At 43.5% G+C, this 144,179-nt stretch overlaps 1 long non-coding RNA gene across 3 annotated transcripts; it reads right to left on the bottom strand.

The window, feature by feature from the left end:
- Positions 1–50,515: 50,515 nt before the first annotated feature.
- Positions 50,516–143,767, bottom strand: LOC146352272 (uncharacterized). 3 transcript variants are annotated; one of them, XR_014787650.1, is made up of 5 exons: positions 143,612–143,767; positions 133,082–133,143; positions 62,648–62,760; positions 58,695–58,747; positions 50,516–57,176 (listed from the first exon to the last, which is right to left on the bottom strand). It is a non-coding gene; the product is annotated as an uncharacterized LOC146352272 (long non-coding RNA). The 3 variants fall into 3 exon arrangements; XR_014787651.1 differs by lacking the exon at positions 143,612–143,767 and adding an exon at positions 139,771–140,023; XR_014787652.1 differs by lacking the exons at positions 133,082–133,143; positions 143,612–143,767 and adding an exon at positions 101,738–101,804.
- Positions 143,768–144,179: the final 412 nt, after the last annotated feature.

Raw genomic sequence — 144,179 nt, 5'->3', positions numbered from 1 at the left:
CAATGGGTGGGGTCCTCCAGATGTTGTTGGACTGCAACTCCCATAATCTCTCACCATTGGCTATGCTGGGTAGGGGTGATGGGAACTGAAGTCCAACAATATCTGGAGGACCACACATTCTCCACACTTGGTTTACAACATATATAGTGCTGTGGGGAAAATCTTTGTGTTTGAATTGACTTTGGGCCTAACTATACATTATGGTGGATGTTTCTCCCTAGTAAGTTATGGAAAAAGAAATTGGCTAGTTTCACACACAGCAATAACCCATGGTATGGGTTGTTGCATTCTGGGATGCCATGATCTGAGAATGCAGCAAGCTAACGAACTATGCTTTGTTAATCATGGACACCCAGAAATAGAACCCATGGTTTGTTGGATTGTAAACTCTGGGTTGTTGAAACCATTACATTCAAACAACATGTGAGTTGTTCATGGGTTGTTTCTCCAGGCTTCAGAGGTGGTGGGCAAGAGTGGTCAAAAAAACAGCCGCTCTAAATGCCAGTACTACAGCGTTGCAAATACAGGGAAGAAACAGGCAAAGTAGGAGGGAAACAAAAAACTCAGGGATTGAGAAAACAAACCACCATTTGTTTGATCATCTGCCAGACAAATTCTGGGTAGGGCAACAAACCATGGGTTACCGTTATGTCCAAATCAAGCCACTGTGTTCAGCATTTCCCCACTCCTATTCCAGTCTATTGGTTGCCACTTACAGCAGGTGAAGAAATGCTGGACACAATGGCTTGGATCCTAGCTTCCTATCTGGGGGGGGGGGGAGGTAATTTTTACTGATTCTCTTTGCCAGCCCCACATCCTCTGAAAATATGCTCCAGGGGTTTGGGGAACCCTCTGGAACAGCATGGGAGGTGGCACAGGATCAACAAAAATGCTCCCACTGCCCGCACACATTCTGCCAGAAGGATCCCCCGTTGGATCAGAAACCTTCAATTCACAGATCCAACTCAGAATCCAAGCAATGGACATCATCCCACAGTTATTTGACCAGAGGTTAGGGAAACATGGGAAGAAAGGGGGACCACATGTACCTCATCATATATAGTTAGTCTTCACTAGTTTGGATACCTGATTGGCGCATGGTGTAAAAGCTTAAATCTTCTCCCAGTTATTTGGTTCATTTTCAGTTGGTGCTGCCTGCCAATGTACGATGGGTGCTTGGGGGTATGGGAGTAACTAGTTCAGATGTATACCTCTCTGTTAATGGTCACCTGGGAGAAGCTAGGCCCTTTATTAGCTGAGACTGTCAAGGCCCCTCTTTGGGAAGGCAGGATACCCAATAACCTTTTGGGGGGTACCCTCAGGTCCAAAACAGACTTTAAATCCATAACTAGCACGTACATGTTTTTTATTTCATTCATTTTTACTCTAGAGTAGGCACACGGCCCCAATCTAGTTTTGGACCCTACATGGAGGGTAGAGGGCTTTTAGCATCTGGATCTGGCCCCTTTGCCTACTGTACAGTAAAAATGAAAGAAAGGCATAGCTGCTAAATATGGATTTAAAGCAATGTCTGTTTTGGCCCTTAGGCTTCAATTTCCAGTGTCTATACAGCTGCTGGAAGAGATCATGTGGAAGTTACATTATCAAGAGATCAGCAACCCTGGGTGTTTTGCCACATATTATTAGAGCCAAGCTGATAAGCCTCACATGAGTGAGATATCTGAATTAGGGATGTTGGAGAATTCCGCCACGGCCTCCCCAACACCACCACCCAAAATCCCCCCCGGGATGGACCTACCTGGCGGCGGATGCAGCGAATGTGGTGGCGGCTCCGGCTCGTCTTCCGGTCGCTCCCGGGCTGCTGTGGCCGCAAATGACGGCCATCGTAGCGGCTGCCATTTGCATGCCTGCATTAGGCCATGAGAGGCTACGTAAATACTTACGTAGCCTATCACGACAAAGAGCAGGGGCGCAAATGGCGGCCGGTACGATGGCCGCCATTTGCGGCCGCAGCAGCCCGGCAGTGGCCAGAAGTCCAGCTGCAGCCGGCCCCGGCCGGTGGCTCCATGGCCTTGCTGCGGAGCGGAGCTAGCTGGGGAGGATTCTGGGGGGAGGGACGGACGGATCGCCTCCCCCACACCGCCGAAGCCCCAGACTGGAACCAGGTAAGGGATTCATACATCCCTAATCTGAAAAAGTGAGTTTACCCTATATTTGCTTCCATACCATTGTAACCATCCATTATTAACTGCAGTAAAAAAGTACTAGAAAGCTAAAAACTCTTCCTGTAATCTATTCACAGAGCAATACTATACATGCTTACTCAGATGTAAGTGACATTGAGTTCAGTGGGGCTTACTCCTAGGAAAGTGTGCATAGGATTGCAACCTAAGGGCACAATCCTATGGGGATAGTTGGCCACGTCCAAACTTGGGGGCAGCTGACTATCCAATGTAGGATGGTCGGAGCATGGAGGGGATCTTCTCCTCTGTGCTCTGGCTGCCCTGCATTTGCAGCTAGATGGCCAATTTCAGCTGTCTAACTGGGGTGCATCGGAGCAGCGGGGAGGGGGAGGCTGGATGACACACAGGAAGCATCGTAATTATGCTTCCACAATCCCTGCCCCCAGGAATGCCCCCTTTTTGGCAATTCCACATTGCTTATGGGCGTGGAGCTGGGGACACTGTCTAGCGGCCATAGGATTGTGCTCTTAATAGCTGAAACTGAACTAAGGCATAGTTATCAATGTATTTCTTTTCCCATGAAAGATTAGTTGGGTGTTGTTGTTTTTTACCGTGCTCAGGCGATGTTTGCATAAACTGCCTCCTGTTCACTGTAGATTATACATACCTAGCACAATAAACTTGCTTTTGTAGTTTGAGACTTATAGATAACCTCACTGTGGTTTGTATGTGTGTGTGGGCGGGGGCTGAGAAACTGAAGTGGAGCCTAAATTGTCTTTTAATAAATTTGATAGAACAGTTGTTTACAGATGACTGTCAAGTCTTATAACCACCGCTCTCCACTTCACAATGTTAGCCATCCAATACAGTTTTCTGCTTGTCATTTCAACATACATAATGTATCAGAAGAATGTGGAGAGACAATGCATATAATTTCTGAACTTGCATTTTGTTTGGTTTGCAGTTTAAACTTTAAATACTGAGAGAGAGAAAGCCAGCCAAAGTTAAGCAGTTTTAAATATCATGGAGTTCAATGGGCGAGAATTAGAGCAGTATCCAATACTGCCTCTGTACCTCCACTCATTCTGTTGCGCCTGCAGGATCCACCACCAGTGTGACATGAAGCTAGCGCTTCAGAAAACAACCCTGGAAATGAAGCAAAAAAACCCTCATTTCCAGAACAGGACGGGTCGGTGGAGCTCCTTCTGCAAGCTCTGCTGACTTGCTCCATCCAGGTGCATCAGGAGCTTCTAGTTGTGGTGGAAGTGAGTCCCGCTAGCATGCGGGCAGTGTTGATGCAAAACGTGTGGCCCGCAGGCCACATGCGGCTCACCAAACCATTTCTGGTTTGACCACCACCATCTGCCATGACCACCACCATCTGCCATGGTGGCGGCACTGCCTATCCCTTCCTTATTTCCAGTCTCCGATGAGAGATCGGTGCTAAGCAAGAGATTCCCTTGCTAGTGCTAGCAAGAGAAACCCCTAAGGGGAGGGGGGCATAGCTCAGTGGTAGGGCACATGCTTTGCATGCAGAAGGACCTCAGGTTCAATCCCCGGTATCTCTAGGCAGGGTTAGATAAGAGTCCTGCATGAAATGCTGGAGATCTGCTGCCAGTCAGTGCTGACCATACATTGCTACATGGCTCAATGGCCTGTCTCAGTATAAGGCAGTTTCCTATGTTCCTATACATGTGCTCCTTTCCTGTGACTAGGTTGGTGGCAGTTCATATATAGCCAGTGTGGTGTAGCGGCTAGAGTGTTGGACTAGGAGTTGGGAGACCTGGGTTCTAGTCCCCACTCAGCCATGAAGCTCACTGGGTGACTTTGGGCCAGGCACAGACTCTCAGCCCAACCTTCCTCAGAAGGGTTGTTGTTGTGAGGATAAGATGGAGGGGAGGAGGATTATGTATGCTGCCTTGGGTTCCTCAAGGAGGAAAAAAGGTGGGATATAAATGTAATAAATAAATAAATAAAACCCGGGGGCACACAACCTTTTCGTCCCTGAGGGTTGCATGGAGCAGCACCAGTGGGCCACGTGTGCAGACACAAACATGTACGCACACACACAAGTCTGGGGACTCCCGTGGTAGTACACGCACGCACACACACCTGCAGAGTCCTGATCTCAGACCCCACCTTGCTGGTTAATTGACGTTTCAGGAGGAAAAATATCTTCTAGACAATCACTCCCATTGAAAAAATATCAACCAATGACCTTTGACTATCAGCAAGCAACAAAGGCTGGTCACAAAGCAGCCATAATGTGGTGATACGGGCAAAACAGGACTCTCCACCAACATCCTACTGAAGTTAATGGCATTCAGGTAGATGACTTTCAAGCTCCATTAAGTCCATGCTTGGCTACAAATATTTGCAGGTAGGTAGCTCACGTAGCTGGCAACTGGCTACCTCACTGGGACTGGGTGCTGGAAAAGAATGGAGAAGCTAGGAGCCTGAGATGTCTCTTTGGTGGGGTGAGGGGCTCTCCATATAAAGGCTGTCCCTGCAACTGGGGAAGGGGGAGTCAGCCAGCGAAAGGACTTACAGGCCAGTAGAGGCTGGTGGCTCTGATGTCAGTGGGGTGGTGAATCTGCTCTGGGTTTCAGTCAGAACCAATCAGAACTCTAAAGCAGCTCTCCAAGGTGCTGAAGCACTGTTACAGGCTATGGTGGCAATCTCTGAGGGCGTGTAGAGGTAAGCAACCTCCAACGTCTCCCACTGTAGCCACTGTCTTGTTTAATTAATTATATGTTAGACACTCTAGGAGACTTTTTGTCTGAGGAGCAACATGCAAATATTTCAAATTAAAAAATACATAAAATTCTAACTTGTTGCCTTTGTGGACCAGGAAAGCAGGAAGAGGCTCAAAATTCTCACACTGTTCTTAGAGATCATCAGACCTATTTTGTACATGGGGTTGTATCTGTTCAAGCTTGAGACAAGATGCATTCATGATGACAAATTTTCTTGTAGACTCCAGTGACAGTTAGCTAAAGAGAATGGCACTGATGAATCCAGACTGGAGAGCATTATTAACACCTTTACGAATGAGCTTGCTACAGTGTAAGCAGGTTAATGATGAAAAATAATTAGTTATGTAATTAGACTCTGTCCACATGAGACACATGCAGGTCTAAGTGCTTTGAATTAGATAACACCTGACTTACCCAGAGAGCGAAAATAATGAAAACTTGTTAAGAGCTGTGCTCTTTTAATTAGAGTACTGCAGAGTCCTGAAATTTTCTCTGTTTGTTACCTTTCTCCTGGTTGGGGGGAAAAACAGTGGCTTCTCACTGGTTTCTTGGCCTGCTAAATTCTATAGTATCAGTTCAGAAAGCAGGTACTGTGAACAGCACTGTGCATAAACTGCTGTGTTTTGCCTGACTTGGACCTAGGGAGAGGTAATCAGTATCCTCACTTGAATATGAGACTCTTTACTCTTTGAGAGTTACCTTCCCTCCAACCGCTAGGAAACACCACCCAATCTGGCTTCTATTGACTTTTATTTTTTACCTAGTGCACCACCCAAAATTAGTCTCCAGCTTTGCTAATATAAAAACTGCTATGTGTCTCTTTACTTTTTTCCTTTGCCTACCATGGAGCCTGTGTGTTTCTCCTCAGGTTGTTGTAGACAAATTTGAGTAACAATTGGATTTTATATTTTTTTAAATGGGGGAATCAGCCATTCTGTTATGTTTGTCCCAACAGTCCTAGGTGTAACCTGAAACCTGCATGACACTTTGTAGAGCCTAATCTGTTTAAGTCTGTGCCGCCACCTCATTCCACCTTAAGACTCTGACTATGCAGTCTTCATGATTTCAATACTGTCAGCTTTTTTTCCTTATCATCCACCTGCCCCCAAACTGTTGTTGTAACATCTTGCCTGATGAAGAGATCTGCAGATCTTGAAAACTTGCTAACAACTTTGTGCATATTTGGCTGGTCCTAATAAAGATATTGCTTGTCTGTGGTTTTGTTTTGTTTTTTGCTTATAGGCTAACATGGGTTGGTTTAGGTATAACCCTGTTTTTATAACACACAAGGTAGACTAAACTACTATAAAGTACTTGATGTAGGACTTTTGTTCATGATTCCCATAGGGCTTATAGTGCATCTTTTCCTTGATCCTAGCAATAAGTTTTTTCACACTGGTTCATGAGACTATCCCTCATGGTCATCCAATGAAACTGACTGGCAGCAGATTCAGGACAGAAAGAAAGAAATACTTCTCACAGGCCATAATTCACTTATGGAATTTGCTGCCAAACTTGTGGAGATGGCGGCCAACTTAGATAGCTTTAAAATGCGGTTGGTCAAGTTTATGGCAGAAAAGTCTCAGCTGGCTAACTGTCATGATGGCTGTATACTACCTCCAGATTTCAGAGGCAGTATGCCTGTCAGTAGCAGGTGCTGGGGAGTTTCCTTTATTTTAAATTCAGAATGGAAGAACAATGTAAGATTTCACAAGTCTGGAGGAAATATTGCACTCACTGCATCTGTTTCCTTGGGGATTTGACATACATTTATTTTAAAGGTTCGATGCATTCCTCGTTACCTCAGATGGTATATGCTGAAGGCAAGAACTTGTTCTTTTTCTCATGATAAACATAAATGAAGCACCTCTGCATAATTAATATCCTCAGACTAAGGAACCCCTCAAACTGGTGAGAGGGCCACATTTTCTCTGATTTAAAAAACAAAACAAAACCCAATCTTGTCACATAATTTTTTTCCAAAAGCTTCCACAAATGGTGAATGAAAGGCAGCCAAACTTACACCTTTAAAAACCAGCAAAAGAAAGGAAAAAATCAATCTCTACAAAGCAATTTCCCCTCTAGAAATGTTCGTGCTGTTGTTCTGACATTGTTGAGGTGTTTATCCAATGGAAAAAACCAAACCCCTGCATGTTTCTGTAGCAGCAGTTCTCAAGATGTCCTTGGTTGGAGGCCTGGAGAGTTGCCACAAGCTGACACATAAAGTTCCATGCAGAACACAAAAGCCATGGCTGCACGTGGCAACAGCTGGGCTGTAACATCCGCCTCTTATTGTAATAACACTTCATTAAGAAACACAGAGAATGCTCCAAATATTTCCATGCCTCACACTCTGAATCTGGTAAACTGATTAGAAAAAATGAAATCACCTGCTTTCTATCAGGTTGGTTTTGTTGAAATGAAATCATCGCAATTTCAAAGTCTTTCAAAGCTGTTCCAGTGTCACTCTCATCCCTCATTCAGAACAAGAAGCTCAATGAAGAGTATTGGATTGCCAGCAGAATTACTGTTACGTGTTTGAGCTGCCTTCTCAGCAGACGGTAGCAATGTTTTATATACGCTCTCCTTATAGCCTCTCTGTTTAAAATGGGTAAACTTCGTATGGTCCCCTGTCCTACTGCAACCTATAACTAAGCGTAAGAGAGCCAATATGGTGTAGTGTTTAGAGTGTGGGACTGGGACTCAGAAGATCATGTAAGCTGCCTTGCAAGAGGAAAAAAGGCAAGATATAAATGTAATAAAAATGACAACAAAATAAGCATGCAACTGAAACAACCACATATTCCTTCTCTGTTTACTCCTGCCTCCCCATCCTCTGTTGTTTTCCTGGGTTAAGCTTCTCAGGTCAGAGATCTGTCCTCATGTACTCTGTAAAGCTCCATGTACACACACAATGCTATATTAATAACAGTAACAACAACAATGGGAGTGTTACAATTTGCAATCGCAATGTCCTTTTCTTGGCTTGTACTGCTTGACTAAGTGACTGCTTGACTAAGTGCAAGACCAGGCATTTTTTTTACAAACAAGAGCCCTTTAACACACATGCACACGTGCGCGCACACACATATTCCTTCCCAACCTGCCAGGTTTGGTTTAGACAGCCAATTCCAGTGTTACCATTAGCACCCACAAGATGGTCCCTAAAGAAATTGCTGTGGATGTACACATGTGGCAAACTTTGATCTGAGTGGGCCACCCATACAGCTTATTCACAAAATATCCTTTGAGACTGAATTCCTTAGTATACTGCATACAGATCCAGCTCATAGGATCTTCTGCAAGCTGGCAGCCCGGGCTTCTGTGCTTCCATCTCCTGCTAAAGCAAAAATGCTGCCCTTAGAAAGTGTTGCATTAGATACCCTCCCCTCCCTGGCTACTTCTTCACACAGTTCATGGTTAAATGAAACACTGCCGCAAAATGTGGTGACAGCTACCAACTTCGATGATTTTAAAAGGTGTTTAGAAAAAAATCTGGAGTAACAGGCTATCTGTCATGATGGCTACAGCCTACCTTCAGGATCAGAGGCAGCATGCTTCTCGTGAGCAACAGTGGAAGGGGGCTACTGCCTTCGTGCAGGGTTGATGTTGAGGGCAGACATGTTTGGCACTTGTTGAGGGTCCAACATGTGAGGGCTTCTCTGAAGCATGTGGTTGGCAGGGCTCTTCTTAGGTTCTTAGGTCTATACTCACCCAATCAGTGCCCCCTTCATGTCTATGAGTTGTCACTTCCTTAAGCTGGAGGTGGTCAAACATGAGATGGCAAGATTGAACATCAACATCTTGGGAATCAGCGAACTAAAATGGACAGGCATGGGCGAATTTAATTCAGGTGACCATCATATCTACTATTGTGGGCAAGAATCCCTTAGAAGAAATGGAGTAGCACTCATAGTCAACAAAAGGGTGGGAAAAGCAGTACTGGGGTACAATCTCAAAAATGATAGAATGATCTCAGTACGAATCCAAGGCAAACCATTCAACATCACAGTAATTCAAGTCTATGCCCCAACCACTGAGGCCGAAGAAGCTGAGGTTGATCGGTTCTATGAAGACCTACAACACCTTCTAGAACTAACACCAAAAAAAGATGTCCTCTTCATCATAAGGGATTGGAATGCTAAAGTAGGAAGTCAAGAAATCACCAGGATAACAGGCAGGCATGGCCTTGGTGTACAAAATGAAGCAGGACAAAAGCTAATAGAGTTTTGCCAAGAGAACACGCTGATCATAGCAAACACTCTTTTCCAACAGCACAAGAGACGACTCTACACATGGACATCACCAGATGGTCAATATCGAAATCAGATGGATTATGTCCTTTGCAGCCAAAGATGGAGAAGCTCCATACAGTCAGTCAAAACAAGACCTGGAGCTGACTGTGGCTCAGATCATGAGCTGCTTCTTGCAACATTTCGGCTTAAATTGAAGAACGTAGGGACAACCGCTAAACCATTCAGGTATGACCTCAATCATATCCCTTATGAATATACAGTGGAGGTGAGAAATAGATTTCAGGGATTAGACCTGATAGACAGAGTGCCTGAGGAACTATGGACGGAGGTCCGTAACATTGTTCAGGAGGCAGCAACTCAATCCATCCCAAAGAAAAAGAAATGCAAGAAAGCCAAGTGGCTGTCTGATGAGGCTTTACAAGTAGCTGAGGAAAGAAGGGAAGCGAAAAGCAAGGGAGAAAGGGGAAGATATATCCAACTGAATGCAGAGTTCCAGAGAATAGCAAGGAGAGACAAGAAGGCCTTCTTAAATGAACAATGCAAAGAAATCGAGGAAAACAACAGAATGGGAAAGACTAGAGATCACTTCAAGAAAATCGGAGATCTCAAGGGAATGTTTTGTGCAAAGATGGGCATGATAAAGGACAAAGAAGGCAGGGACCTAACAGAAGCAGATGAGATTAAGAAGAGGTGGAAAGAATACACAAAAGAACTATACAGGAAAGATCTGAATGTCCCTGATAGCCATGGTAGTGTGGTCACTGAACTTGAGCCGGACATCCTCGAGAGTGAAGTCAAGTGGGCCTTAGGAAGCATTAGTAACAACAAAGCTAGCGGAGATGACAGTATTCCAGCTGAGCTATTTAAAATCCTAAAAGATGATGCTGTTAAAGTGCTGCATTCAATATGCCAGCAAATTTGGAACACTCAACAATGGCCGCAAGACTGGAAAAGGTCAGTTTACATTCCAATTCCAAAGAAGGGCAATGCCAAAGAGTGTTCAAACTACCGTACAATTGCACTCATTTCACATGCCAGCAAGGTGATGCTCAAAATCCTACAAGCTAGGCTTCAGCAGTATGTGAACTGAGAACTACCGGAAGTACAAGCTGGGTTTCGAAGAGGCAGAGGAACTAGAGATCAAATCGCCAACATTCGCTGCATCATGGAGAAAGCAAGAGAATTCCAGAAAAATGCCTATTTCTGCTTCATTGACTATGCTAAAGCCTTTGATTGTGTGGATCACAACAAACTGTGGCAAATTCTGAAAGTGATAGGAGTACCAGACCACCTTACCTGTCTCCTGAGAAACCTGTACGAGGGTCAAGAAGCAACAGTAAGAACCAGACATGGTTCAAAACCGAGTGGTTCAAAACTGGGAAAGGAGTACGACAAGGCTGCATATTGTCACCCTGCTTATTTAACTTATATGCAGAGTACATCATGAGAAACGCCGGGTTGGATGAATCACAGGTCGGAATTAAGATTGCCGGGAGAATTATCAACAACCTCCGATATGCAGACGATACCACTCTAATGGCAGAAAGCGAAGAGGATCTAAAGAGCCTCTTGTTGAGGGTGAAAGAGGAGAGTGCAAAAGCTGGTTTGAAACTCAACATTACAAAAATGAAGATCATGGCATCTGGCCCTATCACTTCCTGGCATATAGAAGGGTAAGAAATGGAAGCAGTGACAGATTTTACTTTCTTGGGCTCCAAGATCACCGCAGACGGTGACTGTAGCCATGAAATTAAAAGATGCTTGCTCCTTGGGAGGAAAGCTAATGCAAACCTAGACAGCATAGTAAGAAGCAGAGAAATCACCTTGCCGACAAAGGTCCGTCTAATCAAAGCTATGGTTTTCCCAGTAGTAATGTATGGCTGTGAGAGCTGGACTATAAGGAAGGCTGAGCGCCGAAGAATTGAGCCTTTCGAACTGCGGTGCTGGAGAAGACTCTTACGAGTCCCCTGGACTGCAAGGAGGTCAAATCAGTCCATCCTAAAGGAAATCAACCCTGACTGCTCATTGGAAGGACAGATACTGAAGCTGAAGCTCAAATATTTTGGCCACCTAATGTGAAGAGAAAACTCTCTGGAAAAGACCCTGATGCTGGGAAAGACTGAAGGCAAAAGGAGAAGGGGACGGCAGAGGATGAGATGGCTAGATAGCATCACCGATGCAATGAATATGAACTTGAGCATGCTCCGGGAGAGAGTGCAGGCAGGAAGGCCTGGCGTGCTATGGTCCATGGGGTCACGAAGAGTCGGACACGACTTAACGACTGAACAACAACAAACTGTTTTCTGGCAACTGGGTAAAAATGTATTAGTTGCTTCATTGCATTTATTTTGGCTGATTTGCCCTAATCTTTTAAGAGGTAGTTTTAAAGTATATTTAACATTTATCTCATTATACATGGTTAGAAACAAGTACATTTCAAGTTGAGTGCCATGATGTGAAAAGGCTGGTGCTCAATATTCATTGAGGGAGGATATATAAGTCTTCCAAAATGACTAAATCAGAAGTGACTTCAAACATGCTCTTCAGCTTGCCAAGGAGTATATGGGCTCATATGTATGTATGTATGTATATATCAAAAAGCCTTTTTCTTGGTTAGTGCTGAGCTCGGCAAATAAAGGCATGCATCAGTTGGAAGAAGGTGTAAAGATGTGTGTATCTGAAGGTTGAAATACTGACAGTCTTTCCAGTGAAAATCCTCTTTATCCAAAGGCGAGGTACACTAGAGGCAGCTACACAGAAGCTTAGCATCCCTACGTTACCCTCCTAATAATAATCTCAAGGGCTGAACAGCAATGCAATGTCCATGTCAGCTTAAAATGCAAACTTCCTGCTGACTGAGTCAGACAGATGATTGTGAGTGAAGGACTATTTCTCTCTAAGAAATAAATTCCCTTAAGCATTGCCATTTCTGAATTTCTTACCATTCTTTTTAATTGTATTTTTTAAATAGGCACAGCAGCTGTCCAAAAAATCAGGTTTCTTCTACTGCTGCTGTGGATTATACATTTAAATTCATGTGCTGAAAACAGAGAGCTAACCAGCCAATCCTAAGACTTGCTGAGCCAGCACATGACTGCTTAGGGTGGGATAGTGCTGGCTGCTTTATCAGGACTGCAGAGAGATAATAATGCTTGGCACTGGATAGACATTGTCTTGCACTGAAGGCAAAACAAGATGGACCATTCTTGGGGTCCTGTGTGTTTGAACAGCTCTCATATACACATGCTCACTCCAACAGAAATTGCTTGTGTTTTAAATACTGCCTTGATCCTGTATTTTTTAAAAAGAAAACAAAGTCAGTATCAGGATTGTGTTCATTTACTGCTATTAAGATCACTATTTTGTTGTGCACTGCCTCTTTAAGAGGCAAGCCCAGAAGGGCTCAGTGTTAACGGGCCATGTGAGAAAAATAGAAGCCTTGTTGGGGCAGAAGCCCGTAGGAGTCATTGGGCCTGCATAGCCTCCTGAGAGGCCAAGACAGTTCTGGGCGGCCTATATGGCTATACCAGTTACTGGGGTCAATTGTTCAGTTAAGTTGTCTGCTCCTCTTATAGGCCAAAGAAAGTTGCTCTGTGTTTCTGTAAGTTATACTAAATAATAGTTGAGCTTGAAGATGTGTGGTGTGTGTTGCTGTTTCCCATATTCCAAACACCCCAGCCCCCAAATGTAGTCATCTGCACTTCCTAGATCACTTTAAGTACAAATGCAGTGCTTGGGATAAGAGGGTGGAGGCCTGTCCTTTATCAGGCCCATATGGAGCAGAGGCCACTGACTGAACCCAGACCCTTTGTAGATATGTTTTTAATATGCCTCCAGATATAGAGAGATATAGATGTACACATACAGACACACACACAATCCTTTAGGATCTAATGTGGTATTTTTATCCAACAGTGCAGCCCATGTAAACAGAAGTGTCTAGTTTTTTTTTTTCCCCTGCCACATATTCTAAGGTGTGATTAAAGTCTGAAGGCTTTATCAAGTGGTTAGGGTCCACCATATTAACCATTTGGTAATATGATCACCTGCATTAATAATCCATGGCAGGTGACAATGAGTGGAAAACGTATTCTCCTGAGTGATATGAGTCTCACTGCTAGTGTTGTCTTTTAAGGAACAGCTTATCTTTTTTGCTTTTTCTCTACACTTTCAGATCTTAAATGTAAGGTTTCTATTCCAAGTGTTTATGTATTTTGAAAGACTTATGTATTTGCAGCCCCCACAAAGGATAAGCACATCTCTACTTCACATGAAACCCGGGAGCAGGGGGTTGTAGGAAGTCATGTAGTATGTAGGAAAAAAGCCAGACTATAAAGCACATGGTCTTCAATGTCTATATACAAATGCCCAGAGTATGGGAAACAGACAGAATGAACTTGAATTCTTAATACAGAAGGGAAATTATGACTTGATAGGTGTAACTGAAACTTGGTGGGATGACTCCCATGACTGGAATACAGCAATTGAAGGCTATAACGTGTTCAAAACGAACAAAAGGAACAGAAAGGGAGGTGGGGTTGCACTGTGTGTGAAAACTACATATCTCTGCACAGAAATACAGGAGGATGAGCTTGGCAGCCCCATCGAGAGCATCTGGGTTAAAATAAATGGAGCAAAGAATAAAAGGAACATGGTGGTTGGAGTCTACTACCAGCCACTCGATCAAGGAGAAAACAAGGATAAAACTTTTGAAAAGCAAGTAGCCAATGTTTCAAGGAAGCTTGATGTAGTAGTAATGGGGGACTTCAATTTCCCCGATATTTGTTGGGAGACAAATTCTGCAAAACATAGCCCCTCCAAGAAATTCCTGACTTGTGTTGCTGATAACTTCCTCCTACAGAAAGTGGAGGAACTAGAAAATTGGCCATCCTTGACTTGATCCTAACCAACAGAGATGACTTAGTGGATAAAGTAGCAGTTATGGGAACTCTGGGGGAAAGTGACCATGGTTTACTTGAGTTCTTGGTTCTAAAAGAAGCAAAAGCCGAGTATAGCCAAACGTGTACCCTGGATTTTAGGAAAGCCAATATTAATATACTCAGAACAATGATCAGTAAGTTCCCATGGCAAGTGACTCTAATGGGAAAAGGAGTCCAAGATGGGTGGGAGTTTTTAAAAAAGGAAATTCTCAAGGCACAATCACAAACAATTCCAACAAGAAAAAAAGGTGGAAGACAACAGAAGAAGCCAATGTGGCTTCACAAAAAGATGACCTGAAAACAAAAACACGCACAGCACATATAGGAAGTGGGAGGAAGGCCAAGCTACAAAGGAAGAGTACAGGCAGGTAGCACAGAATTGCAGGGATGGCATCAGGAAGGCTAAAGCTGAGAATGAGCTGAGGATGTTCACAAGGGATGCTAAAAGCAACAGAAAGGCTTTCTTCAGATACATGCATAGTAAAAGAGAGAGGAAAGAAATGATGGTTCAACTGTTAAATAAGGATGGCAAAATGATAGCACATGACAAAGAAAAGGCAGAAGCACTCAATTCCTACTTTGGCTCAGTCTTCTCCCGAAAGAGTGTCTATGACCCCACTGCCAAAGGCGAAGTACAGGCTGAAGGGGCAGGATTGCAGCTTGAGATTGATAGGCATATGGTCAAGGAACACCTAATTCCTTTGAATGAGTCCAGAGCTCCAGGGCCAGATGAACTACACCCTAGAGTAATAAAGGAACTGGCAGAAGAACTCTCAGAACAACTGTCTATTCTCTTTGAGAAATCATGGAGGACAGGTGAAGTGCCTGATGACTGGAGGAGGGCTAATATTGTCCCTAAGATGAAACAACTATCAGGTGGATCAACCGTTGGCTACAGAATCGGACTCAAAAAGTGCTTATCAATGGGATCGTCTCAAAGTCGAGAGAGGGAACAAGCAGGGTACCACAGGGCTCAGTTTTGGGCCCAGTGCTCTACATCATTTTTATTAATGACTTGGATGAGGAGGTGCAGGGAATGCTTAACAAATCTGAAGATGACACAAAATTGGGTGGGATAGCTAATATCCTGGAAGACAGAAATAAAATTCAAAGAGATCTAGATAGGCTGGAGCGCTGGGCAGGAAACAAGAGAATGAAATTTAACAAGGATAAATGCCAAGTTCTGCACCTTGGAAAAAGAAACCAAATGCAGTTACAAGATGGGTGATACTTGGCTCAACAATACTACAAGCGAGAAGGATCTTAGAATTGTTGTCGATCACAAGCTGAATATGAGCCAACAATGTGATATGGCTGCAAAAAAGGCAAGTGCTATCTTGGGCTGCGTTAATAGAAGTATAGCTTCCAAATCACTTTAAGTACTAGTTCCTTCTATTCAGTACTGCTTAGGCCTCATCTCGAGTACTCTGTCCAGTTCTGGACACCACGCTTTAAGAAGGATGCAGACAAACTAGAGATGGTTCAGAGGAGGGCAACGAAGATGATCAGGGGACTGGAAACAAAGCCCTGTGAGAAGAGACTGAAAGAATTGGGCATGTTTCGCCTTGAGAAGAGAAGACTCAGGGTAGATATGATAGTGCTCTTCAAGTACTCGAAAGGTTGTCACAGAGAGGAAGGCCAGGATCTCTTCTCGATCATCCCAGACTGCAGAACATGGAATAATGGGCTCCAGTTACAGGAAGGCAGATTCCAGCTGAACATCAGGAAAAACTTCCTGACTGTTAGAGCAATGCGACAATGGAACTAATTACATAGGGAGGTGGTGGGCTGTCCCACACTGCAGGCATTCAAGATGAAGCTGGACGGCCACTTGACAGGATGCTCTGACTTGGATTCCTGCATTGAGCTGGAGGTTGGACTCAATGGTCTTGTAGGACCCTTCCAACCCTACTATTCTATGATTCTATAATTCTGTGATACTCAGAGGCCTCCAAACCTGGAGACTTACAAGTTTCCAACACACCTCCCACTCTGCATTTTAGCTAGACAGGTGATTTCACCTGTCTAGCAGAGGTTTCTGGGAGGGGGAGAGAAGGAGGCTGGGGACAGCTGGGGATACCTCTTAGCCCATGTCCCCAGTCTCCTCCCCTCCCCACCCCAGAAATGCCACTTTTCACCCCTACAAACTCGCATTTGCAAGCTCATAGCAGCAGCCAGCGCAGTTCTCTCCATGCTGGCCTCAAGTGGGCAAAGGAGGAGGCGGGGAGCATAGTTTTCTGGCTCCGAGCTCAGAGCCCTGTCTTCAAGCTCGGAGCCAGGAAACTGAAATATCCTGTGTCCCCCAGACACTGTCTGGGTGGTATAGGATTGCTCTCTAAGGGTGCAATCCTGTGCATATTTAGATAGAAAAAGTCCTACAACTCCTAGCATTCCCCAGCCAGTACTGGGAGTTGTAGGACTTTTTTCTGTCTAAACATGCATTGGATTGAACCTTAAGTGAGTTAGTAAAGAACCCCTAATGCATTCCCCAATTATGTCATCAAATTGACAATTATGATGTCACACTACACCCAAAGCTGACCATGCACGCTTTCATGGCTTTATTATTCTCTTCCAACCATCAGCCTGATTTCATTTTAAAGAGATGGAAGGTAAAGAAGTAACTTCCTATCTGGTTGAGTAGTCTTTTTTCTTTTTCTTTTAAATTTTTTTTATGTTTTCATCAATAAGTAAAATATTCAAGGACATATTTTCCATAACATATTTCATAACTTTTTCATTTTCTTCATATCAGACTATCGACAAAATTATAAGTCATTGACATAATCAAAATACCATTATACACTCCAGGCCAATATTGACTACTACACTTTTTATACCTAAGCAATACATTCTTCAAAAACCAAGCATTTCCAATGCAGTATTTTGATGCAATTGATTGTTCCAATATATCACAAAAGTATTTTAGGTCCTCGTATAGTTTCTCTTAGTTCTTCCCCATTTTCCCAGAATCTAATCAGATGTGTTAATTTTATCAAGTAGAGGATATTCCATACCATCTTTAGTCACTTTTAGTCCTAAATAATTCTTCCATTTTTTGCAATATCCATTTGTGCAGTTCTAAGTAAATTATTAATAATCTCCTGATGCTTAATATGCAACAAATCTTCTATATAACCTTACTGGCTTTTCTTATATAATGTTATGTGTCCCACCAGCGTTACACATAAACTGGTGTATGTGTAACAGTTGGCATTGTTCATTGTTCTTCACCTTTCATATGCTGATGGTATGCAAACACTTTACATTATCTCAACACAACTTAACATACAGTAATATGCTCCCTAGTATTGAATCTGAGCTACTGCAACCCAATGGAAAATATCCCTATAAATAGCAGTGCCATTTCTAGGCAAAGAGAAGCAGTATTTGACATTTTCTTGAAAATGTTCCCACCTGGTTTTGCTTGGAACAGCAGCACGATCGTTCAATGACAGGAAAACTCTCTGCCAAGCAGCTTTCCCTTCAATACGCTCCCGCTTCTCTCAAATCATGCAAAGTGAGTTCATATAGCAGTTCTTTCAAATACTGTATATGAAAATCTATATAAAGCTGTGTGTTTTGCTCTGCATCCCCATATTAATAGCCTTCTGCTGCTCAAGCAACTTTACACTGTAACATATTATTCATCACCTTCTATTCTAGTAGTGATTATTTTGTAAACACAACACAAAGGTCTGTCATAGGGAACTATTCTAAATCATATCAGTAAAAATAAACATTGCTGCATCAAAGCCTGTTTCTTTCACTAAGGTGTCTTATAATAGCACATTAGCATAACAGACACTCTATGCCTGCTTTTCAGGTTCACCTGTAACGAGGCACAGGAGTCTAAGAGCACTAGATGTTGTTACACATACAAATGACTCTGGCAGCATGCTCAGTTGTGAATTCATATCTGCACACTTTTAAGCACGCTTACGCAGGCCTGATGTGCTTTGCATTATGGTTACTAGCCACTGATAGATCACTCCTTGATCTTTTAAAAAATCTGTCTAGGCTACTGGTCATCATGCTTGCTGTGGTAGTGAATTCCAGAACTCACTGATGAACTGTGCAAAAAAGAAGCCTGTCATTCAGTCTGTCCTCAGTCATATGCTTGAACTGGGCTTCAGTTCTGCTTTGTACTAGGATAAGGTTCAAAGGACTGCTTACCAAGGTCACATAAAATAACCATACCCAACTGTTTCTCTGAGGTCATGTATTATAGAGACAGTGTGGGATAGCGAATCCTTGGTGGACACCTGACATATCAGCCAGGGACAAGGCATATAAGAAATACCCTGTGGATAAGAGATACTGGATCTCCATATGTTCTTACTTCCAATTTCCTCAGCCCTAGTGTTTCAGCCTACCTATGAAATAGGTTCCAGAAAGATAGACGGACAGACAGACAGACAGATATTAGGGACTTACATAGCTCATAATCCACTCCTGCTCATTGGGTATTTAGTAGACATGAGGTTGAATTGTAAGGATGAATGAATCTGGATGTTTTGTTTTCTATAATGTTCACATTTTCTCCAATCACAAGTTTGTTCCATCTTATTTCCACATCAGTTTTCAAGTGTGTGTTCTTTAAAGTCTACACAAAACTTAATAAACATTTTCATGCACATTTTCATAACTCTATACACTTTTGTCCTAATACATGGCTTTTTGTATGCAATTTTCCCTAATGTACACATTTTTGTATGCAGTTTTCCTGAAGGTACACATTTGTATGCACTTTTTATTGGACAACTGCATCACAAAATTCGGAGAAGTGGAAAAGCCAAAGGCAAATTGTATTCCAGGTGTTTGTTAGTTTGGGAAGTGCAAATTAAGTTGGTTCCTATTAAAATGTGAACCAAATGAATTTCTTCCCCATCCCTAGTTGTAAGTGCCATTTATTTGGGTTAAATTTCAAACAGACCTGGAAGAAAATTATTGCTGAGGTCCCCACGAGAGGCAGTTGAGTTCTGTTGGTTCTCTCCTAACTAGCTGCCTTAAAACTGATTTTTTTGGCAATGGATCACAACCCTGATTTCCTGGTCACCTCTCCCATTCATTGATCTCCCCATGGACTGAATCTGGGGCTTTATGCATGCAAAGCAAGTGCTCCACCACTGACCTATGCTTGTTTCCTGATTTAAATCACCTCGTTTCCTAATGGGACAAATAGAAGCTGTAAGAAGTAGGGATGGCGCAAGAGTCCAGGAAGGGGGGTGTCCAGTGGACTCCGCTGCAAGACCCGTTCACCAAGCCCCTGCGCTCACCCAGACCCACTTGCCAAGCAGCCACGCATGCACCTGGCAAGCAGGTCCAGCAGCTGCCCGTCCTCTAAGTGAGCCACCATTTTGTGTAAAAATGGCTGCTCGGGGATTTCCACAAATCTCATGTTATGTAAATGGCAGCTGTAAAGGACCATTTACACAATATTACAGGCATAAATGGTCCGTTTATGCCTGTAATGTTGCATAAATGGCCCCTGCATGTCTTCCAGTTACACAACATTAGATGCCTGGAAATTATTATTATTATTATTATTATTATTATTGCATTTATATCCCGCCTTTTTTCCTCTTGCAAGGAACCCAAGGCGGCTTACATTATCCTCCTCTTCTCCATTTTATCCTCACAACAACAACCCTGTGAGGTAGGTTGGGCTGAGAGTGTGTGACTGGCCCAAAGTCACCCAGTGAGCTTCCATGGCTGAGTGGGGACTAGAACCCGGATCTCCCAGCTCCCAGTCCAACACTCTTGCCACTACACCACACTGGCTCCCCGAGCTGCCATTTTTACGCAAAATGGTGGCTCACTAAGAGGACGGGAAGCTGACGGACCCACTCCTTGTGCATGCGGCTGCTCGGCAAGCAGGTCCGGGTGAGTGCGGAGGCTCGGTGAGTGGGTCTAGGAGGAGTGAGCTGCGGCTTGATGAATGCTTGGCGAAACCAGACAGCAGTAAGTCCATCCATCTCTAGTCTGTCCATCTCTAGTGATCAATTTAGATCAGGGAAATAATGTGGGGGAAAGGGAATACTCCTCCTCCAAAACGTCCTGGGACCAATCCAGTTTATACACACATCCAGTTACTGTTTCTAAAAGATATTTTAAAATGTGCAAGATCCGATCATGGATCTTCTGCATCTCATCTTGCTTGACTATGAGTTAGGCACTACCCTGAGGCCTAGTTCTCACAAACAGCAGATAAAATGTTAAATGAGTGTCTGGTCTTTGTCACTTCAGTCTGTAGCTGGAGATGGTAAGGGTGACTGAATGCTCCTCCACTCCCACCCCTCAAACCCCCATTCAAATAGAAAGACATCTACTGTCTTTCTATCATGCTAGTCTTCTAAGCGTGGGAATTTGAGTGGGGGATGCCATCATATCAGCCATCACCTGCAGTTTGAAGTGGTATGATTTACGGATACTTTCCCCCCTCCCCTTATCTGCTATTTGTAAGAAGCTGAACTAGGCTTGAGTTAGGCACCTCAAGAATACCTATATATGCATTTAAGATTCAGACTTTCTCAGTTTGCCTTATAGCACCCATTCTCATCTGAATCAATCAGCACGTGATTATCGTGATTCAGACAAAGATGCATTTCCAAAGAAGGCTTTGTTCTCTGAAAGCAATTATAAGTCACTCTGTCCATTGTGCAAAACTGCAATTGTCTCTTAGCTCCTGGACAATCAGAGCTGAACACTCCCCTGATCAGGACACCCTGTCCTATCCAGAACAGTGATAATAAACACTTACTGTGCTCAAATCATAGTGTCATTCCTTGTCTCATCTAGCTGGGATCCCTATCCTCAACACCCCCTTTCCTATCCCTGAGGCTATGCTTTTGGCAACAGGAATACGGTATCTGGATCTGTTTTCATCTCTGTTTAGCTTCTTTCTTAACATCTCCTTTCATCCACCCACCCATTCCTTTCCTTGGACTACCCAGCCTATCCTCTTTTGTACATCTCAGAACACGACTGGGAGGAGAACTGTTCTGGCAGTGCCAGCTGGGCCTACAAAAAAAAGAGGAAATCATGTATATTGTTATGTCCTGTCCAGGCACTGAGAGGAGCCATCCATCTGACTGGAAAAAAAAACCTAAGATGGTGAGCTGCTAAAAGAGCAAAAGCACAGGTGCCTCAAAAGCTTTGGTCTTCGGTTTGACTTTCACTGATTGTCTGTGGGCCTCAGCTGCTTGGAATACAGGATAGGAAAAGACCAGCATGTGATTAATATTAAAAGTCCCACTTCTCCGCTTAATATTTTTAGATGATATATTCCACTTTCCAAACTGTGGTTGGCTTGAACCAGAGCCACTGTGTTCACAATGTTGCAGGCAGAAAAGGAATTCTGAAATATGACATATCCTAAAATATGTTCCCTTGCTGTACAACAAATCCCCCGTGCTTTCGATTAAATTAAGGAAAACAGGAAGCTGGAGTTGAAGTTTATATGGCATTTAACTTTGTTCTTTGAAAAAAGTTTTGTCTGCTCTGTTCTAGTCACTAAGAATCAAAGTAACTTTATGGCTCTTCAACACATAACTAGTAGGAATGGAAAATTGCAAGTGCACATAAATCAAAGATCTATTAGAGAGCAAAGCTGAAAACTAATTACACAAATATGTGACATGCCCTTTTCTTCTCATCCCAAATATGCTCTGCTCACACACCCTTGCCATCTCCCTCACTGTTTTAACTATGTTATTTATATTTTCACATTGCCTGCAGACAGCTCGCCTTTCAGAGGGATTCCTCCCCTTTGGGCAACCCAACTTATTGTTGCTAAAGCTTGATAAATGCTTCTTCCTTTTAAAATTTCTTTAAAGTGTTTGCTTTGAACCCTAATCTCCCTCATAGCTGAAGCTTTTAAAAATATTCAAAATAAGGAGTACTGCAACATCATCCTTGGGAGTTCATGGGCTCCTTCATCGGATTTAAAATAAGACGTGCAATATATTAAACAATGATCATTACATCCTCAAAACAGCTCTTAAACACCACCGGAAGTCTATGGAGCTATAGAGAGCAAAAGACAGAAACAACAGCTGCAAGTGCCATGGGTCTAGGCCAGGAAGGGAGCAATGTTCTAGACAATGCCTAGATTGAGCATGGCTATCTCAGTAATGCCTTCATCTTCCTCTTTCCCCTCCCTTCCTTCTCAGATTCATTTTGAATGAAGACAGACATAACATTATTAGAGCACGAGCCTACATGGAAGCATCCACACCATAAATAATCCAAATGTGGATTGAAAAGGGGATTGGGGAAGGCCACTTATGCAACTTTCCAACAGAAGCCAGCTGTGGATAATTCTAACTCGCTTGCGCCTGTAACGTCACCAAGAAATCATCACTTTTGGAGCACTTTTGCACTATTTTAAAAGTTTCCTTTTTTTTTTTTAAGTAATAAGGCAACGAGTGAATGGATAAATGCATACATATGTGCTGCTTTTTTTTTAAAAAAAGTGTACAGTCTGCCTTAAGGGCAAGACTGATGGATGAGCTGGCACTAGATCATTGGTATCATTAATTTAAAGGAGGAAGCCAGGCTTACACTAGAGCTCAGGGACATATTGAGGGTTCCCTTTTAATATTTCTATTATTACATCTGTCTTTGCCCTCATTGCAATTAAGGGATAGAGCCCATGCAACTGAGGTGGAGTCCAGAGCTCTCCGAGTGTGAGGAGCCCAGTGATGAAACACCTCAGCCCCAGTGACACAAGCAAGTTAAGCACCTGCGCAAGTTCAGCAACACGGCAAGGAGGCCAGGGCAGTTGACTTTTCCTTGCCTTCTCCTAATAAGTAACTATAAATAAATAACTATACATGTAAAGAAATAATTATAAATAAATTCCTCACCTTCTCCTAGTGAGTTACTTAGTTTTCTAGATAATCAAACACAATAATAACAATAAAAAACCAGTTATGAAGGTAGAAGGCCAACAGAGGTGTGGGGGCTTTCCAGTGTATTGTACTGAGTGCCACATGTATGACTATCTGCCAGCTGGACAGTCATGCATTTGTGCTTGGTGTAATGAGCTCCTGGCTCTCAGGGAACAAGTACATTCCATTGAAGCCAAGGTTGCTGACCTAGAGAAACTGAGAGAGGCAGAGAGGTTGGTGGATGAGACCTTCAGGGACCTAATGCTGGTGTCCCAATCCCTGGGTGATAGCTCTTCTGCTGTCATGGAAAATGGGGGTCTCAGGGAAGGAAGGTGTCATTCTGAGGAAGAGGTAAATGTTCCCTTAGAAGGGATGCTTTCCTCGGAAGATGAAGAATTATCTTCTTGCACTGAGGATGTGCCTCTGGAGGGTGGGGGGCTTGTGGTAGTGAGAGATTCAATCATTAGACACACAGACAGCTGTGTTTGCGATGGGCAGGTAGACCACATGGTAAATCACCTGCCTGGTGCAAAGGCTGTGGATATCACACACCATCTAGAGAGCTTTGTAGATAGTGCTGGGTTTGAGTCAGTGGTCATTTTCCATGTTGGTGGGGAAATGTAGTCATGAGGTCCTGGAAGCAGTTGACTTTTCAGGTTGCTTGATAGGAGGTTGAAATCCAGGACACCAGGGTGGCTTTCTCTGAAATGCTACCTGTTCCACACACAGGGCCAGCTAGACAAGCAAAGCCAAGGAGTTTCAGTGCATCGATGAGATCGTGGTATAGAGAGATTCAGATTTGTTAGGCACTGGGGAACATTTTTGGGACAAGCCAAAGTACAATAGGGATGGACTCCACTTGAACCAGAATGAAACCAACTGCTGACACTTACCATAAAAGATGTGGCAGAGCAGCTTTTAAATTGAACCCTAGGGGAAAGTCGACAGGAGCTGGGAAGCATCCGGTTCGGGTTGAATCATCCCGAGGGGATAAAGATGAAAATGTCTCCAATTTCCCAAATGGGGATGAAGAGGGAATAGTGAAACTTGAGCATATGGTCAAATTTGAAAGCCAGTCAAAGAGGCCTAAAGCCAATAGCAGAAGATGCACACATCAGAGACATCTGGGAGGGGACACCATGTATAGGTGTTTCTATGCTATTCCTAGAAGCCTCCAAGCCAAGATTAAACAGTTGGAGTGAGTGGTTTTAAAGGAGAAACTAGATATAGTGGGCATAATGGAAACCTGGTGGAATAGAGAGAACCAGTGGGATACAGTCATCTCTCGATATAAACTCTATAGAAAGGACAGTGAAGGGCATACTGGAGGAGGTATTGCTCTGTACAACAAAGAGGGCAAGCGTCAAGCAGACTAGAAAACCTAAAAGGAGTAGACTCTTCCACAGAAGTGCTGTGGGTGACAACACCGGGCTCCAGAAGTAATTAGTATTAGGATCATACTATTGTCCCCCAGACCAGAATGCTTAGGGTGATCTTGAGATGGAAAATGAAATCAGGGAGGCAAATGAAGAAGTGTTGTAAACCTGGGTGACTTTAATTACTCCCACATTGACTGGAAAAATGCATATGCCAGTCATGACAAAGAGGTTAAATTTCTCAATACCCTAAAATACTGTGCCCTAGAATGGTTGGTCATGAAACTGACCAGAAGGAAGGCAACCCTGGATTTAATCCTAAATGGTGCCGCCCAGGACCTAGTAGGAGATGTGAGTGTTGAACCAATTGGAAACTGACCACAGTGCTATCCGATTTAATATATATTTAAACGTAAAATTGCAAACGAAGTCCAACAGTCACATTTTACTTCAGAAGAGGAAACTTATTAAAATGGGGGAACTGGTAAAAGGGAAGTTGAAAGGGGTAGTCAAGAGGGTTAAATCCCTTCAAAATGCTTGGAGATCACTCAAAACCACAATATTAGAAGCTCAGCTAGACTGTATACCACAGGTTAGGAAAGGTAGCACTAAGTCCAAGAGGTGCCTAGCATAGTTAACAAGCTGTGTCAAGGAAGCTATCAGAGAAAAGAAGGCTTCCTTCAAAAAAATGGAAGTCTTGCCCAAAGAAAGAGAACAAAAGGGAGCCCATGTGCAAAGGAGATACAAGGAGACAGTAAGAGATGCAAAACAGCACTTTGAGGAGAATATTGCTAACAACATCAAGGCCAAGAATGAAGAATTCTTTAAATATATCAGAAGCAGGAAACCAGCTAGGGAAGCAGTTGGACCATCAGATGGCAATAGGGTTAAAAGAGTACTAAAGGAGAATAAGGAGACTGCAGAGAAGCTAAATGAAATCTTTCTTCTGTCTCTACTGCAGAAGTAGCAGGACAGATACCTGTGCCTGAACTGATGTTTTCAGGAAGGAAGTCCGAGAAACTGAGGCAAATAGTGGTGACAAAAGATAGAGTTCTCAACCTTATTGAAAAATTGAAAATTAATATATCACCAAGCCCAGATGGTCTCCATCCTAGAGTTTTTAAAGAACTGAAATGAGAAATTGCTGATCTTTTAGCAAGAATATATAGCATGTCTCTAAGATCAGCCTCTATACCAGAGGACTGAAGAATGGTCAATGTAACACCATTAAAACAAAACTATCCAAGGGGGGCCCAGGAAATTACAAGCCAGTTATCTTAATTTCTGTTCCAAGTAAATTGGTTGAAAGCACTATTAAAGATAAAATGAGTATGCATATAGAAGGACAAGCCCTGCTGAAAAAGAAACAAAATGGCTTCTGCAAAGGTAAGTCATGTCTCACTAACCTTTTAGAGTTCTTTGAGAGTGTGAATAAACATGTGGACAGGGGTGATCTGATAGACATTGTTTACTTGGACTTCCAAAAAGCTTTTGACAAAGTCCCTCACCAAAGACTCCTAAGTAAACTTAATAGTCATGGAATAAGATGAGAGGTCCTCTTATGGGTCAGTAACTGGTTAAAGAACAGAAAGCAGAGAGTAGGAATAAATTGTAGTATTTCCCAATGGAGGGATGTAAACAGTGCAATGGGACCAATACTTTTCAACTTGTTCATAAATGATTTGGAATTAGGAGTGAGCAGAGAGGTAACCAAGTTTGCTGATGACACCAAATTATTTAGGGTGGTTAAAACAAAATCGGATTGTGAAGAGCTCCAAAAGGATCTATCCAACCTGGGAGAATGGCCATCAAAATTAGGGATGGACGAAAATCACTTACCTGGTCCCGCAGCTTGCTTCGCGGTGGGGGGGAGGCGCTCCGTTCTGGCTGGGGGGGAAGCACCCCGTCCCTCTGGCCGAAATTCTGGCGGGGGGGAGGCGCCCTGTCCCTCCGGCCACGAATCCTGCTGGCCGGCCGGGACGCAAATGGCGGCGGCCATAGCCGCCACCGTTTGAGTCCCTGCAGTCAGCCGTGTGATAGGCTACGTAAATCCTTACGTAGCCTATCACGGCTGACTTTGGGGGGGGGAAGCGCATATGCAAATGGCGGCGCCCATGGGCACCGCTATTTGCATTCCTTATTTGGGCACGTGCTATTTTGGGCAATGCTATTTGCGTTGCCCTTATTTTCGCCGTAGTCTACGTAAATCTTTACGTAGACTACACGTGCCCAAATAAGGAACGCAAATGACGGCGCGCATGGGTGCCGCCATTTGCGTATGCGCTTTTTTTTTCCCCCCCAAAGTCAGCTGTGATAGGCTATGTAAGGATTTACGTAGCCTATCATGGTGTTTTTGGAAAATTTAGCCGTGATAGGCTACGTAAATCTTTACGTAGCCTATCACGTTTGCTGTTGTTGTTGTTTTTTTACTGGGAAATGGCGGCGGCGGCAGCCGGTCGGAAGACCGGCCGCCGCCGCACCGCTGCCGGGAGCCGCCAGCGCCAGGGACATTCGACAGAGGTAAGTCCCATTCCGGGGGGGGGGGTGGCGGAGAATTTCTCCAGCAATTTCGGGGGGCCAAATGCGTTGGCATTCAGCCTCCCGGAGATTCGTGGAGAAATTCTCTGCCATCCCTAAAATAGCAAATGGGGTTCAATCTAAGCAAGTGATGCATGTTGGGACAGAAAATCCCAGCTTCATGTATATGTTGATGGGATCTGAGCTAGCAGTGATTGGCCAAAATAGAGATCGTGGGGTTGCGGTGGACATCTTGATGAAAATGTCAACCCAGTGTGTAGCTGCTGTGAAAAAGGCTGTTTCCATCTTGGGCATAATTAGGAAAGTAATCAAAAATAAAACTGCCAAGACTGTACTCCCCTTAACCAAATCTATGGTGCAACCACACTTGGAATACTGTGTACAGTTCTGGTTGCTGCACTTTTAAAAAAGATATTGTCGAGTTTGAAAGAATGCAGAAAAGGGCAACTAAAATAATGAAGGGGCTGGAGCAACGCTTCTGTGAGGAAAGGCTACAAGATCTGGGCCTGTTCAGCTTTTAAAAAAGGTGAGTAAGGGGAAGCATGATAGAAGTGTGCAAAATTATACCTGCTGTGAAGAAAGAGGGCATGGAGACATTTTTCTCTCCCTCTCATAATACTAGAATCCAGGGTCATCTGATGAAGCTGATTGGTGGGAGATTCAGGACAGATGAAAGGAAGGACTTCTTCATACAGTGCATAGTTATACTATGGAATTAACTTCCACAAGATGTTGTGATGTCTACCAATCTGGATGGCTTTAAAAGGGGTTTAGACAAATTCATGGAGGAGAAGGTTATTAGTGGCTACTAGTCCTGATGGCTATATGCTATCTGAGGAAATATGCCTATGTACAGCAGTTGCTGGGGAACACTGCTGTACATAGGAGGGTGCTGTTGCACTCACATCCTGCTCTTGGGTTTCCCAATGGTTGGCCACTGTGTGAACAGAATGCTGGACAAGATGGACCTTGGTCTGATCCAGCATAGCTGCTCTTCTTCTTCTTCTTCTTCTTCTTCTTCTTCTTCTTCTTCTTCTTCTTCTTCTTTTTCTTCTTCTTCTATTTAAAGGAATATCACCTACAGAAAACATTATGTTAAACTAAGGTGTACAGTAGGGGTGTGCATTTGCTTGAAGCGAAGCACAAATCTGAACCAAAAGGGCCCCTTCTGATATATTCATACTGCTTCAGAATCTAAAGTAATTTGGGTCTGAACCAATCTGAACCAAAACGGGCATGTCCTGAAGCTTTGGAACTACTTCAGAATTTCACATGGGTTTCTTTGCTGGATTGCATGCAATTTGGTGCATTTTTGAAGCCTCGCCCAACCTGTTTATAAATGGAAAATGTCTGGTAGAGAGGAGGTGGAAGCACAGGAGGAGGTGTAGTTCTGTGACTGACAGTTGGGAAATATTTTACTACAAGGCTCTCATACTTCCAAAGTGTCTTTAGGAGAGTCACAGAAAGATAATCCAAAGCCATTTCAGCATTTTCATGTTTCTTTGCAAATTGAATGTGTTAGGAGCAGCGACACTTAAAAGGGTTTGCATTTTGCTAATGTAGCGACCTTTAATTCTTGTTTCTTCATTCCTTATTCCAGATGAGTCCTTTCCTAAAATCCAGTCCCTCTTGTACCCTGATCCTTCTTTCTTTAATCTTGCTGTTGTTTGTGTCTCTTCTGAGTGTCATCTGTGGTTAGATTAGATAGGCCTCTTCCTTCAACCCTTACCACACTCCTGATTTCAGCCCTAGTTGTATTCAATTCCATTTCATTGTTATTTGTATGCCTCTGTGTCTCTACCAGTATTAACTCTCTGATCATGTCTGTGTGTCTTCTTTTCCTTTTTATGTGTGACTATGTTACACACACACACACACACACACACTACATGTAGTGCACCAAGCACTACATTAGTGTACACTTTCATATATTTCAATAAAGTGTCATATACATCAGGGAAGAAACAGGAGTGTGTCAAAGTTTGTGTTGCTCCGAGGCAGTTTCTAAGAGGGGTAGTGGCAAAAGTGGCCATATTTGTTCTCCTCCGCACCAAAATCAACTTTAAAGTCACCTATAACAGCTTAGGGATGTCAGAGAATTCTGCGACAGATCTCGGTGAGGCCAAATGCCAGTGCATTTGGCCCGCCGAAATCCATTGCGGAACGAAGTCCCCGCCGCCCCCACCCCATGAAAGGCGCATGAAATGGAGCACTTACCTGCTCCTGTATGCGCTGCTTTGCGAATGGTGGCCGTCCTGCAGCCGCCATTCACTTCCTCCTCTCAATAGCCGTGATAGGCTACATAAATACTTACGTAGCCTATCACGGCTAACGCAGGGACACCATTTGCGTCCCTGCGGAGGCTGTGATAGGCTACGTAAGTATTTACGTAGGCTATCACAGCGGGGGGGGGAACCCCAGCGTACACAAATGGCGGCGGCTACCGCCATTTGCGTACGCTGGGGTTTTTCCCCCGCTGTGATAGGCTACGTAAATATTTACGTAGCCTATCACGGCTCAATACAGGGACGCAAATGGCGACGGCTACGACAGCCGCCATTTGCGTCCCTGCAGGGCTGCCCAGCGGCCGGATGTCTGGCTGCGGGTGGCCAGAGCCGGCCAGCAGCTCCGCGGCTTGGCCACGGAGTGGAGCCGGCTGGGCAGGATTCCGGGGGGGAGGGACGGAGCACCTCCCCCCCCATCAAGGATTCCGGGGGGAGGGACGGAGCGCCTCCCCCCTACCGTGGATGCCCCTGCGCAGAGCCAGGTAAGGGATATCACAGCTTTCTCTGCACCTACACCTGAAATGTGGCAGCTTCATCCCCTGAGAAAGAGGCTATGTATTATTTTGAAAGCTCCATTTTGCTTTAAAAAAACAAAACAACCCCCCCCCTCAAATTTTCAAGTCCCCTTGCACAAAACATCCTACAACAATTTGTCTGAAAGCTGGCAAACTTCATTCCTTCTGAGGGGACTACTATTCCTGCAAATTACATCCAATTCTGCCAACAAGTAAAAACTTACAGGTGTTTGTTAATTTTTTCAGTTAATGGGGAAGTCATCCAACTACACCAAAGCAAGGTGAGGGTTTGGATCTGAACCGAAGTATGATGTCAGTCCAAAGCTCTGAACCATAGTGACCTGCTATCCAAAGCAGATTCTGGGAAGGGGGAATCGGCAAAAATATATATTGCACACCTCTAGTGTTCAGCCATTCCATGGGTTTAAAAGTCCCCTGCCACCAAGCAATATATCCATTCATAATACAAAGCCAATACACATCAGTCTAACACAGTCCAGCCTGCAACTATGTTACAAGCACAAAGCAAGAACTAAAAGTACATAACGTGTGTAATCCATGTCTGGGCTCCTCGACAGATAACAAATATGGAGCATATTATTCAGGAATTAAACATACAGAATATGTTCTAGAAAACATTTTCCGACTTCACAAAGGGGAAACATTGAGGCTGAAAGTTTCTAGCCTGGAGGGCAATCAGTGGATCCATGGGGAGAACTCCAAACCCATGCAAAGCTGGGAATTCAAGGAAGTGAGCCAAGCCACAGACTACATAGTCTGTCGATCTATAGCAAAGAATGCAAAACACATGTAGATAAAGTGGGCCAATTTAGCCACAGCCTACAGGTGGACACAATATGCATTATATGGTCAAGGAATTATGCATCTGGAAAATGTGTTCCCATTGGAAGCCTCTCCCTTCTGGCAAAAACACAATCAGACACTTATACGCAAATGAACACTCTCTCACACCTAAGATAAGCACAGCTCTCACAGAGTTGCTGCCTTCCTTGCAGCTAGCTGCTGCTATTGCCGCTCCAGTCTCTGCTTCCATGGGTTGGTGGTTGGAGGACATTGAATGGGTCTGGCCATTATGCATAGCGTGTGGTCGTGACAACTGGCTGGCTCAGGTGAGCAGAGCACTTTCCCAAATGACTCCTCTGGCTCTTCCCTCACCACTCGAGCCAGATGTGGGACAGTCAAGCAGGCTCCTCCTCTCCCTTCCCAATGTGAGGGAGGCCCAGGCCAGGAGGCAACAGTCAAGCTTGGGGTGTGGCTGCGGCAAATTGGACTTCTCCCATCAGAGCTTCACACACACAGCACATCTGTGTCACGTGCAAACTAAAAGTAAAATGCATGGAAAACCAGGCAGATCAGTCCCCCTGATAAACTGCTCTGGAACAGTGTGGCAGGGGGCAGAGGGGGCTGCAAGTAGGGATGTCAGAGAATTTCGCCATGAATCTCGGGGAGGCCGAATGCCAACGCATTCGGCCCCCCGAAATCGGTGACGAAACGGTCTGCCCCCCCCGCCCCCCCGGGACGGGACTTAGCTTGGGCGAATCTTCCTGGTGGCAGCAGCGGTGGCAGCGGTTCGGCGGCGGTTTGGCAGTGGCGGCAGCTTCGGCGGCCGGTCTTCCGACCGGCTGCCGCCACCGCCATTTCCAGTAAAAAAACAAACAAACAAACAAAATGTGATAGGCTACGTAAAGATTTACATAGCCTATCATGGCTAGATTTTTAAAAAATACCGTGATAGGCTACGTAAATGTTTACGTAGCCTATCACGGCTGATTTAAAAGGAAAAAACAACAACGTGCGTACGAAAATGGCGGCGCCCATAGGCGCCGCCATTTGTGTACGCGCTTGTTTTTTTTTTCTTTTAAATCAGCCGTGATAGGCTACGTAAACATTTACGTAGCCTATCACAGCTGACTGCAGGGACGCAAACGGCAGCAGCTACGGCCACCGCCATTTGCGGACCCGGCCAGCCAGGATTCGGGGGGGGAGGGACAGAGCGCATCCTCCCCGGCCAGAATTTCGGGGGGAGGGACGGAGTGCCTCCCCCCCACCTCGAATCAATTTCATAAAAAGGTAAGTGACTTTCGTACCTCCCTAGCTGCAAGAGGAAGGGGGAATCAGAAAAAAAAACCCACCGCCCATCCTCTAGCACAGTGGTGGACAACCTGTGGTCCTCCAGATGTTTTGGGCTGCAATTCCCATCTGCCCTAGCCAGCATAGCTGATGGTGAAGGGTGAGGAGAGTTGTAGGCCAAAACATCTGGAGGACCATAAGTTGTGCAGCCCAGCTGTAGCAGGAGCATCTGCCAGGTCTCACTCAGTCCATCCTATGAATGGAAGGAGCCCTTCCCTTGGAGGAAGGGACACTCTGGAGCCAACTCAATGTAATTAATTTCTTTCTTCACTCAGCTGTGGTTGGTGGTACATACCTACATCTCCATGAATACTTCTCTTCAACACAACATGATGGCAAGAACTGAACCAAGACAAGCCAGGGTTCTAAAAACAGAAAACATTCCTGTAGAAATGGCTTTTCCAGTTGAATTTCAACTCAGAACATTTTTTACAGGCATGTTATTACTGCCCAAGTGGTAAGGAACAGAGTTAATAAAATTGAGAGTTCATGTTCTTTAAAAATTATACATGTGGTTTAAAAACCAAAACAAAAAACACCTCTTTTATTTTGGGGAGTCATAAGTTAAGGAAACTGTGTGATGTTTTAGAGTGATGCTTGGGCATACTCATATTTTCCCCCTTGCAGTATTTAAAAACACACACAACCATTTGTTTGATCAGATTTATTTAATACTGGCCATTGTACAACATGGCCCTTTTAAAATTCAGTTAGGATAGGAGGAGAATGAAGTAGATCAGCAGATAATAGGTGCTCAACATAGAGGGGGCAGCATCAAATATGTTTTAGTTAAGATTATAGAGCAATTTAGGAAAGGGTAGTTTTGAAGTTACAACTTCTAATAGCTTTATGGTGTGGGAGTACTTCCCTGATGCTTTTTCCCATACTATTCCCAGACCCTAGAATCATAGAATAGTAGGGTTGGAAGGGGCCTATAAGACCATCAAGTCCAACCCCTGCTCAATGCAGGAAGTCAAAGCATCCCTAACAGATGGCTGTCCGGCTTCATCCTGAATGTCTCCAGTGTTGGAGAGCCCACTACATCCCCAGGTAATTGGTTCCATTGTTGTATTGCTCTAACAGTCAGGAAGTTTTTCCTGATGTTCAGCTGGAATCTGGTTTCCTGTAACTTGAGCCCATTATTCTGTGTCCTGCACTCTGGGATGATCGAGAAGAGATCCTGGCCTTCCTCTCTGTGACAACCTTTCAAGTACTTGAAGAGCGCTATCATATCCCCCCTCAGTCTTCTCTTCTCAAGACTAAACATGCCCAATTCTTTCAGTCTCTTTTCATAGGGCTTTGTTTCCAGTCTCCTGAACATCTTCACTGCCCTCCTCTGAACCCTCTCCAGTTTGTCTGCATCCCTCTCTAAATGTGGTGCCCAGAACTGGACGCAGTACTCCAGATGAGGCCTAACCAGTGCTGGGGAGAGGGGACCTAGTACTTCCCGGGATTTGGAAGCTATGCTTCTATTAATGCAGACCAACACAGCATTTGCCTTTTTTGCAGCCACATCACATTGTTGGCTCATGTTCAGCTTGTGATCGACAACAATTCTAAGATCCTTCTCGCTACTACTATTGTTGAGCCAACTATCACCCATCTTGTAACTGTGCATTTAGTTTCTTTTTCCTAGGTGCAGAACTTCGCATTTATCCCTGTTAAATTTCATTCTGTTGTTTCCTGACCAGCACTCCAGATCACTTCAAAGATCACTTTGAATTCTGTTTCTGTCTTCCAGGGTATTAGCTATCCCACCCAATTTTGTGTCATCTGCAAATTTGATAAGCATTCCCTGCACTTCCTCCTCCAAGTCATTAATAAAAATGTTGAAGAGCATTGGGCCCAGGACTGAGCCCTGCGGTACCCCACTCATTACCTCTCTCCAGTTTGAGAAGGTCCCATTGATAAGCACTCTTTGAGTCCGATTCTGTAGCCAACTGTGGATCCACCTGATGGTTGTTTCATCTAGCCCACTTTGAGCTAGTTTGCTGATCAGGATATCATGGGGCACTTTGTCGAAAGCTTTGCTGAAGTCGAGGTATATTATGTCCACAGCATTCCCACAGTCCACAAGGGAGGTTACCTGATCAAAAAATGAGATCAGATTTGTCTGGCAGGATTTGTTCTTGACAAATCCATGTTGGCTTTGAGTAATCATGCATTGTTTTCAAGGTGCTTACAGATGGATTGCTTTATCATCTGCTCCAGAATTTTCCCAGGGATTGATGGTAGACTGACTGATCTGTAGTTCCCTGGTTCCTACAACATTAGGGACAACATTAGTCCTCCTCCAGTCATCTGGCACTTCACCCGTCCGTCCTGCATGATTTCTCAAAGAGAATAGACAGCGGTTCTGAGAGTTCTTCTGCCAGCTCCTTTATTACTCTAGGATGCAGATCATCTGGCCCTGGAGATTTGAACTCATTCAAAGTGATTAGGTGTTCCTTGACCATATGTCTATTAATCTCAAGCTGCAATCCTGCCCCTTCAGCCTGTACTTCGGGAGAAGACTGAGCCAAAGTAAGAGCCAGTGTGGTGTAGTGGCAAGAGTGTTGGACTGGGAGCTGGGAGATCTGGGTTCTAGTCCCCACTTGGCCATGGAAGCTCACTGGGTGACTTTGGGCCAGTCACACACTCTCAGCCCAACCTACCTCACAGGGTTGTTGTTGTGAGGATAAAATGGAGAGGAGGAGGATAATGTAAGCTGCCTTGGGTTCCTTGCAAGAGGAATAAAGGCGGGATATAAATGCAATAATAAATAAATAATAAATAAATAAAGTAGGAATTGAGCACTTCTGCCTTTTCTTTGTCATCTGTTATCATTTTGCCATCCTTATTTAATAGCTGAACAACCATTTCTTTCCTCTGTCTTTTACTATGCATGTATCTGAAGAAAGCCTTTCTGTTGCTTTTAGCATCCCTTGCTAACCTCCTCAGCTCGTTCTCAGCTTTAGCCTTCCTGATGCCATCCCTGCAATTCTGTGCTACCTGCCTGTACTCTTCCTTTGTAGCTTGGCCTTCCTCCCACTTCCTATATGTGCTGTGCGTGTTTTTGTTTTCAGGTCATCTTTTTGTGAAGCCACATTGGCTTCTTCTGTTGTCTTCCACCTTTTTTTCTTGTTGGAATTGTTTGTGATTGTGCCTTGAGAATTTCCTTTTTTAAAAACTCCCACCCATCTTGGGCTCCTTTTCCCATTAGAGTCACTTGCCATGGGATCTTACTGATCATTGTTCTGAGTATATTAATATTGGCTTTCCTAAAATCCAGGGTACACGTTTGGCTATACTCGGCTTTTGCTTCTTTTAGAACCAAGAACTCAAGTATACCATGGTCACTTTCCCCCAGAGTTCCCATAACTGCTACTTTATCCACTAAGTCATCTCTGTTGGTTAGAATCAAGTCAAGGATAGCTGATCCTCTAGTTCCTTCCTCCACTTTCTGTAGGAGCAAATTATCAGCAACACAAGTCAGGAATCTCTTGGAGGGGCTATGTTTTGCAGAATTTGTCTCCCAACAAATATCGGGGAAATTGAAGTCCCCCATTACTACTCCATCAGGCTTCCTTGAAACATTGGCAATTCGCTTTTCAAAAGTTTATCCTCGTCTTCTCCCTGATTGGGTGGCCAGTAGTAGACTCCGACCACAGGGTTCCTTTTATTCTTTGCTCCATTTATTTTAACCCAGATGCTCTAATACAACTTTCCCCAATCTGGTGCCCTCCAACTCACATCAGGCCCAGCCAGCATGACCAATAGTCAGGAATGCTGAGAGTTGCAGTCCAAAATATCTGGAGGGTACCAGGTTGAGGAAGGCTGCCCAACCAGCATTGTCAGATGGTCTTCAAGTGAGATGCAGCAGGTAGTGACTACAGAGAGGGCCTTCTTGGTGGTGGGGTCCTTCCTACTCTCCTCAGTGAGGCTTACTTGGCTTGTATGTTTTATTTTCAATGCTATGCAAATAGCTTTTCATTTTCCCAGGCTTAAGAAAACAACACACAAACCTTTAACTCTGAATTTGAATTGCTTTTATACTACATTAACTGCTGTTTTATTTTTCATTGCATTATTTGCTGTATTGCAAGATGTTATTTTAATATTGCGTAAATAACCCTGGTTTTATTTAATTTATTTTTATTTGATGGGTGATATATAAATGCATTAATTAAAAATGAATGCATACATATGGATGAAAGGATCACAGTTTCTTCTACTGCCAATATAGCTATTCCCATTCCAAGAAACCAATGATATGAGTTTCTCTAATGTACCTAAGAAGCAGATCATGCAACCATGATTTGATGTATCCAAGAGACATTGCACAGAGAACAGGAGATTAATAATGCAATTGATCCACAGTACAACCTGCTAAAGGAAGTGGGAGCATAGAATCAATGAAACAATATATTTGAGCTGATGCCAGCTGCAGGACCTTTTTAGCCTTCTGGGAAATCCAGGTATCAAAAGTTTGAGCCTTTGGGGTCAAACTGCACGTTATGTTAATTGTGTAGCATGTAACTGAGGATAATCTTTTATTTTACCCTAGACTAAGTACGTGTGGCCTTGATTTGGATGAGGACCATCCGGAGAGGGCAGGATTAAACCTTCCTCCCAACTTTTCTCTGAAATCCCCCCTTCCAATTGATGCCAATGGAGAATTTTTCTTTTTTTTTTTAAGTCGCACACATTGGGCGGGAGGGTAGATTTTGCAGAGGAATAGTGGGGAGGGGAGGTTTAATCCAAATTGGGGCTGCACACACATACTCTAGAGAAAAATAAAAGATCATCCTCAGCTACACACTACACAATCATTGTAATGTGTAGTTTGACCCTCAGTGTCTCAGTGCAGTCAGAAGACTAGTAGCTTGTGGGCTGTCCTCACAGGGAATTTGCTGTGAATTGGGACCACTTCACATTCAAGGTCATTGATGGCAGATGACATTGTGGCCAATCTGCAGCCATCCCAGAGATTTCCAGTGGAAAAACTGGATTTTCTGAGGCTGCTTTTACTCCATTTTATTTCTTTAATTTGGGTTCTCCGCACTTCTAGTGCTGTGTGCCCCTATCCTTCACATTTACTCCAGCATGATAGCCCTGCCCAGGGGTGTGTCTTTCACCTGGCTGGGACCTCACTGAACCCTTCACAATCACCCTGCACTCCCATTTCATCCGGAATTAGCCTCTGTGATGATGCACTTCTCTGATGTTTGCATTACTTCAGTTCTCCATTGTTGTGTTAAATTTCCAATATTGTGTAAAGTCGCTTCTCCGATCTGGTGAGATCTCAGAGCCTGTCATTACAAACAGGGAGAAAGTACCCAGAGAAGGAGAAAGGTGGTGGTGGAAGAAATAACTTCACAACAGTTTGCTGGAACAGGGCGAAATTGGTGTAAGGGGGGCTACTCTCAGCAGGATGCTACACTCAAGAACCGGGGATTTTGGCTTCTCAAGGCAAAAGTACACACACTGGGGAGGAGGGGAGAGAGGAAAAACTCTGGAGCAGATTGCTGGAATGTGGCAAAATTGGGCAGGGGGATGATCTCATGGGGAGCCTATTAGTTGCTCTCCATTCATAATAGCAGGGGGAGCCTGGACATGGGCTGGGAAACAAGCCTCTCTCATTAGGTGAGCAGACCCTGCCAATTTGATGACATTCGGTTCTACTCCCCGCCCCCATCCCAGAAGTATGTTTCTTTCAAGCGCTGTGTGACCCCTGAAAACTGGATTTTAAAAGTGCAGTATACTTGGCTTATCTTGCTTCATGTGTCCCTGGCAGACCAAAGCTGATTCCATGAAAATCTGGATAATACTCCAACACGCTTTTCATTCCATTGTTGTGGGGATGCCTCCATAGTGTCTGGGGTGTTGAGGCAACATGCCTGCAATCCTCAGCTCTACAGCCATGAACCAGAGCCACCCACCATCCCAGAACAGAGCCCATTTTGTACTCCGGCATTACACTTTCAGGAAAGGTTGATGGGTAACATACAGCAGTTGGAAGTGTGAAGTGTACCCGGAGGAAGCTGTGCGTTTTAAAGATCTGGATAAAAGACCTTTAAAATGTGGAGATTATTTTTTCCCTAGCATTTTTAATCCTTTACCAAAAGGTAATTGAAACTGTGTAAATTCCCTTACCAGAAAAGTGTAGCTTCTTGGTATACGTCATAATAAACTTTGCAACTTTTACCTCTAGCCTGTGACTTTGCCTGTGGATAAGCTATTGATTGGCTCTCTGGGCTTGGGGTGGCCACCCATCTTGTTCTGGAGCTGAGCCTCCCAGTTTTGTCAGTGCTTTCCGACCCTCATGGTTTTGAACTTGCAGTTTGATTTTTTCACTGTGATCCTATTGTGCTGATATCTAAAGTTTGTGAGGCAGCTTCATTCTCTTGAGCAGTGTGTATTGGTATAAGGAGCAAATAAAGTTCAAGAAGAAAGGGGAAAGCTTTTGCCCTTTGTCTGGCCTGTGTAAATTGATCCAGAGCAAAAAAAGAACTAAAGTGTATAAATGCTTTAAAAACCCCAATAGAACAGAAGAAACTTTTAAAACTTCAAGGCAGCCAGGGACCCCTAACAGATTTGGCCTCTAAGAAACATCCTTCTAGTGAATAGAAACTACACACACACACACACACACACACACACACACCAACAATGAACCTAAAGGAAGACAGATTTTAAAAATCACACCATCAACAGGAGAGTTATTATTATTATTATTATTATTGTCATTGTTATTGTTATTATTGTTAATATCCCACCTTTTTCCCAATACTGGGACTCAACGCGGCTTTAGATCATTAAAAATTTGTACAGTTAACACCTATAAATAGAACTATACAAAAGTTAAAAATATAATTAAATCATCAATAATATTAAAATTGTTAAAAGACAACAAGAAATATAACCATAGTATCCAGCCGTCATATTCTCACAGGTCCAGACTAGCTATCCCCAAAGGCCTGCCAGAACAAAAATGTTTTTACATGCCTGCAAAAGCATATCAAGGAGTGTGCCACTCTCACCTCCCTAGGGAGGGAGTTCCAGAGCCTTGGGGCAACCACTGAGAAGACCCTTCCCACATTCCCACCAGACGTGCCTGTGATGGTGGCAGGACCAGGAAAAGGGCCTCCCCTGAAGATCTCAGGGCACAAGTAGGCTCATAGGGGAGAATATGGTCTTTCAGATAACCTCTACCCGAGCCGTATAGGGCTTTATAGGACATGACCAGCCCTTTGAATTGTGCCCGGAAACAGACTGGGAGCCAGTGAAGCTGTTTTAGCAGGGGAGTGATATGCTCCCTGTAGTAAGCCCCAGTCAACGGTCTGGCAGCAGCTCTTTGAACCAGCTGAAGTTTCCGAGCACTCAGAGGCAGCCCCACGTACAGTGCATTACAGTAATCCAAGCAGAATGTAACTAAGGCATGTGTCACTGTGGCCAAGTCAGCCATCTCAAGGAACGGGCGCAGCTGGTGCACTAGCTTTAACTGTGCAAATGCACTCCTGGCCACCACTGAAACCCGGGCATCCAGGCTCTGGGCTGAATCCAGAAGTACACCCAAGCTGTGAACCTGTGTCTTCAAGGGGAGTGTAACCCCATCCAGCATAAGCTGAATCCCTACTCCCTGATCTACCTTTCGACTGACCAGGAGCACCTCTGTCTTGTCTGGTTTAAGCTGCAATTTGTTTGCCCCCATCCAGTCCATTACTGCTGACAGACACCAGTTTAGCACCACAACAGCTTCCTTGGAATTAGATGGAAAGGAAAAGTAGAGTTGGGTGTCATCAGTGTACTGGTGACACTGAACCCCAAAACTCTGGACAACCTCTCCCAGTGGTTTCATGTATATGTTAAATAGCATGGGGGACAAAACAGAACACTGAGGAACTCCACAAGCCAATGGCCAAGTTCCCCAGCACCAACTTCTGGGTCCATCCCTCCAAGAAGGAAAGGAGCCACTGTAAAACAGTGCCTCCAAGTCCCATCGCAGTGAGGCAGCCCAGAAGGATACTATGGTCAATGGTATCAAAAGACACTGAGAGGTCTAGCAGAACAAACAGGGACACACTCTCCCTGTCTAGTTCCTGGCGTAGGTCATCCGCCAAGGCAACCAAAGCTGTTTCTGTCCCATAACCGGGTCTGAAGCCAGATTGAAATGGATCTAGATAATCTGTCTCATCCAGGAATCCCTGGAGTTGGGAGGCCACCACACGCTCCAATATCTTGCCCAGAAATTGACTATTGGAGACTGACCAATAATTATCCAATATGGTGGGGTTCGGGGAGGGCTTTTTTAAACAAAGGTCTCACCACTGCCTCCTTCAGGCAGGCTGGAACTCTGCCTTGACTAAGGGGGGCATTAACCACTCCACATAGCCACTTGGCCAGTCCACCTCTGGCTAGGGGTGTATGAAACCCCCTTACCTTGCATCTGCTGGGGGTTTTTTGGGGGGAGGCGATCCGGTCCTCCCCCCTGGAATCCTCCTTGGCTGGCTCTGCTCCGCGGCAAGTCCGCGGAGCCACCGGCCGGGACCGGCCACTGCCGGACTTCCGGCCAACGGCTGGTCTCCGGTCACAAATGGCGTCCGGCTCAGCTGACGCCATTTGTGTCCCTTCCCCTTCCATGATAGGCTACATAAAGCTTTATGTAGCCTATCACGGGAAGGGACACAAATGGTGTGCGCTACGCCATTTGCGTCCCTTCCCATGAAGCTTTACGTAGCCTATCACGGGAAGGTACATAAATGGCGTGTGCTATGGCATTTGCGTCCCTTCCCCTTCCTGTGAAGCTTTACTTGGCCTATCGTAAAGCTTTATGTAGCCTATCACAGAAGGGGAAGGGACGCAAATGGCATAGCGCACGCCATTAGCATCCCTTCCCCTTACCATGATAGGCTGTGTAAAGCTTTATGTAGCCTATCACAGAAGGGGAAGGGACGCAAATGGCGTCCGCTAGGCCAGACGCCATTCGCGTCCGAAGACCGGCCATGGATGGACCCAGCTGGATTCGGAGCCGGCGGTGCCAGCCTGCCGGGTAGGATCTGGCCGGCTTGGACTTTGTGGGGTGGCGGGGTGGGGTGGTCCGTTCTGCCACAGACTCCGGGGGAGGGGATTCTTAGAATCTCCCCCCCCCCCGAATCTGTGGCGGAATTCTCCGCCATTCCTACCTCTGGCTGCTTTTATTAGCCAGGAAGGGCAAGGATCTAGAACACATGTGGTGGCTCTCACCTCCCCCAGGATCCTGTCCACATACTCAGGCTGTACAAATTGAAAAGTAGCCAACAACACTGGACAAGCAGGGGCCACAATTATATCCATTGAGTCTGTTATCAACTATAGCATCCAGGTCAGAGCGGATCCGAGCGATTTTGTCTGCAAAGTGCTAAGCAAATTGTTCACTGTGGGCTGTCTAAAGATTTAAATTATCCTCTTGTGGGCTACTGTATAAAAGACCCCTGATCACTCGAAATAGCTCCATTGGACTGCTCTTTGCAGATGCAATAGTGGCAGAAACTATTGCCACAGAGTAGGCCTTCAAATAGGCTCTAGCCCGTGTTCGATTAGATTCACTCCGAGTTTTCTGCCAACATCGCTCTAGTCATCTGCTCACTCATTTCATCATCGCCACTCCCTAGAAAACCAGGGTGCTGGTGTGGCTCCACTCCATGAGAGGGGACACTCAGGAGCAATTGTGTCCATGGCCCTGGTCATTTCTCCATTCCAGAGATCGGCCAGGGCTTCGACAGAATCGCCTGCTGAAGCAACAGAAAAATTGCCGAGGCAAGAGCCATCAGGAAACCATTTGGATCCATCAAACTCCTGAGGCGGACCATCTTAATTGGCCCTCCACCCCCGCAGAGGTTCCAAGTGCCAGTACGTCTAAACCCCACCAGGTAGTGATCTGTCCATGACAACGGAACTATAGAGAGTTCCTCCAGTCTCAGATCACTATCACCCCATCCAGCACAGAAAACGAGGTCCAGGGTGTGCCCAGCAGCATGGGTGGGGCCAAATACCTTTTTGATGGGTGTCATGGTGGACATGAAGTCCTGAGCCACTCACGACAGGGCAGCCTCAGCATGGATGTTGAAATCCCCCAGCACAACAAGCCGAGGGGTTTCTAACACCAGCCCCAAGACTACCCCGGCTAGCTCAGGAAAGGAGACTGTTGAGCAGCGGGGTGCACAGTACACCAACAGAATTCCTATTCTGTCTAGGGATGTCAGAGAATTCCGCCACAGATCTCGGTGAGGCCGAATGCCAGTGCATTTGTCCCCCAAAAATCCATGGCGGAACGAAGCCCCCCCTGCCCCCCCCACGAAATGGGCCCGGAACGGAGCACCTACCTGCTGCCGTCCGCGCTGACTTGCGAATGGTGGCCACATCTGCGGCCACCATTCGCTTCTTCCATGTAGCTGTGATAGGCTACGTAAATATGTAGCCTATCACGGCTTCCGCAGGGACGCAAATGGTGTCCCTGCATTAGCCATGATAGGCTACGTAAGTATTTATGTAGCCTATCACGGCTTAACTAAGGGAACGCAAATGCCAATGGCTACAGCAGCCGCCATTTGCGTTCCCTTTTTTTTTGCCGTTTTAGCCTACGTAAATATTTACATAGGCTATTACGGCAAAAAAAAGGGAACGCAAATGGCGGCCGCCGTAGCCGCCACCATTTGCGTCCGCTGTTTGTTTGTTTTTTTTGCAGTGATAGGCTACGTAAATATTTACGTAGCCTATCACAGCAAAATACAGGTCCACAAATGGCGGCGGCTACAGCAGCTGCCATTTGCGTCCCTGCAGGCTGCCCAGCGGCCGGATGTCCAGTTGCGGGTGGCCCCGGCCGGTGGCTCCGCGGAATGTCTGCGGAGCGGAACCAGCCAGAGAGAATTCCAGGGGGAAGGACAGAACGCCTCCCCTCACCACAAATACCACCCTTCGAAAAGGTAAGTGACTTTCGTACATCCCTAATTCCGTCCCAGGCACCCACCTTCAAATACACGCACTCAAACCCAGCAGAATGTGGAATAGGGCACCTGGTCAGGGGGATTGAATTACCATAGACCACTGCCACTGCCACTCCACCTCCCCGCCCCCCAGTTCTTGCCCGCTGCTGGACAGAGAACCCTGGAGGGCAGAGCTGAGAGAGATTCCCCCCCCCCAGATTAACCAGGTCTCTGTAATACAGGCCAGGTCAGTGTGCTCATCCAAGATCAAGTCCTGGATAGCAGTTTTACCATTCACTGACCTGGCATTCAACAGCAGCAGTTTCAACCCAGGGGGTCTGTTGCCAGGACCATCCAGGTTATTTGAGCTGGGGGACAATTTAGGGACAGTCAACACACTATTGTTACACACTCTGCCTTTACAGTGTGACTATCTCCCCCATCCATATCTCCCTCTGCCCTGTAGAACCATCATGGCTGTTCCCTGGCTCCCAACACCTCCCCCTTTCTTAAAAAAAATAAATGTCTAGTGCAGGCAGTCCTGCAGGCCACACTGAGGCAAACAGTCCCCTTCCCACCTTTCAAGCAGGGGGACAGGCCCTCAGTCTCGTGTTCCCCCAAAGGGGGCATTTGGCTGGACCTGGGTCTGCAAGGAGGCAAAGTAGAAGTCCCACAGGTAGAGCTCCACCAAGGCGGCAGCAGCAGGAGCACTGGATCACACCTGCCTTGCAACACTGAAGGGCTTCCTGTCCTTGCAGCAGCGATTGAAAGAGTTGCAGTAGACTTAATCCATTGTGCACCAAGCCTACAGCTCATCAAGCTACTTGTGATGACAGCAGTTCAGCTTCTACTGTCTACTGTACATAGTGAGAGTACCACAGTTGAGATCCATCCATGGAGGATGGATCAGCAGTGACCAATTGCCCAGCAGCCTGTTAAAGATTGGGGCTGTTTCACACAATATGGCTGCCATGTGGAGGCCATTTGAAACTGCCCCTGTGGCAAGCCAGTATGTGCTTATCAGTTTTCCACATGGATCTCCTCCCACTGCATATTCACGCCGCCATTACCACATCTCCATGTCGCCACCAGATATTCTTACTGGTGGCTTCCGACGTTGTGGAGAAAAACCACACGATGTGGGCTGATACATGTGGTGCATTAGCAAACAGAAAACAGCTTGTTTCAAAGGAGAGATTCCACATGCCAAAATTTAACGCAGTCTCCATGTGCTAGGCACTTGTGTGAAGCTGACCTCAGCAAGGGAGCTGAATCTCAACTGGGTCAGGCTGATTCTCTTAATGAATGCAGAAACAACATTAATCTCTACCATGGCAGGAAGAAGCAGGCTCAAAATCAGCTGAGGCTGTGCATCACTGGGTTACAGAAGTTGGAATACAGAATTGGTTGAGGCCATTATAGAGACATTCATTATAGTGAATGCAACCTCCACCAAGAAACAGAGAATTGTTGAGTCTTGGGGAAGGCAAGCCATAGGCCCTTAACCCTTTCCTCATACTGTAGATTGCTGGAGTTGGACAATCTCCCCATGTATTGCCCCCTCCATCTCTCTCATAATATGCAGATGAATATCCATAGTACATTCCACATTCAGATCACGCTCCATTCATGTCTTCCACCAGCAACAAGGACACCCACAGAGAGATTCTAGGTCATGACCTCCACCACCCTCCTGGATGATCCCATCTCCTGCATTTGCCAGATGAGAGGAAACAGTTTACATTTTGTGTGATCTTTTGGATGGCTTGACAACTGTTTGCCCTTTGGCCTTTCATTTGACCTCTCAAACAGTTGGGCATGCTCTATTTTAACACTTATTGTCTGGTTTCATTTTAATAGTTCTATTTATTGACCATTTGCTTGGCGCAATACAGACTAAGGAGCTGAAGTGCCAACAACTCCTCCAAATCTATCAGAATGTTTGTCAAATGGGTAGAATTAGCCTGTGGCTGGGCACTCTGACAGGGCAGGAATTCTCTCCACCTCTAAACTCTCGCACACCCGAATCTGAGATGACAACATCAACAGCAGAGCGACTATCTCTGTCATGGATCCCTATGTCAACAAATTAGTTTAAGAATTGAGTTTAAATCTGCCCAGGAGAAACTGGGCCACTAGAGGTTTACTTAATGTCTGAAAATAAGCAATTTTCAAATCCAGGGTATAGCATGTACTGAGTATGGCATGCATCAAACATGATACTTCTACATGTGCCAGACTGATCTATTTATTTTAAAATATGTATATGATGCATGTACAGAGCATTCTGCCATGCAACTGCCTGCCTTTAGTTTATCTCACATTCTGGGCATGAATATAATGCTATACTCGGTCCAGTAAAAATGTTTACACTTGGCTAATGCTTCCTGTCATTATTCCATGTGAGATCACCAGCAGCTTTAAATTACTGATTTATGCAAGGACATGGCATAATACATGCTAACTGTGAAGGGTAATACGTTTGTACTAATTGATCCTTTAATTTTCCTGAAGTGAGTCACCCCTACTATGTAGTATAGCAGCAGTGGTATAACTTGTGTGGCATTGAAGGCCATTGGGGAAAGCTATTACAAACCATACCAAATGTGCATCACTTTGTTGCATGTGATGAACTACATAGTTTCCATTAAAAAAAAAAAAAGACAGCTGGGATTAACAGCTTCCATTTTCTGGATCAGTTTAAGTTTCTGAGCAGTTTTCAAGGACAGCCCAACAAAGACCATGCTGCAGCAATCTAACCTGGATGTCACAAGAGCATGGCTACAGACACTACTTGAGTGTCCCACCTAAGGGCCTCACACTCCAAACCAGAATCATGCTCCTAGTCCAATAGAGACTGGCAATATTATCTAGGACAGGGGATATTTTAGAGATCCTGTACTAATTCCATAAACTAATTCATTCCCTAATGACAATGGCAACACATCTGATCCCTAGGATAGCATGCATGAACTTAAGACGTTGGCAGCAATTAAGACATAGATCACAATCGCAGTGATACTCTTGCAGCCCTAATGAGAAGAGCTAAATATATGCAAAGAGGGGAATAGGTTGTGTTTGCATGCTTGCTAGCTTTCCATTTCAGAACTGCTAGACTGTTCCCAAAACCAAACCATTTCCTGCGAAGTATAGGATATTTATAAATACCTGGTGTATGTGTAAAAGTACTGAATAATGTTAATAAGTTGCTTTGTACGGGTAAGAAACACCTCTACACCTTTTTGACACCGTTGCATGATTTATATGATATTGACAGTCCTTAGCAAACAAGCCCTGATTTCAGCAGTAAAATTTTAAAAAGTTAAATAAGATGAGCATATGTAAAACAGCACAAAAACACCCAAACCCTTCTCAAAGGACCACAAAGCATTACACAATAGGGCTACTGTATTATCTTGCATAAGCAAGTCCTGGGGAAGAAGCAAACCAACCGAGACAAATTAACCAATTGCAAACCAAATAAATATGTTCTGCTGCTGTTGGCTACCAAATGTGACTCAGCGTGGGAGGGGAGGAGGAAGAGGAAGGATTCAAAGAAGCAAGGATTATTTACCATAAATCATCCCAGAGAGTGCCAAGGAAAGGCAGCAATTGTTGAAGGAAAATTGCAACACTGTCCCACTGACCCTTGAGAAGAGAATCTTTTATTTAGTTAAGTAATTTCAGTTACCATGCTGCATGAAAAGCATTGGCACATACATTAGGATTCGTCATATATATGATACTCAGTAAAATAAGACAAAAATATGGGGGAGGGTATTCAAAGCAAACTTTTGTTTTCACAAATTTGGGCATTCTGTTTAAATATTGTTCTGCACATTGTAACAGCTATGATAAGTTTGCTCCTCTTCCTCAGTTATAGCCCGGGGGGCGGGAGTTTAAAGTGGATAGTAGTTACCATTGCTGCAGTGACCAGCAGGGAGCGGGGGGATGGACAGGACTGTACGTGTATGTATGAGCAATCTGTGCATACATAAAGGTCTGTCAAATCAGCTATAAGTGCAAATATGTGTGTTTTCTACAATGCAACATACCCAGCATAAACAGGACTCTCCTCCTTGTTAGTTGATATGCAGCAGTGGAGGCATATTGTTCACTGCAACCCGCCTCACAAGTGATACTTGCTCATTAATCCATGCATTTCTAATTCATAATCACTATTTATTTCACCACCCAGTACCCAAGGCTACTGTCTAAGGCACTAACACACAGTAATGTACCATTCACACATTAATGACATTAATTTGTACGATGTAAGGCTGAAAGTGAACAAAATGTGATGGTAAGGCCAGGATCTCTTCTTGATCATCCCAGAGTGCAGGACATGGAATAATGGGCTCAAGTTACAGGAAGTCAGATTCCAGCTGTACATCAGGAAAAACTTCCTGACTGTTAGAGCAATATGACAATGGAACCAATTACCTAGGGAAGTGGTGGGCTCTCCCACACTGGAGGCATTCAAGACAAGGCTGGACAGCCATCTGTCAGGGATGCTTTGATTTGGATTCCTGCATTGAGCAGGGGGTTGAACTTGATGGTCTTATAGGCCCCTTCCAACTCTACTATTCTATGATTCTAAGTGAATATTCAAGGTAAATGTCGTGCTCGTGCATCAAATGTGTCTAAATATAATTTTGATATTTAAAGAACTAATTTCACATATGAAGTTTACAAATTTGAAAATTCATGTTTGTTTAAGGTCTGATAATCTTTTGGAAGCTTTGGGGAATTTCCTGCACAAGGCTTTGGGATGGAGCAGCCTTTAACTCTGAAAATGAAACCTGAAAAAATGCTTATTCCAAAAATTCAGCAATTACAAACAAACAATCCAAAAATCATTCACAGGGTATGCAGATAGTTCAAGGGTAATATCTGCTGCTCACTATAAAAATGTAGTGGTGAAACATGCTTTGAAAAACCTAAGAGGCTTAGGGATGGCACTACAGTCTCACAGTAGTTTGTCAGAAGGCCTTCGGTTTTCTCATAAATACAGGCCTGCTCTTAGTCTCCCTGGTTGCATAACACACATTAACAGTGTGATTAACTCCTGTGTGGTCTTGTTCTACCCATGACATAAGACCAAGTCATTATTCAAAGTGACAGACACCTGATTACAGATCCTTTCTGTGTCATGGATCCCTTCATTGGGATGGTTCAGAATTAGAGATAATTTTGCCACTATCAGCTCTGAGGATTCAAAAGCCCACCTCAGAGCTATGACCACTTAGTCTTTACTAACAATCACGGACAGAAGGATTTCAGCTAATTGGATGGCAAGGGATGAACCTAAAAAGGATGCCACATACATAGGATCAGGCTGCCCATCCCATTCCTATTAAATCTCAGTCTAGATGGGCTGTTTGGCTCTTTTACACTAGCTTCTGGGGTTTATGAATAGTCTGTCTGGAATTCATAAGAACATAAGAGCCATGCTGGATCAGATCAAGGGTCCACCTAGTCCAGCTTTCTGTTCACACAGTGACCAACCAGCTGTCAACCAGGAACCCACAAGCAGGACACAAGTGCAACAGCAGCCTCCCGCCCATGTTCCCCAGCAACTGGTGTACATAGCAGTACTTCCTCTAGTACTGGAGTAGCACTCCAATTTCCCCTGGAGTAGTCCTAATTATTGCCATGGCATTGACACACCTACTCCAATGTATGTAATCTCAGGATAGTAGTCCAGTCTGCAAATGGCTTAAACAGCTGTACTTAACCAATTTATGTCAATTGTAATCAATTTAAACTATTTGTAGATCACAACTGTTCTTACCAATTTTACTACAGCATCTTAGTTCTGACCCAAACAGTTCTATTTTATTGAAGCCCTAAGATGTAGTTGTAATTGTGACAACAATTAACATATAAACATATGCCAGACTATTGGTCAATCTAGCCCAGTATTACTCTAATTGGCAGTGGTTCTGCAAGGCAGGAGAGTGAGGAGACCTTCCCAGTCATGGGATTCCTATCTATTGGGATGGTTCAGGTTAACTTTCTTCTTTCAGCTGGAGATGCTGCAGACTGAGGATGCTGCTGTCTCACCAGTAACTGGGGAACTGAATAAGAAAAGCAGAGGAGTCATTGTTTAGGCCGGGGGGCCCAACCTTTTTTGGACCCCTGGGCACATCTGAAAAACTGTTGTGGGCACCAAAGCAAAATGGCTCCCATGGGGAATGTGGCTAGTCACATAATGGCTGCCATAGGGACCTGGCTAGTCAAAAGTGATCTAAAGAGGGGCAGGGAAGAGAAGCAGTGAGGCTAGAGGCTGGGAAGGAGGGGGAAATAGGAAGGCAAAGGGGTAGAGGGGAGAGAAAGAGTAAGGCTAGAAAGGGAGAGAAAGAAGATTGCCCTAACATTTTCCATGGTTTTTCTTTAAACATTTTTTTCTTTGAAGGAGGCAGGGAGGGGAGAGCTTTGTGGATGCTGTTGGAGGTCCCTGTGGGTGCCATGGTACTCTTGGGTGCCGCACTGGGGACCCCTGCTTTAGGCTATGTTAGTTTGTGACTCTTCAGATGATGGGACAATGGCAAAGCTTGTCAATGCTCTGTTAAAATCTGTGTGCTAAAGAGTGCAATGGTTCTACCATTGGTGTGAAACAAGTCTAAAGATCAGGTCACCACTATATTGGCAATGGGGGATGATACAAGAGATGAGAAAATGATATCTTATTCTGCATTGTAGAATCAACGTCTTCTACACCGTATTCTCCGTTGCCAAATGCAGTGGTATATGCTAAGAACTCTCCATCAGTGAGGGGAGTAAACTAACGTCTGCTATTGATACTAGTTTGTTCTTTACTTCAAGCTCAAAATTCAGAATTACCATCATTTCTTTTGCATGTGTGCTTTCATAAATGGCATGACGAAATAGAAACAAGCCAGAGTTGCTAACTGTTCAAAGGCTTAATGTGCCACATAACTAGAATTAGATGTGATAATGACGTCTCCACTGCTGAAAGAGATATTGCTAACTGATGTATGTAGTGAGAAAGATGCCCACATAACCAATACAAATAAAGGCTATGTCATTTAAAGCACACACACACACACACACCTTGTTGTTGTTGTTTTTCTTGAATTGGTGGCATAACATTCCCATTAATAGGTTTTCAATTAATTATATTAAATGTTGGACAGCAGTTTCTTCTAAAACCTTATTGAAAGCTAATTTGAGAGGATGAGTGGTGCCAGGAATAGGGATGGAGGAGAAATTTGTTCACTTCACATTTTAATGTGAACTTACCTAATTACACATTCTCGAACCAATAGGTGAACTAAAAATGAGTTATCCTTCAAAATTTGCACTTCTCCAGATTTTGCAATGAAGCTCTCAAAAATATGTACAAAATACATATATTAGTGAATATAACAGTAAGATGCATATTAGGAAAATTGCTTGCAAAAATGTATGTTGTTCAGTCGTTAAGTCGTGTCCGACTCTTCGTGACCCCATGGACCATAGCACACCAGGCCTTCCTGTCCTCTGCTCTCTCCCGGAGTGTGCTCAAGTTCATATTCTTTGCATCGGTGATGCTATCTAGCCATCTCATCCTCTGCCATCCCCTTCTCCTTTTGCCTTCAATCTTTCCCAGCATCAGGGTCTTTTCCAGGGAGTTCTCTCTTCGCATTAGGTGGCCAAAATATTTGAGCTTCAGCTTCAGTATCTGTCCTTCCAATGAGCAGTCAGGGTTGATTTCCTTTAGGATTGACTGATTTGACCTCCTTGCAGTCCAGGGGACTCATAAGAGTCACCTCCAGCACCACAGTTCGAAAGCATCAATTCTTGGGCGCTCAGCCTTCCTTATAGTCCAGCTCTCACAGCCATACATTACTACTGGGAAAACCATAGCTTTGATTAGACGGACCTTTGTCAGCAAGGTGATGTCTCTGCTTCTTACTGTGCTGTCTAGGTTTGCCATAGCTTTCCTCCCAAGAAGCAAGCATCTTTTAATTTCATGGCTACAGTCACCGTCTGCTGTGATCTTGGAGCCCCAGAAAATAAAATCTGTCACTGCTTCCATTTCTTCCCCTTCTATATGCCAGGAAGTGAGGGGGCCAGATGCCATGATCTTAGTTTTTTAATGTTGAGTTTCAAACCAGCTTTTGCACTCTCCACTTGCACCCTCAACAAGAGGCTGTTTAGATCCTCTTCGCTTTCTGCCATTAGGGTGGTATCGTCTGCATATCTGAGGTTGTTGATAATTCTTCCGGCAATCTTAATTCCGACCTGTGATTCATCCAACCTGGCGTTTCTCATGATCTACTCTGCATATAAGCAGGGCGACAATATGCAGCCTTGTCGTACTCCTTTCCCAATTTTGAACCAATCGGTTATTCCATATCTGGTTCTTACTGTTGCTTCTTGTCCCTCGTACAGGTTTCTCAGGAGACAGGTAAGGTGGCCTGGTACTCCCATCTCTTTAGGAATTTGCCACAGTTTGTTGTGATCCACACAATCAAAGGCTTTAGCATAGTCAATGAAGCAGAAATAGAGCAAAAATGTATATATTAGGCAAAACTGCATGCAAAAATGCATGTATTAGGAGAAATGCACACAAAAAAATGTGTACACAAAAAAATGTGTACAAATTTCATGCAAATTTTAAAAATCTCAAAGTTCAGGATGAACCAAGACTGAAAAAATGAGAGATACCAAATCGGCCAAGTCATCCATCCCTGTTGTGTTCTGAGCTGAGCAGAAGCCGATGAGGCTCAGTGCAAGGTGACAGAGCTCCTAGTGAGGAACTTGCTCCAACAACATCTGGGACGCCTTTTATCATACAGTTGCAGACTCCACTCTTTCCTACAAAATGGAAGCCTTAAAGAGACAGGCCTCTGGCCTAGAACCTAGCACTCCTTCCATCTCTCCAAGAGTTCATGCCTAGTGTGCTGCTGGCATTGGTGCATCTTGGAGGAGCTCTTGTGGCTCCTGGAGGATGGGGTGCTGGCCCAGTGCTGGAGCTAGGCTTGGGGTGTCAGGCTTGGGGTCTCTGGCAGCTCAGGCTCAGGGGTCATGAGTTCTGCAGCGGTGCTTAGGCCTGGAGTTTCCTGTGTTGGCACCACTGGCTCTTCAGCCTCTGAGTCCATGTCCAAATCCCTGCTGGACTCCTGCATGATGACAAGCCCTATCCCACAGGCAGGGCAACTAATACAAACCTATTTATTTATTTATTTATTTATTTACTTACTTACTTACTTATTATATTTATTTATATCCCACCTTTTTCCCAATACTGGGACTCAAGGCGGCCTTACAACGTTAAAACTGCTACAATTAAAACCTATAAATAGAAATATAAATACTACTGTACAAAAGTTAAAAATATAATTAAATCATCAATATTAAAATTTTAAAAATATTAAAACATTAAAAGACAACCAGAACAACAAAAATGGTATCCATACGTTGCACTTTCACAGGTCCAGACTAGTTATCCCCAAAGGCCTGCTGGAACAAAAAAGTTTTTGCATGCCTATGAAAACATATCAAGGAGGGTGCCACTCTCGCCTCCCTGGGAAGGGAGTTCCAGAGCCTTGGGGCAGCCACCGAGAAGGCCCTCTCCCGTGTTCCCACCATGCGTGCCTGTGATGATGGCGGGATGGCAAGAAGGGCTTCCCCTAAAGATCTCAGGGCACGAGTACGCTCATAAGGGAGAATACGATCTTTAAGATAACCTGGACCTGAGCCATATAGGGCTTTATAGGACATAACCAGCACTTTGAATTGTGCCCGGAAACAGACTGGGAGCCAGTGAAGCTGTTTTAGCAGGGGAGTTGTATGCTCCCTGTAACCAGCCCCAGTCAGCAGTCTGGCCGCAGCTCTTTGAACCAGCTGAAGTTTCCAAACACTCTTCTGAGGCAGCCCCACGTAGAGTGTGTTACAATAATCCAAACGGGATGTAACTAAGGCATGTGACACTGTGGCCAAGTCAGACATCTCAAGGAACGGAGGCAGCTGGCGCACTGGCTTTAACTGTGCAAATGCACTCCTGGCCACCGCTGAAACCTGGGCATCCAGGCTCAAGGCTGAATCCAGAAGTACATCCAGAATCCCAAGCTGCGAACCTGTCTTCAGGGGAAGTTTAACCCCATCCAGCACAAGCTGTATCCCTATTCCCTGATCTACCTTTCGACTGACCAGGAGCACCTCTGTCTTGTCTGGATTAAGCTGCAATTTGTTTGCCCTCATCCAGTCCATTACTGCCGACAGACCCCAGTTCAGCACCACAACAGCTTCCTTGGAATTATTAGATGGAAAGGAAAAGTAGAGTTGGGTGTCATCAGCGTACTGGTGACACCGAACCCCAAAACTCCAGACAACCTCCCCCAGTGGTTTCATGTATATGTTAAATAGCATGGGAGACAAATCAGAACCCTGAGGGACCCCACAAGCCAATGGCCAAGTCCCCCAGCACCACCTTCTGGGTCCATCCCTCCAAGAAGGAATGGAGCCATTGTAAAACAGTGCCTCCAAGTCCCATCCCAGCGAGGCGGCCCAGAAGGATACCATGGTCGATGGTATCGAAAGCCACTGAGAGGTCCAGCAGAACCAACAGGGACACACTCCCCTTGTCTAGTTCCCGGCGTAGGTCATCTACTAAGGTGACCAAACCTATACTCTTTAGAAAGCTTTGATCATCATTACCCCACAGATTAACAGCTATGATCAACTATATCTTCAGTGGACTTAAGCGAGACTTAGTAGTTGCAAAAGCAGTCTGTTTAAAAGCAAGGAAAAAATTTCTGAAGCCAAGACATTAGACTGTTAAATCTAAGCATTATATATACAGAGCCACCCCATTTTGATTATTTTTAAACTTTCCAAACACTCTTGTATAGCTTTGCATGCACATCTGTGCATGTATCTGCTCACACATACATGTCCATCAGCAACTCTGATTTCTCCTTTGGAGAGCAGTTTTAAAAACCATTTCTGACATCCTTTGGGAGAATATGCTTTTTTTTTTTTTTAGTATATGTATAATGGGCAATCTACTTTCTTTATATTCTTTATATGCTGTTGATCCCAAATATGGAAACAACACACTTTGAGGTATTTGGTGAAATCTTGCGGATTAACTGTTTATTTCTCACATGCTTATTTACTATATTTGTTTATTGTGGTAGTGGTTTTTTTTAAAAATTATTTTATAGCTTTCCATGAAGACTGGTAATATAGGGATCTGGATTGTCACAAAAAAATCTTGGGAGGAGGTAAAACTGACAGCATCAGAGGTGGGAAGCTACTCTCACAGAATGGGCTGGGGAGACAGGAAAAGAACATGTTCAACTTATTGGTCCCTGTCATCATATTGGCTAGTATCCAATGTTAGGACTACATAGAGTAGACCCATTGAAATGAATGTGACTTAAGTTAGTCACAACTAAATTAAGTCCCATTCATTTCAGTGGGTCTACTCTACAAAGGACTCACACTGGATACTACCCATTCAAATTATTTACTACCTAACCCTTAAGAAAAAAAAACTTGTAACGAACGTGAACCGTCCACATGCAAATCAAGTGCTTTGCCACTGACCTACATTTCCTACCTAGCAAAGAAGATTCCATCAGGGCTGATGGTCATATTGGTACCAGTAATCTGAAACAGAATTTGAATCCAGTCAGAATCTGAAACCTCCTGAAGCTGTGTTAGTAATTCAGATTCAGAGGGTCACAGACAGTGCATCTGCAAAAATTGATATCTTTCTCCCCACGTTCTCCATTAAAAAATATCAGAGGGGAGAGGGGGAAGAGGGATGTAGTTTTCTGACTGACAACTCTAGTTTCTAATCAAAGTGAATGGTTTTACCAGGATTCTCCAATCCCAGCACTTTGGGGCAGGGATGCTGAAATAATATATTGCATGACAGTCCCATTGTTCAGTACTCTTTGCTTGTTCTCTCTCCTAGGAGCAGGAATGTCAAACAAAGTTTGGTGGAGTCTGTGGGACCTAGGAAAGCATAGCATTGTTGCTTGCTTGGAAAATACTGGATGTTCAAGTCCTTCTACCTCTGCCAGTGTATGCTCTATATCCATTATCCACCCCTGTCCTATTCACTTGCTGGGACTTCAGTGCCAGTTGAGCAGTAAATAAAAAAGCCTTAGGGCGCAATCCTATGGAAATAGGTGGCCAACCCCACTTTAAAGGCATAAAACCTGCTGCACATATTTGTCTGCAATTTGGCAGGTTCTATCCTCTCTCAAGGTACTTTTATGCCTGGAACTTTCATCCAGTTCTGTCAAACTGCAAAGAAGATATGTCATTTGTTGATTTCCAATGATAGTCAATGGGAATTTCGGATTCAGCCCCTGAGCGAAATTGGGTGGCCTCTGGATCTGTCCAAAGTGAATCAGACTGTTTTCTAAATCACTGAGTCAGGGATTGAACTGAATCTTGTGATCAGTGCATGCCCCGACAATAAACTATTTTCATTTTCTTTCTTTAGCCAAATGACCATTCATTTTTTTTTGCAGTGCATCAGGGATCTAAGAAAAGCTGTGCAGACAGGCCCTATCAATACCTAATCAATGGCCTGTTGGCTGTACACCTTTTAACTTTTGCTGCGCAAGCTGAGGTTAGAGAATTATGTGGTCACATTTTTCCAGTTCAGTTCCAGTTGGCATGATGCTCCAATACTTCCTTATATTAAAAAGTTTCTCTGCGGTCCCAGTAACTTTTTTTTTCTTCCTTAGTATTACTGCTTTATCTAGACAACAAGTAAATTGGTCAAAGAATCAAAAGGGGACTTCTGTGGCATTTGGTTACCTCATTAACCAGTGCAGGGCTGTTTCACAATAGTCCATTCTGTCAGAAAGCAGGTCTCCTACTTGTCAATAAATTGCATGAAATTACATGACAGCATGTTTCACTTTCGTACCATGTCAAATTATATAGAATAGCAACACTTGAAAACAATATGATGCTACCTAACAAGTGCTGTGATGGAACACTTGAAGGGGGAAAAATGCATTTATATCCCTCCTTGAGATCTACCACTTACCTGGATATGGAATTTCTTTCAGAATTCCCATTATTACAATACTGTGGGCAACACACTTTCCCTCCACTGGAAATGGGGTAATTTTCATCTCTCCTCTACCACTGTGGAGAATAGGATGCTGGATTAGACAGGCCTTTAGTCTGATCCAGCATGGCCCTTCTTATCCCTATTACACATGGATCCCACTGTGCAATAGCAGAAGAAATGGGTGGGCTAGGACTGCATGGTGTCCAAAAGTATATTAGCTGGTAATGCAGCTGGTTCATCCCTGTGTTGGTTTGTTGTGTGTTAGTACTGTATTTCACAATACCATGCTGACTTCTTCACAGGTTTTTATCCAGCTTTTAAATAAAATAAAATTTACTTGTCCTGGCAAATTACTCTTCCAATGACTAAAATGAATATACATCTATTCAATTTATTGGTGTGTTATTGTGTTGTTTCATAATGGGGGTGCTGGGGAGAGAGACAGAAACATCCCAGAGAGTACATAAAATAATAGTCTGGTAATGATAAGAGGAGGAAGTATGCACTGCAAATTGGATGCAATGTGCATATCACTGAAAGCATAGCAAATGGGACAAAGAAGGAACAATTGAGAAGCAAAACGTTATAGAGGTTGCCATGGAAGTCAAACACAGAATCAGAATAGAGGTCCTAGTGTGGCAGTTGAAACACAGAATCACTCCTCAATTTATTTAGATATATCTGTATATATAAATATATGTAGCTCATCATAGTGAGGTGTGTTTAGGTAGGCGGCATCTGGCTCTGGAAGTCTCTCCTACTCAGACACTGAATCGTCAGTCTACTCTCAACACAAGTACAGCAAAGGAGCAGCTTCTCCTCATGGCACCAGTCTCAGCAGCTGCATCTCCTAAATCATCCCTCCAGGTCTCCACTTCTGTGTGGGTGGTAGTAAAGAACAGAATGACAGAGGAGGCAGCTAGTGCCAAAGAATTTAGGAGCAGCATGCTGGGTTATGCACATAACAGGAAATGGCTAGCGCTGTCTATGTGAGGCAGTTGTCATTCAGATCCACACTCAGCCATGAAGCTCACTGAAGGATCTTGGGCCAGTCACTATCTCTCAGCCTAACCTACCTCACAGAACTGTTGTGAAGATAAATGGGTGTGCATGCATGTGTGGACCTATGTACTTTACCATAAACTCTTTGGAGGAAGGGCACGATAATAATAAAATAATTATGCAGTGTCTGTGTATATTTGTGCATGCATTAGCTTGCACATCTCTGCAGGTATCTGAGTGTCTGACTTTGGTGAAAGGATGATGGCCTTTATTGATGGAAGCCATTCTTTCATGTCTCTCTCCTTGCCATTCTTGGTCCCCTCTGAAAATCAGAGAACAAATACTCAGAATCAGTTTGGACTATATGCCAGTGACTCATTTTCATTAAAACAAACAAACAAACCTGCTCGCTAGCAGTGTAAACCCTTATGGAGGTTAGTCACTCCCATAAGACCCTCTTTTCTTTTTTGTGAAATACAAAACTGCAACTTGAAAGTTCTCCAATTCACAGAAGAGTTGTGATCTCACATAGTTTTGCGGCTCCACTGTTACACTGCTCACACAAGTTGTGTGTGTATGCCTGACAGAGAAAGAGGGGGAGAGATTTGACAGCTGGCAAGCATATCACTGGAACAGACTCATTCTATAGTACAGCCTTCCCCAACTTGATGCCTTCCACATGTTTTGGACTATAACTCCCATAATTCCAAGTCCACATGGCTGCACTGGCTGAGAATGATGGGAGTGGTAGTCCAAAACATCTGGAGGGTGCCAGGTTGGGGAGGGCTGCTCTAGTGTATTGGCACTCCTGGCTTGCCATACTAGGAAGTGTCTGACTCCGCTCTCTGGTACTGTGCTTTCAGTTTCCTGTTCAACCTTGCCTGCAGCAGTCTGTAGCATGGCCTCTCAGTAAGCATTCATTATTGTGCTTGCTCCAGGTTTTTGAGAGCTGTTGGGCAAGATACCCTCAATTGGCACTTTCCCTCAGTGAGCCTACCTTCTCACCACCATTATCACCAGCATTCTCACCACCATTGTCACCTCCTATTGCTCCTCACCCTCTTTCTCATCATTACTACCACTTGTTTGGCTGACAGGAAGAAAGACAGTGTGTAAGTTGGCAGTGGTATCTGTTGCTGATCTTCTTACTGCTATCATTGTCTGACAGAATAGAGACTGGTGAACAAATAGGTTGCAATGGCAAAGAGGATGATCAACTCCAGGGGGCTCTTGTCTGTGGGCCCCTGCTGAAGTGTGGGCCCTTGGCAGGTGCCCGACCATACCTACCCTTGATGCCAGTTTTCCATCCTCTGTGTGGCCTTTTCTTCATGATCTACTTACATCCACTGTGAGTAGGTAGTGCAACGTTGGAATCCTATATTCTTCTAGCACTCATGAGAGCTGGCGCAAGCTATTTTATGTATATTACGTACATTCCATGTACAGAAGGCAACTGGATTGGCAGTTGAGTCTTATGGCAACACTGGCAATGAGACAGCACCTGAGGGCAGCAGGCTAGCTTAGGGCTTGCAAGTAGGCCATGTAGCACACACAGCTCTGTCTCCCAACACCTCACCACCACTCCTTACCCATAGCATCAGCTGTCTGAGGTGGCCGCCTCACTCTGCCTAATGGTAGGGCTGGCTCTGTCACTCACTGCTGACAAATATTCACGTATTTTCTACGGATCAAGTTCATTTAGTAGATGCTTAGTCACTTGATAAGTGTCATGACTGTGTTTTTTCCCCCCTGATAGGATGAAAGTGAGCATCAGAAAGTTAGGAAAGAATATGAGTTAATGTTTGATTAACATAAAGTACATTTTTCAGCACAAACTTACTGAGGTGTAGCGCTTTTCTCCCACCAGAAATGCAATTCAGTGTGAGCTGTTTCCTAAAGGAAAAGTACATGTGAGAATTTAGATTATTTTGTCTAGCACAGCTGCTGCTTGTACTGCAAAACGAGAGCTGCAACTGATGACAAGGTAGTATGGAACTTGACACCTCCCCTGGCATTCACCCAAGAACACAGAATGTTTTAGCTGGCCTGTGGCATGTGATACATTTCTTAATTGTTGATAACATATAATTAGGACAATGTAAGCTAAGTTTAATGAAGGCAGTAAGTTAAACCAGTGGGCTTTACTATACTTGGACAGACTTTGTTAGTCTTGGAGTGTGACTGCAGAATAATATTTTATAAACAGGACAAAATAGCATCTTCTCTTCACAAACTATCAACCTAGAATTATGGCAGACACCCTAAGCCACAGTAAATGTTGTATGCTGAATAAATGTCAGCTGGTCTGAAGGGGACATGATGCCTAAAATAAACTTTTCTCCTTAAAGATATTAAAGTCAAAGCTTGCATGGAAATTTCTGGCATGCAAAGGAATGATTATCTCACACTTCATCTAAATATTATCTACGGGATTGCTTACAGTGCAATCCTATGCATGCCTTCCCAGAAGTAAACCCTGTTGAGTTCAATAGGACTTCCTCCTATGCAAATTTACCTGAGAGAAACTTGCACTGAAATTAATAGGCTTATTTACAAGTAGACATGACTGCATATTTCTTTGGTCTTAAGGGTAACATAGTATTGTCCTTATTATGGGGCATAGTCCAGTAACAATCAAGCACTTTTAAATCCTAAAAAGTCCAATTGACATGAACGAAGCATGTGCTCAAATGCACTGAAATCTATGTCACATAGAATGATTTAAAGCAGTCTTCAGTGGTGATCATACTATTAAACCACTCTATTTTCATGGCCTTTGAACAGGTGACAAAAGATAAAACCTATCAAAGAAATGGAGGGCAGGTATGACAGAAGGTGGTGGCAAAATTATTGGGTTGTATCAAGACTTCCCCTTGTGCAAATGGAAGGGCTCTTTCCACCACAGTACAGGCAATCTCCTAGGACACCTCCTCCCACAATGCCTAGCTCTGCGGAAGGATCCCCTCAGAGTTAGGCATTTGGGTCTGGCTGGCTCTCTGAAGGGCTGCACTGGCTGCTTTCTCTGGCAGACATGGCTCTGTGTGAGCCAGAGGGCAGGAGGCTGAAAACAGCTGCCCATCCTGTTTTGCTCAGAAAGAAACAGAGGGCAGGCCACTGCTCTGGAGAGCCCTGCCAGCTATTCTCTCACTATGGCATTTGCCACAGTGGGTGAGTGAGACCAGCAGGGCTCTCCGGAGTACCCACTAGGAGACTCCTGCTGGTCCTCCTCTCCTGCTGTGGAGTATACCACGGAAGGCCTTCCTGGCATGGGCAGAGGGGGGAAGCAATGCAATTTGCCATTCCCTCCACTCCATTGCCTGAAGCAGGGGTTTCACCCCACTTCATGGGAGGGCCAGCCCTGGTCTTTAAGGTGCCACAAGATTCTTTCTCGTTTTTGCTGCAACAGCTGTCCCTTTGGAAATTACTCCCAGGGACAGGAGCTTTTCAGTGTCTGACACTGAGGGATTATTTGTAAATTATGACATGAAGTCCACTTCGAATTGTTCCTCATGGAACATTCATGCACAGTAATAATACACCATGCAAGAGGTGCACCATGCATGAGGGTTTTGCCATGCCAGACCTAGTATTATTTCTGAGAGTTCAGAGTGGCATGGAAAAACTTTCCCAAGCTGTATACTGAGCCACTGCATTGCCCATCACCACAGGGTGAGAGCTATTATGTAGTGAAAGTAGTGCCTACATAGTGAATATGTAACGGAAAAGCTGGTCCGGAACATTTTTCATTGAGTTATCCAGTTGAGCTACTGTGCCTCATTCATGTGGGCAATAAGCAACAGGGCGACTGTACCCTGCCTACAAGTGATCCCAAAGGTTCTGCTGATACTTTTGTTGCTGTGATCTTTTCACATTCTATCACTCTCAGTTGTTGCGAGGAGCAAATAAGTCATTTATATACCTGGACATTTGTTTACCTTGATGGATTCCTGTACCAGTTATTCAAATAATCTTTTCCAAAATGGAATAATGAGTGAGCGGGCATTCCAATACAGGAAGCAAATGGCTATTATTTCAGTGTATGGAAATAAATCTTCACAGGGAATGAAGATGGTTCTTTTTATTCACTGCATGCTTTCAAAGGCTTTTTGCTCTTTAAATTCGTTCTAATGTTATCAAAATTGATTTTTAGTCTCTGCAGTCCCAGAGGGAATGCCTTTGGTGAAGCTCTCAGCAGATACCTGTAATGAAGAATCAGTCTGCAGGCCAGTTGCTATGCTTCCTCTTAAATCCAGAGCTTTTCTAGGAAAACCCCCCCACCAATGGCTAAATATAGAAGTATGGCATTTTCTAGATGTCCCTCATATATATGTGAAATATTTCTTTTGGTACAAGTGTCTAGAATGCCAGGGAAGGGTGTTCAAGTATTTGTTTTATAGATTTTAAAATAAGCCTGGAAACTTGCCGAAAGTTTGCTTACCAAACACATAAGGAATAATAATGCAAGAAATAAGATCATTGTATTTGTCACTTATTATAGTGAGGAACCTTAGCTAGGGCACATGGTTTTTTGCATGTAAGCTCCGGTGATGTGAAAGACCTCTAACCTGAGACTAGGGATGTGCGGACTGTGTAAAGTCCATTCCATCTGTGTTTCATGAGTTGTCAGGTGCCTTTCGTTCCATTGTCCACCCATCACCAGAATCGGATTCTTTTTAGTTTCCAAATTTGCACAAAATTGCCGTGTAAAAATGCACAAATTCCCACAAAATGTGCAAATCCGCCCCCCCCCCCCATGTGCATTTTCGCTCTTTGGCCTATGAGGGAAATGCACATTGTCAGCTCTTTTTTTTAATGCATATTTTTCTATGACAAAATTTGTGCAAAATTCCCAAAGGTTAGAAAAATGGTCCATAAGTCCATGGAATCCACCCAACAGGGGGAAAGCCAGTTCGCTGCGGAATTGGTGGGTTGGATTCATGAAAATCCAAACTCAGTTGGTTGCATTGTGGATTTCTCTGACATCCCTACCTGAGACCTGGGAGCACTACTGCTAATCAGAGTAGGGAATACTAGATGGGCTAGTAATTTCACTGGATGTAAGGCAGTTTTTTATGTTCCTCAGATGGTACTAGAACACCCTCTGTAAAGTAAAGTCTACTTGAGTGTTTACTTTTTACCTTATATTTAAAGATAGTATTTTAACCAGGCTATTGCTTGCTGGCTCACTTGGGCAAAACGCCCAGGTCTATTTTGAGGTGTTAAATGTCCTAAATTGTGTATTACATCACACCGGGCAAGGAACGCAAAGAAAGACACATTCAGCTTCCTATTAGTTTTGAGAGACATCCAACATTTCAGGGTTTTTTTTCTTTTTTTGTTAGAAAGTCAAACCTTGAACTATACATATTTTCCAATATTCTTACAGTCCAAAATATGTAGCACTTATTTATGTATACATTATTCTATTTCATGTATACAGACCACAGATTTAAAATAAGAAAGGGAAAAGGGAAATTAAGGTATGGCACAGAAAATGATAACGGCTCCCATTTGGACAAATTTATTATCTATTGTATTAAATCAGTGTATATTAATGGCATATAATTATTTTTATTTTATCTGCCTTCACAGTATTATTAGAAGTTGAGGACCAGTGCATAATTCACCTGGAAAGCTATTTGCTTGATTTGATTATGCAACGTATTCACATGCCCAGTTTCACTTGTTTCAGTTGTACCTTGTGAGGGTAAGGGTTGAATTACTGGTCTATTTTTATGAGGCAAATTTGGGATGACACTTTTTTTTAATATTGTTCTTTTCACCTGCACTTGCCTGCTTGCCATTTGAAACACAGCTCAGAGTTCTGACAGTCAAATTCCATCGTACAGGTGTTTCCTGAAGACTCAACGCATACTGGACCACATGCAGCCACAGAAATTGTCTGCCTGTAGTGGGAGGAAGTGGAAAGAAGAAGAAAAAACTGTAATGACTGGTGATGACTAAACAGAAACCATTGAGAAAAGAAGAAGAAAAAACCTTTGGCATAAATACTGTTCATTACACTATGTCTGACTGTGCTTTTACCTTAACTGAAAAAAGGATGGGCTTACATACTTTGCATACCTATGAACCAATACAATATTCAAAACTTGGTAAGACCTTCTGAATGCCTGAGGAAACAGCAGGTACATCTGCCTATTAGTATTAGCAACACATCTGTCTTCTTGGAGGTCAGAGTAGGGTGCTGCTGTCATGACCAAATTCTGCTTGGAAACTTGGGGTACACAGAGAGGTTTTCTAGCTTATCATAGGTATTAAGTTCTGATCCAGAAATCTCTATGTGCAGCAGCAAGCTACCACACACAAAGGATCTTCTGGCCAAACACTGGTCAAGCCTGACAGTTCTGGCAGTGGAAAGCACCTGTTTTGGGAAGCAGAGGCATGGATTCATCCCTCCTTGTTGTTGTTCACTTGTTCAGTCGTGTCCGACTCTTCGTGACCCTATGGACCATAGCACGCCAGGCCTTCCTGTCCTGTGCTGTCTCCCATAGCGTGCTCAAGTCCATATTCATTGCATCAATGATGCTATCTAGCCATCTCATTCTCTGCCGTCCCCTTCTCCTTTTGCCTTCAGTCTTTCCCAGCATCAGGGTCTTTTCAGAGAGTTTTCTCTTCGCATTAGGTGGCCAAAATATTTGAGCTTCAGCTTCAGTATCTGTCCTTCCAATGAGCACTCAGGGTTGATTTCCTTTTAGGATCGACTGATTTGACCTCCTTGCAGTCCAGGGGACTGTTCAAGAGTCTTCTCCAGCACCACAGTTCGAAGGCATCAATTCTTCGGCGCTCAGCCTTCCTTATAGTCCAGCTCTCACAGCCATACGTTACTACTGGGAAAACCATAGCTTTGATTATATGGACCTTTGTCGGCAAGGTGATGTCTCAGCTTCTTACTATGCTGTCTAGGTTTGCCATAGCTTTCCTCCCAAGGAGCAAGCGTCTTCTAATTTCATGGCTACAGTCACCATCTGCGGTGATCTTGGAGCCCAAGAAAATAAAATCTGTCACTGGCTCCATTTCTTCCCCTTCCATATGCCAGGAAGTGATGGGGCCAGATGCCATGATCTTCGTTTTTGTAATGTTGAGTTTCAAACCAACTTTTGCACTCTCCTCTTTCACCCTCAACAAGAGGCTGTTTAGATCCTCTTCACTTTCTGCCATTAGGGTGGTATCGTCTGCGTATCTGAGGTTGTTGATAATTCTCCCGGCAATCTTAATTCCGACCTGTGATTCATCCAACCCGGCGTTTCTCATGATCTACTCTGCATATAAGTTAAATAAGCAGGGCAACAATATGCAGCCTTGTCGTACTCCTTTCCCAATTTTGAACCAATCGGTTGTTCCATGTCTGGTTCTTACTGTTGCTTCTTGACCCTCATACAGGTTTCTCAGGAGACAGGTAAGGTGGTTTGGTACCCCCATCTCTTTCAGAATTTGCCACAGTTTGTTGTGATCCACACAATCAAAGGCTTTAGCATAGTCAATGAAGCAGAAATAGACATTTTTCTGGAATTCTCTTGCTTTCTCCATGATCCAGCGAAAGTTGGCGATTTGATCTCTAGTTCCTTTGCCTCTTCGAAACCCAGCTTGTACTTCTGGTAGTTCTCGGTTCACATACTGCTGAAGCCTAGCTTGTAGGATTTTGAGCATAACCTTGCTGGCATGTGAAATGAGTGCAACTGTACAGTAGTTTGAACACTCTTTGGCATTGCCCTTCTTTGGAATTGGAATGTAAACTGACCTTTTCCAGTCTTGTGGCCACTGTTGAGTGTTCCAAATTTGTTGGCATATTGAGTGCAGCACTTTAACAGCATCATCTTTTAGGATTTTAAATAGCTCAGCTGGAATACTGTCATCTCTGCTAGCTTTGTTGTTAGTAATGCTTCCTAAGGCCCACTTGACTTTACCCTCTAGGATGTCCAGCTCAAGTTCAGTGACCGCACTATCATGGCTATCAAGGACATTCAGATCTTTCCTGTATAGTTCTTCTGTGTATTCTTGCCACCTCTTCTTAATCTCATCTGCTTCTGTTAGGTCCCTGCCTTCTTTGTCCTTTATCATGCCCGTCTTTGCACAAAACGTTCCCTTGAGATCTCCGATTTTCTTGAAGAGATCTCTAGTCTTTCCCATTCTGTTGTTTTCCTCGATTTCTTTGCATTGTTCATTTAAGAAGGCCTTCTTGTCTCTCCTTGCTATTCTCTGGAACTCTGCATTCAGTTGGATATATCTTCCCCTTTCTCCCTTGCTTTTCGCTTCCCTTCTTTCCTCAGCTACTTGTAAAGCCTCATCAGACAGCCACTTGGCTTTCTTGCATTTCTTTTTCTTTGGGATGGATTGAGTTGCTGCCTCCTGAACAATGATACAGACCTCCGTCCATAGTTCCTCAGGCACTCTGTCTATCAGGTCTAATCCCTTAAATCTATTTGTCACCTCCACTGTATATTCATAAGGGATATGATTTAGGTCATTCCTGAATGGTTTAGTGGTTTTCCCTACGTTCTTCAATTTAAGCCGAAATTTTGCAATAAGAAGCTCATGATCTGAGCCACAGTCAGCTCCAGGCCTTGTTTTGACTGACTGTATAGAGCGTCTCCATCTTTGGCTGCAAAGTACATAATCAATCTGATTTCGATATTGACCATCTGGTGATGTCCATGTGTAGCATCGCCTCTTGTGCTGTTGGAAAAGAGTGTTTGCTATGATCAGCGTGTTCTCTTGGCAAAACTCTATTAGCCTTTGTCCTGCTTCATTTTGTACACCAACGCCATGCTTGCCTGTTATCCCCGTTATTTCTTGACTTCCTACTTTAGCATTCCAAACCCCTATGATGAAGAGGACATCTTTTTTGGGTGTTAGTTCTAGAAGGAGTTGTAGGTCTTCATAGAACCGATCAACCTCAGCTTCTTCGGCCTCAGTGGTTGGGGCATAGACTTGAATTACTGTGATGTTGAATGGTTTGCCTTGGATTCGTACTGAGATCATTCCATCTTTTTTGAGATTGTACCCCAATACTGCTATTCCCACCCTTTTGTTGACTATGAGTGCTACTGCATTCCTTCTAAGGGATTCTTGCCCACAGTAGTAGATATCATGGTCACCTGAATTAAATTCGCCCATTCCTGTCCATTTTAGTTCGCTGATTCCCAAGATGTCGATGTTCAATCTTGCCATCTCATGTTTGACCACCTCCAGCTTACCTTGATTCATTGATCTGACATTCCAGGTTCCTAAACAATATTGTTCTTTACAGCATCGAACTTTCTTTTCACCACCAGACACATTGTGTGGAGCTTCAGTGCTGCCACACAAAGGGCACCCTACAGTTCCAGGTAGGATGGCTACCTATAGTTCCAGACTAGTGCCTTTAATAGTTGTGTGAGAATTAGAAATTCAACTGGTACAATTTTCCAAAGCCTGGAGAGGCAATTATGGGAGAAGATTCACCTGCGGATGTTCTGCCTATCGCGTTGCTATTAAAGGTAAGGATGCCTTACCAAAAAATAACCAGCAGCAATTCTGGTTGTAGCAGCAATGCATATACTCTGCATTTGATTGAGTGGCAGTTGCTACAGGGCCAGTAGAAAGTGACAAAGAACTCAAATGTGACTGAACAAAACTGTAATAATTTACAGATAAATTTCAAGGGTTGTCGTGTCTTGAAATACTTCTCATGTAAGTAGCCCCTCCAGTCTACTCCAGACTTAGGAAATGGCTATCTACAAAACTGGCTTCCAGCCACTGGTTCCTTTATTCTAATGCTAAATGCATTTCAGCTAAGTAGAGTTGGGCATATTAAGGTTGGGCATATTAAGACTATGAGTGCTACTCCATTTCTTCTAAGGGATTCTTGCTCACAGTAGTAGATATGATGGTCACCTGAATTAAATTCACCCATGCTTGGCCATTTTAGTTCGCTGATTCCCAAAATGTCGATGTTCAATCTTGCCATCTCATGTTTGACCACCTCCAGCTTACCTTGATTCATTGATCTGACATTCCAGGTTCCTAAACAATATTGTTCTTTACAGCATCAGATTTTCTTTTCACCAACAGACACATCCACAGCTGAGTGTCCTTTCGGCTTTGGCCCAGTCCTTCACTCTTTCTGGCGCTTCTTGGAAATATCCTCTGCTCTTCCCCAGTAGTATATTGGACACCTTCCGACCTGAGGGGCTCATCTTCTGGCGTCATATCTTTTAGCCTTGTGATACATTCCATGGGGTTTTCTTGGCAAGAATAGTGGAGTGGGTTGTCATTTCCTTCTCCAGTGGACCACATTTTGTCAGAACTCTCTGCCATGACCTGTCCATCTTGGGTGGCCCTGCACGGAATAGCTTATGGCTTCACTGAGTTATGCATGCCCCTTCACCACAACAAGGCAGTGATCCATGAAGGGGTCATTCCTCCTTCCCAAAATATAAATGGCTTAACACTGTCAGAGCTCACATACCAACCCCAGTTCTCTACTGCATTGATAGTTACCTTCCAGCAAAAGGGACTCTGCAGCTATAGATACTGGATTTGGGGATCCAGAAAGAAGAACCATACAGAGGAATCAGGACCTGCGTGGTACAGCTTTGCACATGGTTAGGCAGATCCAGAAGGGAACTATCCTGGTTGCTTCCCACTGGAATGTGCCTTACCCATTACGGAGCAATATAAACAAGGAGGATTTTGTGTATCCTAAATGACTTAGCACACAATCTGGGGGAAAAAAAGTTTACTATGAATAAATGAATGGTAGAGAGCTGTACATTAAGATAGGTGTAATTGTTCTTAATGGCCAAAGACAGATCTGTTCTTTCTTTTCTATGGGTTCCTTCCAGGTAGCTAGCTTTTTTCTACTCAGTATATTAGCAAAGCAATTAGTCTCTCCCAAATACAGAACACCAACCTGTTTTTTTTTTTAAAACACAGAATCCTAAATGCAGGCACACTATAAAATTATATAAAGGGATTATGCTAATGGACAGTATTTTCAGTCTCTTTCCTAATAATCCCTAACATGGAGTTTGCCTTTTTCACCAGTGCTGCAGACTGTTGATGCTTTTACCAAGCTGCCCATAAGGTCATATTTTCTTTTCTGGTTTAGTCACCACCAGTTTGGACCCTATGGCCATATATATGAAGGTAGGATATTTTGCCCCAGTGCAAATCAGTTTACACTGATTTCTGTTCAATCTCATATACTATTTGGTTGCCCATTCACCCACTTTGGAGCAATCCCCTTACAGCTCCTCACAATCCATTTGAGTCTCCACCATCTTCAATTATTTGGTGTCATCCAAAAACATGGTTATCTCACTGCTTGCTCCTGAATGCAGATAATTTATGAATACATTAAATAGCACTAGTCCCAATACAGATAATTGTGGAACAGCACTGTTTATTTCCCCCTATTTCTCTTATCAAAGAGAATATCCTATTACAGGAACGGCTGGCTACTGAATTACAGTGTTATGTGGTTTAGGAAATGGCTGTGGTCCTACTTCCTCTCTGAAACCAGCAGCTGGGGAAGGGAGGAGCCAAAGTCCTTTAAAACGGTGTTAGCCCTGAAAAGGGAGATGGACAGAATGTGGAGGGAATAATACTATTTTTGGCTTGGCTGCTATTGTCAAGATTTTTCTGAAAATATGTAGATAGCTTTCATTGAGGAAATACAAGAGATCAAATTTCTGACTTCATAATTTCTGGCTGATTTTTGAGTCCATCATAATGTCGGCTTTTCCCCCACACTCCCTGCTATTTTCTGTTCTTTAATGCGTTGCCAGTTGGAAAAAGGGCCTGCCCTTTTATCCCATCTTTGCTAAATTCACTCAAGGATCTTTGATGAGGGACTCTGTCAAAAATGATTTGGAAGTTCACGTATAATAATGACTACCAGAGCACCCTTAGCTACATGTTTGTTGATACTCTCAACAAATTCTAAAAAGTTGGTAAAACAAGATTTCCCTTTGCAGAAGCCATGCTGATTATTCTTCAACAAGGCTTGTTCTTTTATAGGTTTAATGTTTTCTTTTAAAGCACTCAGGTGTGTGCCATACAAACATGGTCACCCTTCTGAGACAGGAAAAATGGTTCAGGCATGGGTATCCATCCAACATCATCCACACTGAAGACTATTGCAAAGAAATTATTATTATTATCTAGCTTCTCAGCAATCTTCCTACTTCCTCTTCAGTAATCCCTTGACACCTTTGCCATCTTAATATCCAACTATATCTATGGCTGATTCCTTGATTCTGGCTTTTAGTTTATTTTAATGTTTTCAGCAGTATGATCCTCAACTGTTTATTGCTTGCTTCACTAACAACTAACACTTGTTTTACCAGAGTTGGTACTCCTTTTTATTTTCCTCATTCAGGCAAGATTTCCTCTTTAAATAAAGTCTTCTTTCTTGTGTACCTTCCCTACTTCTGCTTGTTAGCATCTGCTTAGACTTATCTTTTCTAATCTTCATATACCTTTCATCTGAGTTTCTGTTATTGTAGTTCTAAACAACTTTCAAGTACCCTGGGATCTGACCCTCCTGATTCTTCTTTTCAGGTTCCTTAATTTGCTAGTTTGGGGAAAGTTTCTCTTTAAAAAACAACAACAAACCCTTGGCTATTTGACCTTCCTTGGTAACTTCCACTTCCATATATTATTTATTTATTACAATTATTTATATTTAATCATACATTATTTAATTATTTATGAGTTTGTGATCACTGTTCTGGAGTGGTTTGACAACATTTATATCTCACACCAAATCCTGGGTATTGCTCAGGATGATGTCCAGGGTCACACCTCCCCTGATCTAAGGCTGTGCCTTAGAACACCAGAGCCAAGTATTCTAAGACAAAGTCATTTATTGCATCTAGAAAATTTTGTCTCTTTGTTGTGACCTGTGTGTGTTATGTACCCAAGCAGTGTAAGGGTAGATGCAGGGCAGAACTGTCTACTTAGCTCTCTTTGAAGCATTATCATTTTTTAAGAATCCAGCTTTCAAACATACAATTGTCCCGACAATGAATTTGTCTCAGATGTGAACAAATAGTTTTGAAACAAAAGTTGTATAAATAGCTGCCTGGTCCAGCAGCACGCTTTGAAAGAGAATGCTGTAAACACAAAGTAAATTAACATGGGATCTGCTTTTGTGGAGTAGATGGCTACTTGGAGAAGTTATAATAGAGAAGACTTTTGCTGTGTGGTGCAACAGCACGTACCCATGTGGCTAACCTACAACTGGTGGAAGAAACAAACCCCACCCGTACCTAGGACTTCTGCCATGGCCAGACCACAGTTCCTGGGAGGGATAAACTTAATTGGCTGAAAATGAAGCATGGGCATCATTGCAGCTCATTAACTGGTCACAGACACGTTACAAGGAAGGAAAGTGGGATCTGTTGGATGACCCCATTTCTCCATGTGCTGCAAATAAAACAGAGTATTGTTTTGTTGATAAAGGAATATTGTTTGGAATATGCCAACTAACAAAGGGGAGCCAGTGGCATTTTTTGGCCAAATATAGCCCTCTTGCTCACTCCAAAAAATCCTAGCTTTTAACTCAGGAGCTGAAATCATTGAAAAGAACAAGTTTACATTCCTGCAGCCTGCTGCAGCAAAGCCAAATAAATGTTTGGCTTAATTCTCATCTCTGTCGTGAGCCTTTCTGAGCCAGAAAATGCCATTTCTATAATCAAAGAATTGAATGCTGTTTATTATTATTGTGCGGTGCACAGGAAGGTCACTGCAATGGGTATGGGAGGGCCGAATTAGACATGATAGTAAATGTATGGTGGTGGCTGAAAATGGCCACCGAAGCCTTGAGACACATTCAGAATAATTAACACTGGTGTGCTCTCATCACACTCATTCATGTCCCACCTTTCCAGCTCGGTCCTCTAGTAACTTGGACTACACAGTGTAGGGCAGCCTTCTTCAGCCAAGGGGTGTGCTGGGAGTTGTAGTCCAACACATCTGGAGGGTACCAGGCTGGGGAAGGCTAGCATAGGGCCTTGCCCTGGAGAAGGTACCGGTAAGATACAATTGCCTTCATTCCAGTTAATGGAATAAAATCTACTCATTTCATGAACGCTATAAAAAGGTAAAAGGTAAAGGTGTCCCCAACCAGTCGTGTCCGACTCTAGGGTGCGGTGCTCATCCCCGTTTCTAAGCCGAAGAGCCAGCGCTGTCCGAAGACGCTTCCGTGGTCATGTGGCCGGCATGACTGAACACCGAGGTGCATGGAACGCTGTTACCTTTCCTGCCGAGGCGGTACCTATTTATCTACTTGCAATTTCTTGCTGTCGAACTGCTAGGTTGGCAGAAGCTGGGACTGAAGAAGGGAGCTCACTCCGTCACGCAGCACTCGGGTCTCGAACTGCTGACCTGCCAACCTTCCAGTCTGCAGTTCAGCGTCTTAACCACTAAGCCACCGCGGCCCTGAACACTATAACTCATTGATAGAAAGCAGTAGTTACGGCCCTTGCAGCTGAAAACCAGTTGTGAGTGGAACCGGTGAGAAACAGCGGTTCGACCAGAAATGTGTGAAATTGATTCAGTAATTTAAGTAGAAATGGTTTCATTAAATCCCCATCACCACCGCCACCATTTTGTTTCTCTGATTCATTTTGCTGATTCACCAGCATGTTTACTTGGGAGTATGTCTCACTGAACCCAACTGGGTTTACTTCTGATTGCTGGTATAGGGGATTGCAATGTTAATCTTCAGTTCGAACACCACCAGAAAAACAATTCAGCATGGGCTACCTTTTAAACCTTTGTGCCTGCTTTTGAATAAAGCATGGTGGTGGTGGTTGTTGTTGTTTTGCAAGATATTCTTGTTTATTTCTCTACTTGGCCCAACAACAACAAAGACAAATCAAAACAACCCATTTTGATAGGAGGGAAATGGCTTTGAAATTATTGTCTTTTTAAGCCACCCCCAGCAGTGATGTGAGGAATGACAGCTCTCTCCTGCTAATAGCTCATAGCTGACTCCAGGAAGCCAGCAGTGTGGACTACACGTACACATTGGATTGGGTCTAGGTTTGAATGAACTCCTCATCTTGCAGTCAGTAACCCACCCACCCTGCCCCTCAGGCAAGAAGAAATGTGCAGAAGAGATCCCATTCTAGATAACTTGCTCCTCCCCTAGTGAGAGAGCCCTTGCATCATTCCCATGAACCCTCATCTACCATTTCATTAGTCTTCTGAGTACAAGGAGAACAGCATGAATGGTGGATTAGGGATCACAGTCAGCTCAGTATTTGAGTCTGTGAGCCCTTAAACAATTACCTCAGGTTGCTAATCTTGTTAGGGGCTTCTCCCCTCCAAGCTTTTTATCCTGCAATTTACCGGGGCTTCTGCTTCTGGATTATTTGCAGGATTAAGCTCAGCTCCTTACACAAGCTTTTTTTCTGGGACTTCTTCTGTCTGCAAGTTCTACATGTTTCATTATACAGCCACTAGATGGTGCTGAGTTATAGCGGAACTGCGCAATTTCACACGGTCATTAAAGTAGAATTATATTTATTACTGCATCGTCCCTGATCTTTTTAAAACTGGGATAAAGGTCAAAAAGCACAGGAGACAGCCTGGATGTTGACAATATCAATGTAAAGGATCCACAAACATCCATAAGTGACCAATCATGAGCATGCAATAAAAGCCTTGTGTAGGAATGCTCTAGGTATTGGCTTCGGCCACATTGCTAGCCTCAAAACTGTGTTATCCATGGGGGAAGGAAAGAAATTGACACATGATCTTCTCACAACAAATAAGGCTTTGTGCAGACTTTCAGAGGATCTATGGAGGAGAGGAGAATCAGGGTGATGCCTATAATCCTTGCACTTGATCTCCATGCATTCATCCAATGCTCTGAACAAAGCCTATGGATAAACAAGCTGTACGTGAACAGGCTCTGCAGGCGTGAACAGGAACCCTGCCTTTTGTAGAGTTTCCAGTCATGTGTAGTCTAATCACATACAACTTGTACATGCATATACTCTGTCCAGATCCTCAAATGTATGTGTGGAGGTTGGGGCAACAGACCTACAAACAGCAGAGGTACTGATCATGTCAACAGAACCTACACATTTCCACCCAAACTTCACACTTTCACTGAAAAACTTTCCTGTGGAAACACCATAGGATACTAAATAAAGATGGCATGTTTGCAAATTACCTTTTATAAATATTTGACAATACATATTTTTTTGTGTCTTCTGCATTCTGTTTTTCTCAGCAAGTACTCAGCAGACCAACAATCTGATTGTCACAACTCAATCCTATGCAATTAGAAACAAGTTCAAAAGAACATATAATAAGCACACATAGCAGCCCTTCCATATTATTGTTGCTGATGTTGTGGTTATTTTAAAATGTTGTTAACAATAATAAAAATAATAATTCATTTTACTGATTTCAGTCTTTGACTATACAATTACTTTTAGAAAGACCAAGTTCGGAAGAAAAAAAAATTATAAAACAATTACTGAAGATCAGAAAATGCTTAGTAGCTTGAACCATCAAGAGATATCCTGCCTTGCCAATATGTTGACATAATTTGCTGTTGTGTTGGGTTTCTTTCATTCATTCTTTCTGTCTTTTGTATGTGTGCGTGGGGGCGGGGGGACTCTAAGGGCAGAAATTTCACATCCATGCTATTCTTAGAATGTCTAGCCAAACCCTAAATGAGAGGCACCAACATATTATGGGCTGACACACTCCAAGTAACAATAGGGTAGCACCAAAATTATGCTTTCCTTGTCTGCTAGCTTTGCCATGTTAAAACTTTGCCTGACAAAAACTGATCTCAGAAGACGAAGGGGTAAAGGGTGGAACAGATACTAAAAGCCTGAACACATGAAGAAAAACATGCACATGGATAGTAACGGTATCTTCTACTTCCACTTGGGTGGATTTATGGTCACACCTTTGCTTGAGCTCCTATGACTGATCCTGCTGCCCAAGCCAGCATTTTGATATTTTGTTCAAAATTAAGAGTCCACAAGGAAATTGGGTGGAAATTTCCAAAATGAAGGCAGACTGTCTGGATAAAGACAGCCTTTTATATCACTCCCAGACTGGGCCTGCAATGATGTTCTGTATGGGTATGCTTGTGTGAGTTTATGTTGGTGCAATCCTCTAATGAATGGAGCACTCCATCCCCGCACAACCATTTACTCCTGGTGTGTTCCAAAGGAGAGGGGGCAATTAAACAGGAAGGAAACTGTCAACAACACCTGGCAGTTAACACACAGCTCTTACTGGGAGTGTGCTTAGCTCAGGGCCTAGAATGGCATTATTGTCTCCTTCGATAGCTGCTAAGGGTGGAGAGGAAGGGATAAAAATGTTTTCAAAATGATGCTATTGTTAGGAGGGGTGTTTTACTCGTACACAGTACCCTTTGCTCAACAGCAGCACACACAACAGAACGTGAATTTATGGCCTAACATAAATTCTGCTAAAGTGACGGCAAAACCTCCTGTTGCCAAGTATGGGAGAGGCAATCCAGCACACTGTTAGTACACATAACTCCCACTGAAAAACCATGTAATGCATTTATCTGCATTCAGAGCGTCCAGGCCACTACGTCCCTCTGCCGCATTGCGTGCTCTTGACAAAGCCATTACTAACAGAGGCTGCTTCTGGAAGATTTAAAATGCTGTTAATGTTAATTTTTTTTTTGGAGGACCATACTGCTTTGGGTATGCCAGTCTTGGAAACTCCCCAAGTGTCCCACAATTAAGAAAGAAGGTTGTGCATCTTGTTCCTGCTTGCTAGTAGAGGAGAATGGCTACATCCTTTGTTCTCATCATGTCCTTACAGTGGGTAGAGAAATGAGGAGTAGGCTGAGACTGCCCACCCTAACTGCCCACCCTACCAGAGGCATTATTCCCAAGCCCGTCCATGCCCCTGGATCATATAGGGCCACTGGAGAGTGTCAACATCAGTCTGACAACTTTCTTCTTGCCATTCATAGGACCATCCTTCTTCATCCTAATGAACTTGGAATGCCACAAGAGTAAATAATGAGAAGGATGGTGCAGACCAAACCGTGCCTCTGAAGTATATGAGCAAACCTATGACTTCCTCCATTCCAGGGAAGGGCTCTCTCCTATGCCTTCACTCCATGAGGACTAGTATCCTGAAGTATATTCTGGGCTACTTCCCTGGCCACAGGGGATACAGTTTGACATGGCAGCTTTTCAGAGACTTAACAAATTCATTACAGATTTTCTTCATCTCATTTAGTTTGTCCCTCAAGCACAGCGGGGCTGTTCACATGACATGACAGCCCCACCATGGGTTAGACAACTCTCGCATAACCCGTGGTCTGTTTTAGGGTTATGCAAGGGTTGTTTCCCCTTCATGGATCACTGCTTTGTTGTGGCGAAGGGGCTTGCGTAACTCAGTGAAGCCATAAGCTATGCCGTGCAGGGCCACCCAAGACGGACAGGTCATGGCAGAGAGTTCTGACAAAATGTGGTCCACTGGAGAAGGAAATGGCAACCCACTCCACTATTCTTGCCAAGAAAACCCCATGGAACGTATCACAAGGCTAAAAGATATGACGCTGGAAGATGAGCCCCTCAGGTCGGAAGGTGTCCAAAATACTACTGGGGAAGAGCAGAGGGTATTTCCAAGTAGCACCAGAAGGAGTGAAGCGGCTGGGCCAAAGCCGAAAGGACACTCAGCTGTGGATGTGTCTGTTGGTGAAAAGAAAATCCGATGCTGTAAAGAACAATATTGTTTAGGAACCTGGAATGCCAGATCAATGAATCAAGGTAAGCTGGAGGTGGTCAAACATGAGATGGCAAGATTGAACATTGACATCTTGGGAATCAGCGAACTAAAATGGACAAGCATGGGTGAATTTAATTCAGGTGACCATGATATCTACTACTCTGGGCAAGAATCCCTTAGAAGAAATGGAGTAGCACTCATAGTCAATAAAAGGGTGGGAAAAGCAGTACTGGGGTACAATCTCAAAAACGACAGAATGATCTCAGTACGAATCCAAGGCAAACCATTCAACATCACAGTAGTTCAAGTCTATGCCCCAACCACTGAGGCTGAAGAAGCTGAGGTTGATCGGTTCTATGAAGACCTACAACACCTTCTAGAACTAACACCCAAAAAAGATGTCCTCTTCATCATAGGGGATTGGAATGCTAAAGTAGGAAGTCAAGAAATCACCGGGATAGCAGGCAAGCATGGCCTTGGTGTACAAAATGAAGCAGGACAAAGGCTAATAGAGTTTTGCCAAGAGAACACGCTGATCATAGCAAACACTCTTTTCCAACAGCACAAGAGGCGACTCTACACATGGACATCACCAGATGGTCAATATCGAAATCAGATTGATTATGTCCTTTGCAGCCAAAGATGGAGATGCTCTATACAGTCAGTCAAAACAAGACCTGGAGCTGACTGTGGCTCAGATCATGAGCTGCTTCTTGCAAAATTTCGGCTTAAATTGAAGAACGTAGGGAAAACCACTAAACCATTCAGGTATGACCTAAACCATATCCCTTATGAATATACAGTGGAGGTGACAAATAGATTTAAGGGATTAGACCTAATAGACAGAGTGCCTGAGGAACTATGGATGGAGGTCCGTAACATTGTTCAGGAGGCAGCAACTCAATCCATCCCAAAGAAAAAGAAATGCAAGAAAGCCAAGTGGCTGTCTGATGAGGCTTTACAAGTAGCTGAGGAAACAAGGGAAGCGAAAAGCAAGGGAGAAAGGGGAAGATATATCCAACTGAATGCAGAGTTCCAGAGAAGAGCAAGGAGAGACAAGAAGGCTTTCTTAAATGAACAATGCAAAGAAATCAAGGAAAACAATAGAATGGAAAAGACTAGAGATCTTTTCAAGACAATCGGAGCTCTCAAGGGAACATTTTGTACAAAGATGGGCATGATAAAGGACAAAGAAGGCAGGGACCTCACAGAAGCAGATGAGATTAAGAAGAGGTGGCAAGAATACACAGAAGAACTATACAAGAAAGATCTGAATGTCCCTGATAGCCATGATAGTGCGGTCACTGAATTTGAGCCAGACATCCTAGAGAGTTAAGTCAAGTGGGCCTTAGGAAGCATTACTAACCACAAAGCTAGCGGAGATGACAGTATTGCAGCTGAGCTATTTAGAATCCTAAAAGATGATGCTGTTAAAGTGCTGCACTCAATATGCCAACAAATTTGGAACACTCAACAGTGGCCACAAGACTGGAAAAGGTCAGTTTACATTCCAATTCCAAAGAAGGGCAATGCCAAAGAGTGTTCAAACTACCGTACAATTGCACTCATTTCACATGCCAGCAAGGTTATGCTCAAAATCCTACAAGCTAGGCTTCAGCAGTATGCGAACCGAGAACTACCGGAAGTACAAGCTGGGTTTCGAAGAGGCAAAGGAACTAGAGATCAAATCGCCAACTTTCGCTGGATCATGGAGAAAGCAAGAGAATTCCAGAAAAACGTCTATTTCTGCTTCATTGACTACGCTAAAGCCTTTGATTGTGTGGATCACAACAAATTGTGGCAAATTCTTAAAGAGATGGGAGTACCAGACCACCTTGCCTGTCTCCTGAGAAAGCTGTACGAGAGTCAAGAAGCAACAGTAAGAACCGGACATGGAACAACATATTGGTTCAAAATTGGGAAAGGAGTATGACAAGGCTGCATATTGTCACCCTGCTTATTTAAATTATATGCAGAGTAGATCATGAGAAACGCTGTGTTGGATGAATCACAGGTCAGAATTAAGATTGCCGGGAGAATTATCAACAACCTCAGATACGCAGACGATACCACCCTAATGGCAGGAAGCAAAGAGGATCTAAAGAGCCTCTTGTTGAGGTTAAAAGTGGAGAGTGCAAAAGCTGGTTTGAAACTCAACATTAAAAAAACCAAGATCATGGCATCTGGCCCCATCACTTCCTGGCATATAGAAGGGGAAGAAATGGAACCAGTGACAAATTTTATTTTCTTGGGCTCCAAGATCACCGCAGATGGTGACTGTAGCCATGAAATTAAAAGATGCTTGTTCCTTGGGAGGAAAGCTATGGCAAACCTAGACAGCATAGTAAGAAGCAGAGACATCACCTTGCCGACAAAGGTCCGCATAATCAAAGCTATGGTTTTCCCAGTAGTAACATATGGCAGTGAGAGCTGGACTATAAGGAAGGCTGAGCGCCCAAGAATTGATGCTTTCGAACTGTGGTGCTGGAGAAGACTCTTACGAGTCCCCTGGACTGCAAGGAGGTCAAATCAGTCAGTCCTAAAGGAAATCAACCCTGAGTGCTCATTGGAAGGACAGATACTGAAGCTGAAGCTCAAATATTTTGGCCACCTAATGTGAAGAGAAAAGTCACTGGAAAAGGCTCTGATGCTGGAAAGGATTGAAGGCAACAGGAGAAGGGGATGGCAGAGGATGAGATGGCTAGATAGCATCACCGATGCAATGAATATGAACTTGAGCACACTCTGGGAGAGAGCGGAGGACAGGAAGGCCTGGCGTGCTATGGTCCATGGGGTCACGAAGAGTTGGACACGACGTAACGACTGAACAACAACAACAAGGTTGTTTAACACTTACATAAGCCATGCTCACTGGGTTCACTATTCATGAACCCCCTCCCTGAATGGCATGTTGTCCAAACCCAGTCAGTGTCTATTTTCCGTTGCCTATGTGAATGCAGAGCTAACTCAACTGATTGGAAGTGTTACTATACCGAATACCAAAATCAAGACATTTTATGCAAGAAAAATGGAAACCTGCACATGAAACTCCTAAACATTTGCATCAGTATATTAGCCTATATATGATGAGGCTTTACAAGTAGCTCACAAAAGAAGGGAAGCGAAAAGCAAGGGAGAAAGGGGAAGATATACCCAACTGAATGCAGAGTTCCAGAGAATAGCAAGGAGAGACAAGAAGGCCTTCTTAAATGAACAATGCAAAGAAATCGAGGAAAACAACAGAATGGGAAAGACTAGAGATCTCTTCAAGAAAATTGGAGATCTCAAGGGAACGTTTTGTGCAAAGACGGGCATGATAAAGGACAAAGAAGGCAGGGACCTAACAGAAGCAGATGAGATTAAGAAGAGGTGGCAAGAATACACAGAAGAACTATACAGGAAAGATCTGAATGTCCCTGATAGCCATGATAGTGCGGTCACTGAACTTGAGCCGGACATCCTAGAGAGTGAAGTCAAGTGGGCCTTAGGAAGCATTAGTAACAACAAAGCTAGCGGAGATGACAGTATTCCAGCCGAGCTATTTAAAATCCTAAAAGATGATGCTGTTAAAGTGCTGCATTCAATATGCCAACAAATCTGGAACACTCAACAGTGGCCACAAGACTGGAAAAGGTCAGTTTACATTCCAATTCCAAAGAAGGGCAATGCCATGGTCCATGGGGTCACGAAGAGTCGGACACGACTGAACGACTGAACAACAACAACAATTAGCCTATAACTCATAGGCTTTAGTCCTTTTTCACATGCTCCTGGAAATAAGCCCCATGGAAGTCAAGTGGGACTTAGTTCTGAGTAGAGATGCACAGGATTGCAATGTAAAGTATGTACCGTTCCTTTATTCCAGCATATGACACCTTGCTTTGTAGCACTGTATGTGTGGGCACAGTAGTACCCACTCCTAAGCATAGCAAGTTTTAGGATTGGGCTGTTAGTGATCAAAAAGAATGAGAATGTCCACAAGTATGTTATTGTAAATGCTGCTGATGAGAGCATTAATATTCTCTGGCACCAAAAGATGAATACTTTTTTGTGTGCTTTCAATTCTGTGAAATGGAGTGGCTGAAATTAGCTGCTGTTGCCAGTATTTCCTAAATAAGGTTTTTGGAGCTTGCTTCACCTGCTCCCATATTAGGATATTTTCCTCAGCCCCTTGAAAGAATGTCGTTTTCTTTATGGTTTTTTTTTTTTTTTTTTGGTCAAGGATTTTACAGTTAACATAAACTACAATAAAATGCAGAGTAACATGAACCACTCTGCAGTATTTCCATTGCTCACTGCTCGGACATTAGAGTGGTATAAAGCAACAAAAGAGGAACTGCTTTGAAAGGGGTTGATGGAGAAGTTGGACTCTCTCCACAAGCATAGAACTCACATCATTTTCCTTAATAGCCAAAGAAAGCACGTTCCAAGTTGGAGAATGGCTAAATGTATTTTGAATGCTTGAGTGAACTTTAAAAATGTGTGAAAATATGAATTATTATCATTGCTATTCTGATTATTATTATTATGTATCTTTGCTATAACGTGGATTAAAAAGCAATTACTTTTCATTTCCCCTCCCCCAATTCTGCTGAACACTCATACTTAAAATCAATGTGTTTTTTGGAGAGCAAACTCAAGCAGCCATGCGGTCATGGGAAACTGGAACAAATGACCACTTGCTCTGGAAAGCAGCACACTGTGAGGCTGAAATTGTTCTTGTTTACGTAGTGGCTTGACTCTCAGCGACAGGTTAAAAGGGAGGGAAACAAGAGCTGCCTGAAATATCATCTTGGGCCTGTAAACCCAGGAATGCTCCCTCAGCTGCCAGCAGTGCCCCCAGACGATCTCATACAGTTTGCCTTTCCTGAAACCTCAGTGTATTTTAGACATTTCTGACTGAACAAGTTTGCCTAAGGTGAGATGTATCAGACGGTGGCAGAGCCAACACACAAGACAGCCTAAGTTCTTTTTAAGCCCTAACCTCTGCATGGCTCTGAAGAGTTTGTTCCTGGTCCAAAGTTCTGTGCACACAGGCCTCTGGACAAGCTAAAGCATTTCCAATCCCTGCAGTATGGGAGCTCCCCTTGTGCAAGGCAGATTCAGAGCGGTCGCAAATGTGGTAAATGTTTCAAAGCAAAAGCACTTTCAGACGACATAGGATCTGCACACATGTATCGGCACTCCTACACATGCAAAGACCTTCCGGATTACAAAGTTTGTCTTTTTTTCTTTTTCTTTTGGTGATGCCAACTGGTTGCAGAAGCCTGATATGGCAGAGAGTGAGAAACTGGATAGATTCACTAGGCTAGTTTATGGTACATGGGACCAATTTTAAATCGAAACTGTTCTCATTACAAAAATATTGCTTACAAGCCAAAAAGTAAATGCCTTAAGAAATCCACGTTCTATTGAGACGGGGTGACTGGCCAGCACTGCTCTGTTAATGGGGCTGGTCCCATCCCCAATGTGTGTATGTTGCGGGTGGGACTAGCATCCTTGACAGGGCAACGCCAGCCAGTACACGCATGTGAACGAAGAGGTCTGTGGTGATGCTAATCCCCAGTCCCTGATAACTGTCCAGCAAAAGACTGGGAGGGCAACCCATCAATGGCTGTACTGTGTGGAGCACCAGATCCTCTCGTTGCACACTGAGTGGCCAGTACTGCATTGGTAATGAAGCTGGCCTCGTCCCAAAGGGTGAATGTGGCGAGGCACTCTGAGCATCATTAACAGGGCAGTGCTGGCTCCAGGTTTTTGAGGGCCCTTGGACAAGACACCCTCAAGGGGGCCCCTCCCTCTGTGAGTCTCCCTTCTCACCACCATGGTCACCAGCTGCTATGGCCCCTCTTCTTTTTTCTCATCATTGCTACCACTTGCTTGCATGACAGGCAGGAAGCCAGGGAGCAAGTAGGCAGCGGCATCTACTCCTCCTCCTTCTCACCACCACTATCGTCTGGGCCAGAGGAAGAAGCAAGTGAACAAGGAGAATGCAATGAGAATGAGGAGGAGGAGGAGGGGCTACTCCTGGTCTGGAGCTCTGCTTAGCACACCCAGCACACAGCTGAGCCAGATCAGCTGTGGGGGCAGCACCAGTGGGCTCTCCCAGGGCCCTGGCATTGGCTGCACCATGCTGGGAACTGGTGCTAGTCCTGTGCATCCTGCCAATTTCTGAGTTGCATGTGCTGGGAACTTGAGGGATACTCTTTTCTAAGGTCATCTCCAGACTGTGAAATTCTTTCTCTAAAGAAGCTCATCTCACCCCTTCACTGATGACTCTTTTCCACTGTGTGAGCCTTCTTGCTTAGATGGGCCTTTGGCCTTTAAGACCATTCATCTTATTTTCTTCTTACTGTTCATATTGTTAATGATGTATGTGTTTGTTTTAAACCTGAATGATTAGGGTGTTTATACACAGCATGGTTTTTGGGCTGCATACACCAGCCAAACTTGGTCTGCCTAAGGGCCAAAACAGACATTACTTGAAATGTGTGATGGTCAGCTTTTCTTTTCTTTTTTTTCATTTTTACTCTAGAGTAGGTGCAGGGCCACAATCCAGATTGGGAACCTAGTGTGGTGCCTTTTAAGATCTGGACCTCCCCGCTCCCCACCTCCATGCCTACTCTAGAGAAAAAATTGAAAAGACATAGCTGCTAGACACATTTAAGAGAGAAGGCAAAGGGTAAATCATAAATCATGCTTTTCATGGAGTCAAATGAGTTGTAACAACTTTCCTATTATGATCTACCACTAATTTTTCTTTACATCTGGTCCTTCCTTACAATGGGAACAAATTTATGTGGTATTATATCTTTCAGTCCTTATTTTACTTGAAAACCTGATGTGTCTTTGAAGGACATGGCACACAGAAAGCAAAAAGAAAGGGAACAATCTCTACAGAGCAACAACAGCAACAAAAGCTGTGTTTTTTTTATGAATCACAGAAAAATAGAGTTGGGGGGACTAGCAAGGCTATCTAGTCCATGAGGCAGAAACATTACACTTAATATATACCTAAACCTCTGTAGCTTTCTCTTTAAAAGTTTCCATTTATGGAAAATTAATATAGCTTCTTTTATTCATTTTACACATATCTATGTTTATACCTGCTCTTCCTTGAAGGAGCTGAGGGTATTGTGATAGGAGTTGTCCCATTTTATTTTCACAACAACCCTTTGAAGTAGGGCAGGCAGAGCAAGAAACTTGCCCAAGGTTACCTAGTAAATTTTCCTGGTACAAATCCAGGAATAACCTGATCCAAGAATACTGATGACCAGCTGGGTAGGCAGTTGACAGCCAATATCCTGGATTTGTGTTCTGTTTAAATTATGTATGCTCTTGAGCCACTCTTGAGTTGAAGGCACTCCCTGTGTGGCCTCATGCCGTGACTCATTTATTGCAGCACAGCGCCTCAAGTCTCATTCCAAGGTACTCCTTTTGGGGGTTTTTACAGCCCCCACCCTACAGGGACTGTAGGGAGGGACACATTGCAGGAGCTGCTGGGGCAAAATTAGGCTGGGGAAAAGGAAAGGTGAACTGACTTATAGGATTTGAAGAACTACAGGCAGGGATGCTAGCCTTTAGGTTTCTTCCTGACTATGGCTTTCTTGAGCGACTAGGTGTCTTTGAAAGTGACTGACATGCTGAATTTCTGCAAGGCAAGCATCAACCCTGGCAGTTCCTGTACTGATTAATGCTAGTCCAAATGCACTAGCCAGATCAGTGTGGGAGAAACAGCAAGCTTCATGGAAAACCAGGAGCTGTAGCTTCAAACACAAGCACTTCTCCTAGGAGCAGTAGTATATTGGCAAATTCAGAAGTGCAGGGTCCCTTTGTGACAGTCACAGCCACCCCCCCCTCACAGCCACACCCCCTTCTAAGATTGTACAACCTTGTAAGATATACAGCCTTCAACTGGGATCCAAGAACAGTGCAGCTGAGGGTAAGGCAGTGGTATTTCAATTACACTTCTGAGAAAAAATTCAGGAGCGTTAAAACCTTTTTCACTCACTCACTCACTCACTCACTCACACACAAACATTTTAGGTTTTCAAAATATGATACTCTATGGAAGCTTCACCCTCTCAAGTCAGCCCTCATGGACAGATCCCTTCTCATTTAAACAGCCCCCTTGCACGCTCCCTTAGCGCCCCAACATTCCCATTAGCCTTCCCTAAGCTCCTTCATTATATCTCCCCCTCCAACAGAAACATCCACACACCCAGCTGGATTGAACTACACACACACACACAGTGGTATAGTGGTGAATTTGGAAATGCAGGAGCTCATTGTGACAGTCTCCAAGGCAGGGGTGTAGTGGTGGGAGGTCTCACAGGGACGAAGACCCGGGACTTTTTTAAGAGCCAGGTCTTAGCCAGGTCCCTCCCACCCCCAACCTACCGCTGTGGGCCAGGCTCTTGCGGCTGTCTCCTCCCCTTCCCTGCCGCCAAGTGAGGGTGAAGCTTCCATAGAGCATCATATTTTGAAAACCTAAAGTGTTTGCGTTTGAGTGAGTGAAATGATTTTAACACCCCTGCATTTTTTTCTCAGACGTCTTATACCACTGCCTCACTCTCAGCTGCACTGTTTTTGGATCCCAGTTGAAGGCTGTATATCTTACAAGGTTGTGTAATCTTAGAAGGGGGTGTGGCTGCGAGGGGGTGTAGCTGCGACTGTCATGAAGGGACCCTGCACTTCTGAATTTGCCACTACACTACTACTCCAAGGGCAGTCCAAAAATTTCAGGCAGCTGTGTCGATCCATTTCAACAAACCAGTTCTAGAAGTTTTCATCTCCACCAGGAGCATGTCTTTGGTAAAGTGAATAGGTCTTAATTGCACATTCCAGACCAAGTCATCCCAAATACTTTGCATTCCAACATGGAACGATATATTGTTGCTTGGAAAATTCATTCCCCCCACAGCTACAGTGAGGATCACAGCTAAGCTCAGGAGGAACAGGTAATTCTGCAGGGGGTGGCAGATGACATCAGAGTCCCTGTTAAAGAAAATGTGCCGGGGCTGCATCCGTGCGAACCCTGCCTCTACTACACCACTGCCTAGGAGGTACTTCTTGCTTCACATCCAGTTTTGTGGCTTCCATTGCTGGAGAAAGGGAATTAGGCAAATTCAAGTATATCAATGGCTACTAGTCACCATGGCTATAAGCAGCCTCCCAGTTCAGAGGTGTTATGTCACTGAATAGCAGCTGCAGAGGCGCAGCAATGGGAAAGGGCTCTTACCTACATATTCTGCCCATGGGCTTCCCAAAGGCATCTAGTTGGCCACAGTGGAAAACAGGATGATAGACTAGATCAGCCTTTTCCAACCCAGTGCCCTCCAGATGTTTTGGACTACAACTCCCATCAGTCCCAGCAAAGATGACCAATGGTCAGGCATGATAGGAGTTGTAGTCTGAAGCATCTAGAGGATACCAGGCTGGGGAAGGCTGGACTAGATGGACCCTTTGGTCCAACCCGACAGGGCAAGAGTTACATTCTTATTAGAAGCTGACATCTTAAATGGAAGTTGATGGTGATCAGCTAGCTAAGATGCCAGTGGAAAGTAGTATTTTTATCATTGGTGGGAAAGGAACAGAAGATGTAACATTTAAAGCCCCAGCAGCCAATAATTCTGAGACAACAGATATGCAGAAATGCATTCCTGCATTTCACTTGTGTCTATTAGGCACTGCAGAAAGATTATCCTGTCTTGGGACACAGTACAGTAGTCACACTGGGCATTGGGAAAGGCAGACTGGGTCACAAAAAGAGTAGAACGTAATTTTGGAGCAACATCGGGTTTTTGGATTATAATCTGCGTATGTACATTCCTGACTGTTTTGTCTTTCAGGATTTTCATCCAAGTAAAAATATCGAAAAGGTGAACTGCTGCCACTTCTTGTGTTTCTTTGTTGGAACTGTTATCAGTATTATGTCTGCTAGTTACATTATGCCCTTGAACATTTGAAACTGAAAGCCATTTCAGATATTAAAGCTGGGAAGTTTTGAGGAATTGTATGTCTTACACAGGAACTTAGCACAGAAGGAATCCACCCAAAGGCTTTCTTAGGACAGGTTCAAGTTATTTTAATTTGTATGTTTTTTGTTACGATTCCTCACTTTCTTTTCCACATTCACATTCTCTTACGCTGCCTATGCTTTGTAGTTTTGAGTGAATCATTTCTTTGGAACTATAGTTGTCATATGCAAGATGGGGCTTCCTTGTGGTGGCAGTAGCTTATTTATGCATCAAGTACTTGTGGTGGCTCGTGCTTTGGGATGGATTTTCACACACACACACACACACACCTAGCGGATACCAGGCTGGGGAAGGCTGGACTAGATGGACCCTTTGGTCAAACCCAACGGGGCAATAGTTGCACACACACAATCTAGATGCATGGACAAGTAGAGTTTTTTCAGAATGCTTTTAATCTTTTCAAACACAGATGTGTCTTTCAAACATGTATCTCTAAAATATCTGGGGATAATGCATGCTGTGGTGAGCAGGATTGTAGCCATTGGTGTTACCACATGTATGCAAGCTCACATCTACTCAACCAACATGGAAATATTGGGATTTTTTTGCAGAAACATGGCACCCACACCGCAGATTATACACTGTACTTAGACAAAATGGGGAAATCAGATCACCAACAAAGATGAAGGTTAATTTTGAAATATTCAACTTGTATTGCTCTACAGATGTTTACAGAAAAAGTAGGCATTGATTAACATCCCATCCCACCCCTACCTCTGGACTGGCAGACTATTCCTAATAATAGTGATAAAGTGAGAGAAGACAGAGGTGGAGAGCTATGGTTCACCACATAAGGAGCTAGGAAAATGGTTAGGTAGTACTTGGAAGCCTAGGCCCAATGGGGGATCTCCAGTTTCAATGACAAGGGGTTGGCTGCATGAGGGGTATAATGGATAGAATCAGGAGAATGAAAGAGAAAGGCAGTCAGATCAGGTATATTTACCTGTTTCAGAGGAAAGGGAACACAAAGGACTTCATTTCCTGGGTGTTGGTCACAACCCTGCCCAGGGCAGAATACATTTCAAAAATATAATTTGGAATGGAGAGCAATAAAGCAATGCCTCTCTTTGGTGCCTGACTGACCCAAGGGGGGGAAAAAACATGACGAGATGCACACAAACTGAGGGAAGGAGGCAAGGGAGCGAAGCTGGGTAAGTATTGGATATGCTTCAGCTCTTAGCTTCGTTACAGGAAGGATAAACTATTGAGCTTAAAGCTGGCAATCCTTAACCATTACGCTGCTTACTGTCACACTGTAAGGCACAGGTTTCCTGTGGGCTTCTCCACGCACAGCTTTTATCCTGCAATTGCGATTGCTCAGTCACTGAAGTTTGCAGGTCCTTTACATGACGTTGTCAACCTCCAGCGCCTCTCTAGTGTTTCCAAGCATTTCTGCGGCTTAATTTGAAATGGAAATAATGAGCTAATGAGAAGAACCGCTTTCAATCAGTCTGAATTTGCATATGAAAAGAGGACGTGCAGCTATATAACAGATCTCTCAGATAAAGAGGTGGGGGAGGGAAGCTCATGTAGGGTCGATCTTCCCGCAAAGAATCTGCAAGCAGAAGCCCTGGTAAAATGACAGGACAAAAAGCCTCAGTGTGGAGAATCTCTTGAGACCTGAGTGACATAGAAAATGTCAGTAGGCCCAATATTGCAGACACATATTCAGTATGGAGGTCCATCAGATGGGCCAGGAAGCTATCCAAGCTGTAGTGTGATTGGATAGCAGCAGCACCAAAATGAACACTGTCTAAATGAAGTAGTGGGTGTTTCACGGCAGCAGGGGAGAGCTCTATCTGGGTATACAAGGCAGCAAAGTAACATGATCAAGAAGGAAAGCTCTGGTTCTGTAAACTTCAGGTTTTTTTTCCCAATTGTTTATTGTGAATTTTAATAAAAACAACAAAAAACCAAAAACATAACAAAACCAACAAAAGAACAAAATAAAAATAAAAATACAACACCATGTTATAAAATCCTCAGTTTCACATATTACAATATTTGAGAGAGAGAGAGAGAGAGAGAGAGAGAGAGAGAAAGAAGGAAGGAAGGAAGGAAGGAAGGAAGGAAGGAAATTAGGTTACACATAAACTTCAGTAAAAGCAGACCAAATATCCACATATAAGTCCATCTGCAAGTTACGCCTAGGAAACTTCACTTTGGCCCTTAGAGAAATGCAAATCATGGGGAATGGGTAGCATGACATGAAAACTCCAGGAAGATATCAGTCAACACAGCACAGCATTTGTGTGCATTTAGTTCTGTGGAAGATCTTCTCTAAGAAATTTCTCAAAAGGGAACTTGATTCAAGGGCAGTTATAGAGTACAAAGGAGACTATGACTTGGCATGTACCAAGGATAGGGTAAAACAAAGGATTCAGTAGCTTGGCTCTGGAGAATGAACAGGAGTCTTACAAAGGTGAGAGTTCTTGACTAAGCGTGAGCTGACTAATTGAGCATAACAAAAGCCAGACTTCCCTGGGACAAACAGGTAGAGGTTATCCACACACAAAAAAGACCTTGAGGGATAGCAAGGTGGTGCTTTAACCTACTGATTTACCTTGAGGTGAGGATGCTTCAGAATTTGAAGGTATTTCTTGCCAAGCCTTTAGACTGGCCAATTTGTACATGGGTTGCTCAACTAGAGTGGTGACTTCAAGGGTTGCTCAACTAGACTGGTGACCTTCCAAGGCATGTATCCTGAGTTCCCATTGTTTTCCTATTCAGATGAGGGCAATTTCTATTGATTGAGTTACAGTAGAGGGCATGTAGGTCATGAACTTCAGTTATAATAAGTAGGAAGTAAATAGCATAGTACCACTAGGATCCTTTTACTCCTAGCTGCCATGAGTCTTTTAGTCATGTAGCCTTTCCCAGAACAAAAGACCTAAATCAGACAAGGTGCTAGTCTGATGATGCCAACAAATTACACATGGAAAAGCCATCCTGGCTGAGCTTTTTAGTAATACTAGTCCTGCTTCTAATTCCCATGTGTTGATCAGGTCTTTTACACATAGTCTTTGCACATGCAACATGATATATGCATGCATTTTTGCAGGGTACAGATCGCACTTAAAGAGCCTATGAGCATACAGCCTGTACCCATGTAGGCTCCACACAGAAGACCTGATCAATGTGTAGAGATCAGGAGCATGGCCAGAGAGCAAACTTGCATTCCTCACTTCGTGCATCTCTGAATTTTTTAATTCTCTGCACACAGATACACAGCATTCATATCTCCCACTTTCGTACACAAAGAGTATCTCTAGTCTATGCACGTGCGCACGCGCACCCACACACACACACACACACACACACAAACTACAGTTATACTTTATGTACACCATCAAGTATATTTGTAGGAAGGGAAGCTGTAAAAAAACAAACCCCCAAACCCTGCATCTTAGTTGTTTTCCCCTTGTCTTCTTTTGTGACTTTCTTTAAAAAAAAATAAAATCCTGTTCTCCTTTTGTATCTACATCTGGAGAAAGAAGATCTTGCTGTGATAGGCACCAGTAGGCATCAGAACAGACTTGTGAGGACGGAGTTCATTGAATAAGCCTACCTGATAAAGTCACGGCAACTATGTCACTGGCAACCTTTAGACAACTCAAAGGTTTTCTTACCTCACTTACAGATGCTTATTATGACAACATTTGAGAATACTTGCTAAGTGTAGACAGTCATACAAAAGAACAGATTCAAGAGGAAGACTCAAATTTACATGGTTGGGCGTGTTCAAGATACTGAAAATATTAAATAGCAAATGCTTTGAAATCAGCTTTATCTCTGCTTTGTTAGGAATATACTGGCTGTTTTTTGCCATATTGAGAATATACCACCTCTGGCAAAGGAGGAGAGAGTGTGTGTGTGTGTGTGTGTGTGTGTCTGCGCGCGCACGCGCGCAAGCATGTGCACAGTGTGTAGGCCATCACCTCTTTTACATGTTTAATTGACAACAGAAAGGAGACAAAGCATTAAAGGTTATTATAATTATATTTACTTACATTTCTTTTCATTAGCTGCATTTTGTTAACTTCCTAAATTATGCAGTGTTGCTTTGACCTATATTTTTAAATGCCTGAAAGAATAATAAAAGAACTGAAAGGCAGTAATTTTGGTCTTAAAGTTTGAACTTTGAATGCTTGTATTTTTAGTACATAATCTAAAGGTGCTTATTGAAGGAAAAAAAACAGTTTTAGGTCAGCTAATAAGAATAATTTGGTGAAAAACAGCAGCCCTTTTGTGAGGTTTTAAAAATTGTTCATCTTTTTATGTCTAAGAACATTATTCCTTTTTAAATTGTTAATTATGCAATATCACCATCTGACCAAGAAATACTAATCTATTATTAACACTTAATATCAATGAAGTATTTTACACTCTTAATATCTTGTGAATTCATTCAGCGTAACAATGGAACTAACTGTAAAATAAAGAGATCTAATTACAATAAAATGATGTAACAACTTGTAGTCTGAAATGGAATCTAAGCTGCTTTCCATTCCAAATACCATCGGAATATTCTCTGTTGGATTCTTAAAACATATTTGGGATTCAAGAAGCACAAGACATGCTTAAATCCTTGGAAACTATGTATCAGAGTTGGTGGCTGATGGCTTTTCCAAATGGAAAAAAGTCCTACTGAGAAATTTGACAAACACGAAGCAACTGTTCTAAGGAATGTGGTTTACGATTTTCTGATTGAATGGCAGCAGTTGGATTAGGTGTTCGACTTCACAAGGAGTACAAACAAGTATATTGGAGTATCAGACAGTTCTGTTTCATCAGTAGTATACAAAAAGATTTGTTCAAGTGTCACTTTGTGGAATACAGTCCTAATACATCATCCCCAAAACAGCCAACAGTTCGGAGGAGTGCTACTGACTCTAAAGCAGCCATACTGACTTCTGTGGAACTACTTCTAGCATATGGCTGGGATTGTAACTCTTTATGTTTGAATCAACATCAGTGTACAAGAGCTACAGAGTTCCACAAATTATGTTGCTGAAATGGATGGCATATTGCATATTCAAGGGAAATTATTAATATTGGTTTTCTTCTGCAGAAAAGCTTTTCATAAAGATATTCTAAGATTCTTTAAGAAATCACATCATCTTAAGAGGGTCAGTGTCATACCAACAGGAATTTATCTTGTCCAAAGTTTGGGGTCAGCAGCAGATGCTGGTGAATTCCTATAGACTATGTGCCCAGCATGAAGGCATTTGTTTTATTTTATTTTAAAGTGGCAGAAATCTGCTCGCTACTTTGGCATTATCTGCAACAGCTGAGCAATCTTTCAGTGCCACAGGGAGATTGAAAACTTGGCTGAGATCTAGCATGGACAAGCTTGCCTTAATCACATTGCTCTTTTACATTTGCACAAGGACATCAACACTGACAGTGCTATAGTCAAGCCACCATTTGCTGAAAACAACTGTCAACATTTTCAAGTTTTTGGATCCATTTACAATGTGATCCATGTGGCAAAGCTTGTGTCACTGTGTTCATCAGTTGTAGTAAGTTTCCTTTACCAAACACAGCAATGTGCAAAATGTGCTGAAGGTACATTGGCTGCTACCTGGTTTTCCTGATTGATTGACAAAATGAATGAGTTGCATACATGGCAAAATGATCAAATTACCAAAACTGTTTGTTTCAGATACTTAGTTGGAATAATTTCATGTCTTCCAGCTGCTTTGTACCTAACCCAATCCTGTTTCTTGAAAACACGATTGATACACAATTCCCCTTGGTCTTCTTTGGCACACGTTGTAAGATTCTTGGGGGGGGGGGTTGCAGGGGGGAGAATAAACTAACTGCCCTTGTTGATCATGAGGACTTGCCACTTATTTTCCATTTGGGCGGATGCTTTCAATTACTCCTGATTCTATTGCAAACTCTCATCTCAAGACTGACACAGCCCGTCATGGATTGGCAACACCCTGTTCCATGAGTGAAAGGAAAAACAGGAAAATAGTGTGCACTTTTTTGCCGTTCCTTTGCTGTGCCCTTTACCATTGCCACCATGTGGAACCTTCGTTTTTCTGTCTGCTTCCACCAAACCAGCCTTAAAAACCTCTGGGTCTCAAGTATCTTTAGACAGAGTGGGGGCTGGCTATTAGATGTGGGGTGGGTAACCAAAAAAGAAAACAGAACACAAAGTCAGAAATAATGTTTACATTTCACTGAAGAAAATATCAATAGGAAAAAGTTTTAAAATCTGAATGGATATACATATGCATATCACAAAAAGTATGAGTGATAGAATAATAAAACAACCAAGGATAAATGCATTCAACTAATCTCACTAGACTAGCATCCCTACTTTATCCAAGTCCTTTATTAAAGTAATATCTTACTGTCATTGGTCCAGCTCTCTCAACCAGTTCCACCAGTTCCAATTCTTTTTTTTTCTCTAGGGCTATCTCTATGCCCCTTTCTCTCTCTGCCCTCGTCCCTTTTTGCCTTAGTCTTTTCTCTCTTCAAATTATTTTTGTTCTTCCCAACTCCAACCGATAGGAAGGTAGTTTCTTATTTATTTTTGCAAACTCCAGTTCCTATTTCCTGAATTAAGACATTTTTTCCTCTCTTCCTCTGACCCTTTGTTGAACTTTATAATCTCCTGGCTTTCTGAGCAAACTTCCTGAAGTCTACATTCCAATGAAACCTTTGACTTCTGAGCTATTAGCCTTTTGGCTGAAACTGACTAGCATGCCTGCCTGTGCATGCGCACACACGTGCACGCACACACACACAAGATTTAACCCTGCAATATCCTAAAGCCAAACTAAATACCGAAATGGAAGAGAGTTCCGTTTCTTCACACAGGCACAAAATGTTCTTCAGTGAACCACCATATACAATCCTAAAGTGGTCTGTGGTGTGCTTACCATGCTTTGCTCCATGAGGAAACACTGTATTGCTTTAACACACACACACACACACACACACACACACCACCACCACCACCACCACTGCACACATTAAAAATCAGCCCAGACATTAATCTTTAGCAGCAAGAAGATTAAAAGTGCTCTGGCACTTGAAGGAACACAGGTGTATTCCTCAGGCTACAACCTGTAATCAGCTTAATCAGTAAATTAATCAACTAAAGCTTTAGTCAATTAATTGGCTGGGGGCAATTTTAATAAGTGTTTATTTCTGAGCCTGTTTTGATTCTGGTGTTTTTACTGTAATACGGAAAGATGGCTTTTCCATCTAGCAATATATTTCATTTTTTTCTTAGTTGGTACGGCCAGGTTCAAAGTAGTATGAACCAAGAAAGATTCCATCCCAGAGTTACTTGCACCATTGCAACTGCCACCAATGATGGGAACACAACTGCAGGGCACCACACTGGGGAAAACTGCTATATACAGTCTAAGGCTGATTGCAGCCTTACTAAGAAGAAAGCCAACAACTTCTTACAAATGTCCTATTTTATCTAGCTACATAAGAAGGATATAATACAAATGAATTCTACCAATGTTCCAGGAGACTAGAAATGAACACTCAGAATTGGGTGGTGGTAAAATACTAGCTTTGAGGTGTCTGTTCCCCTAGATCCATTACAGACTAAACCCGAGGCCATTTAAGGTCTGATCAAATCCCAAAGGGGCCACAGTCCCTGCTGTGGAATTCCATAGAGTCACCCACACACACACACACACTGGCAACTTACCAGAGGGAAAGAATGGTACAGAAGACTCCAAAGAACACTGCAGCTGGAAGAGAGTCTAGCAAATCTCAGATCACTCACTAGTTGCAAGAAAGGAGTTGCTGAAGAAACAAACTCAGATCAGTAGCCAGTGAACACTTCACCCCTTCCTTAGAGTGAGGACAGGAGTTGCATAATTATTCAACTAGGAGAAGTTGGTAGGGAGAGGCCCCATCTAGGCTCTCACAGGTGATAGGCCCTGTTGCTAGTGGCAACTTGAAATATGCTGTGGAAGTTTTCCAACAACTCAGGGCATCTCTACAGGAGCCTAAAATCCTGCATTGAAAATGGGGCTTTCTGCTTCTGTTTTAAATGCAGGATCACAACTCCCTTTTTCATGTGTTTTCTTTCCCCCCTCCTTCCCATATCTGAGTCGTCCATTATCTTTCATTGATCTCACTCCTCTTCTTGCCACTTTAACTCTTTTGATGGAGGGAACTGAAGCGGAACACAGCTGGGTAATTTGATAGCTCATTATCTGTGATCTATTTAAAAACGGAACAAAGGGCATTTAGTACAGGAGCTGCCCTGGAGAGTCATGGCATCATGTAAAGATCCTGCAAACTTCTGTGAAGGAGCAATCTCAATTGCAAGATAAAAGCCCAGTGTGAAGGAGCCCTCAGTGATGACTCAGAAGATGTCCAACTACTTTCTATCTCTAGAGAGACTCTAGCGAAGCAGGTCATGGAATGGCCCCAGATATGGCTGGATTAGAGTAACTGGTGGAGAGGCAGGACCAGAAGCATCTCAAAGCCTTTAGATAGCATTGGAAAGCACAAAAGAAAGCCACAACAAAGGTGATACTTCTGTGAGCTGCCCTACTTGTAGAGGATGAAGAGAGTGCTGTGACAATCACAACACTTGCCATATGGAGTCTATGTTAATGCTTATATATGATAGTTGTGTTAAATAAACCCAGGTAAGTTAGGGTAGTGAGTGAGTGAAAGGTGTGTGTATGTGGAGACTGAGAGCATCTTTACACCAGCCTAAAATCCCACATTTAAAATGGGGCTTTCTGCTTCTGTTTTAAATGCAGGATCACAACAGACTCCTTTTATATGTGCTGCCTTTCCCCCTCTTTTCCCCTTTATCTGAGTCTTTGATATGTTTCATTATACAGCCGCTTGATGGTGCTGTGGTCTAGCGCCTCTTATTGTGGGTTTTCCTCTTTTCTTGAGGGAACTCAAGCGCTGTAATTCGATAACTTATTATCTCTGATCTTTTAAAAAACGGAATAAAGGTCGTTTAGTACGGGAGATGCCCTGGAGGTTAATGACACCAGCTAAAGGACCTGCAAACCTCCATGAGTAACCAATCTCAATAGCAGGATAAAAGGTCCTTGTGAAGAAGCCCTGAGTTTATAAAATGAAGGAGCAGACAGTTAATTGGTTAGATAAGGCCTTAGAGTTTGATTAAGCTACATCTAGAGAGTGGTGTTGTGGGAAGAGGATTTAGAAGCGGTAGAGTAGGCAGGATAAGACTGAGAACTGAGTGATTAATGATGCTGCTGCTGTGCTGTTCAGTCGTTCAGTCGTGTCCGACTCTTCGTGACCCCATGGACCATAGCACGCCAGGCCTTCCTGTCCTGCGCACTCTCCCGGAGCGTGCTCAAGTTCATATTCATTGCATCGGTGATGCTATCTAGCCATCTCATCCTCTGCCGTCCCCTTCTCCTTTTGCCTTCAGTCTTTCCCAGCATCAGGGTCCTTTTCCAGAGAGTTTTCTCTTCGCATTAGGTGGCCAAAATATTTGAGCTTCAGCTTCAGTATCTGTCCTTCCAATGAGCACTCAGGGTTGATTTCCTTTAGGATTGACTGATTGGACCTCCTTGCAGTCCAGGGGACTCGTAAGAGTCTTCTCCAGCACCACAGTTCGAAAGCATCAATTCTTCGACGCTCAGCCTTCCTTATAGTCCAGCTCTCACAGCCATACATTACTAGGGGGAAAACCATAGCTTTGATTAGACGGATCTTTGTTGGCAAGGTGATGTCTCTGCTTCTTACTATGATGTCTAGGTTTGCCATAGCTTTCCTCCCAAGGAGCAAGCGTCTTTTAATTTCATGGCTACAGTCACCGTCTGCTGTGATCTTGGAGCCCAAGAAAGTAAAATCTGTCACTGCTTCCATTTCTTCCCCTTCTATATGCCAGGAAGTGATAGGGCCAGATGCCATGATCTTCGTTTTTGTAATGTTGAGTTTCAAACCAGCTTTTGCACTCTCCTCTTTCACCCTCAACAAGAGGCTCTTGAGATCCTCTTTGCTTTCTGCCATTAGGGTGGTATCGTCTGCATATCGGAGGTTGTTGATAATTCTCCCAGCAATCTTAATTCCGACCTCTGATTCATCCAACCCGGCGTTTCTCATGATGTACTCTGCATATAAGTTAAATAAGCAGGGTGACAATATGCAGCCTTGTCGTACTACTTTCCCAATTTTGAACCACTCGGTTGTTCCATGTCTGGTTCTTACTGTTGCTTCTTGACCCTCGTACAGGTTTCTCAGGAGACAGGTAAGGTGGTCTGTTACTCCCATCACTTTAAGAATTTGCCACAGTTTGTTGTGATCCACACAATCAAAGGCTTTAGCGTAGTCAATGAAGCAGAAATAGACGTTTTTCTGGAATTCTCTCACTTTCTCCATGATGCACGAATGTTGGCGATTTGATCTCTAGTTCCTCTGCCTCTTCGAAACCCAGCTTGTACTTCCGGTAGTTCTCGGTTCGCATACTGCTGAAGCCTAGCTTGTAGGATTTTGAGCATCACCTTGCTGGCATGTGAAATGAGCGCAACTGTGCGGTAGTTTGAACACTCTTTGGCGTTGCCCTTCTTTGGAATTGGAATGTAAACTGACCTTTTCCAGTCTTGCGGCCATTGTTGAGTGTTCCAAATTTGTTGGCATATTGAATGCAGCACTTTAACATCATCATCTTTTAGGATTTTAAATAGCTCAGCTGGAATACTATCATCTCCGCTAGCTTTGTTGTTACTAATGCTTCCTAAGGCCCACTTGACTTCACTCTCGAGGATGTCCGGCTCAAGTTCAGTGACCGCACTATCATGGCTATCAAGGACATTACTATCATGACTATCAAGGACATTAAGATCTTTCCTGTATAGTTCTTCTGTGTATTCTTTCCACCTCTTCTTAATCTCATCTGCTTCTGTGAGGTCCCTGCCTTCTTTGTCCTTTATCATGCCCGTCTTTGCACAAAACATTCCCTTGAGATCTCCAATTTTCTTGAAGAGATCTCTAGTCTTTCCCATTCTGTTGTTTTCCTCGATTTCTTTGCATTGTTCATTTAAGAAGGCCTTCTTGTCTCTCCTTGCTATTCTCTGGAACTCTGCATTCAGTTGGATATATCTTCCCCTTTCTCCCTTGCTTTTTGCTTCCCTTGTTTCCTCAGCTACTTGTAAATCCTCATCAGACAGCCACTTGGCTTTCTTGCATTTCTTTTTCTTTGGGATGGATTGAGTTGCTGCCTCCTGAACAATGTTACGGACCTCCGTCCATAGTTCCTCAGGCACTCTGCCTATCAGGTCTAATCCCTGAAATCTATTCCTCACCTCCACTGTATATTCGTAAGGGATATGATTTAGGTCATACCTGAATGGTTTAGTGGTTTTCCCTACATTCTTCAATTTAAGCCGAAATTTTGCAAGAACCAGCTCATGATCTGAGCCACAGTCAGCTCCAGGTCTTGTTTTTACTGACTGTATAGAGCTTCTCCATCTTTGGCTGCAAAGGACATAATCAATCTGATTTCGATATTGACCATCTGGTGACTTCCATGTGCAGAGTCGTCTCTTGTGCTGTTGGAAAAGAGTGTTTGCTATGATCAGCGTGTTCTCTTGGCAAAACTCTATTAGCTTTTGTCCTGCTTCATTTTGTACACCAAGGCCATGCCTGCCTGTTATCCCGGTGATTTCTTGACTTCCTACTTTAGCATTCCAGTCCCCTATGATGAAGAGGACATCTTTTTTTGGTATTAGTTCTGGAAGGTGTTGGAGGTCCTCATAGAACCGATCAACTGCAGCTTCTTCGGCATCAGTGGTTGGGGCATAGACTTGAATTACTGTGATGTTGAATGGTTTGCCTTGGATTCGTACTGAGATCATTCTATCATTTTTAAGATTGTACCCCAGTACTGCTTTTCCCACCCTTTTGTTGACTATGAGTGCTACTCCATTTCTTCTAAGGGATTCTTGGCCACAATAGTAGATATGATGGTCACCTGAATTAAATTTGCCCATGCCTGTCCATTTTAGTTCGCTGATTCCCAAGATGTCGATGTTCAATCTTGTCATCTCATGTTTGACCACCTCCGGCTTACCTTGATTCATTGATCTGACATTCCAGGTTCCTAAACAATATTGTTCTTTACAGCATCGGATTTTCTTTTCACCACCAGACCCATCCACAGCTGAGTGTCCTTTCGGCTTTGGCCCAGCCGCTTCACTCTTTCTGGCACTACTGGGAAATACCCTCTGCTCTTCCCCAGTAGTATATTGGACACCTTCTGACCTGAGGGGCTCATCTTCCGGCGTCATATCTTTTAGCCTTGTGATACGTTCCATGGGGTTTTCTTGGCAAGAATACTGGAGTGGGTTGCCATTTCCTTCTCCAGTGGACCACATTTTGTCAGAACTCTCTGCCATGACCTGTCCGTCTTGAGTGGCCCTGCACGGCATAGCTTACGGCTTCACTGAGTTACGCAAGCCCCTTCGCCACAACAAGGCAGTGATCCATGAAGGGGAGTGATTAATGATAAGATACAACATTTCTTGTATTAAATAAACGTTTTTAAATTATAAAATCCCATGCCTTGTTCATCTTTCTGCGCTACCAATAGTGTTCACATGTCCTGGGTACTTCTTCTGGTTGGGTAATGGGAACCATTTAAAAATATTAGCTGTCTTTGTGGGACAGTGAGGACAAGCAGCAACCACTGCTGGCATTCTAGACAAGCCCAGGTAACATCAAAAGGTATAGAGAGGTGTAGCTGCCACTGTCATGGTCTGAGTATCAGGCAGAGGGATTCAAGGTTGAGAGCAGGAGCAGAGCAGAGCGGCAGATTGCCCTAAGTCAAGGTGAGAGACTCGGAAAAGCTCCTGGTGTACGGGGCCCTTGCAAGATTTGTAGACTCTCATATGTAGAGACTTGTTGCAGCATGAACTGCTTGTTCCCAGCTGAAGGTTTAAGTAAGTACTGTGCCGAAAATTTCTCCCACATTTTTTTCAACCATTCTCATTCAATTTGATAGAAGAGAAATTGCTTTCGAAAAGAAATTCAGTGGTGAAGAAATTTAAGAGAAATAAATTCTCACAGGTTGGGTTTGGGTTTCTTGAGCTTACCTTACTTTGGAGGTGGCAGAGGAGTGAGCACAAGTGTCCTGTTTTTCAATGTGCAATCATCTCTCTGGCTGCCTATAGCTTCCTCAGTTTCCTATACTTCAATTAAAGCCCATTTTAAGGCACCATGAGGTAATTCCTCCATGGGGCTTTTTCAGATCAGGATGTGCAGGCAGTCTGAGAGGCTAGCTGTGATTAGGTAAGCTGAAAAACACCATGAAAATACATTATAAAACATCCTGAATGAGGCAGAGCAATGGAAGCCTCTTTCATGGGGGGAGAAAACTTTCAGGGAATTGGGACAGATTTTGGTAGAGCACAAACTCCACCTCATCCGTGGAACTAGGCACAGCACTGCTCCCCCCTCCCCATTGTGGTGGATGCATATTGGGGGCCAGCCTGCCAAGACAGTTAATGCTGTTGCAGCATGAAAACCCCCAAACCACTTACCAAAAAAGAAAGAAGCTGTGCTACACGCCCTGCCAATGGGGAGCCCTAGCTGGGAGAAACTGTGGAGAATTTCTCCTCCCCCTGGAGAAATTCATTGAAATTGTCTCCCAAATTTCTCTGCCACAAGTAAAGTAGAGAATTTCAAGAGGCCATTTACACACAGCTCTAGTTTAAATGCCATCATCAAGCTTCCCAGCCTGGCCTAAGGAAGACTGGCAAAACTGGGGATATGATGTACAGGGAATATCATCTTCCTTAAAGCAGCAGATTCTAAGTGAGCAAATGGACTCTTCTCTGGTTTCTTCTTTCTCAGAGCTACTTCCAACTGGCCCACTGGCAGCAATATTATGGGAAGCTGAAGGGCAAGGGAGCTAGCAGAAGGAGCTTTCAGTGGCAGCCTATTGGCTGTAGAAATGGGGGCTGGTTCCCTGTCTCTGTAGTCAAGACCTACATCTGGAGCAATGAGCAGGTCCGAGAAATGACACCGGCAATGCCCTCCTCCCTAGGATTTAAAGTTTGTGGTTGCCCTTCACTGTATGAAGTCAACTTGTAGGTGTGAAGCACCAGATCAAACTCCAACTCAGGCCTGGTGCCGACAACACCTAGGGAGGAGGATTTTTGGGCAGTTGACTATGGCTTTCCCCATCTTTCAGTAACCAGGCTACAAGGTCTGTCAGCTCCCACCATGCATGAAACAAAGCAGTTATCCCTGATTGCATTCCCTCCATGCTAACATCCCATTTTTGGTCGTGTGAGTAAGCCATAGGTCATCACCTGAGTCTCTCTCTCATCACAATCTACTCTTTGTAATATATAGATAATGCATAAGTTAATTGGTGAGCAAGATGAAACAGTTTTGTGAACAGCCACTGTTCATGGGACAATTGTCACAGTCCGTACTTTCTGCATTTCATTTCTCTCCCACCTCATGGTTTACAATCCCCTGCCCCTGCCCCACCCCACCATATAAATATTCCTGTAACTTAGCATATCACTTCAGGCATCTGATAGTGACCTGGTTCACATGATCATGGCATAGTTAACGAGACATGGTGGCTTGTTAACCCTGCTGGGTGTGCTGGTCGCATTTTCCTACTTGTCCTTGCTGGCAGGGCTTGTTGTGTCACCCTAATACAGGCAGCATGGCTTGTTTGAGGGGAGGGCAATGACCCCCAAATAACCCATGGGCAGCCCATGTTGGGTTGACAGTTGCCCCCCCCCCCCCACAAGACATGCCACCTGGGTTCAGACCACATGCTGTGACAGCAAGGATAATTAGTGAAATCCACCTGGCATGTGTGGTGGGGGAAATAAGCCACTGTGGCTTATTTCCTTTGCTACGGTCACGCAATCCAGCCCAAAGTGGACTCAAATCCACGAAAGCTTAAATGCCACAAGAAATGTGTTTGTTTTTAACATGCCTTAAGTCCCTTTGTTATTTTAAAGGCATGCATGGTGCAGCCTGGAAAATATTTTATCCTCTCAGGGCACAATCCTGTGCATGTTTAGGCAGAAAAAAGTCCTACAGTTCATAGCATTCCCCAGCCAGGAAGTTGTAGGACCTTTTTCTGTCTAAACATGCACAGGATTGTGCCCTTAGAGTACAATGCTATACCCACTTACCTGGGAGTAAACCACAGTAAACTCAGTGGTACCTACTTCTACATGGACATGTCTAGGATTGCACTTTTAGGTCACAATCCTATACATACTTACTTGGGAGTAAATTCCCATTGAACTCAATGGGATTTACTTCTGAGCAGATACATATAAGATTGCACTGCTAACCATGATTTCTAAAGAGCACCATCACTAATCCAGCTCCAATTCCACCCCATTTTTTCTCTTTGGTCACATGCTAGCACTTTTCTGAGATCTCTTGGTAAACACTATAGAATTCTTAGTACTTAGCTGTAGCTAAAGTGAAAGACAGAAAAAAAAACCCAAATGTGGAGCGCACATCTGGCCCTGTGAGTTTCCTTTCCCATGAGAGGTTTGTGTTCCCTGTAAGACCGAATGGTGCCTTACAGTTAATTTGTTTAGTGGCCAGGGGCAACAAATAATACTTGCCCAATGCCAAGTTACTCAGCTGTATAATCAGGAAAGCCTTTGCTTCTTTAAAGCTGAACGATTCACGGCCATTGTTTTTCGTTTTGCCAGAGATTATAAGGAAATGTATATGTAGCCTAGGCTTGAGTAGGTATTTGCTCTCAAATACCTCATTACATTCCTCACAATGTAATGAGTTTCTAATTGTTTCCAAAGTTTACGGGCTGATGAAATGGTTAATCTATGTGATGACAAAAAGGAAGCAGGAAAATAACGTGACACACTTGAATGAACTGTAAGGAAATAAAGTGCACAACATGTGATAATGCCATGACTTCGTGTTGCTGCACATTTCTGGGCTGAAAAGATATAGCTTGATGGGTAATTTGTCATGCTGTGCAATAGAGAACAACAGTAAAGAGACTTTAGACAGAAGAAAATTACACAAATAGTAGGGTGGAAAGGTATAATTGAAGATGGCAAAAGATTGAAAGAAAGACATTTAAAATTACTGTACTGACCTGCTAAATGCACTTGGGCGTGGAATCCTGACCCCACGAGAAGAGGCATTAAATGACTGCAGGCTGTGACACTACTACGGGATAATGCCAATCTAGCAAAACGCTTAGAAAGGAGGGAGGGGGGGAGGGACCTACTGAAGTTACAGGAAAGATCCTGGTGCTTATTCACAAGGAATACAATCTACTCAAATGGGACAATACGTGATAAAAGAGAGAAACAGAATCTCATTTGAGAATTTCATTTGATCCTCTGTTTCTTTTTCAGCCCTCTAATGATCATTTATCCTAAATTGTGCAAAAATGCTCTAAAACCAGGCTTGTCATTCTCATTCCCATTTTACAAATGGGGAAACTTGAGCAGGGCTGGTGTCAGGTTTCCATGGGCTCTCCCTCCTTCCTGTACACGGAAATACCACCACTGCCTTCTTCATCAACATGGCTTCTTCTTCTTCTTCTTCTTCTTCTTCTTCTTCTTCTTCTTCATCTTCTCCTCCTCCTCCTCCTTCTCCTCCTCCCTTCTTCTTCTTCTTCCTTCCCTTCCCAGCCCGAACTGGTGCTGAGGACCAAACTACACATGCCCTCAAATTAGAATTTGCATTTAACATACAATGTTTTTAAAATGCAAATGGCATCAGCTGGGGTAATAATTATTAGATCACAGCAGGTGTGGAGGAGAAACTTCAACCCTTTCCTCCTCTGAAGTCACTATTTGCATTGGGAGGACACCCCCCCCCCCAGTCAATGGGGGATTTCCTCCCAATGCAAATGGTAGCTTCAAACAAACAGTTTTCCTCAGGACTCAGCAGTGCCTTTTTCAAACTTTTTGATAAAAACAAATCTTTTCCCTGACTCTGACCAAAACCTGCCTGCATCTTGCCTCTTTAACATTAGAGAGCCCTAGCTTCCTCTGAGAACTTCAGAGGCATGCCACGTATGGGGATCAAAGAAGGTGCTTGCCATTGCAGACTCTAGAAATTTGCCATGGATACTCCATCTTCAATTAGGGTGGTAAAAATGGTTTTTTGGGGGTAGGGTTACTGAGGCTGAGCAAGTATAATTCAGTATATCCTACTATGCTTGATTTAGATCAGGGGTGGGTCATTTTTGGCTTTCCAGATGTTTTGACCTACAACTTCCATTATCCCTAGCCAGCATAGCTAATGATGAGGGACAATGGGAGTTGTAGGCCAAAACATCTGGACAGCCACAAGTTGCCCACTACTGATTTAGGTGCTGAAGACCTGGATGGGCAATTAAATTAAATAATACTACATAGCAGTATTGGACTGAAAAGCTGGTTCCATTCCTAGAGGGAGTGTCTCATTGGGTGCTTCCAGATGAGGCTTTTAGCACACTGTTGCCCTGCTTCATTAATGGGGTTCTATGGGAGGTCCAGACAATGTCTTCCACTCATAATCCTCCCATGTTTTCTGACTGCTTCTTCCATCTTCTTCCTTACCACAGAAAATCCGTTAAAGAGAAAAAGACAGAATAGCTGCTGTATGCCTTCTAATTGGTAGTGCTAAAAGCCCTCCATCTAGAAGCATCCACTGAATAAACTGTGTGTGCTACAGTCTTAAGTGTCTCCCACGGAAAGTCATCAGATGTCAAAGCGCTTAACTTTGGCTAGATCATGCCTATCATTTATTTGTAAGCAAATAAAAGCAAACACACTTTTGTGGAAGGAAATAAAATTCAACATTCAAGTATTTTCCTACACCCACATCATACGGTCTAAACCCCTCTAAGCAGAACATCCCTGAGGACACAACAATTCAGGTGAGCATGGGAAGTTTTTAAAAAAGGCCACCATATTCATGAAAGTCACTACTCTCAGTATGGTTATACTAAATCACAGGGACAGCTTCAAAGGTAGGCATAGTTGGGTATCTACTGAAAGCCCACACCCCAGGAGGGGCCCACTGACAAGAGCCCCATGGAGTTGCTGCTCCACTTCACTACTGCATCCTGCTTGTTTTGCTGCCTCTTACTCTGGTCCAGACAACAGTGGTGGCGAGGAGGAGCCTTAGATGCCACTATCTACTTGCTCACTGGCTCTCTGCCTGTCAAGCAAGCAAGTGGTAGCAATAACGAGAAAGAGGGTGAGGAACAATAGCAGCTGGTGACAATGATGGTGAGAAGGGAGACTTACTGACTGGGTTCACACAATCACTCAAGAGTGTCCTCAGTATGGGTGCAGATACATGGAGGAGGTAGTGTCCAACTTAGTGCCAGCTTCAGGTTTTTGAGGGCCCTTGGGCAAGACACCTCAAGGGGCCCGCTCCTCCAGTGGGAAAGTTCACTCGATCACAGGCGGAAAATAAGCCACAGTTGCTTATTTCCCCTCAATGATCATGCAAACCTGCCCACTGAAGGAGAGGGCCCTTTGAGGGTGTCTTGCCCAAGGGTTCTCAAAAACCTGAAGCCAGAACTGCTAGGTTAGACACTACATCCTCCATGTATCTGCATCCATACTAAGGACACTCTGAGATTGTTCACACATCATGACAGGCCAACCTAAATAATAACCCTAAAACAAGCCATGCGTTATTTGAGGGTTGTCTAAGCTTCAAACGACCCCTGGTGCCTGGGTTTCCATGACACAACAAGCCATGGCAAGCTAGGCACCCATGGGTACCATGCAAAAATGGCAACTGTGGGCACCTGGCACAATGTGACAGCCCCATGAGTAACGTAAGCCATAGTGGGCTGTCATATTGTGTGAACCACATCTCTGTATGGAGAAGTTTAGAACTTTCTGAACTGGGCCTCAAGTTTTGGTGGGGGGGCCAAACTAGATGTGATGTTAATTTGTGATATAAACCATGGCTGCAGAGAAGCCAGAGTGGCCCCAGGACCGTGGGGCAGAGGTGGATGGGAAGGGGAACTTCAATTCTTTCTCTCCCTGCCACAGTCCTGATAAAAATTGTCTTTCTGAAGCTGTTGTTTCTTTGTAAGCGAAGTTTCTATTGATGCTAAGGGAGACTTCCCCTGAAATGCAAATAGCAGTTTCAGAGAGGCAATTTTTGTCAGGACTGTGGCAGGGAGAGAAAATTATTTCCCCAGCCGCATGGCCACAAGTCTGCTTGAGCTTCTCGGTGGCTGCTATTTACATAACAACACCCCCACCCCCATGTATGTTAACTGCATTCATGTAACGATTGCCATGTCTCATAAATTAGACAACTCCTGTTTTCCTTCACAGGCTGCCCAACCGGTCCTGGTTCCGACTTTATTCTTAGCTCAACAATGGAGCCAGTGGATGGAGACAGGACAATCAATATGACATATGAAACAAAGAGCTACCCACAAAGCTGAGGATGAGTAAGTGTGGTGCTGGAACCTAAACACCAAACATGATAGATGCACAATTATTAACTATCAATACAGCTAGGATGTTGCTGTCAAACTAAGCAATAAAGTAGTGCAGCATTCTGAACAGCGATTGGATTTACAATCTTGGCTTTTCTAGTATCCACTTCTGGTCATTTAGGGTTAGGTGCTAAATAAAAGGAGCATTCCAATAATGTAAGCTTCTGCTTTTGTTTAGGATGTCCAATGAATTTGAAGCAATGTCCAAACGTTGTTCTGTGGCTGCTCAATATGCCAAATAATCCATCTGCTTCTGAAAAACTTGGCTCCAAAACTAAACATCCACTTTAAGCAAATTAAATTAATTAAAGATCATAGCTCTACCCTTTGGTAGTAAACTAAGATCTGCCAGGTTTCATCAACGGCTGCCCTATTGATCTCAAATGAGTATAAGGCAGAAGACTGACAGAGGACACTGAAATGGGCAACACCATTAGCCAATTGCCATCATACAATTTTCCAGAGACATCTCACCCTTGTTCATTTGCAGCAGGTTTCACTTGACTAGAGACTGGAGGTGCCTCTGGTTAGGCAGCCACAAACCGATTTCCAGATTTTAAAAGGTGTCTTTCTGCTGGCAGAATGACTCAGCAGAAACAAAATGAATGTAATATGCAAAGACTTTGGGTCAAAAGTCAGAAGTGAACAATTTTGAAACAAATAAGGAAATTTTTATAGGAAAGTCTTCAGTTTAACTTCCCTCACTTCTCACCCTGGGTAGAAACCTTGTCTTCTTGTATAGCCAGTCTATTCTATTCGAAGTAAATCTATTGGGTTGTTTTTTTAAAATTAATGGCAGCTAGGTCTGTCGATGGATGTTTTAACTAAACGGAACCTTCATGACCTGATGCAGTACACGGCCATGACCGTGTCTCCACAACAACGGAAGGAGAAGCAAATGGAGAAGTGCTGGATTTTTTTTATAAGGAATCAGCTTTGCTGTGCTTTGGTCCATGCAGAGCTCCATGAGCGAGTTCTCTGCATCAGTAAAAATCGCTTCACAGAATATACTTCCTGGTGGGGGCTGGAGTGAATGTCATCAGACTGGCAGGGGCTGCTCAACCAGTCAGAGAGGCTTCCCCTCCCTCCCCCACTTTCTCCTTTCCCCTGAAACTCCAGATGCACCTGCATTTCAGGAGCAAGCCTCATTGAGCACGACTAGAGTTACTTCCAAGTAGACACACATATGCTTGTGCTGGGAAAGGGGGGACGACGACACAGGGATGGGAAACCAGCCCCCTTTCTAACCGCAAGGTCTCTGTAACTAAGATGTGAAGTAGTTACTTCCGAAGACAATAAATCAAGCCATGGAGAATTGCAGGTTCAGTAAAAGGCTTTACAGGCGGGCTTCAGGGAATCAGTGCTTTAAGCTCTGTATTCAATTCATGGGGATCTCTGTAAATTCTGATGTGTGCAAACCTTATTGAGAACAATGGGAGTTACTTCTGAGTAGACATAAATTTATTTGTGCTGGGAAACACAGAGGAAAACACCACTTGAACGGGGTCATGGCAAAAGGCACACCCCTGGGCAGGGCTAGCATACCTGAGATAAATGCAGGGGTTGAGGCACACAACAGCTATACCATGGAGAACCCGACTTAAGGAAAAGAATCAGACTTAAAGCAGTCCCAGGAAATCCAGTTTTCCCCTGGTAAGCTCCGGGGTGGCTGCTCGATGGCCACGACGTCATGTTCCCCTAACAACCTCAACACGCAGCTGGCTCAGAGTAAACTGCTGGTGGAGACACCACCCATGCCATTTTTTTTGTGTGAGGTTCTAGAAGTATTTAGCTGCTGGAGGGCAGGGTTTTTTTAAAAAAATGTTTCTTACCCAACGTTTATGTTCTTAGCACATGTGAAAGGGGAACAGAATAAAGAGAATTATTGCTTGGAACTCATCTGCTGTGCTTCATGCATTATATCAGATAAGACAGCAGAACATAAAGGAGTTAGCTCAAAAAAACCAAAATAAGGGGACAGCCTGGTGATGCGCTATTTTGTACCATACTACTTACCAGCCTAACCTACCTCAAAAATGTGTTGTGAAGGAACAGTTCTACAACTCCCAGCATGCCTGACCACTGGCCATGCTGGCTAGGGCTGATGGGAGTTAGGGTCGAAAACATCCAGAGAGCACTAGGCTGGGGATGGCTGTGCTACCCAAATGATAGAGCCAGTTCTACAACTCGGTCTCTTTGACATACTTGAGCTTCAGCATAATGGAAATGACAAAACTGGTTGAGGGATCTCTTGCTCATTTCTTTTCATGCCAAGTTCCAGGAGCACACTGTCCACCTCTTATTAACCTAAAAGTACAAGCTTATCCTCCCCTTCATGGATCACTGCCTTGTTGTGGCAAAGGGGCTTGTGTAACTCAGTGAAGCCATAAGCTATGCCATGCAGGGCCACCCAAGACGGACAGGTCTTGGCGGAGAGTTCTGACAAAATGTGGTCCACTGGAGAAGGAAATGGCAACCCACTCCAGTATTCTTGCCAAGAAAACCCCATGGAACGTATCACAAGGCTAAAAGATATGACGCCAGAAGATGAGCCCCTCAGGTCGGAAGGTATCCAATATACTACTGGGGAAGAGCAGAGGGAATTTCCAAGAAGCGCCAGAAAGAGTGAAGCGGCTGGGCCAAAGCCAAAAGGACACTCAGCTGTGGATGTGTCTGGTGGTGAAAAGAAAGTCCGATGCTGTAAAGAACAATATTGTTTAGGAACCTGGAATGTCAGATCAATGAATCAAGGTAAGCTGGAGGTGGTCAGACATGAGATGACAAGATTGAACATCGACATCTTGGGAATCAGCGAACTAAAATGGACAGGCATGGGCGAATTTAATTCAGGTGACCATCATATCTACTACTGTGGGTAAGAATCCCTTAGAAGGAGTAGCACTCATAGTCAACAAAAGGGTGGGAAAAGCAATACGGGGTACAAACTCAAAACCGATAGAATGATCTCAGTACGAATCCAAGGCAAACCATTCAACATCACAGTATTCAAGTCTACACCCCAACCACTGAGGCCGAAGAAGCTGAGGTTGATCGGTTCTATGAAGACCTACAACACCTTCTAGAACTATCACCAAAAAAAGATGTCCTCTTCATCATAGGGGATTGGAATGCTAAAGTAGGAAGTCAAGAAATCACCGGGATAATAGGCAAGCGTGGCCTTGGTGTACAAAATGAAGCAGGACAAAGGCTAATAGAGTTTTGCCAAGAGAACATGCTGATCATAGCAAACACTCTTTTCCAACAGCACAAGAGACGACTCTACACATGGACATCACCAGATGGTCAATATCGAAATCAGATTGATTATGTCCTTTGCAGCCAAAGATGGAGAAGCTCTATACAGTCAGTAAAAACAAGACCTGGAGCTGACTGTGGCTCAGATCATGAGCTGGTTCTTGCAACATTTCGGCTGAAATTGAAGAACGTAGGGGAAACCACTAAACCATTCAGGTATGACCTTAATCATATCCCTTATGAATATACAGTGGAGGTGACGAATAGATTTCAGGGATTAGACCTGATAGACAGAGTGCCTGAGGAACTATGGACAGAGGTCCGTAACATTGTTCAGGAGGCAGTAACTAAATCCATCCCAAAGAAAAAGAAATGCAAGAAAGCAAAGTGACTGTCTGATGAGGCTTTACAAGTAGCTGAGGAAAGAAGGGAAGCGAAAAGCAAGGGAGAAAGGGGAAGATATATCCAACTGAATGCAGAGTTCCAGAGAATAGCAAGGAGAGATAAGAAGGCCTTCTTAAATGAACAATACAAAGAAATCGAGGAAAACAATAGAATGGGAAAGACTAGAGATCTTTTCAAGAAAACTGGAGATCTCAAGGGAACATTTTGTGCAAAGACGGGCATGATAAAGGACAAAGAAAGCAGGGACCTAACAGAAGCAGATAAGATTAAGAAGAGGTGGAAAGAATACACAGAAGAACTATACAGGAAAGATGTGAACGTCCCTGATAGCCATGATAGTGTGGTCACTGAACTTGAGCCAGACATCCTAGAGAGTGAAGTCAAGTGGGCCTTAGGAAGCATTAGTAACAACAAAGCTAGCGGAGATGACAGTATTCCAGCTGAGCTATTTAAAGTCCCAAAAGCTGATGCTGTTAAAGTGCTGCACTCAATATGCCAACAAATTTGGAACACTCAACGGTGGCCACAAGACTGGAAAAGGTCAGTTTACATTCCAATTCCAAAGAAGGGCAATGCCAAAGAGTGTTCAAACTACCGTACAATTGCACTCATTTCACATGCCAGCAAGGTTATGCTCAAAATCCTACAAGCTAGGCTTCAGCAGCATGTGAACCAAGAACTACCGGAAGTACAAGCTGGGTTCTGAAGAGGCAGCAGAACTAGAGATCAAATCGTCAACATTCACTGGATCATGGAGAAAGCAAGAGAATTCCAGAAAAACGTCTATTTCTGCCTCATTGACTATACTAAAGCCTTTGATTATGTGGATCACAACAAACTGTGGCAAATTCTTAAAGAGATGGGAGTACCAGACCACCTCACCTGTCTCCTGAGAAACCTGTACGAGGGTCAAGAAGCAACAGTAAGAACCGGACATGGAACAACTGATTGGGTCAAAAATGGGAAAGGAGTACGACAAGGCTGCATATTGTCGCCCTGCTTATTTAATTTAGATGCAGAGTACATCATGAGAAACGCCGGGCTGGATGAATCACAGGTGGGAATTAAGATTGCTGGGAGAATTATCAACAACCTCCGATATGCAGACGATACCACCCTAATGGCAGAAAGCAAAGAGGATCTAAAGAGCCTCTTGTTGAGGGTGAAAGAGGAGAGTGCAAAAGCTGGTTTGAAACTCAACATTAAAAAAACTAAGATCATGGCATCTGGCCCTATCACTTCCTGGCATATAGAAGGGGAAGAAATGGAAGCAGTGACAGATTTTATTTTCTGGGGCTCCAAGATCACAGCAGACGGTGACTGTAGCCATGAAATTAAAAGATGCTTGCTCCTTGGGAGGAAAACTATGGCAAACCTAGACAGCATAGTAAGAAGCAGAGACATCACCTTGCCGACAAAGGTCCGCATAATCAAAGCTATGGTTTTCCCAGTAGTAACATATGGCTGTGAGAGCTGGACTATAAGGAAGGCTGAGCGCCGCCGAAGAATTGATGCTTTCGAACTGTGGTGCGGGAGAAGACTCTTACGAGTCCCCTGGACTGCAAGGAGGTCCAATCAGTCAACCCTAAAGGAAATCAACTCTGACTGCTCATTGGAAGGACAGATACTGAAGCTGAAGCTCAAATACTTTGGCCACCTAATGCGAAGAGAAAAGTCACTGGAAAAGGCTCTGATGCTGGGAAGGATTGAAGGCAAAAGGAGAAGGGGACGGCAGAGGATGAGATGGCTAGATAGCATCACCAATACAATGAATATGAACTTGAGCACACTCCGGGAGAGAGCGGAGGACAGGAAGGCCTGGCATGCTATGGTCCATGGGGTCACGAAGAGTCGGACACGACTGAACGACTGAACAACAACAACAAGCTTATCCTAGACTTTGGTCAGTTGGACAAGAATAGGTTTGCTATTAAGTCCACATGCTGCAGGATCCCAAAGATATGCTGGGGTCATGGATTTAAGTTGCGGTTGTGCCATGATTGGTGGGGTTACAATGGCGTTGGCATGACACTGCTGGTACAAAGGGCAAATACAGGCAGGATTGGAGTGTGGAAAGGCAAGGACAGCACTTAGAATCATAGAATAGTAGGGTTGGAAGGGGCCTACAAGGCCATCGAGTCCAACCCCCTGCTCAATGCAGGAATCCAAGTCAGAGCATCCCTGACAAATGGCTGTCCAGCCTCGTCTTGAAGGCCTCCAGTGTGGGAGAGCCCACCACCTCCCCAGGTAATTGGTTCCATTGTCGTATTGCTCTTACAGTCAGGAAGTTTTTCCTGATATTCAGCCGGAATCTGGCTTCCTGTAACTTGAGCCCATTATTCCGTGTCCTGCACTCTGGGATGATCAAGAAGAGATCCTGGCCTTCTTCTCTGTGACAACCTTTCAAGTACTTGAAGAGTGCTATCATATCTCCCCTCAGTCTTCTCTTCTCAAGGCTAAACATGCCCAGTTCTTTCAGTCTCTCTTCATAGGGCTTGGTTTCCAGTCCCCTGATCATCTTTGTTGCCCTCCTCGGAACCCTCTCCAGTTTGTCTGCATCCTTCTTAAAGTGTGGTGCCCAGAACTGGACACAGTACTCCAGATGAGGCCTAACCAGTGCTGAGTAGAGGGGAACTAGTACTTCCCGGGATTTGGAAGCGATGCTTCTATGAATGCAGCCCAAAAGAGCATTTGCCTTTTTTGCAGCCACATCACATTGTTGGCTCATATTCAGCTTGTGATCGACAACAATTCCAAGATCCTTCTCGCTTGTAGTGTGGTTGAGCCACGTATCCCCCATCTTGTAACTGTGCATTTGGTTTCTTTTTCCTAGGTGCAGAACTTGGCATTTATCCCTATTAAATGTCATTCTGTTGTTTTCTGCCCAGCTCCAGTCTATCCCGATCACTTTGAATTTTGTTTCTATCTTCCAAAGTATTAGCTATCCCTCCCAATTTTGTGTCATCTGCAAATTTGATCAGCATTCCTTGCACCTCCTCCTCCAAGTCATTCATAAAAATGTTGAAGAGCACTGGGCCCAGGACTGAGCCCTGCGGTACCCCACTCGTTACCTCTCCCCAGTTTGAGAAGTTCCCATTGATAAGCACTCTTTGAGTCCGATTCTGTAGCCAACTGTGGATCCACCGGATCGTTGTTTCATCTAGCCCACTTTGAGCTAGTTTGCTCATCAGGATATCATGGGGCACTTTGTCGAAAGCTTTGCTGAAGTCGAGGTATATGATGTCTACAGCATTCCCACGGTCTACAAGGGAGGTTACTTGATAAAAAATTAGATCAGATTTGTCTGGCAGGACTTGTTTTTGACAAATCCATGTTGGCTTCGAGTAATCACTGCATTGTTGTCAAGGTGCTTCCAGATGGATTGCCTTATCATCTGCTCCAGAATTTTCCCAGGAATTGATGTCAGACTGACTGGTCTGTAGTTCCCAGGTTCCTCCTTTTTACCCTTTTTGAAGATAGGGACAACGTTAGCCCTCCTCCAGTCATCTGGCACTTCCCCCATCCTCCATGATTTCTCAAAGAGAATAGACAGCAGTTCTGAGAGTTCTTCTGCCAGTTCCTTTATGACTCTAGGATGCAGTTCATCTGGCCCTGGAGATTTGAACTCATTCAAAGTAATGAGGTGTTCCTTGACCTTATGCCTGTCGATCTCAAGCTGCAATCCTGCCCCTTCAGCCTGTACTTCGCCTTTGCCAGGGGGGTCATAGACCCTCTTTTGGGAGAAGACTGAGCCAAAGTAGGAATTGAGCACCTCTGCCTTTTCTTTTTCTTTTTCCCCACTTAGTGGGAAACCTATGCTTGTTCAGAGGTCAGTTCAGTCCCACCCCTGATGATGACATGATGTTCATGTGCAAAACAAGAGGTGGAAAACTTCGTGCTGAATTCAATGGCCATGAAGCCCCACATGCAGCTTAGTTCTCAGCATGTACCAGTGAAGGCAATGGGGAACACAACCATCTTTGTGGGTGAACACCAGATATCTCAAGTATTGTTTGTACTGCTGCCCAAACACTCATTTGTCCTTGCAAGATCAGAGCCAGAGCATAGGGTAGCAGACCACAGGGTAACTGGACACAGAGATGCAGTGCAACTCCTAGACAGGGTGGGTGAGTATTGCCATAATGACTGCATTACCTTCCACCATTAAGTGAGCCACCATATGTGAAGATCAGGGATATAATCAGGGATCATATGAAGGCTGATGCATGAGGGCTGATGCATGAGGGCTGGAAGTGATCCTAAGGGGTAGCATTCACTCACTGACCCCTTAAGGACCATGGGTACCATCTTTTGTAGCTGCTGAAGCCTTTGCGCCATGCTGACCATAAGGAAGGCTGACAAGTAAGAGCACCAGCAGTGGCCAGTGGGAATCCAGCTGTTCCTATGGGTCCCCCCCCCCCACACACACACACCCCTGTTCATCCTCCCAGGACTCCTGTGCATGACACAGAGCATTGCAACCAGCATAGCTGAACTGAGCAGGAGGTGCAGCAATAGGGAAAATCCCACATTTTACTTCGCTGCTTGTCACATGCAACTTTCAAGGCCACAGGGGTCCTTGATAAACAGAAATGTTGGCAGCCTGTCATATCTGGACTGAAAGGAGGCAGCTCCACATCATAAGGGCTCCATTTCCTTCCGTCAGGAAGCCCAGAAACAATGCCGCATTTTGATTACATTGTAGCAAAGCCATTTATACAGCTAGGAATATCGTTTCTGTCCTGGTGGTTAACTGGACCCTTCAAACAGTATGCTTTCTCCCCAACTTTCAGCTCCAAATACTTTCATCCTGACAAGGACAATGCAACCCTGCACCTGATATCTTCCAACTCAGCCTCCTTCAGAGTTTCTTCCACTCAGCTGACAGATGGCCTCACTTCCCCTCCTGTCACCTGTGGTTCTTTGCTTGAGCTCCGCTGGCTGTAGCCTCTGCTCTCTTCCACCAAGAGTCCCAGTTTTGGGCCCCAGGCCTCATTACTGCTCTTTCCCACACTTGTTCCTTCCACATACATGACTTACCCTCCTTCTCCTTGTTACTCACCCTAGGGTGGCTAGGTGTCCTGTTTTACAGTCTTCTATTTGAGGGCAACTTCTGTTTGAAAGGCTGCCCAATGAAAGTGTTTTAAAGACAGAGCCATAAGAAGGAAGAGTAGCAGGGGCCTTGAAGTTGTCCATCAACAGTCCTAGGACAGCAGGTAGAGCAGGCACACCACATACAGTAGGTCACCCAGTCAGTCTTTCCCAGTAGGGTATGACGTATTTATTTCTATTTAAATTCTAGTAATGATTTCTAAATTTGCATCTATGCATGTCAATTCATATATGCAGATTGTATGCAAATCTGTGTCCTCTTTTGGGATGAGGTGTTTCCTCTTTTCTGGTGATGTGTAAATGGACACGATATACTTGGCTAACCCTCTCCTATATTGGAGAGCCAAAGAGTCCACCACTCCTTTCTCCCTCAAACCTCTACCTCCTCAGTTATCTCTCTAAGGCAGAGCACACCAAGATCCACTATCCTTTGTCTACACCTGCAGCTTTCTCTGACCCTCTTTCAGCTTCCAGCCCTCCATACAGGTTTTATGATGCTGTCAAAACTCCCATCACTACTAAAACTGTTCAGTAAAAGCTGTAAATCTTGCAGTTGTGTCTCAGTTGTCCAGCTGTGCCACCAGTTAGTCAGCAGATGTCTCCCCCAAACCTATTATTTACCTCAGCTTAATAGTCACTGAGCTATGGAGTTCGCTGAGTGTTATGACTGGAATGTCAGTCTGTTCTGCTCTATGTGGCACTTCATGTTTGCTTGGCAAGGGGGTGGTTGGGAAGTGGACCCATCTACAAGGAGCCCTGGAGCATGTGGCTACAGATGTCAGTTGCTGAGCCATTGTGGACCAATACTGGGGAGGGCTCTACTGTAGTGTTTTCATGGTTGCCTAGCTGTGTTTTGTGTATGTGCTGAGTAGGGAGTATGGCAACATGGGGTCTTTCAGCCAACACGGTGTGTCAATCAGTGCTTTCCATGTATAAATACTGTGGGGGCATTGTTGATGTACACTGCTCTAATTGGTGGGTGGCAGTGGTGTTGTCATGTATGCTGTGGGCACATTTGATGATATTCCTGCATTGTCTCTTGTTTGCACTGGCATTGTTTTGCTTTCCCCTTTGCTACTAGGAATATATGGGATTGTGATTACGTTATTCAAATATTATTCAGGCTGTACTGGCCAGCAGTGACCTTAAGATTGCACGGTAAAGCACTGGGTAGTAGCCAACTGTGTCATTCTGTTAGTGCAAATCATGTTGCACTAGCGGAAGCCAGGTTCCTAGCTATGTGCAAGAAGAGAATCCAACTAGTTACGTTTGCAAAAGTGTGGTTGTGCAAGCAGTTGCGCATTATGTTTGTGCAACCAGTTGCACAAGCATAATGGGCAACTGCTTGCGCAACGGAAAGTTTTGGTAGAGCTCTGCTAGTGCTATTTGAGTTTGCGGAATGACACTGTTGGATACTGCCCATTGCCAGTGCTCCAGAAGCAAGGCCTAGAGCAGGGGGGGCAACTTAGAGTCCTCCAGATGTTTTGGCCTACAGTTCCCATCAGCCCTGGCCAGCATAACCAATGGTGAGGGATTATGTGAGTTGGAGGCCAAAGCATCTGGAATACCATAAGTTGCCCATCCCTGGCCTAGAAGCAGTCCTTGTGGCATATTATCTGTTATAGGGATGTGTTCAGGTAGAGGCTTTGATTAGATTGTGTAGGAGTGGGTAGCGGCCTTCCCAATGCCATCCAGCCTAACAGTCCAGCCCGCTCTTTCCTTAGGCCCATTGCTAACACATTTGCACAATCCTTACTGGGATATTTGGTGTGAGAGAAGAGCAATTCTGCTGTGTTTCTTATCAAACATCTGAATACACCCCTTAGCAAGATTCCCTCATGGGAAATTAGACATACAGTCAGAGTCAGCTGTGCCGCTAAAGAAAGAAATGTCTGCTCTACTCCTTTTCTTTTGTGAAGAAATGTGCTCACAATAAGCTCACAATACATCACAGTATTATTGCTTCGCGTGTGTGTGTGTGTGAATATATTTTTGAAGGACAATGATCGTCCTGAGTTAAGTAGAAAAGAAGAATGCAGTAATCCAACAAACAAATGCTGAGTTAGTGGAAAAAGCATTGCTCATGTTACAAAATAATATTGCAGAGACTGAGTTGTGTGATGCACTCTGAACAGCTAATTAGAGCAGATCAATGAATGCTAGAAAGATATGTGACAGTTGTGTGTCATCAAAAAATTACTTGACCTGTCATCAAATCCCCATGAGAGCAGGCCCTGGTAAGTACTCTGAGGCAGCAGTCCTCAAACCAGTAGCCAGACAGTATGCTAGAATAAGCAATTTGAAGTTTCCGTAACAGCAGTTCTCAGACTTTCTCAGCTTGGCCAATGAAGGCCAATAAACTGAGACTCAATCCAGATAAGATGAAGATGCTTGTTGTGGTTGGTCCATCTGTCCAGTAAAGTGGCATTCAACTTGTTCTGGAAGGGATTGCACTGCCCCCAAAGGACCAGGTTGATAGTTTGGGGGTGCTCTTAGATCTGTCCTTGTCACCAGAGGCACAAGTCACCTTCATGACACAGAATGCCTTTTATCAGCTTCGGTGGATATACCAAGTATGACTCTACCTGGTCAGAGATAGCCTTGCAACAGTTATTCATGCTTTGGTAACCTCCCGTTTGGATTACTGCAACACATTATAAGTGGGACTGCTTTTGAAAACGGGGTGGGAATTTCAGTTAGTCCAAAACAGGATGGCTATACTGATAACTGGGACTGGTCGATGTGATCATATTATGCTAGAACTTCTCTATCTGCACTGGCTGCCAGTCTGTTTCCGGGCCCAATTTAAAGTGCTGGTTTTAAAGCCCTAAACGGCTTGGGGCCAGGTTACCTAAAGGTACATCTCCTCCCATATTTACCTACCTGGACATTAAGATAATCTGAGGCCCTCCTCCTCATGCTCCCACCAAATGAGGCAAGAGAGAGGGCCTTTTCAGTGGTGGAATGCTCTTCCCAGAGAGGCTCACCTGGTGCCTACATTATGGTCTTTCTGGTGCCAGGTGAAGACCTTTTTATTCTCTCAGGCATTTTAAGAACTGTTTTTAGTGCTTTTAGTACTTTATTCTGTGGCTAGTTTTAATGTGGTTTTATGTGGTAGAATAGTGTTACTCTTTGCTGCTGGTTTTACTTTGGTTTTATCCTGCGCTGTTTTTATTCTTTGTTTGAATAATTGTATTTTATGCTTGCATTGTACACTTTGGCTGTTGGGCGGTTTTAAAGTACAGTAAATAAATAGATTTTTTCCTGTTCACATGGTACCGTTTGTATTCAGGATGGCTGGAGCAATCTTAACTCCCTTGAAGGGGGTGGAGTTCCCCCTCAACCATGGGAGAGAAACTCCACTAGCGGGGGGTGCCCACCAAAAGGCCCCAGTGACACCCACAGAAAGCTCCATGGGTGAAAATCTATTACTGGCAGTGTACTTGGTGATAGACAGCAGAAGGTGCTCCAACAGGGCATTCTGGGTACAGGGTGGGCAGAGGTGGCCTTGGATCCACCAGAGGCAAAGCCCCTTCATCTACCAGGGAGGCTGCAGGATCTGTTCCTCCCTCTGCACCAGCCTAGGGGGTGTCTCCACAAACAATTTACTGCGAGGCTGCTGTGTTTGGAGGTCGTTTGGGGCACATGACATCGTAGCCATCTTACAGCCACCTGAGTTTCGCGCCAAAAAAATAGTTCTTCTGAGACTTTTCGTCCGATTGTTTTCTTTAATTTTGCTTGTCTGAGCTGTGGTGTGCACCACCCTACGCATTTACTCTGGCATGATTTCCCTGCCCAGGGGTGTGTCTTTCATCTTGTCATGACCTCACTGACACAGTCAAGGGGTGTTTCCCCAGTGTTTTCCCTGCCTGTGTTTCCCTGATGTTTCTGCCATTTCAGAGCTGGCTGTCAGAGTTTTGAGCTATCTCATGGCATTTACTTCACCTTACATTCACTAAACTGTGGTGGCCATCCCCGCAAAGTATAGGTGTGGTCCAGGCAGTCTCTAACTTTTTTTTAAAAAAGCAAAGTATTAAAGCGAAATAGCAGTTTTGTCAGCAGTACTTAGACCCCCTATCTCACTATAGCACATTTGCCAGCAATTCCCATACCCCCATCTCACTATTGTGCAATAGCACTATTGCGCAATAGTGAGATGGAGATAGTGCTTCCTAATGCTGCTTTAAAGGGAAAGAAATTTAAAAAAACAGCAGAATCAGGCATAGGTTGGGGAAGCAGGTGTCACCTCAGAAGAAACTCCCATTCTGGTCAATGAGGTTTGTTCCCTAAATATTGATGCTGCGTTTCTTTACTGTTTGCTTTGTTGCTGTAAGGAAGTAATTAACGTGAAGCTTCGCTCCATCACATTACAGGAGCTTCAGGGGAAGGAGTAAAGGGGGATACAGCCTGGACGGAGGGAGAGGAGCCTCTCTACTGCCAAGTTGAATGACCTGGCAGTAGATGACATTCACTCCAATCCCCCCCCCCAACTATGTTCCTGTGAAGCAACTTAGAATGACATGGTGCATTTGTTCATGGAGCCCTGCGCGGACCAAAGCCAGTTCCTTGAAAAATCTGGGTAAGCCACCATTCGCTTCTCCTTCCGTTGTCGTGGAGACACCCCCCTGGACCTGGCATAACTAATCCTCCCACCATTGGAACTAATGGTGGTGGGGGGAAGATAAAGAACAAACAATGGTGCATAGTGCAAAGTAAGGTCCCACACACACACACATAACTTGCATCCTGGACAACCTGAGCTGGCACAGCTTTGGAATGCCAGGCAACCAGTTGCTTCACATGGCCCAACCCCACTTAGGATTACACTACAAATTCCCAAGTACAAATTTCTTCTGTCTGTGGAAGGGACTGAGATCCAGTTAAGGCTCCTGCCGAAGGAAGGAGGGGAAGGCAAATTTTGCCGATTTCCCTTTCCCCTGTAGCTACCCATGCCATACTGTTCCAGAATGCCCTCCCTCCCAACCTTCCAGAGCAGCTTTTCACGGGGTTATTAAAACCATGGTGGGTCGCAGTGCATGGCAGCGCCCTTTTTGAATATTCAAGCTGCAACTGCGGCTTGTTGTGTGGTCCAAACCCAGTGGGGATGGGTTGTGCGAGAGTTAAACAGCCCTCACATAACCCTAAAACAGGCTGTGAGTTCACCAGGGGTTGTTTAACCCTCGCACAACCCTGCCCTGCCTGGTTTGGTTTGGACAACATGACAAGCTGCACCCATAGCTTGAATTTTCAGGATGGCGCCTGTGGGCACTGCAGCTTGTCATGGCTTAAATAAGCCGCACCGATCATGCGAACCTGGTCACTGTGTCTTTTGTCTGCAAAGCACGCAAGTGGGAGTTGCAATCCACTCCTGGGTGTTAGCCTTATGTATTTTGGAGGCACAACTTGCAGCATTCGTAAATGGAGGTTTTGCATTAAGGAATTTGTTTCTATGGATAAAATGTAAGATACACCACTGAAGAAAAGGAAGGAGTCTCTTTCTGTACACAGGATACTTCTAATTCAAAATAGGCCCTCTTAGTTTTCAACTTTCCTATTTTTAATGCTGAAGTAGTTGCATAGTAGTATAGACTGACTGCCAATAAACTAAGTTCTTGGCTTCAATTTACAAAACTTTGTTTGAAGTCGCTAATTAATTATTTTGCTTTTACACCTAGTTCTTCTTTAACCTAAAAATATTCAGCTTTATAATATAACTCTTGGCAAGCTGAACAGACTAAATAGGCAAATAGATACTAAAATCAAAACTACACAAAACAGTAAATATCACTTCTGCTTAACACTAAGCAATGCTCAATAATCTAACATTAATAATATTAATATTAACTTTTATTTATAATTCCAAAATCCAGCATTAGGCAATGCCTTTATTAGGAGCGACCAAAAGTGCACAAAATTGTGAGCAAGCTTTTGAGATCTCCAGATCTCTTCACCAGGCAAGGTGTTACAAAAAGGAAGGGAGGGAGGGAGGAAGGGAGGGAGGGGAGAAAAACAAAGACCGAGGTGAAATTGAAGTTATAGACAGAGACTTAAGATAGAGTGGAGGAGGAGGCAGGGATCTAAATGCATTAGGTTCTACCAGGTGTCATACAGGTTTCAGCTTACATCTAGGACTGTTATCATAAGCAAACACATAATGGATAATTCCCCCATTTTTAAAATATAAAATCCAACAGTTACTCAAATTCTTTTCCAACTTTAGACAAAACACACAGGTTCCTTGGTAGACAGAGAACAAAAGTAAAGAGAAACATAAGGGTTTTTTTTCTTAGCAAAACTGCCGATACATTTTGGGTGGTGTACTAGGTTAAAAAAAAAAAAAGTGAACAGAAGCCAAACTGGGTAGTGTTACCTAGCGTTTGGAGAGAAGGCAACCCTCAAAGAGTAAAGTCCTATCTTCAGGTCGTAGATACTTTATAAGTGAACCCAAATTGGTTGCCAGTGTACATACAGTACATACAACAGGTGCTCATGGCATATAATGAAAGTAGATATAACAATAGGCATGTGTGTGAATTCCTCCATGTTGGTGGAGGAATTTTATTGTAAAGTTTTTTGGCCCAAAGTTGAACTTCTATGGAAGTTCAGATGCCAGCTGAAATCTCAGAAGGTTCTGGTTGTACATCAGTTCATTCAACGTTATCAGTTCCTCATTTGATGTAAAAGTCCCAGAGGCTTTCGTGTGTTTTTCATTTGCAGTCACACCACATCATGTGTTTTGTAAATTTAAAGCAGCATAAAAAGTTAGATGTTCACAAGAGTGTGTATGTGTGTTGCTTGTAAGAATTAAAGTGGATTGGCATAAAACCTTCAAGCACCATTCCCTTCTGGCAGGTTGGAGGTTCCTACGAGTGTTTGGGTGTTCCAGCATTGAGAACTGTGCTGCCAGCACCCGATCTCCCATCCACAGTCTTCATTGTCTTACAGTGTGATCCTAGGCATGTCTACTCAGAAGTAAGCCCAACTTAGTTCAATGGGACTTACTCCAGGTAAGTGTGCATAGGATTGCATCCTAAGCACTGTCATCTCCAGGCACAGTTTGATAGAACAGGGAGCAGTATGGAGGGTCCCTTTCTTACCAGAATGATAGTTAAATGAGGTGGAGAAAAGTGCAAATACAGTGCAGAAAAGGGCAACAAATGATCAAGGGGGCTGGAGCATCTCCCCTATGAGGGAAGGTTACAACAGCTGGGATTGTTTAGCTTGGAAAAAAAGGAGGGTAAGGGGAGACATAACAGAGGTGTACAAAATTATGCATGGTGTGGAGAATATTTTTTTCTCCCTCTCTCAATACTAGAACCTGAGGTCATCCCATGAAGCTGAGTGATGGGAGATTCAGGCCAGATAAAAGGAAGTACTTCTTCACACAGCGCATAGTAAAACTATGGAATTCACTACCACAAGATGTAGTGATGGCCACCAACTTGGACGGCTTTAAAAGGGGGTTGAACAAATTCCTGGAGGAGAAGGCTATCAATGGCTACTAGGCTTGATGGCTATGTGCTACCTCCAGTACCAGAGGCAGTATGCCTTTGTACACCAGGTACTGGGGAACATGGGCAGGGGGGTGCTGCCCATTCTAGTCCAGAATGCTGGACTAGATGGACCCTTGTTCTGACCCAGCATGGCTCTTATGTGAACACCCAACTCTCTCCCTCTGCAATCAGCTTATCTAGCCACATGCCCAGTAGGAGAGGGAGTACAGCCGGGCTTCCCATGAAGCGAGGTGAGGTGCCCGCATCAGGCTGTGGAGGGCGAGGAGTGAAGAACTGTGCCACTCCCACCCACCAGGAGGGCCTGCCATCGCTGTCCCTTCTCCTCCAGTGGGTGCTCCTGATAGCCCCACAGCCATTTCTTTTGGCCATGCAGCTCTCTATAGAGCTGGCACAGTGGTGGCAAGAGGAAGGCAAAGGGAGCACGTGATGGGGGAAGGAGGGGCACAACGTGGCAGTACGTGTTCTTCTCGCCTTAGGTAGCGAGAGAGCTTGCGCCAGGGCTGAGAGGGAGAGACTGCTTTATCCAATCAGGCAGAAGTAGCTTAGGGTGGCTACTTATGCGTCGCCAAAAAAGAGGTGCAAAACCAAATTTATATGTATAGGTGCACGTTTAGAAATAATAAGTATTATTTGAATAGAAATACAAGACATTTGACCATAGTGGGGAAACTGTAACCACATGACCTGTGTATCTTCACAGTCTGATGTCCTGGTGCTAGTGATGGGCTACTTCAAGGACCCTGCCACTTTCCCTCCTTATCGTTCTTTGACTTTAAACCAGACTTGGACTGGACAGTCCATCAAATAGAGGACACCTTCAAATAGAGGACTGTCATCTGCCAAGTCTCCTAAATAGAGGACTGCCCTCTGTAAAGAAGGACATCCAGCCACCCTACTAGTAGGCCTTAATGTGTTTTCTTCTTTCTGTCCCCCACCCCCACCCCATGCACGTGCCAGCCTTTTGTAGGAACTTTTGTGCTCCAGTAAATACATGATGAGGGGAAACAAGGAAGCTCTCCAGGTCCCAGCTGTCCAGTCCTTACTTGCCCTCCAACAGGGATGACAGAGAGACGGCCAAATTGACCTCTCAAGGATGGGAGTTCCATAATATCGGTATGGCCGCAAAGAAAGTTCTCTCATGCATCCCAAACAGGCTTGTCTCAGCTAAAGTTGGGATGCAGTCAAGCTTCCACGTTAGATTTTAAGGAGCAGGCAGGATTGTATGTTAGGAGGATATACTTTCATGAACACACAGTAGTAAAAAAAAGCTTGTGTGGATCATGCCATTCTTAAAATGCAAATTGTCTGGAATGCGTATTATGTCTGTGTACTGATACTCTTAGGAAGGTCTCAAGAAGAACTCTTTGGTGAGGCTCACTTCCTTTTATGGGAACTATGATGTAAAAAGTTTTGAATAGTACAACCCATGAATGGCCATATTTTTACAGAGTCGTAAATGTCTGTTATGCAAAACACAACATTCTTTTTTGTTCTCACTGACGTAGTTCTTGATGCTGGCTTTGCCATCCTCAGGATAGATCCTCAGCTGGTGAAAATTGGCAGTGCTCTATCAAGGCATCATACACCAAATTTAACAGTATGTCCTCCACAGGATACTAACAGGCATGTGCACTTAGTTTTTCAAGTTAGATATGTGCAGCTCTTATTGTCCTTTAACCTGTGTGTTAATCAGGCGTTTTCAAAATCCCACACCAAAAAACACCAAGATTTACAGTGGTAATCCCTGATGCAGTGCATTTAGCAGATTATGCAGCTCCTAGAACAGTAGCTAGCATTCAACGAGTTTCCCAAGGATACACGTTTCCATCTACAAAACCACATTCTAAAATAAGAAGGTATGCCAGCACTTATCCCATTTCCCATTGGCTACTAAAAAGCCTTACTTTGGGGTCAGGAGAAATGATAAGATTAACAGTGCAGTGGTATACATGTGTACTCATATGTAAATCCCACTGAGTTCAATAGGGCTTACTCCCAGGTATGGGGTATAGGACTGCAACCTAAAAGTCTTGTACGCAATAGTCCCTTACAAAGGCTGAGAGTTGTTCCTCCACAATAAAGCATTCACCGTTTATGATCAGTTTCAGAGTACTTTTCAGAACAACTGTTGCAGTGTGGAATGCTCCTGTTCAGAGTAGCTCCACTTTCATGTTTAAAGGAATGTTTAGTTTGTCCCTCAGTTCCATTCCTCCTCCTCCTTAGTTTTCTGCTTCTCTTCCCCCTGCCCACCCTGGGTCAGCTACTTAGCAGGCTCTGTCCTCACTGGGCTGTTTTGGGTTCCTCCCCGCAAGGGTTTATTTTCTAAAGGCTTTTGTTTGTATTTCACCAAACCTGGGGTTTCCCCAAGCCTGTTGAGACTTCCCTCTTTTGTGAGGATGGTGCTGTTATTTATTTATTCATTCATTCATTCATTCCATTCCATTCCATTCCATTCCATTCCTATACCTCTCAATAGCTAAAGCTCTCTGGGCGGTTCACAAAATTAAACCACAAAGTACAACGTAAAACAATATAAAATATGAGAGATTAAAGCTGCAATATAAAAATACAACCAGAATAAAACCTAGCCGCAATGCAGAGATTTAAAATACAGATTTAAAACAGCAGAGCTAAAAGACTAGAGTGCTAAAATGCTGGGAAAATAAAAAAAAAAAGGTCTTCACCTGGCGTTTAGGCATAAGGATTCACACTCGGTGAACAAGCTCACTATTAGTATATAGGATACAAATGGTTAAAAGATAATAATGCAGCAAAACAAAAATTAAAATAGGAGCATCAAAATATTTAACAGGTCCAAGCTTAAAACAAAGAGACGTAAATGGTTTATCTTGACTGGCCAAGCTAGCTGTGCTTTCCCTTGAAAAGAGACATCTGGCAATTGGCAGATGATGACTCAACTGAGCTTGCAAACCTGTTCTATAACCTGGTCACAGATTATTTTGCAAAAACCACAACAGTTGCCTAAAGAAATTCAATTTGCCTCATCTCCAGGAAACAAATCACACCTAGCTTAGGAAGTCCCCCAAACATCATAGCCTACCAGCCCTTCCATTTATCACCTCATTTCTGCCATGCTGGAGCTGCGACCACACTTCTGCAATTGCACATACCCAGCTAGATTCCACCTTTTGGCCACATCCTCACCCTGTTTCAGTAATCAGGCATACCTTGACAAGCATTCGCTTTTATCCCTGGACAGAAGAGATAAATACATTAGTTGTTAATATATTTCTCACCTTTATATATTATTTAATATGTATTTTTTTTATCTATATCCCACCTTTCTACCAAGAAAATGGCATTCAAGACGGCTTACAATCATAGTAACTAAAGCATTTTAAAAATAAAACCTGATTAAAACAATAATAAATCAAATATGTTAAAAACACAATTAAAAACACAACAATAACAATAAAAACAGCGCTTAACCCAACAGACCAGCTTATATGCCAAAGGCCTGCTTGAATAAGAACATCTTTGCCTATTGTTGAAGGACAGCAGAGAGGAAGCCAACCTAGCCTCCCTCAGCAGGGAGTTTCGCAGCCTGGGAAGCTACTGAGAAGGCCTTCTCTCATGTTGCCACAAAACGCACCTCTGAAGGCAGCGGTCTTTCAGGTAGCCTGGTCTTAAGTCATATAGGGTTTTATATGTCATAACTAGCACTTTGAATTTTGCCTGGAAATAGACAGTTAGCCACTGAAGCTGTTCCAACAAGAGAGTCACATGCTCCCAGTCAATAGTCTGGCTGCAGCATCCTGGACCAGCTGAAATTTCTGAACAGTTTTCGAAGGCAGGCCCACATAAAGCATGTTGTTGTTGTTGTTCAGTCGTGTCTGACTCTTCGTGACCCCATGGACCATAGCACGCCAGGCCTTCCTGTCCTGCGCACTCTCCCGGAGTGTGCTCAGGTTCATATTCATTGCATCAGTGATGCTATCTAGCCATCTCATCCTCTGCCATCCCCTTCTCCTTTTGCTTTCAGTCTTTCCCAGCATCAGGGTCTTTTCCAGAGAGTTTTCTCTTCGCATTGTTGTTGTTGTTGTTCAGTCGTTCAGTCGTGTCCGACTCTTCGTGACCCCATGGACCATAGCACGCCAGGCCTTCCTGTCCTGCGCTCTCTCCCGGAGCGTGCTCAAGTTCATATTCATTGCATCAGTGATGCTATCTAGCCATCTCATCCTCTGCCGTCCCCTTCTCCTTTTGCCTTCAGTCTTTCCCAGCATCAGGGTCTTTTCCAGGGAGTTTTCTCTTCGCATTAGGTGGCCAAAATATTGGAGCTTCAGCTTCAGTATCTGTCCTTCCAATGAGCACTCAGGGTTGATTTCCTTTAGACTGATTTGACCTCCTTGCAGTCCAGGGGACTTGTAAGAGTCTTCTCCAGCACCACAGTTCGAAAGCATCAATTCTTCGGCGCTCAGCCTTCCTTATAGTCCAGCTCTCACAGCCATACATTACTACTGGGAAAACCATAGCTTTGATTAGACGGACCTTTGTCGGCAAGGTGATGTCTCTGCTTCTTACTATGCTGTCTAGGTTTGCATTAGCTTTCCTCCCAAGGAGCAAGCGTCTTTTAATTTCATGGCTACAGTCACCGTCTGCGGTGATCTTGGAGCCCAAGAAAGTAAAATCTGTCACTGCTTCCATTTCTTCCCCTTCTATATGCCAGGAAGTGATAGGGCCAGATGCCATGATCTTAGTTTTTTTAATGTTGAGTTTCAAACCAGCTTTTGCACTCTCCTCTTTCACCCTCAACAAGAGGCTCTTTAGATCCTCTTCGCTTTCTGCCATTAGGGTGGTATCGTCTGCATATCGGAGGTTGTTGATAATTCTCCCAGCAATCTTAATTCCGACCTCTGATTCATCCAACCCGGCATTTCTCATGATGTACTCTGCATCTAAATTAAATAAGCAGGGTGACAATATGCAGCCTTGTCGTACTCCTTTCCCAATTTTGAACCACTCGGTTGTTCCATGTCCGGTTCTTACTGTTGCTTCTTGACCCTCGTACAGGTTTCTCAGGAGACAGGTAAGGTGGTCTGGTACTCCCATCACTTTAAGAATTTGCCACAGTTTGTTGTGATCCACACAATCAAAGGCTTTAGCGTAGTCAATGAAGCAGAAATAGACGTTTTTCTGGAATTCTCTTGCTTTCTCCATGATGCAGCGAATGTTGGCGATTTGATCTCTAGTTCCTCTGCCTCTTCGAAACCCAGCTTGTACTTCCGGTAGTTCTCGGTTCGCATACTGCTGAAGCCTAGCTTGTAGGATTTTGAGCATCACCTTGCTGGCATGTGAAATGAGCACAATTGTGCGGTAGTTTGAACACTCTTTGGCATTGCCCTTCTTTGGAATTGGAATGTAAACTGACCTTTTCCAGTCTTGCGGCCATTGTTGAGTGTTCCAAATTTGTTGGCATATTGAATGCAGCACTTTCACAGCATCATCTTTTAGGATTTTAAATAGCTCAGCTGGAATACTGTCATCTCCGCTAGCTTTGTTGTTACTAATGCTTCCTAAGGCCCATTTGACTTCACTCTCGAGGATGTCCGGCTCAAGTTCAGTGACCGCACTATCATGGCTATCAAGGACATTAAGATCTTTCCTGTATAGTTCTTCTGTGTATTTTTTCCACCTCTTCTTAATCTCATCTGCTTCTGTGAGGTCCCTGCCTTCTTTGTCCTTTATCATGCCCGTCTTTGCACAAAACGTTCCCTTGAGATCTCCAATTTCTTGAAGAGATCTCTAGTCTTTCCCATTCTGTTGTTTTCCTCGATTTCCTTGCATTGTTCATTTAAGAAGGCCTTTTTGTCTCTCCTTGCTATTCTCTGGAACTCTGCATTCAGTTGGATATATCTTCCCCTTTCTCCCTTGCTTTTTGCTTCCCTTCTTTCCTCAGCTACTTGTAAAGCCTCATCAGACAGCCACTTGGCTTTCTTGCATTTCTTTTTCATTGGGATGGATTGAGTTGCTGCCTCCTGAACAATGTTATGGACCTCCGTCCATAGTTCCTCAGGCACTCTGTCTATCAGGTCTAATCCCTGAAATCTATTTGTCACCTCCACTGTATATTCATAAGGGATAGGATTTAGGTCATACCTGAATGGTTTAGTGGTTTTCCCTACATTCTTCAATTTAAGCCGAAATTTTGCAAGAAGTAGCTCATGATCTGAGCCACAGTCAGCTCCAGGTCTTGTTTTTACTGACTGTATGGAGCTTCTCCATCTTTGGCTGCAAAGGACATAATCAATCTGATTTCGATATTGACCATGTGGTGATGTCCAAGTGTAGAGTCGTCTCTTGTGCTGTTGGAAAAGAGTGTTTGCTATGATCAGCGTGTTCTCTTGGCAAAACTCTATTAGCTTTTGTCCTGCTTCATTTTGTACACCAAGGCCATGCCTGCCTGTTATCCCGGTGATTTCTTGACTTCCTACTTTAGCATTCCAGTCCCCTATGATGAAGAGGACATCTTTTTTTGGTGTTAGTTCTAGAAGGTGTTGGAGGTCTTTATAGAACCGATCAACCTCAGCTTCTTCGGCATCAGTGGTTGGGGCATAGACTTGAATTACTGTGATGTTGAATGGTTTGCCTTGGATTCGTACTGAGATCATTCTATCATTTTTAAGATTGTACCCCAGTACTGCTTTTCCCACCCTTTTGTTGACTATGAGTGCTACTCCATTTCTTCTAAGGGATTCTTGGCCACAATAGTAGATATGATGGTCACCTGAATTAAATTCGCCCATTCCTGTCCATTTTAGTTCGCTGATTCCCAAGATGTCGATGTTCAATCTTGCCATCTCATGTTTGACCACCTCCAGCTTACCTTGATTCATTGATCTAACATTTCAGGTTCCTAAACAACATTGTTCTTTACAGCATCGGATTTTCTTTTCACCACCAGACACATCCACAGCTGAGTGTCCTTTCGGCTTTGGCCCAGCCGCCGCTTCATTCTTTCTGGCACTACTTGGAAATACCCTCTGCTCTTCCCCAGTAGTATATTGGACACCTTCTGACCTGAGGGGCTCATCTTCCGGCATCATATCTTTTAGCCTTGTGATACGTTCCATGGGGTTTTCTTGGCAAGAATACTGGAGTGGGTTGCCATTTCCTTCTCCAGCGGACCACATTTTGTCAGAACTCTCTGCCATGACCTGTCCGTCTTGGGTGGCCCTGCACGGCATAGCTTATGGCTTCACTGAGTTACGCAAGCCCCTTCGCCACAACAAGGCAGTGATCCATGAAGGGGATAAAGCATGTTACAGTACTCCAAATGGGATGTAATGAAGGCATGCATGACTGTGGCCAGATCTGACATATCGAGGAATGGGCGCAGTTAGTACACTAGCCTCAGCTGTGCAAACACACTCTTGGCCACTGCTGAAACCTAGCCATCCAGGTTCAGGGCTGAGTCCGGGAGTACATGCAAATTCCTGGACTCAGACTGGACTTATTTATTGATTAAAATTATGTATAGACCAGTTCTCATCATAAAAGATAGGAAGACAGTTTATGAAATGAAACTGATACAATAAAATCACAATAAAACATACAGCAAATATTCAAAATTAAATAATTCTACTTAAGCAAACATCCCCCAAACCAAGGGAAACAACTGCAACAATGTTGGCCTCAAATGGTCATAGTATACAATTATCATCATCATCATCATCATCATCATCATCATCATGACAAGTGGGACTTGCAACAAAAATTGCAGGTCCCACTCCTGTTCAGGATTTCAGCTAGCCAGCTGCGTCCTTTTCCAGGATACTCCATTCCATCCCCTCATTTCTCCATCACCCCCCACCCTCCAACAAGAAGTCAGCATTCCATGGCCACTGAGCATGATCTATCCTCAATGGGCTGTCTTAGGTCTCCATCCTTCTAAAGATTTGCAAACCTTGGAGTTCCCCTAAGCTTCCTGATACCTCCCTCTTATGCATGGATGGCACCATTTTGGCTACATAAAGATCTACACTTAGAGGATAAGTTCACTATTAATATATAGGACTATAACATCCAGTGTATTTTAATTAGAGATGGGTGAGCTGGCTTAGAATTTTTCAGAGTTTCCCAGAAGAAGAAAAATATCAGGAAAACACAGAAACAAATTCCTAGCCAATTTGAGGACTTGGAAAAAATATCACCCCTCATCAGGTCAGCCCACCCTTTCACCCCACTAGCCCATGAAAAATATATCCCCACCTCCACCCCAACTTTCCCTTTCTTTACCTTGAAGCTGGATGGTGGGCGAGAGTAGTAACGGAGGCGCATGAGGAAAAGGAAGGAGGGTTTTTTCTTCCCTCCTCTCCTTCGCCCATTGCACTGGCTAACATCATGACAGGGCACAGGGGATGTAGATGTCCAAAGGGCTCCTGCAGGAGCCCTTGTCAGAACCTCTGTCTCCCATAATCCTCTATACTCCAGTATGCCATTAGCCAGAAATATGGAGCAATGGAAAGAAGAGAGGGATGACAAAAACTCCCATTCAAGCAGGAAAAATGGGGGGGGGGCTTGTAAAACTCACCTCTAATTTTGAGGCAGGCTTCACAAGCTTCAAAAGTTCTTTTCTGAGCCTGGCTTCAGAAAATTTTGCTGGCATTACCAATTTTAATATTGTGCCAAGTGATACTTGGAACCATTTTCCATTATTTTGTATTAAATGTACCTTTTTGCAATATGTATAGCTGGGTATTGTTGGATCTTTTGTGTGTTTGTTACTTTTATATTGAGTAGACAATAGTAGGAGCATTTTTTTAAGCCAACCCCATTTTAAGTAAAGTAAGACTACGAAGTGCTTGGCATATCTGTCCTAAAATGTCTACTATGTTAGAACACTATATGTTAGAGGACTACAAAGACCTATCCAAGCTCTTGCAATACATCAAACAATTTAGGACAAGTTTCTACACAATCACAATCCTTAAGGAAACTTCTGAAACTTCGGTAAAAAATTGGTACACATACACAGACCTAGAGAATGGTGTGGAATCTGAAGCAGGCATGTGGTAAAGTAACATTTTTATTGCAGTAAGAGAAGTTTAATATAGAATGTCTGCAATACCATTCTGGCTTATTGAGTGGAGAATCTGTGGGATCATTCATGCCATCTGCACTCAGCAGGGATGGGTTGCTGAGAAAAAGTTAGCAAATAAAAACAATAAAGAAAGTAAATGAAAATAATATGCAGAGTGATAAAAATAGGGAAGCCAGAACTCTAAACCAGTTGGATTTCAGCTACCTCCACTGGATCTTTCTACAGAGAAATGTGTCTTCGTAATAGTTTTATTTAATGAAATGTGACTATAACAACCTGGTCCAGGTGGGGGAAATGCTATTTACCTGACTGAGACTGCAATTCACAAATGACTTAGTCATGAACTTCAGCGAGATTCATGCAAAATGAAGCTAATTTCCAAATACATGCTTCATTTTCAAAAGTAACAGATTGATAACTGTCATCTCACTGGAAATTCTGAAAGAAATAGTTCTCAACTTCTTGCATCTGGGATTTTGCAAGACTTCACACTGTTAAATAATACATTTTGTAATTTTCTATACTGCCTTATGACATCTTAGTGTTAGAAGTCGCCATTGGAATTTTTTTTGTAGCAACCAATTTCTTTTCTTTTCCTTCCTTCCTTCTTCTTTTTACCCTGTTTTTGCTCTCTTAGTCTCAAAGCTTACAAGACCATTTCATAAAAATAATACCATCCTTAATATTTTTAATAGAAGCTAAAATTAAAAACATAAGACTAGTTATTTATCTCCACCACCACCACCTCCTCCTCCTTCCAAAGTCTGCTGGAATAAGAACACCTTTACTTTCTTTCTAAATGCCTACAATGTCATCTTTAGGCAAACTTCCCTTGGGAGGGAGTTCTAAAACCATTCTATGAGAGAGACATTGTGACGGGGAAGGACCTGATCCTTTCATGGGCAAATTTCACTTCTTGGTTATATGGGATGTAGATCAGAACCTTCCTGATTATTTTCTTAACAAGCACAGATGTTCATACATTTACAAAGGCATAGATGTCAGTTGCTAGGTTCTTGTTCTCAAGAAAAGGGCATAGATGGCATATGAGATCACTTGATAAAAAGCACTCATGGACATGTCTCACATCTGGGCAACCAGAAACAAGGCTAGGTCCAGGAACACTCACTGGCTATGACATCCTATGTAGACAAGGAAATTCTACCTCCTCCAGATCACATGGGCCACAAATATCACCTCAAATTTATCTGGATTCACCTTCTATATATTTGCCTTCATGAATTCCAATACTGCTCTTAGACATCACTGCAGAACCAAGATCACTGGTGATAAGGATGGGAAAGATCCTAGTTTCTATTAACTAACACTGCTGTCAGGGATTCCAAGCCCTCCCGCTGAGTAATGAGGCAATGGGGACTCCCGATGTGCAATCCACAAGCTCTTTATTCAGCTAATAGCATTTATTCACCTTGGAAGGGACGACACAAGGTAAGAGTGGTCCTCTAGACCTAAATAGCAAAATAAATCTTTTGGTAAGAGAGCTACTGAAAGCAGGGCAGTTGCCCTTCAACTCAAATAGATGGGTTTCCTGCTGTGCTCAGCCAGGTCTTTCTGGTTTTCTCCCTTCAAGGAGGTTCCTCCCAGCTTAACTTCGGACGAGCAGCCAATTGGGTGGGACACTTCGCGCTTCCTCTCAGGTCCACCCATTTAACTCTGTGGTGGGCTCCGGCATCTGTCAATCCCAATGCTCCCTCATCCTCCAACAAGCCTGGGTTCCCATGGGAGTGGGGTTGGTGGGGAGATAGTCTCTGAGCCTGGCCCTCATCCTTGATAAGTCCCTGGGACGGTTCTTTGCTGACTCCGGGGGAGTCTTGGAGAATTTCCTCTCCCACGCCCCGTCTCTGCTGGGCTTCTTCTAGCTCCGTCTCCAAATCTGAATCAGGGTCCGAAACCAAGCCAGAGGGCCTGGGCTCAATTCTGATACCCTTAAGAGTGCAATCTTACCATCACTTGCATGGCTCTCACTAACTTCATGAGTAGCTGTGCCCATGATTGTAGCTTATGCATGCATGCATAGATAGATAGATAGATAGATAGATAGATATATTCTAGCCTTTAAAAATAAAAGACTTTCCTTAAAAAAAAAAAAAAGTTAGTTTCAAATACAATGTGCATAATTCTCATTCTATTAAAAATGCCATGTGACCTGGTCGTTTTATGACCTAGTGCTAAAGTTCAGAAATGCTTTAAAATTCTTCCTAATGGCTGATTTTATTTAGTGTGGAGGAGTGAGAAATCTGATGTACTAAAATGAGAGGCCTGCCTAAGCATGAAGAAAACAAAGAACGGTGATTGCTACTTTTCAACACTAATGGAGCTGCAAAAAGTTTGGAACTCCTATTCATTAGGACCTTAAGAAGGTTGTTTGTATTTTAGAAAAAAAGGATATATGGAGTGTCTGAACCCCAAACACATGATTGTTAAAATATATGATGAAAACATAAGGGCTTTGTTATGGCGCACGCAACAACCAAGAACCTGTTTCCCCTTAGCAAGCTTCTAAAAACTATCTCCCATATAATTATTAAATGAAAACACTCACTTACCCAGTACTCAGCCTTTAAATCTTGAATAAGAGACATTCACTCTGAGAGAGGTACTTACCATGTTTCCATGGCTACTAGATGATGCCAATCAGGTCCATGTTTTTATCTGAAAGTGGTACCCTGCAGAGAAATAGAGTTTGGTGAGTAGCTGTTTATGTGCAGTAAGTAAATACGAAGCTTGTTTATTTGACAAAAGGTCTGTGACCTAGACTTCCCCCTGCCCCCAGTACCCCTCATTCTTTCTCTCTTACCCACCACTCTTTAACACAGTAACACAGGGGCATGATGTTAAATAGTTTGTACCGTTTCCTGCCAAATTAATGAAGATCAGGACTTGGTTATTCAAACAGCAGCTCAGTTACCTGGCATTTTGCCCCTGATATGACCTTGCACACATGCGCGCGCGCGCGCGCGCGCACACACACACACACACACGATAGTAAGGAAAATGACCTGTTTCCTTTTCAATCTGAAGTACACCTCTTCACCTAAATTAGTGGGGGTTGGGGGTGATGAATAATAACAGCAGGCCGGGAAGATATAAATGCCCTTACCTTAATCTATTAAGGGGAAAACTTTTCATTGTTTCTTTGAACGTTAGCAGCTGTGTGACATCTATCTGGTTCCTAGATTTTCAAAGTCTCCATGGCATAAATGTGTAATTCTGACATGGAGTCTCTCTCATCACAGCATACATTCTAATTTTGGGAGTGAAATTATTAAATCCTCTTTGGGAAGTTTTAGGTTTCTAGTATTTCTGTGGATAAAAGCAAGAGTGAAAAGGAAAACAATCCACTTTAATACTTAGCGCACTTTAATAACCTAAACGATGTGAGCTGTGTTTCCATATTTTTTTTTAAGTTTCCTTCCAGACGCAATTAAAAGTACAAAAAGTTGTCTTGTTCTAAAATTATTCTTGGAAATGCAATTTTTAATATCACTGTAAAGGAAGATTTCAAACACACACACACCATTTTGTGTGTGGACCATCTGAAACTCATTTCATTTTGTTTCCTCTAACAGTGATTTTTGGATAAAGCTACTGATTTGATATTTTCCTATTGAACTTACAGCGTGCTTTGTGGAGAGAGTAATTCTATGTTCCTTTGCCAGAGCTGACAAAGGTCTAGTTGTCAGTGATACCTTTTACAGCTAAATTTACTCTAGAGTGACAGGAGCAGGTGGGCCCAGGCCTGCCAGACACTTGTGCATGGAAATCACGCATCTTACAGGTCAACAGCAAAGGGGAAAAAGCTCCTGCCTTCCTAGCAGAGGGTGAGTGAGGCAAATAGAACCCAAACTGGGGGGTTTCTCTTCAAAGCCAGCTGGTCTGGCTTTATTCTACGGGAATTTTTTACCTGTCAGTTTAATCAACGAAGCCCTCAGCAGGTGCTGACGGGTACATCTTCCTGGAGAAGACGGGCACTGGTGAGTTTTTAATAAATAAAATTATTTTCCCCCCAAATATCTATCTATATATATCAATAAATATTTGAAGCTGATCGGCTCCTTCCACACTAGAGTTATGCCTAGGACCAAGAACCATAGGTAAGTTTTCACAAACTTCATGTTTTGAAAAAGAGATGCATTTGGTAACACGCTTGTTTTTAATTGTTTGGGGTTTTTTTTTTGACAAACTAAACTTTCTCAAGCAAGATCCAGTGTCTGTTGCTTTTTGAAAGAGGAGTTTTGAAGACTAAATGCTGAGAACATATATGTTTAATCGTGCAGAAGAATTTGATGGGGAAAACAGAAAACACTTCTCCCCCCCGCCTCAAATTTAATTCCTTTTTTATTTTGAAGTGAGAAGTGAAAAAGATGAATTCCATTTCATTAGTCACATTCTACCTATATTGCTATTTTTGTCAGACCTGTAAATTTGCTTTAGAATGTCCTTTTGAATACAATATCAGAGTTCACTTTTCAATTAAAGTTGGGTGAATGTGGAAGGCTTTTTAATTTTAAATTGTTTTGGTTACTGAACAAAAGGCAGCCTATATGAAACTGCTGTTGATTTCACTGGGGCAAGAAGCTGGATTATGAAATGAAAACTATGTGGGAATATAATAGTGTTTTTGCACAGTGCTTTCACTTCAAGTGAAATATGTGTGCTGTGTGCACAATTGTTAATTTTGCAACACCACTAAAGCTCTGCTGGCAGAATCTGGAAAGGAGAATATTTTTCAGGACAATTTTATTTTAATTACTGCAAAGACGTGGGAAAAAAGATCAAATGCTACTTCACATTTGGGGAGGAGCAGGATTTTTATATGATGAATTTCTATTTTCACGGGCTTGTGCTTTTAACTGTGCTTCATAGCAGTACTTACAAACTGTCAAACAAATTGAAAGCATTTCTGTAAACAAGTAATCAAGTTTTTTTTTAATCCCAAGACAAAGTCTATATACAAAATGAACATATGAAATTGCTTTTAACAACCAGATTCCATACTGACATACTGCCTGGCACGCAAGTTTAAAGAGCACAGAACAACAGATAGATAAATTATGACATTAATTTGGCACTGGAGGTTATTCTGCTTGGAAAATAAGAATGATTTTTCACGCAGCACAGAAGTTTTTAAGCCAGTATTGTTCAACTACTCTAAATAGGTTTCATACATGAAGTATTGGTTCGTTTCCCTGCATACGGAACATAAAGTCCATAGGATTTTGATCTCAGTAGAAATGGATCCAGTTCTTAACATCTCAGTCCAAACACAATTTCTTGAAAGTGAACCCAATCAATTTCCATGGATCTTATTTCCTGCAGGAAACCGGTATTTAGGATCACAGCCTTGGTCTGTCTGGCTTATTCACTTCTTTTTTAAAAAAAGTGAAACAGAGAACAGCTGATTTGTCTTTATGTCTGTCTTAAAACCATGCAGCTGCCCAAGCAGAATGCCACAGACATTTGCAAGAACAGTTTATGATTTGTGAACTGTCATTGAAGGTTGCTAATTTCACGTAATAGTATAAAATCTGTTCAGAAATAAAGGATAAATAATATTATCTGTAACTCAATTGGCTAATCAAGGAAACTAAAGCTCTGAGTCTCCTCTGATATGAATCTAAGGCTGCAATCCTCTGAGCCTCATCTGGGAGTAAGTCCCATTTAATATACTGGGACTTACTTAAGAGTAAACATGCATAGAGTTGCACTGCACTGCTACAGATCTATATACACATTGATTGAAAAAGCCTAAATATGTTCCATATCACATTGTTATTTATGTAGGCTGTTATCCTAAACACATTCATACTCAAAAAATTCCACCACACCTATTATTTTGAGGGATAAATAATTATAGAAAATTTTAAAGAAGAAATACCTATGAGAGATCCCAGAATTCTACGAAATCAAGTGTGGTTACAAAAATTTTAGGTTTCAAACTATTTTTTCAGTAAGTTATTCTGCTTTCTTTTTATGGAATCTAGACACCTGAGCATCTGTTAATATGACTCATTTAATTAAAATCTTGGTAAATAGAGTTTTATCTTCCTTCTGTTTAAAAAAACTAACCTATTTTGTTACACCTGAAGTAGCAAGTAGTTTACTTCTTTGAATAATAAAAAATGCCTATCACAAATCATATTTGGCATTATGTTTATTAAACCTAATAATCAGCTGTAGACCATGCTATCGTATGTTATATATTAAATAAAAGTCTAAAAATGTAATGGAATAAAAAGGGACTGGAAGATTAATATTAAAAGTTCAGTCTCTTCACTGGTTTTTTTTACAGTTATGTTGTGAATAGCACTAGCGTCTACATTCTAAAATACTGATCACAATCCAAATGATTCTTCATAAATACGTTAATAATATCAATATTAAAAGCTGGCCCACTTTGGCTCTTTCCCTAAACACATGTTCAAGAGTAAATGGAATAGATATAAATGATGGCGATTAATATCTGTAGGTATGTGAGATCATAGAATCTTAATATATGGGAACTGCTTCAGAGGATTGAGCCCTGCCCCATTCCCTAGGGCAGTATAGCCTATACTTAAGGCTTCCTGAGACGCATATGTGCAGTATTTGCATAAAAACGTACAAGGAAGGACATCTTAAAGCCTTCCTTGGGATGATTATTACGGATTTCTTCCCATTTCTAATCTTAAATCTTTTTGTAATGTAAGGCTGATGTTGGCATCCTATACTTGGACGATATGAGGTATGATGCATTGGGCAGTTCTTCTGGCCTATTTAAAAGACCTCTTGTGCAGATCCCATTCATTTCAATGGGATTTCCATCTGAGAACTTCCCAGCAGATTGTGCCTATAGTGACTGGTCACCCTCCTTCTTTCTGACACCTGCTTAAATATTGAAAAGCTATCCATGTAAGCTGCATGATTTCTTTTCTGGGCTTAATGTACTAAGTTCCTTCAGACTTTCCAGATATGTCTTGCTGTGTAGACCTTTTATCATCTATTCCTATGATTATGAAAGAAACATTTGGAGTGGCAATCTGGTTCAGTTTTCTGTTACACGATTGTATTTACCAATAAATAGTAACAATTGACTAGGTACCAGAGTTAGTTATTCCAGAGTCTTTGTATATATGGTCTCTAACTGCAACCCTTTGGCAAAGGCTGAAATGGAGTGGATATATGTATGCTATTTTTCATTCCAAATATAGTAAGCCAAGGATGTATCATATTAGTTTCAAAGCAAATTTTCTCTTTCTTTCTTTCTTTCTTTTGCACTAGTGGAAAAACAGAATAGCATATTCAACAGAATTATGGTTTCTAAAACTGCTCAGAAGAAAATCATGCACAATTGCCCTCCCTTGCTTAATTCCATTTGTGTATGTTTATTTTGCTTAATTTTCTTTAAAAATATTATTTTCAACATTTCAATGGTACATCAGAAAATCAAATTTGCACACTTTCCCCCCCTATTTTGTTGGGGGAGGGGGGAGAGGCACAGTCTGCAACTTAAACCTAATGCTGCTGCTTCTACATAGTTAATTCAGAAAAATGTTGATAAGTAAACACAATTACTTGTGCACAAAATATTTTACCAGAATTGCTCAGGTATTACAAGACCACTTGAGTGAAGTTACTTACCATGGACTTGTGGGCGAGTAGATAACTGCAAAGTTGTTAGAATAGATTATATTTCATATGAACCTCTGTCTTGATTTTTTTGGCATTTAAAAGCCAGTCAATGTAAAGGAGATTCTGTATTTATTTAAAAAATAAAGAGGATTGTTTCTTGGCCATGTTCAGATTGAGATTCAGTAATCCCTGAAATTAATTAAGGACTTCCATGACGCTATCACATTCAAAGCTATTTGACTTGAAATATTGATTTATTGACTCTCCAATATATCAACACTATTTGAACCCTTTTCCTGAATATATCCTCTTTCAACCACTTCGTTTTCCATCTCTAGTGATAATGAACATCACATTTTAATTAATTTTTTCCAAGCACTGCAATAGATTGTCTTTTTTGTATTTTAGTCATAGACATATATAGTCTAGTTCCATACTATTGACGATTCTGCACCACAGGGAACTTGCAAACCGATACCATCTGCAAAATATCCACATAGTCATCTCAAGACATTTAAAAGTTCAGAGGGGAGCTTTGGCATATAAATAAAAAGAGCTGAACATCACATAAAATAGAACCTTGAACCAAAATGTAGTTTGGCAAACTATGGAATGTTTTGTATTCAACTATCACTTCAATATGCTATCTTGGAAGATATTAACCCAGAGCTATCTACCCTGATCAATATAAGCGACACAGAAGACACTGCAATACAGAATTATGCCTTCTTACTGTTGCACATGCAAGAGAATTAAAGGCAGAATCTCCAGACAGTGGGGAAATCCAGATAATGAAATAAAGGTAGAATCCCAGACTGTGGGGAATCCCAGATAGTACAATGAAACCCACATCTCATTGTAGTTAGTGGCAAATCTCACATCTATTACTGTGGCTGTGAATCACATCCACAGCATTTTTGACTTGTTAGTTTTTATGATTAAACAAATTTTCTTTAAAAATATTATTTTAAACATTTCAATGGTACATAAGAAAATCACATTTGCAGATTGGGAACCATATATAGGTGGGGTGGGCACGTATTTCTGAGTACACATGTACACTGAAATTGCTGTTTCTTTACCTATTATACACCAGATAAAATTATTAATGAATGTACTATGTTCCTTGAGTAACTGCTACTGACTAATTCAGCAGGGTTTAAATGATTGACAGTTAATTAAAATATAAAGGATTTAGTTCCTGAGAAATGTGTGTTTTTTAAAAAAAAACCTTTTACAAAGCAATCCAATACATGTCTACTCGGAAGTAAGTCCTATTGAGTTCAATAGGGCTTACTCCCAGGTAACTGAGTGTATACCCACTTACCTGGGAGTAAGCCTCATTGAACTCAATGAGACATACTTCTGAGAAGACACTGACCAGATTGTGCTAACTGATTTCACCGATAACCAATAGTAATTCAAAAAGAAATAGTTATGAACAGATTTCAAAATCCAGACAAATAGCTAAAGATAGTTGAAATAAAAATTAACAAAATAACGTTTTAAGATGTATTTCCCACATGAGGACTTAATACATTGTGGATATTGTGATTCCAGCTCTAAGCACTTATCTGTTAAAAACATAATTTCTAGGATGATGATTCACAGACATAAATTTATGTATTCGGAAACTGTTATTTTGTGGGAAATTTGAGGTTAAAGAATTGTTTCTTACTGACCTAGCATATGGACTTGCAGTAGTGGAGCTGAAGTATGATCCTATTCTTGGCAAGCCAGAGGATGCAGGATTGCTCTACCCTGCTTGGCAGAAAAGCCCCCATCTCACTCCCTTGCCTTGACATTGAGTTGGCACACATTTCTCCCTGCACCCCACTCCATGCCTCCACAACTCCTACATCCCGTAAAATACTACACAGTACTTTTTCATCCATTGTTCCATTGAGCTTTTGTGCGTCTACCATCCTACATCATGTGATACTCTCAACTATATCTCTTCAATACACACAGCTTGTGTGCCTTCCTGTTTTTTACACTCCCTATCCAGTGTTTGCTCTCATTCCTCAGAGTCTGCATTGTGCACAGTTGCTGAACGTCTCCAGTGTGCCTGATACTGACTTGTTTTGTTATTTCAGATACGTAACAATATACCAATACTGAAAGTTTTGTGGTTTGCCACGCCACGGAACATTATGGTGGGGAGTGTTTTGTTTTGCAAGTCATACCACCTTTACAGGCAGCTGTCTTCTAGGCTGGATTAACCAGTAGGCTAAATATGCTATTGAACAGGGGCCCCAGCCACAGTCAGGTTCTGCTGTAACACAATGCTCTGGGAGCATCTTACTGACTATAAAGGGTCGTCTGGGGGCCTATACACCTTTCTGGCCCAGGCTCCTTCCAAATTTTACTCTGCTCTGAGCATGGCAGCTGTGCACTTAATCACATGACAAGAATGATCTCATGTCCCCAGTTAAATACTGAAAGGCTGCCAAGGATGAGAAGCAGAATATTGTATAGGACACTAAATGGGACTAATGGAGCATGAGGAGGACGCTTGTAGGGCTTGATGGTGCCAGGGCTCAGCTCTGGTATCTGTTTTTACTGGCAGGGCTTAACCCTGGAGCGTATGAAGTTCAAAGCTCACCTGCAAGCAGGGTTCCTGTTGCACCCAGGGTGGGTGAGGGACAGCTTGGCTTATGTTGTGGCCACAATCACCAGCATGGCCCAGGGGTGGGACATGTCTGAGAGTGGACCTGGGGGACCACACCTCTCTTCTCTATCCACAATTTTAAAAAGGAGGCTTTTGGAGAAGGCCTTAGTGGAGCAGTGTGCTCCCCCCTCCCCACTTAATTAATTATAAACAAGAATTTGTGTTCTTGTTTTTACACACAGACAAAAAAACCCCCACCAGGTAAAGAAGGGCCTTTTTTCCAGACCTCTGACTGGCTTTGGTGGCTTTTTAAAAATTTGAACTCCCTCCCTTGTAGTAATTCTTGGGCATTATGTTTATGTATGTTTCACATCTGGTGCTTTGGCATCAGGTAGGGGATAGGGCTTAGAAGAGTTCAGCACTCGGGGCACACAGCAACCCCCCCGCAGACCACAATGCGGGCTTTGGGCTACAAACCAGTCCTGTGACTGGTAATAACTGCACCCTCAGGACAAGGGTTAGGGTCAGCACAACTGATGTGTGTCATCTTTTGTCTTACACCATTTTCCCTTCTATGGTTTATGGGCCAGGCAAGCTGAGCGCTGGGTTAACCAGCATGTGGGCTGGGCACTGAAACACTACAGCCCCTGCCCTCTTGATGCCAAAACAGTTACAAGTTGGTTATTCAATAACATTGCAGTCAGTTTTTGCCCCAGCTGTGTTACCATTACCTCTACCTGCTGGATAAACAAGCCCCTGAGCCACTGCAAACTGCATTTTCCCCTCCTGAATAAGTAGCTACAGACTCACTCTCTCTCTCTCACACACACACACACACACACACACATCCAATACACCAAGGATGAAAGGAAAGGGCTTCCAGGTTAGAGACTGCTATTTCCAGATTTGAGCTTAAGGGTGTCATCGTATGCATGTTTAGACAGATTGGCTGGGGCATCCTGGGATTTGTAGGACTTTTTTCTGTCTAAACGTGCATAGGATTTTGCCTTAATTCTGTATTTTTTCCCTTCTTTTAGAAAGTGAACAATGGATACTTGCACCAATAGCTGTAAGCCTTTGTGAGCACAGGCAAAGTACTGTGACGTATGAGTCTAAAAAGTGTGAGTTCTGCACAAGACCTTCCATGACAGTAACATTAACATGTTATATTATACATTAATTTAGAAACATGGAAGCAGGGTGCCACTTGGGGAGTCCCCCTCTCTTGTTTCAGACATTTTGTCAGGAGCAGTACTTATATTTCAGATTATTCCAAGAAATAAAAGTATCCACAATAAGTTCTCTGATTTACATGAATTTGACAGGGCAGTTGCACATTAAAAGCCTTGTCTGGAGGCACCCTTAGACCTCAGTTTACATTTTACTGTTGGAAACAACATGACACACCACCTGAAGGGTATGGGAACACCTGGTTGCACAAGCTAATTTTGTCCTCCTATGGATTAGTTCTTGCCTTTGGTCCAAAAACACTGGAAGTTATCATGACTTGCAAACAGGACATGTGAAAAGCTGTATCATGTGTAACATGTAGAGCAGACTTTGTGAGCTTCAAGTCATCTGGTGCTACTATACATGCATACATGAGTGTGAAAAAGCCTTCTCCAAATGGATAGAAGCTGGCTTGGTAAAAGAGTAGCCACAGGAGGCAGTGTAGGGGCCTGAATGGTGACCCAAATGTGATATGTAACAGTCCCGGAAAAGTTCTGCTGAAGAACCAATGGTTTGAGAGGATATTTCCAAGGTGGTTTGATGGATATGGGGAGAGCTGCCCTAGAAATACAGCCTTCCCACCCCCTTGCTTGCAGAATGGCAGAGGAAGATATTTAATTGGAAGGGCCAGAGGGGGTATGTTTAATTGCCAAAAAATAAAACCGTAAGAATTATGGAACTGTAGACAATGGGTGGTATCCAATGTTAGTCTAACTCAGCCTTCCCCAACCTGGCGCCCTCTAGAAGCGTTGGACTACAAGTCCCATCATCCCCCAGCCAGGTTGGCTGGGGGATCCTGGGACTTGTAGTCCAACACATCTGGAGGACACCAGGCTAGGTCTCTAACTTAAGCCCCAATCATTGCAATAGGTTTACTCTAAGTAGTACTAACGTTGAACACAACCCTATCTCTACCCATGATCACTGTTAACATATTTCTGACAAGAGGCTTGTCTTCAATGGGACTCCTGAAGTACACAGAAAGGAGAAGGAGGGTTACAATACTTCTGGGTTTTTTGTCCCTTTTACACTGGGGCACATCACGAGAATGTAAAGCGATTCCCAGTAGGTGCTAACCTCTCCTAACCTCTCTAGCAGGCTAGATCCACTCGCACAACAACAGCCAGGCAGATGATCCGTTTGGGCGTTTGTCCCGCCCTCTGCGCGTGTGCTGCCGCTTTTACATCCCCAAATCCTGTTCATTTCGTTCGCCTTAAGAGCTGCAGCTGCTCTGGGAGCTGAAAGAGATCTGATCTATACCGTGGGAGTATAGGAGAGTCAGCGACGATATAATCAAATCGCTTTGCAGGATGAGATTGGAAGCGGGGAGATCAGTATGTTCCTATCTAGGTCCGCGCTTTCAAAGTGCGCCGGTCCTACTGCAGAGAGAGAGAGAGAGAGAGAGAGAGAGATGTAAGCACCCCCATTTGTCCGTGTGAACCCCCGAAAGGAGCCCTGTACATATTACCCATGGCCCAGTCGAAGCGTACGGTAAAAGGGCGGAGCAGCCCGACAAGAAAAGTAACACCCCTTTCCAGCTACTCGCTCCCTTCCCCCGTCCTAGTTTCCCGTGCTCCCTGCCAGCCGCGTGGCTCGGGCCACACCAAGAAAGATCAGAGTGGGGGAGTCGAGAGGAGGGGCTGACGATCAGGCAGACGGATCGACTCACAACGCCAATTTACTTTTAAGCATCCGGGCCGTTTGCAGCATGGAAGTGGCCTTCTCCTTTGGCTCCTTCCTGCGGCTGACATCAAAGCAGCGAAGCCGACCATGCGGCGTCAAAAGGCATGAGACCGGCTTACACGTGAAGCCTTAAAAGGAAGCGCTCCTGTGTATCCGGTTTGTGGATCGGAGCCTCGTTCCGCTTCTATTGTCTGGCTTCGCGGGTTTCTTGCAGGGGGTGGGGAATGGGTACCGTGACCCGAATGCCAGTAGCTGTAGGACTTCCTCTGCCTGTTTTAGGATTTCTCTGTAGGAAAGCAGCATTCAGCAACCGCCCCCCCGCCACATATCATTGCAACACAGCGATGGAAACAGCAGCACCTGTGAGACTTGGCTTATCAATTTGGAAGGAAGGAAGGAGAGAAAACGGGCTGGGGGAGGAGAGAAGCGCCCTCTGTTACATTTTGGATATAGCCAACTCTACAACTTGATTCATGACAAACTGGAAGATTCACTGCTAAGATGAATAAGATGTGGATTACTGAAAACTGGAGGACAGTTGCCATTATTTTTTTTCTGGCAGAGCCC

Source organism: Heloderma suspectum, chromosome 2 (genome assembly GCF_057233095.1).
Source record: "Heloderma suspectum isolate Gila_16-S chromosome 2, 16-S_ref, whole genome shotgun sequence".
In the NCBI taxonomy this organism is placed as follows: Eukaryota; Metazoa; Chordata; class Lepidosauria; order Squamata; family Helodermatidae; genus Heloderma; species Heloderma suspectum.
This window is presented reverse-complemented; position numbering and strand designations above follow the sequence as displayed.